Raw genomic sequence first — 143,797 nt, 5'->3', positions numbered from 1 at the left:
TAGAAAACGCTTTGCAACCCAATTACATGACTAAGCATGTAGTAGACACACTCGCCCACATTTGGATGTCACACTCTTTATGGATGGTTTTATGGAAGGTTGCAGTAAATTGCAGTACCAGCAGAAGGAGACAAACCAACATTAAAACAGTCATGGGAAAACATTTAAAGAAACATTATTAACACATTTAGATTTAAATACATATCCGCCACCTAGCTCAATCATTTCTGGCATAGAAGGAGTGTGGTATGTATTCAATACCTTCCTTGGTCATTAGCAACTACCCTGCTTGTACTGCAACTTCTGTATGAGTGTGCATTTCACGGTCAGGAGAGGCAAAGCCTCACATCCGCATGGTGGGCCAGCGTGTCTATCACATGCTTTGCTGTGATATCGGATTGCACTTTGATGTAAAAAAATGCTTATATGAATGAGTGTGTGAATAATTCAGACTTGTTTTATAAAGTGCTTTCAGTCCTCAGGTAGAATAGAAAAGATATATATAAGAACCAATGCATTTACATTTGACCTGTAGCCTGAGTCATTACCACATGCAATCCGAACTGATTCTAGTAAAGCTCTTCTCTACTAGAATTGAGCACTCAAAAATGCTTAATGTACAGAACTTAATGGGCAGACTTCAATATCATTTAGGTTCTTTAGATTAATTTAATTAATAATCCATTTCCAAATGTAATTGACTCCAATATTTGAAAAACAATAATAATGGGTCACAGACCGAGGATCATGACAATAACCCCAGGACCCTGGGCACGTTGTTCACTTCATTTCACTACATCAAGGACATGCTGGCAGGTGAGAGTGGAGTGGGATTTTACATTTAATTTACATTAAGTGTGACTTCTCTTTCTTCGAAGTAGCACACTCTGAGATTATCTGTGGATCAGAGAGCTGCGGACTGTGATGATGGGCAATACTTTGCTGGCATTTTTCTGTAAGTACATTGTTTTTCTGTGTTTGTGTGCAACTAATTAAAGAAAAATATGTTTTGTTTGATTGGATTCAGTTGATGTTTTAGTTTGTTTGTTTGTTTTGTTTTGTTTTTATTAATTTTGTTTTTAAATCAATATGATTGTTTATTTAAAATTTTACCTGGTTCTTTGACTAAGTTTAGAAAACGTAATTAAACTAGTGTGCAACTAATTTCTGTTTCTTTGAGAGTTTGATTGGATCCAGTTGTTGTTGTTTTTTGTTTTGTTTTGTTTTTTTGCTTTGTTTTATTGTTATTAATTTAGTTTTTCACATCAATATGATTGTTTATGCAAAATATTACCTGGTTGTTTGACTTAGTTTAAACACAGTAATTAACACAGTAATTACATTTACTGCATTTAAAGTTGTTGTTGTTTTTTTTAAGTTACTTTGAGTCTTTTAACTCATTTACATCACAATCATCACAACTAGCATCACAAAATATATGGCTACAAACATGTTAATGGGGCATCTGAAAAAATCTGTTCATGATTGATAATGTGTGGATATTAATGTTTGTTCTAGTGTTCAGTACATTCTTCTCAGGAAATGCAGAAGGTGAGAAATTGTTTTCTTTGTTTCCTATTTGTGTAATGTGTTTAGTATTTACATTTTCCCAGCTCCTTTTTCTTATATTTTATACAATTATACAGTTTTCTATATTTTTTTGTGTATGTAACATTTGGATATTACATCCATGTTGTTAAACTCACCCATGAGGCTAATTCTGTTTTTTGTAGTTTGTTGCCTTCATGCAGATCAGCTCTTTTCCTGAATTCATCTGATTATCTCAGCAGATTTAGATAGCAATCCAGAAGAAGCCACCGCTGAGAAGACAAGAACAACTATAAACACAGACAGTTATCATAATCTTCTTTGTAGTGATTATCTCACAAACTCACTTTTAAAAGTCTCTGAAATTGAAATTTTTAGATTAATATGTCAAACTATAGCCTCCATATACATCCATGTGACTTCAGTGTGACTCGTGTTTTAATTTGTATTAGATATTCAGCGACATTCATTTTATTTATTTATTTGTTTTTGTTTGTTTTATTTGTTTGTTTGCATGTTTGTTTTTATTTTTTAATTACAGAACTCAAAGTCAAGGCCAATCTGACAGCAGACAGCACAACCATACCAACAGGGGGCAGTGTGACACTGACCTGTGATCTGAAGGACCCTGGTAGCTTAGTATATGAGTGGTTCAGGGAAATCTTGACTAAAAACAAGTATAGAATAAATGTTCGATCAGTTAGAGTGATCAGTATCTCTGAAGGAGGCATCTACACCTGCAGAGGATGGAAAAAAAACACAGATGTAGTCACAACAGAAAGTGATCCCATCACTATTCAGGAAACTGGTGAGTTCAAAGTGTCTTTTAGAATAAAATGTTCTCAATTGTGCATGAAAGTGTTGATGGTACCCTTTTTTTTAGACCGGCATTTGAAACAGTAAAAAAAGATTCGAACATAATATTTAAATGATATAACATCAGGAGCTCCTCTCATCTCTATAAAGAAGATTATTTTACATTTTCATTCCTTTGTTAACTGGGAATGTTAACACAGGAACAAACATGAGGTGAAGCACACAAAGAATGGATACATAATCATTAAATAAATCAAAACTGCTTGATAAATTAAATTTATTAAATACATATGTTATTGATGACAAAATTAATATTTCGTTGATACATTACATTCACTTTTGGTAAGATTTTAGGTTGCATAGACAGCAGTTCCAGACTCTCCTTTTTTTAGTTAGCCTTTATCAGTGCTATCTAGACAGAGAACCTTTCTCCATAAGACACAGACTCCACACCATCAGCCTTCCTCAGAATGCTGTTGAAGTTCAGTTACAGGTGCAAAATGCTATTGATACACCCTGGGGTGTTAGCGTGACACTGATCTGCTCTGTGGAGGGTTCTGCTGGCTGGAAGTTTGCAGGCAGCTCAGGACAACAGTTTTTCTCACTGTGCAAACAGAAAGGAGAGACACCATGGAGGCTCTTAAAATATCAGCAATTTAAAGAGGAATGTACAGAGATGACAGTTTGATAAGAGAATGATAAATCAGTGAAATCTTTAGTTTGTTAAACAGTCTAATGTGTCACATGCAAGATTACTGATTTACTTAATCTATATCTTAAACAGCAAGTAAGCCCAGAGGTACACTGACAGCATATTTTGTATGTAGAAGATGTGCATGGAGTATATATAAACCTTTTGTTGTTACGGAGAAACAAATCATACATCATGCAGTTTAATCAGTTAATTACCAATATATACATTTATTGATCTACAGAGAAAAGTAAATAACAATTAAATAAAATACAATAAAACATAAAAATAATTCATTCTAGATCACTGCATCTGATTTTAACTTAAGTATAATAAGATGATGAGTTTTGTTGATAACATTAAATTTTCAGCTTGCAGGGGAACAAACACAGAGTTAATTACAGCTTAACAAAATGTTAAACTAGTTCAACAGCTGAGTGTCTGCACAATGAATTAATCCTAATATTACTTTTTAAGATTCATGTACAAAAAAATCAATCACATAATTATGATGAAAAAGTACTGCTGAAAACAGTGATGTTTTTATTTGTTAGTTCGTAACAGGACCACAGTGACCCTGCATCCCAGCTGGTCTCAGATATTCACTGGTGAGACAATCACTCTCAGATGTGAGATTCAGGGAGGTGAAGGAAAGGTGTGGAAATATGAATGGACAGCACCCAACACAAACAGCCCTCCAACATCCAGTGAATACAGGATCAGCAGAGTTTCAGTGTCCCACAGTGGAGACTACAGATGTCGGGGTAGCAGTGACTATCTCTTAACAGGATGGAGTGATGCCTTCACACTGACAGTTTCATGTGAGTTGGACCATGATTCATGCTGACATTTAATGTTTTCATGTTTACATCTGTCTTAACAGGAAAACTCCAACAATGATCCAGCTGTCTGCAGGCAGCTCAGGACAACAGTTTTTCTCACTGTGCAAACAGAAAGGAGAGACACCATGGAGGCTCTTAAAATATCAGCAGTTTAAAGAGGAATGTACAGAGATGACAGTTTGATAAGAGAATGATAAATCAGTGAAATCTTTAGTTTGTTAGACAGTCTAATGTGTCACATGCAGGGAAACTAATTAATCTTTATGTTCGTAGATAAATTACTCCATGAATGCTTAAAGTTTGATTAGTGCTGTAAGAATTTTATTCCTGATCATGATTTAAAATATCGATGATTTTGTTTCTTCAACAGCAAATAAACCCAGAGCCACACTGACAGCACAAAGTTCAGTCATACCAGCAGGGGGCAGTGTGACACTGAGCTGCTCTGTGGAGGGCTCTGCTGGCTGGAAGTTTGACTGGTTCAGACGTGATTCAGTCTCTTCTAAAGCTCAGCTCATGAGAGCAAATGAAGCAAACAGAGTTATTAGTGTCTCACAAGGAGGTCTGTACCACTGCAGAGGAGGGAGAGGAGATCCAGTTTACTACACAGAGGACAGCACTCCAGTTACAATTTACAAACAAGGTGAGGGTTTACTTTTGCTCTGATAAAACCTCCCAAATCATTCACGATTAAATTAGAAAAAACAACAACTTTATATCTATGTTTTTGTTTTGTTTTTTTGTTCTCTGTTGGAGTTGTTTTTAAATGTGTGTTTTTGTTTGTTTGTTGGGAACAGTTTGGGCTGTTGCCAAACTGCAGCACAGCTGGTCTCAGATATTCACTGGTGAGACAATCACTCTCAGATGTGAGATTCAGGGAGGTGAAAGAAAGGTGTGGAAATATGAATGGACAGCACCCAACACAAACAGCCCTCCAACATCCAGTGAATACAGGATCAGCAGAGTTTCAGTGTCCCACAGTGGAGACTACAGATGTCGGGGTAGCAGTGACTATCTCTTAACAGGATGGAGTGATGCCTTCAGACTGACAGTTTCATGTAAGTTGGACCATGATTCATGCTGACATTTAATGTTTTCATGTTTACATCTGTCTTTTTTTTTTTTTTTGATCAAGGTCTTTTTATTGAATAAAGAATTGCGTCCAACAACAATTATGGCAATATTAACAAACAATCGTGCCCCCCCCCCCCCCCCCCATCCAAAACAGCGTAACTAAAACCCAGCCAGAGAGGACAGAAGAGATAAAATGAAATAAGATAAAATTACAGATACAAAGTAAATACTAAAATAAATGAATGAACAACAGCAAGGGAGAAAAAAAAAAAAAAAGAGGGAAAGACCCCACTCGTACGCACATTAAACAATAGCATCCGGGCTTAATCTTTCAAAATAAGTAAGAAAAGGTCGCCATGTGTCATAGACCCTCCGAACTGAACCCTTCACAGTGTAGCGGATCTTTTCCAGCTGAGTATAGTACATGACATCCTTAACCCATTGCCCATATACAGGTGTAAGTGGCTCTTTCCATTTCAATAATATCATTCTACGGGCCAAAAGAGTGCAGAAGGCCAGGAGATCAGAGCGTGATTTGGAAAGACCGGCATCACAAGGCGTCACCCCAAAAATTGCTATAAACGGGCAGGGTGCAATTGGAACACCAAATATGTTGGACATGGTTTCAAATATGCTTTTCCAAAAGCTACCCAGTTTTGGACATGCCCAGAACATGTGAAACAGGGAAGCAGGCTCTTGTTTGCACTGGTCACATGTGGGGTCAAACCCATCCTTGATTTTGCTCAGTCTAGTTTTAGACCAATGGAGACGGTGAACAACTTTGAACTGAATCACCACATGTTTAAGGCAAATAGATGACGAAGAAATTCTATTGATTATCTTATGCCAAGTTTCATCTGTAATCTGTTGGCCAAGCTCACTTCCCCATCGCTCCCTAAGTGATTGCAGTGTGGACAGCCCAAAATTACTCAACAGCTCATAAACGTCACCTATAACCCACTTAGCATTTGGTTTAAAATCAAAAATATCATCCAAAAGGGATGGAGGTGGACAGGATGGAAAGCAGTCAGTATTAGAAGCAACAAAATTCCTGAGTTGTAGATACCTGAAAAAGTGTGACCGAGGAATCTTGAACTTGTTCACCAGCTGTTCAAATGAGGAAAAGATATTGTCCGTGAAAAGAGCAGTCATTGATGTTATTCCAAGTTTTGTCCATGTGTTGAATGCCTTGTCCGTTAAGGATGGGGAGAACATGCAATGCCTATGCGGTGGCGCATTAAGAGAGAGTCCAGTCTGTTTAAAGTGTCGTCTGAGCTGATACCATAATTTCAGGGAGTGGACAACAAGAGGATTCGCAGTGAAGCTGGAGATCGGTCCTGCCAGAGGTAATCTGGCACACAGCAAAGACATCAGGGAGGATTTACTCACCGATAGCCGCTCCAGTGCTACCCATGATGACGATGAATCATCATGGTCTTTTATCCAGTACAATAATGCTCTTATATTAGCTGCCCAGTAATAAAACAACAAATTTGGGAGTGCTAAGCCTCCTGCGCTCCGCGGTCTTTGTAATACACTCTGTTTCAGCCTAGCTGGTTTTTTGTTCCAAATGAAGGAGGAGATTTGACTATTTAGATTATGAAAAAATGACTTGGTTAAGAAAATTGGAAGACACTGAAAAAGATACAGAAATTTAGGAAATATGGTCATCTTAATGATATTTAATCTACCACCCAGCGAAAGAGGCAAGGACTCCCACTTTCCAAAATCCTCCCTTTGCTTAGACAGTAAAGGAAGATAATTAGTTTTATACAAGTTTCTATGGTTCTGCGTGATCCAAATGCCCAAGTACTTGAATTTGTTATAGCTAAGCTTGAAAGGTGCTAAGACAGACGAGAGTTCCCCGGTTATTGTACCTAAAGGCATAGCCTCGCTTTTCCCGAAATTCACCTTATACCCGGAAATTGTCCCGAATTCCTTAAGTACATCTAAAAGTTTAGGGATGCTATTTGAAGGGTTGGAAATAAACAAGAGCATGTCATCGGCATAAAGAGAGACTTTATGCTCGATTTCCCCACGACGTATTCCCTCAACCTCAGCACAGTGTCTCATAGCAATGGCTAGCGGTTCAATTGCGATGGCGAAAAGGAGAGGTGACAAAGGGCACCCCTGTCGTGTGCCACGCTGAAGCTGAAAAAAGGGGGACAGACTATTGTTGGTCCGAATGGCTGCTACTGGGTCACAGTACAATACTCTTATCCAGGATACAAAATTGCTCCCGAAGCCAAATTTTTCAAGCGCATGGAAAAGAAAATCCCATCTCACCCGATCAAACGCCTTCTCAGCATCAAGTGAAATAACAGTTTCCAATACATTACCTTCGACATGGCTATAGATTATATTTAACAAACATCTAATATTGAAAAACGAGTACCTGTTTTTGATAAAGCCTGTCTGATCAGGTGAGATAATGGAGGGCAGGTGTTTCTCTAAACGGCCAAAACCTTAGCAAGGATTTTGGTGTCCGTGTTCAGCAGAGATATTGGACGGTATGAGCCACAATCTAAATGATCCTTATCCTTTTTTAGAATTAGGGAGATCACTGCCTGACACATTGTTGGAGGCAGGGATTGTGAGAGGAAAGATTCTTCAAAAGTCGATTTTAACAATGGATTCAATTGGTTAGAAAACTTCTTGAAAAAATCGGAAGGATACCCGTCGGGGCCAGGTGATTTTCAATTTCAGCATCAGAAATGGGCTCCTCCAAAGCAGCAGCCGCATCGTCACCTAAAGAAGGGATATCAAGTTTCTCAAAGAAATTTTCTAGAGCCAGGTCATCCTTAGCTGGGGGGGAGCTGTATAAAGTCTGGTAGTATTTAAGAAAACTATTATTTATACCTTGGTTATCCGTGCACCTTATTCCCTGGTCATTCCGGATCTCAGGGATAGCTTGATTGGCTGTTCTTTGTCGTAGCTGATGAGCTAGCAGCTTGCCTGTTTTTTCTCCATGTTCATACGAGTAGCTGCGCAACTTCGAAATTAGATACTCAGCCTGTTTTGTAGATATAAGATTATATTCAGTTTGTAATTTCAGCCTACGTTTATATAATGCCGGATCAGGGGAATGGCTATATACAGCGTCTAGTTTGGTAATTTCGTCAGCTAGTTGAGAGAGTTGCTCAGTATCCCTCCTCTTTTTGTTCGCACAAAAGGAGATTATCTGGCCTCTCAGATATGCTTTTAGGGATTCCCAGACAGTTGATGGTGACATCTCTGGAGTTTGATTGATAGCAAGAAAGAAGTCTATTTGAGACCTAATATAATTAACAAACTCTTCGTCTGCTAGCAATACTGGGTTGAATCTCCGTGGCCGATAATTAGAGTAGGCATTGGGAATACGCAGTGAAAGAACAACAGGTGAATGATCTGAGATTACCATGGCCTTGTAATCACAGTCTGTCACCAAAGGGAGGAGTTTTTTGTCCAGAAAGAAATAGTCTATACGAGTATACGTTTTATGGACATTGGAGAAGAAAGAATATTGACTTGAATTTGGGTTACGAAATCTCCATACATCAGATAACCCGTAGTTATGAAGAAAACGCTGTATAACGCGTGCCGATTTTGAAACGGGGGTGCTTTTGTGCGAGCTGCGGTCCCTAGCAGATAATGAGCAATTTAGGTCCCCACCAAAAATGATATTATGTGTTGCCATGTTGGGAAGCCGTGCAAAGACGTTAGCGAAAAAACTATGATCGTCCCAGTTAGGGGCATAGACATTCACTAAAATCAAGGGGAAACCATATAAATGTCCTACAACCATAACAAAACGGCCTGCAGGGTCCTCATCTACCGTTGTGGCTATAAATGGTAAAGTTTTGCTTATCAATATTGCTGTCCCCCGAGCTTTTGAATTAAATTTAGAGTGATATATCTGGCCCACCCATCCAGACTTGATTCGAAGATGATCAGAGGTACGCAGATGTGTTTCCTGGAGAAATGCTATATCCATGCAGCATGCAGCATAATTGTTCATTTTTATTTGCTGTTAAATTTTAAAGTGTAATAAATTGTTTGTCCTGAGACAAAGTTATCATTTTAATGTTTTACTGTTTCCTGCAGGTAAAGCCAGAGCCACACTGACAAACTTCACTTTTGAAAAACCAACAGATAATCAAGTCAGCAAATTAATTATGTGTAACACAGACCATCTCTTTTGTAGAGATTTCTTCAATTTATTCATAAAAAACATGCACAACACAAAGACAAATAATTTATCGAAAACACAACTTAGAATTAGACTGATGTAAGCAGAAGGTTAAGAGGAAGAGAATGGATGGATAAAATATAAATTAATTAATACATTATGTCGGGATTTAGCTACAGTGAATTGTCTCCTTCTGTGGTGTACACATTAATGACAAAGATTTAAAAATCTTTTTTTTTTTAAACTCAGCAGCAAGTAAACCCAGAGCCACACTGAGAGCACAACGTTCAGTCATACCAGCAGGGGGCAGTGTGACACTGCGCTGCTCTGTGGAGGGCTCTGCTGGCTGGAAGTTTGACTGGTTCAGACGTGATTCAGTCTCTTCTAAAGCTCAGCTCATGAGAGCAAATGAAGCAAACAGAGTTATTAGTGTCTCACAAGGAGGTCTGTACCACTGCAGAGGAGGGAGAGGAGATCCAGTTTACTACACAGAGGACAGCAGTGACGTCACTGTTACAGAAACTCGTGAGTTTAATTATTTTATTTCTGCCAAACTGAGAGATGTTATGTTGTGTTCTGTGCTAACAATTTCATTCAACAACTGTGAGTTTATTAACCCTGAAATGAGAGACAACTCCTGACAAATAGAAGAATTTATTCCATCTTATTTTTTTATCTTTATGTTTCTATTTGTGTCTAACTGGATATTTGTCTGTGAACAGTTCCCAGTAAGCCCACTGTGACCCTGCAGCCATCCTGGACTCAGATATACAGCGGTGAGACAGTCACTGTCAGATGTGAGATTCAGGGAGGTGAAGGAGCTCAGTGGACGTATGAATGGAGAGCAGCCAAGTTAAACACACCTCCAACATCCAATGAATACAGAATCATCAGAGCTACTGAGTCTGACAGTGGAGGATACAGCTGCCGGGGCAGAAGGGACTATTTCTTCTCAGAGTGGAGTGATATCATCACACTGACTGTATCATGTGAGTTTCCTCTAAAGGAGGGAAAAATAAACGTTTAACTTTGTAGCTAAAGAGTCTTTAGTGTGACTCTTTTTTTTTCTCTTTACCTAGAAAAAGAAAATCTGAAAGGCAGGTTATAAAAAATAAAACGTGACAGGAAAAGGGTAAAATATAAGAGTAATTTTTAAGTTTTACAGTTTTAATGGATGTAAACAAAATGCCATCTAAGGCTTAATACTGCAGATGACAGCAATGTGATGTGCAAATATAGTACAGTTTGTTGAAATTATATCTAAGTTTGGTAATATCTATTATTTGCACATTTCCATGAAGTTCTTCAGTTTGTTATTATTCAGACATTTTCTTGTTTTTGTTCTCTTTCTAAACTGAACTGCAGAGTCATAGTTCATTTAAATGAAAATATAAACAGTTTGTAAAAATGTGTTTTTATTAGTACATGTTGAGATATTTGACATGTTTAGATAGTCTCACTCTTAAAGTGGATCATAAAAATATTTGTGAGTCAACATTTCCTTTTTGCAATTGAAGTCTTCATTTGTTTTTAACATTTAACAAAAAAACAAACAAAAGAAAGACAGCTTCCAATCCCACGGTTAATTCACATTTGCATTTTCGATCCGTTAGTTACTAATTATTAATACATAAAAAAAGACAATAAAGTCAAATTATTAACTTTTTCCTTTATTGAGTGCCTAAACAAACATACAACACAGAAAACATAACATTCAACAAAAGATAATCGCACTGTGAAAATAAAATCCATCAATCTCAGCCAAAAACATGTCCCCATAATTTGTCAAAACCCTCCATATCATCATTAATCCTAGCCAAGAATTTTTCATATGACTCCATTTTCAGCATATTTTCTTCCCACCTATTATATTCTGGAAGAGATGGTTCCTTTCACACACTGAGAATCACTTGGGCTGCTGCAATCACCCCCACTTTTATAACAACAAAATCATATTTAGAAACCCTAGGTAACACAGACCGATCCCCTAATAAGCACAGTCTTGGTGACAAGGGTATTATCAAACGAATCCACCTTCCTATTATTTCCAATACTTTTTGCCAAATGGGATAAACTTTCCCACATACCCAAATAGCATGCATAAATGTCCCTGGATCTGAACTACATTTCCAGCATATATTATTGGGAATGTTACCCATTCTGTAAAGTTTAGAAGAAGTGAATTGCCATCTGTGTATTAAATTGCACTGCACAAATTTACACCTGGCCTCTCTTATATATTTATTGGAGAATTAAAAAATTCTGCCCAATCTTCTTCGAGAAAATTGTTATTAACAACAACAATACATTTTATTTAAAAGTGCCTTTCAAAATACCCAAGGACACTTTACAGAATAAATAAGACAAGCATAAATGCAGGAAATGAACACAAGAATATAACAAAGTTCAAGAGCATAAGGTAATTATACAGAGTAGGCTATCTTGAACAGTTGGGTTTTGAGGGTGGACTTAAAAAGGAGGAAAGAACTGATGTTTCTGAGGTCAGGGGGTAAGGAATTCCAAAGTCTAGGGGCAGAGCAACTAAAAGCCCTGCGCCCATGGTAATAAGATGAAATGAAGGAACAGAAAGAAGAAGGAGGATCTGAGGCACCGGGATGGGATGGAGATCTGTACCAAATCAGAGAGATATGGTGGAGAGAGAATGAATAGCCTTAAATGTGTAAAGGAGTATTTTTAAATTAATGCAGAGTTGAACTGGGAGCCAGTGAAGCTACTTCAGGATAGGGGTGATGTGGTGAGTAGAGGGAGTGCTAGTAATAATATGGGCAGTAGAGTTCTGGACACGTTGAAGCTTTTTGATGGATTTTTGTGGCAGGCCAAATAAAAGTGAGTTACAGTAGTCAATCCGAGAGGTAACGAGTCTATGGATGAGAATAGCAGTGGCATGTGGAGTGAGGAAGGGGCGGAGGCGATTGATGTTACGGAGTTGGAAATATGCTGAGCGAGTGACATTATTGATTTGAGAGTTAAAGGATAATGTACTGTCAAGCATGACGCCCAAACTTTTCACAAAGGGAGAGGTAGAAACCGACAAATTATTGATTGTAACAGAAAAAGTGTTAGTCCTGATTTGGAGCCATCCAGGAGAAGTTCTGATTTATTGCTGTTGAGTTTAAGAAAAATGGAGGAAAACCATGAATTAAGTTCGGCTAAGCAGAGGGTGAGGGAGGGCAGAGGGAGAGAAGAGTCGGGTTTGGCGGACAGGTAAAGCTGGGTGTCGGCGGCATAACAGTGTACAACTTACACAACTCAAATCTCTCTGCCATATAGCAATCAAGTTTTTACATATCTCTTTTTTTAGATTGTTAAACAGTTTGTAGAAAACAGCTTCTCTATGTGCTGTACCAGACAATTCTAACTCCACAACGGTATTTGTGCTTTGAGTAAATTTTCCTTTGGTAATACAATCCGTTATTTATAAATATTTCCAACAATTATTTTCTGTTAACAAACCATATATTTGGGTTATTTCAGCAAATGACATAAACACTCCCCCTGAGAAAAGATCACTTATCCTTTGTATGCCTTTGACAAGCCATTCCTTCCAGTACCCTGTTTTGTTTTGTTTTTTTCAATCTGTACAACAGTTTTGTTCCATAGCGAGGTATAAAGTTGTCTTAAATGAGATGCTCCACACATCTTGTGTACCTCTGCGCAGACAGCTTTAGAATACCTGAGCATGAGGGTATCATGAAAGTCTTGTCAATTAATAGCTGATCCCTGTGAGAGAACATCCAAGGGTGTGAAAGAGCTCACTAGTTCCTGTTCGATCTTGATCCAGCTCAGTTCAGAGTCCGATCCTGTCCAGTGTTTGACCAGTCTTGACATTTGAAATGCTAACTGTAAATTATACTGTGGCGGGCGTGGATTGCGGTGCGTGCAGGGAAGGCAGACGCACCTGCATGGCATCCGCAATCATGCACCGCCTACTTAAATATCGTACTGGGTCCTGTGTTTGTTGATGTTGTGGTTGTTACGTTGAGCTGGCAGCGTGAGAGCTGCAGCTCTGTGTGTATTGTGGACAGCAACCGTGTGTGTGAATAAAAGGATGCAAAGCATGTTGAACGTGCACCCGGGTCTGCCGTGGTCTTTTAGATATACAATTTTACATTTGGAAGGGCCATTCCCCCAATGTAAATGGTCTGTATAGCACTTTTCTAGTCCCTAAGGACCCCAAAGCGCTTCACACTACATTCAGCCATTCACACACAGGTGACCACCACCAGTAGGCAACATGGGGTTAGTATCTTGCCCAAGGATATTTGGCATGCAGCCAGGAGGCAGCCTGGTATCGAACCACCGACCTTCTGATTAGTGGCTGACCTGCTCTGCCACCTGAGCTACAGCCACCCCACCCCGTCTCTAGAGGCCCACATTTTCTTTATATTCACTCTTGGCTTCTTGTTATTCCACATAAAATCTTTAATTAGCTTCTCAAATTGACTAAATATGTGTAAAAGAATTCTTACAGTTAACATCATGGAAACATAATTGAACTGCGGGGCCACCATCATTTTAATCACATTAATTTTACCCCATAATGTAAGATTCCATTTACCCCACTTATCCAGATTTGTTTTTATCTTTAGGAGAAGAGCTCCATATTTGAAAGCAGAATATCCTCTAATTATGGATTTAATACTATTCCTAAATACTTCATACCTGAAGGTAAATACTTAAAATGGAATGGAGTAATGTATCTAGAATGACAGGATGCTGATAGTGGCATGCCTTCCGATTTGTACCAATTTATCTTTTAACCTGAAAACCTTGAATATGACTCAACGCATGTGAGAATCGCCGGTAGAGATTGCATGGGATCCGTTAATACTGCTAAGAGTCAACATTTTAGTACACTGAATTCAGAGTTAAGAGACGAAACATTGAGAGAAAATCTTTGTTGAACAGATCCTGTCCTCACTGTGTCTCCATCATGGCTGAGTCCTGGAGCCTCAGTAACTCTGAACTGTGAGGTTGAACATCCGTCTGCAGGATGGAGCTTCTACTGGTATAAAGCTGTTCCTGATCTATCAGAGAAATCCTCCAGTTATGAGCTGCTACCTGATGGCAGTGGGACTGCACAGGACTCCTACATCATTCATGGACAGACACACACAGCAGGATATGTGTGCAGAGCTGGAAGAGGAGACCCAGAGTATCACACTGATCACAGTCAACCAAAGTTTGTCTGGTCTGCAGGTCAGCTTGATTCTCTGTCCTTTCAATGAAGAGATTTTGTGTTGTAACCTTTATTCAAGAAGTGTTCAATAAGATTGACCTCATTAAAATCATTTTGATATTTTGAATCCTAACATCTGTGAGCTTTGTTGTTTCCAGATGTTCATTCAGCAGCGTCTCTCACAGTGAGTCCTGACAGAGTGCAACACTTCACCTCTGACTCTGTCTCACTGACCTGTGAGGGAAACTTCTCTGAGTGGAGAGTGAGGAAGTTCTCTGAGGACGGCCGACTCTCTGACTGTAGGAGAATGACTGGATCCACATGTGACATCAACACATCAAAGTCAGATACTGCAGTGTACTGGTGTGAGTCTGGATCAGGAGAGTTCAGCAGTGCAGTCAACATCACTGTACAGAGTATGTTATTATACATTTACTACTTGGATTTGGATGATTTAGACGTGATATGAACATTTGTCCCAGCTTTGCTGTATGTGAAGTCATTTTATCTGGAGAAAAATAGCAGTTTTTAAATACACAAGATCAGATCTTCATGATGAAAAGCATTTGTACAATCTCTTCTTATTATTGTTTGTCAGCTTTTTCTCAAAGTGTGCACCAGCTGATGTGACTGAAACAATTGTGTGTGATTGTGTCACAGATGATGGTAATGGTCCTATCCTGGTGAGTCCTGTTCATCCTGTGACTGAGGGAGTTTCTGTTAGTCTGAGCTGCAGTTTGAGAACACAAAAAATACTTTCCAATGTGTTTTTCTATCACAATGACAAACTTATTGAAAATGATCCCCGAGGGGAGCTGAAGATCTCTGCAGTGTCAAAGTCTGATGAAGGTTTCTACAAGTGTCAGTACTCAGGAAGAGAGTCAGCACAGAGCTGGATGTCAGTTAAAGGTGAGCAGGATCAAAACATTTTCTGCATTTCTGTAATGATTATCATGGTCACTATAGAGTATGTTAATGAGTATGTGTTTGTCTTGATTTTCATCTGATTCTTGTTTTGTAAGAATATTTTTTGAAAAATGTCTCACACTAAGTGTTTACTGTTAATGTTTACAATCACAGTAGCTCCATCAGGACCTGAAAGCTCTTCATTTCCTCTGTTCCTGGTTGTTGGACTGGTTTGTGGAGTCTCTCTTCTTCTTATTCTCTTGCTCTTAATGTATCGCTATAGAAAGGCAAAGGGTGAGACACTTTTACAAATACACCAACATGTGATGATGTTCTGGCACAAAATAGAAGTAAAACGCACTGAGAGAAAAAACAATTTTTTTTTTCTCTTTTAACAGATTTATGCTTCACTGGGTTGGTATAAAACTTTATATTCCTATTTTCACTCTGAACATTCAGCAGTATTTTTCTTACTGTGCTAAATTTAGTGTATTATGTTATTATCTATACATTTGTTATGTTTTCATTAGGCCGATCCAGTCAGATATCAACGGTCAAGACTCCACCAGAAATCATGGAGTCAATCAGGATGAAATACAGGATGAATACAAATCTCTTCACCCTGGTGAGTCATAAAATCAAACTTTAGTATTAATTATTAGTCTTCATAACCCCCAGGAGTTCTGGTCAACTTTTTTTCAAAGAGCCTGAATCAAAGGCAAAAATCCAGAACACAAAAACTTAGGACAAAAAAAAAAAAAAAAATTCAAGTGAAATTAATTTGGTGTCTTTGCACTTTAACAAAAATATGTAGTTTCTGTAATACATTAAACCCTAACATGATACTCTGACCATGTCTTTTTTAAGGTGAATATGAACTCTATGAAACAGTCCATCACTCAGAAGACACTGCAAATGGTGCAAATGGTACATGGGATCTTTTGAATAGCACAGAGCAGTTAGAAATAGAAATAATTATTTTAAAAGTATTGAAATTATACTCTGACCCTGTCTTTTTTATTCATTCATTTTTTTATTTATTTTTTTGTCAAGGTGATCATCACATCTATGAAACAATCCAAGACCTGGAAGATAGTGAAAATGGTACACGTTATATTTAAAATATCACAGTGGTTACCAGAGGTGGCAAAAGTATAGGTATTCTGTACTTGAGTAGAATTACAGATACTAGTGTTTAAAAATACTAAAAAAGTTGAAGCACTGATTCAATGTCTTAAATCAAGTAAAAGTGAAAAAGTACAGGCTCTGAAATGCACTCAAAGTAAGAATGTAAAAGTAGCTCTTTGAAGAACATTTCCACCAAATACTTTTGTACAAAGCTGAAAACAGAACCTTGTGCTATGTTAGTGTACTAATAAAATAATTTTGGTAGATGCAATTACATCTTTATTTCAATCTAAATGTTAATTCTAATAAAGGAATCACAACACACATTAATTTCTATTGAGAGCTCCAGTAGATTTACTTAATGTACCTGCTGCTCTTTGTGGATTTGAATTCAACAAGATGTCGGCAGATGTGTTAAGAATCATCCTGTTGATTTATATCCTTTACACTGTTTATGCTTTCTTATATTATACAGTATACAACCATTCACTGCTTAATTTCAAATTCATTTCTACTCCCCTTCATGTAACCTAACTCTGATAATGAGCACCAGTCACACACTGTTCTATACTATAAATCCATCACATTACACTAACCTGCTTAATCTGTCAAGGTCCGCAGTGGCTGGCCGTGTGGAGAGTGTTTGGAGGACCCAGGTGTGGACACAGATGAGCAGACAAAATTAATTTTAAACAAAGGCGAGCATTTATTTGACGCTGGAGTACATGAACTAAACTAAACAAGAGCTGAACAGGGACAACAACTAAACAGGAACCTAAACTCGGAAGAAACTAAGAACAGTGAGACTATAAACAAGACTGTGCCAGAACATGAAGGAACTATGAAATATAAGAATAAGCAACATGACTCATGACCTGCACAGAGACTTGAAACCTGACATGACATAGGACGTGGAACACAGACAACGCGACACAGACTGAATGAAACACATGGACTAAATACACACAAGGGATGATCAAGGGAAGTGGCCACACATGGGAGCACAGCTGACACACATGAACCTAAAGAAGGGACAGGGGAAGTGAAACTAAATACACTGACATTGGACACAGACTTCCAAAGTAAAACAGGAAACATAACAGACGCGGACTTAACTAGGGAATACATAGGAACCAAAAGACTAGAAAAGATAAACTATGACAAAATCAAAATTCAATAATGATACAAAACTCAAAACACTGGGTCACCAACCCAGGAACATGATATAATCTGCACTAAACCGCAGTGGATTTTCATGCAACCTTTAAGCAATACAGTTAGTCTACCTCATTTTGTTTGCAGCAGGTTTCACAATCTGAGTAACATAATTTCATATGTACAGACCTGATATATGATTTAAAAACATGAACACTTACATGTAAGCTTTAAATTTCCAGTTTATTAAAATTTCACTGAGCAGTCCTTGCCTTTAAATCGAACCCTTCTTCTGATAGAAACTCTGCATTTGGAATCATCTATCACTTAAAAACTTCTGATAAAGTGCCCCCCAAAAACCCATAAAAAATAAAGCTAAAAAACACCAGCCTACTGTAACCCCTGACTATGACACATGGTTTTGCCTCTTAAAAAATACAAAAACAGGATTTCCTTTCATGTGTTACTGTGAAGGCCCACAGTACCAAAATAATAACTCCCCTCAAATGCATAAAACCATAAGTGACAAACCTGTTTTGGAAATGGTAGTGGAAAGTACAGATGTTTGTCTAAAAAAGTAGGGAGTAAAAGTAGAAAATTGTCAGAAAAAAATACAGATATAGATGAAGATTGTACAAGTGCAATAATGTATTTGTACTTCGGTACTTCTGGTGGTTAGAGATGTATAAACATTTGAATTAAAAATAGTAACTCAAATGATATTTTATTATAATCCTCTAACATAACAAAATGTACATTTCAGAGGAAGTTGAATCATCCGAAGCCACATACTCTCTTATTGAGGTTAAAGACTTTGGGATGGAGAGTGAGTATCCAACATGTGCAATTTAAAACAACAAAGAAAAATAAAATACATTTAAAAATCTAGTTAAGAAAGGTTTTGACCTGCAGTACTGAAATGTGTATTGATTATTTTCTTTTGCTCATTCATCTGATTATCTTAACAGGGAAGCATCATAAACCACACAAGAGTACACTTTACACTGATGTGAATACGGGAACTTCAGGTAAACTCACAACAGTGATGCACTGAAATGTCTCATTAAATTGACAATATTCCTTGACAAGATTAAATGGCCTCACCACATAACATCCTTACTTTTTGTCTTTTGTGTTTGCCTTACAGGTCAGTGAAGAGAGCAACAGCAGCAAAGCCAAGGAGAAGCATAGTATAATCATACTATAATGATCAAAGCATATGCATGCTATATATGTTCCCTACATCATCTGAGTGAGACACTCTTGATAAAACTTTGCATAAGCATTGCATAGGGCACTGTGAGTGACCCATGAATATGTAAATATTTGAAGTCTCAGAATCGTATAGAATTGTGTATTTGACAGTTCAACTGAGCAATAATGGAATATCAGATTAGAGTGGCGTGTCTAATTTAATGTATTTTAGCAACATATTATAGCATATCACAGTATCTTGTTTATCGTAGTATATACATATTTCTAGTCCCTGTCTCCAGTGCAGGGTGGAGGGATTTGTAATAATATAGACCCAATACTCTGTTTTTACACGAAGGCACCAATACATTTTTGTACAGTATGACATATTATACATTATGTTAAAATAAATAAATGGTGTGACTAATGGTGTATGAAGTTGAATGAAAGCACTTTCTGCACAGTTTTGAGAAGTTTATTCTTCTATGGATTTCTTTTTAAATTTCCAGTCTGTCAGCAGTATTTTTCTTGCATCATGCTGCTGTATATCATATTTGTAAACTATAACTGTAAAATCCAATAACACTGAGGTTTAGAAATATGATAAATCGTCAAGTAACAGCCATCACTAGGGGGCAGTGCACTGTTAATCGTGAGATTTCCAAATTCACTGTGCTGTATTTAACTGCTTGCAGTGGCGGTTTTTGATATGAGTGACAGCGGCCATTGCCCAGGGCTTTTCCTGGGTTACAGTTTCTCCAAGAAGGAATCGTAAAAACTGTAACAGTAACATACTAAACTATTGACCTGGTAGCCTGTCTGCCCCTGGGTGGGTCCGGGATGGGCGTGAGGGTCTGGGGGCGCTCCATCTCTGGGCCGGGGCCCTGGCTGGGCCTCGGGGCCTTGGGTCCTGGTTTGTGTGTTGCCGGGGTTGTGGGTGGGTGGGTGCATGGGGGCCCATCCCTGGCGCAGGGTGCCGCCGGTGTGTCGAGCCGCCCGTGGGGCTCTTCAACTGGTGGGGGAGATTGTCACACCTTGCAGGAACTCTCTGCAGGAGGGGGAGATCTCAGCCTGGGCGTCTATTGTCTCATGTAGTCTGGAAGACGAGTGGATGGTGGGGTGGGTGCAGTTTTCTCTGTGGTGGGGCTGGGTGGACTGTCCCGGGCTCTGTGGGGCCGGGGGGCGCTGCTGCGCTGGGCCCCGGTCTGGATGGGCCTGGGCCCCACTTTCCCTGGTGGGTCGCGGAGTATGGGAGTGCCTACTTGGGTCAGCGGGGGAGCTGGCCCCAGGGAGGGGTCACCTGCCCCTCCCTTCCTTCCCTCCCCATCTCCAGCTGCCTCCCTCCTCCCGCTCCACCACAACCACCCACACATGCAGGGCCTTGGAGTAGGGGTATGTCACCAGGGTGCAGAGGAGGCTACCCCCCCCCCCCCCCCCCCCCCTCTGTCCCCTTCTGGCTGCCTCTGCCTCAATTTTATCCCACAACTTAGACATTCACATTACTCACACCCTCATTACACATACATATAGGATCTTGGGGGTGGGCACAATACACGGAGTCCAAGTTACCATCAGGGTGTACACCTCACCCCTGGCATCGTTGCCCACCTCTCAATTTTAAATACACGTAGACATTGAGGGCTAACAGGAGGGACTATGTGCTTACCTGCTGCTCTCTGGCAGGTAGCTCCATGCCCTCCTGGGTTTTAATTGCACTACAATGAGCGGGTGGAGGGAGGTTTGGAGTCTTCTCTCACCCCCGTTCTCTGCGGCCTGCTGGAGCGGGGGGGCTAGGAGGAGTTGGCCGTCCGGCTGCGGTCTGGGGTGTGGGGCCTCCCTGCTGCTGGGGAGTCGGGGCGGTCTGCCTCTCCCCACCGCAGGGAAAAGGGTAACACCACCTGGGTCTGGGTGCAGTTCCCCCCTCCAGGGGCAAGGGTACCTAGACCCGGTTTGTAGAGTACGCTTGGGGAGTGTGATCGTGTATACAGCGTCTCTTTATGTCTGTCTCCACGTTGGTTGAGTGTGAAGTGCACATGAGAGCACGAGGGTGGGAATGGATGTTTGTGTCTGTGTGTGCCTGTATGTCTGTGTCTATATGTCAGGTTGGGTATCAGACGCCACCTCTCTGGGGACATCTCGGGCCCTCCAAGGTTTGGAGGCCTATCTCCACCCACCACCACTTCCCCTGCCGGTGGCGGACTCCCTCAGATGTCGGTGCGTTGGTGGTTCTTTGTATCTGGGGGTGGGCGTCCGGGTACACACCGGCTCACTCCTTGGCGGCCGCTTATTGGGGCTCGCTCGGGCCATTTCGGAGGTGGGGTGCCCCCGGCCTCTCGGCCTGGGGCTCGGTCACTCAGGCACAGCTGGCTGCCGGCGGAGCTCACAGGCGCGTCACTGCAACTCCCCCTGGCTTCTGCTCCGCGGCTGCTGAATGAGCCCTCATCTGGGACTCTCCTTAGCTCTTACTGGGACAGTGGCGCAGCTGCCCCTCTGTTGGTCTTCCATGGTCTCTTGTGTTCTGGGGGCCTCTGGATGTCTGGAGTTTTGATCTCCTCCATACCTGCTTGATACCATAAAGGACAGGGCTGTGGCTCCCCACACTCCCTAGCAGATCATTACATGGAGAAACCTTTGGAATGCAAGCATGCTGATCCACACAGGTATGCACACAGGTGTACACATGGGTATTCACAGACGCGGACTACAGCTTTCTTGGCTGCTGCCTCAAAGCACACTGTGCGCTGTCTATCTTGCGTGTTGCACAATATCGTTTATTATTTAGTAACTATTGATATCTATGGCTAGCTAGTTTATTGTGATGGTGCTTTTTTTTTCTATTATTATGTTGCTCTTTGTTGTTTGCTGTCTCCTCTGTTTTTTTTTTTTTTCTCCATACAGGTGACCCAGGAGTTTTTTTTTTGTTTGTTTGTTTGTTTGTTTGTTTGTTTTTTCTCTCTTCCCCCCCTTCTCACCGTCTCTTCTCCCCTTTGGTTTTCTTTCTTTCTCTCCCCCTCTTTCTTTCATTCTTTCCCCCTGTCCTATCCTACAGTTATGTCTGTCCCATTTGCAACTGAAAATAAAATAAATTCATAATTATAATAAAGGTCAATCAAATGGACCAATATGGCAAGGCCATGATGATCCACTTGGTAAAATAAATCCGCTTGGCATCTTTCTTGGCCTCAAGACAACAATTCTGATGGCTATAGATCCAAACGGGACAAAAAAAAAAAAAACATACTAAACTATTTAAACAATACAATATGTTACAGAATTTACAAATTTAAGAATTAGCACTAATATATAAAGATCGCTTAATTATAAAGATCAAGAATTAGCAGAAGTAATTATAAATAAAACTGACAAGAATTTTACAGAGTAGAAAAGAGTGTGTGTAAAAAGGGTGTAACTATTGCAGTGTTTACAGTGTGTTAGATGGAGGAGTTGTACAGGGAGATGGCCACGGGCAGGAATGATTTCCTGTGTCGTTCAGTTGTGTTTTTTGGTAATCTCAGTCTCACACTGAGCGTGCTCCTGTGACTAGCCAGCACGTCATGGAGTGGGTTTGAGGTATTATCCAGCATTGTCCTTATCTTGGACGACATCCGCCTCTGTTCGCCCAGGGTACCAAACATGCTAGGACCGCCCCTGAGTGCTTGCATACTGTGGTGGGGCGTGGTCTGCGGTGCCGTGCGGACGCACCTGCACGGCATCCGCAATCACGCCCGCCGTGTTAAAACACGGGGACTCAGGGGTTGGTGGTGGTGTGGTGTGATGTGAATCTAATAAAGTTGGCTCTGAACGTCGCTCCGTGGTCCCGCCGTGCCTTATTCATGCCACATTGGTGCCGAATCCCAGGAGGCGGCATGGCGGGTACCTACCAGAGCCAGGAAAGGAAAGAGCTGGCCGAGATGGTGGCCGAAATAGCGGCCGCCCAGCGGAAGCAGGCGGCGGAGGTGCGTCGCCAACAGGAAGAGCTGCGGAAGGAGAGCGAACGCCACCTGGGGAAGATGGCAGAGCTGGCGGCGCTGCTCTGGGCCTGGGCGCCACCCCCACAAGTGTGTCCCGAGGACAGCGAAGCGGTGGAGGAGCCGTGTGGGTCACCTCGGCAGCCGGAGGTGGTGGACGAGCCACGCGGGGGTCCGAGCCTGCCGGAGGAGGAGGAGCAGCCGGGTGAAGGGCTGCTCCTGCCGGGAGCGGTGGAGGAGCCGCTCCAATCGGAGGCCGAGGACGAGGCGGGCGAGGGTCTACACCTGCCGGAGGCAGAGGGGTCGCTCCACCCAGAGCTGGGCGAGGGGCTGTGCCTGCTGGGGGCGGAGGCGCAGGGCGGGGAGCCGCTCCAAACGGGAGTGGCGGAGGCGGTGGCGGAGCAGCTGTGCGGGGAGACGGAGGTCCCTGCTCCAGGGCAGCCTGTGCAGCCGGAGTTGGAGGCAGAGGAGCGGGACAGCCCCGCTAGGCCGGGGATCGGCGGGCTGGCTAGTCCAGCCTCGCTGCCACCAGTCGATTCTGCGCGCCTGACGTCTGCCCAGCCGCCTGTGTGCAGGAGCGCACGGCCATGCCTGTGGGGCCGTGGCCGCTTGCTACGCGGCCGACCTCCGGACCAGCTTCGCCGTTGCCGCTGGATGCGCGGGCGGCCACCAGAACGGACGCTTCCCCGTCGCTTGGTCAGGGGCTGGGGCGCCGATGGGTAGGGGCCGAGTCTCGCCCCAGTTCGCGGGGGGGGGAGTAAGTTCGGCCAGATTGCTCCCCGGCCTCAATCGGGCGATGGGGGTATGTGGTGGGGCGTGGTCTGCGGTGCCGTGCGGACGCACCTGCACGGCATCCGCAATCACGCCCGCCGTGTTAAAACACGGGGACTCAGGGGTTGGTGGTGGTGTGGTGTGATGTGAATCTAATAAAGTTGGCTCTGAACGTCGCTCCGTGGTCCCGCCGTGCCTTATTCATGCCACACATACCTTTATTGCTGCTTTCAGTTTTACTTAAATGCCAAACATGTAGCATAGATCCTATAAGAAACTATTAACTCTAGCATGGCACAATTAACATTTCTTTTGCTACAACTAATTATTTATAAAAAAGATTGATGAGGAAACCAAACAAGAAGTTCAAATGTTGAAACTGCGTTCTTGTTTATTCACCACTTACCTAACCCATACTGTTGTTTGCAGCTTTGCTCTGCTCTCCAAAAATCAGAAATTTGCAGATGTTTGTATGTGACACAAATTACAAAATCTGATTACTACAGATGTGTTCTCAGTGGAAACTATTTTATTGTGAAATAGATGTTGGATTTCATTTAAAGTTACACTTCATGTAGTCTGATCTCACTGAATCTCACTATATACTGAATGAATGAATGAATGAATGAATATTCTTTATTGTCATTGTCACAGGTACAATGAAATTGAAAGATGTCTCTGGTCAGTGCAACATCACAAAAGATAAATACTTAAAAACTATAATTAAATACTTAAAAACTATAATGATAGGATATAAAAGATAGAAATACATATAAAATACAGTATTCTCATACCGTAGATACACCCAAGCAATCCAGGCCTAAGGCCCCATACAGACACTCAACATACGACCTAGTTGATATATCACTCAAACAATCAATCACTCAATCAATTTGTTAGCGCATCCAACAAAACATGTCTGAAAGCATTCCAACATCAAGGGCACAAATGACAACAGGGGCAATGAAAGTCATCTACTTTTAGTAGCATTGAGACATGATATTGCAATTGGGTAGAAACTGTGTTTGAGTCTGTTAGTCCTTGTGTATGTTGTTCTATACCGTTTACCTGAAGGCAGCAGTTCGAACATGGAGTGTCCAGGGTGTGAGGTGTCCTTTATGATGTTATGGGCTCTTTTGAGGCAGCGGGAACTGTGTAGGTCTTTCAGTTTGAGGAGAGGGCAGCCGATTGTCCTTTGGGCAGCGTTGATTACTCCCTGGAGTGCTTTCCTCTGAGCCACTGTGCAGCTAGCGTACCATATGCCTATGCAGTACGTTAGTATGCTTTCGATGGAGGCTCTGTAGAAAGACACCAGCAGTCTCTGTGTGATGTTGTTCTTCCTAAGCACTCTCAGAAAGTACAGTCTCTGTTGTGTCTTTTTCAGTAGCTCAGAGGTATTCACACTCCAGGATAGGTTTCCCTCTATGCTGACTCCCAAGAATCGGAAGTCTGCCACCCTCTCCACACAGTCGTCGCTGATGATTAGTGGTTGGATTTCTGTCTTGTGTCTTCTGTAGTCAATTATGAGTTCTTTGGTCTTTTTCGTGTTTAGGAGAAGGTTGTTATCCTTGCACCATGAAGACAGCCGCTCCACCTCATCTCTGTAGGCAGACTCATCTCCCCCAGATATGAGCCCCACCACAGTAGTGTCATCTGCGAACTTTACAATGGCGTTGCTCTGGTGGGCGGGGGTGCAGTCGTGTGTATAAAGCGAGTAGAGCAGTGGACTAAGCACGCAGCCCTGTGGCGACCCAGTGCTTAGATTTAGGGCTGGAGATGTGTAACATCCCACTCTCACTCTCTGTCTGCGGTCGGTGAGGAAGCTATTGATCCACTTACAGGTGCTGTGAGGAAGCCCTAGGTCTTTTAGCTTGGCGTCCAGTTTGTATGGAAGAATGGTGTTAAATGCCGAGCTATAATCCACAAAGAGCATACGCACATAGCTTCCTTGCCTCTCCAGATGTGTTAATGCTACATTGAGTGCTGTTGCTATGGCGTCCTCTGTCGATCGGTTTGCTCTGTAGGCAAACTGGTGTGGGTCAAGGCTGCTGGGTAGGGCTGCTGTAATGTGGTAACGCACAAGTTTCTCAAAGCACTTCATCACCACCGGGGTTAGTGCCACTGGTCTATAGTCATTTAGGCTAGAGATATGAGATTTCTTGGGCAAGGGTATTATGGTGGAGGTCTTGAGGCAGGGTGGGACGTTTGACTGTTCAAGGGATTGGTTAAAAATCCTGGTGAAAATATAGGCAAGCTGGTCTGCGCAGTCTCTCAGCACACGTCCTGGTACGCCATCTGGGCCGGCTGCCTTCCTCGGGTTAACAGCCCGCAGGGTGCGCCTCACTTCATGCTCCTCCAGAGTGATGATGGTACTGCTGCTGTGGGCTGTATGGTGTAGCTGTTCCTCTGAGGCATAGGGTGCAGTGACCTCAAAGCGTGTGAAGAAGATGTTCAGCTCCTCCGCCAATGCTGGGTCACCTTCAGCCATACCTGATTTGGACTTGTAGTTTGTCAGCTGCTGGACGCCCTGCCACACCAGCCGGCTGTTCTTACTCTCCAGGTGGTTCTCGATCTTCTTCCTATAGTCCGCCTTGGCCTTCTTAATGCCTTTTTTCAGGTTGGCTCTAGCCCTGCTGTAGCTCTCCCTGCTTCCGGACCTGAAGGCGCTGTTCCTCTCTTTTAACAGCTGCTGGACTTCCCGGGTCATCCATGGCTTTTGGTTGGTGTAAACCCGGATCTGCTTGTCTACTGTGACAGTGTCTATACAGTGTTTGATGTAACAGAGGACACTGTTTGTGAACATTTCCAGGTCTTGATGTTGGAAGATATTCCAGTTGGTTCTGTCAAAGCAGTCCTGTAGCTGTTGAGAAGCGCCCTCTGGCCATGTTGTTATAGTTTTAGTGATGGTCGACGCAGTTTTCCTGATTGGGGCATATGCAGGAATTAGGAGCAGGGATAAATGGTCAGATTGGCCCAGATGTGGTAAGGGTCTTGCCCTGTAGCCCTTCTTGATGTTGGAATAGACTTTATCTAAGGTGTTAGCCCCTCTCGTGGCACACTTCACATGCTGGTGGAAATTAGGGATAGCTGTTTTTAAATCCACCTGATTAAAATCACCCGCTATAATGTGCACTGCGTCAGGATATTTATTGAGTTTATTGTTGATGTTCGTGTGCAAAAGCGCTAGTGCCACTTTAGTATTTGCATCTGGCGGTATGTAAACAGTTGTTATTACCACAACAGTGAACTCCCGTGGAAGATAGATGGGCCTGCATTTGACAGTCAGATATTCTATGTCCGGAGAACAGTGACGGTCTATGATCACTGTGTTTGTACACCAGCTGTTATTCACGTATATGCAGATTCCCCCTCCTTTTCTCTTACCGGAATTGTTTGTTCTATCCTGGCGCTGTGCGGTGTAGCCTGCTAGCTCAATAGCAGAGTCCGGGATGGACTGATGCAGCCAGGATTCAGTGATTAGAAGAATACATGAGTTTTTGATGTGATTGTCCGTTGTTATTTGTAACCTTAGTTCGTCCATCTTGTTCGCCAAGGATCTGACATTCGAGAGATATAAACTCGGGAGCGGTGGTTTGAAAGGCTTCCTCCTTAGCCTGGTTAGCACGCCAGCCCGGCAGCCTCGCTTCCTCCTTCTCTCTCGTCGCCGTCTGCGTCTCCCTCCCGCCGGAATAGTAATCCAAGGAGCGCCCGGTCTCCTCGCTACTTCCTCTGGTATTTTGTGTGAGTGGATAAATTCCATGGTCACGCTCACACGGTAACTCACTCCGATCTTAAGAAGATCATGTCTGCTGAAGATGTTATTCGCTTGACTGATCGCGCACAAAACAAAACAAAAAACGTACAAAGATAACCAAACACCACACTGACCAGTGGTACATCGAGCTGCTGCAACTGTGTGCGCCGCCAAACTCATTTGCTGAAGTTTAAACAGCTTATTATGTTGAGATTGTTTGACTTTGACCTTTTCCCAAGAGCCCCAGGAACAGGCCTACTGTGAGGTAACTGAAAGCTTAAAGAAAACAAATTTCTGTGAATACACCGTCAGAGCTACTTTTAAGGACACATGTTAGCTCAAAGAGGAAGCAGGACCTCATCCTGCCTCACATGCACTTCTGTTTCAAAACGCTATTTCTCTTCTCCTCAAGCTCACCCACATCCTGCACAGCATCATGACCAGCCTTAAAACCAGGATGTCACGATAAGATGTAAAAAAAAAAGATTCTGTGTGGTTGTAAAATCAGACACTTAAACACAAACTCTTAAACCAAACTGCAAAAAGCACTTTTATATCCGCTGGCCCAAGCCAAAAAACAAAAAACAAAATCTTTACAAAAACGACAATAGTAAAGCAGGAAACTCCTGAATGTAAGAAGACACACATTCTGCAACAAGTGGCAATCCCATATCACTGAGACCGAACTCTATCATCTAAAATGACAATGCTCACTTCCACACAAAGGGTTTATCAAAGTACCTCCAGAATTTGGGAGTGGGGAGGATGAAACAGCCTGCCTGCAGTCCTGACCTCAACCCCATCGGATACTTGTGGGGTCAGCTTAGGGAAAATATTCTGTGGACTGTGGCATTAAAATAACACATAACTTCATAAAAAAACATCATACCAAATGTCAAACATAATGGCAACAATGTGATTATCTGAAACTTGTTTACTACTTCAGGACCTGGATGACTTTCCTTTACTGATGGAACCATGACTGCTGCAATCTAGTTGTACTGTTCAAAATTATACATGTGCAAGACACTGTTAATACTCTCAATAATAGATTTAAAGCTGCAGGTTTCATTGTTAAAAGTAAATGTCTTATTTTTTTTTTTTTAAAAAGGTTGTGCTGATGAACAGAGATTCAGTTAGGAAGAAGTGTGTAAGATGTGGTTAGTCTTTCATCTAGGTTAAATTATTATTTTCCTATTTGTAATAATAGTATAAATTCTATGGCCGAGAATCCTTCACAGGGTCACAGAGATGAGGTGACTGATTTTCTCTGACTTGCAGATTGCTGTGCTATGAAACTGGTATAGCACACAATTAAAGAGTTTGTGTAAGCTGTGCAATTATAAAATTACTGTGATTATCATTATAATCAATGATGACATCGTTATTTCAGGTAAAGGGTGATTATGACAACATCTAATCGCTGATTCAGCCCAAAGTCATTAACAAAACAAGCGAGTGCACAAAATGGGATACTAAAAAGCATGTGATCGCTAATAACAACAGAGGTGTTTGTTTTGAAATGCTTTCATTCATTACAACCTCAATGTGGTGACTCAGAGGAGAACTAATGTAATGTAAACCCAAATTTAGCCACCGCTATAAAATCTTAAAAACAGCTCTTTATCTTGTTTTTAAATTAAAGTAAAAAATGAAACATAATTCACAGCCCTTTAAGTGAGTCCACAGTGCAACTTGAGAATGAACGAATGAAAGACACCGTTATAGAAAATCACTGAGGGCTAATTTGAAGAGTGGAACCTGCATTGAAAAAAAATGATGAATGGGAGGAAGTGAAACTAAATGCAAGGCACAAGAGACAAAATACTATCAAAATAAAATGGGATGTGAACAATATCTTATGCAGCAACAATAACTGAACAAGAACAGAAGACAAATGAGGATGAAATGATGACCCAGCCAACCAGATGGTGAGTTGGATGCTGCAGTCTTTTTTTTTTTTTTTTGCTTAACTTATGTTAACTTATGACTTTTGTTCCTGTTAATTTAGAAATACAGGTTTTAAGTTTAGTTTGATAGTTTGTTATTTATTCTAGGTTCCTTTTATTTATCAATATTATTAATCTTCCTAGAATCAGTTGTATAACATGGTTTTTGAGATTTGTCGTATTGTTTATCTTTTGGTGTTTCCTTATTGGGTTCCTGTTTGAGTCTTTTAGCTCTTGTTAGTTTGATGTCTTGGTTTGGCAGTCTAATATTTGTGGAGTTTTTTATTTGAGTTTCATACATTGTTTTTTCTTCACTTGTTTTTTGTTCTGTGGGTTTTGTGCTCTTGTTGTATTGAGATCCCAGTGACTTACTTAAAATGTTGCATTTTTTAACCTCCTTATGGTTTCCTGTGGTTTTCCTTTAGTTATTTTCTGCTTGGTGGTTTGTTGACCTAAATAATTATTCTAGATGCTTCTGTGAGTGTAAGCAAGAGTGGCCATTTAACCTATGTACCAGTACAATGTTAATAGCAACATATCTGTGGAAGAATATACTTTGGAGATGTTGTTTCTGTGTTATTGATAAAATACGAACACATTTCGCAGACTTCTTATTTCAAATATAGAATAAATATAAATTGGTGGAAACTTTATTGCAAAAAATACATTGATATTCGTTTTTCAACTCTTTTGGGCATTTATTTAAAATGATTATCAGAGAGGGTACTAAAGACCTCTAGATTGTCTTGGTTAATGACTGACTGGTCAGAATTGCTTTGCTCAGTTAGAAGTGCTCAGGACTGCGTCAATTATTTGTAAATATAAACCATACTGGTTTTAAATTTCATGGTTTCAGCAGTCAAACAGTGGGTTTTTCTGAATGATCAACTTTATAAAGAAAGTACCAATGACTGTAAAAACATAAAACATGGAATCGGTGAACTTGTCTATTAAGATTTCAGTTAAAAAACTGTAGACTTCTCTATAAAGCTGTAACCAAACTGTGTGACTGTCACATTTTTATGAGGTGTTAGTAGTTCTAACAAGTTCTCATCCCAAAACGTAGCATTATACGGTATGTGATAAATCGTCGGTATGTTACGCTTCCGGAATGAGAACAATCTTGTTGTTCACATACAGGCAGTCTGCAGGCGTTTTACACAGAAACACCACACTGAGTTTCAATTTGGTAGTATTCTCGTTATCTTCCATCACATTAACATGACAAGAGACCAGTGAAACCACAGCACTGTTAGCTGATGAAACTGTGCAGCAGGGGCAGCAGCAGTTCAGGTATTTGAGTCCCCTCATTATTGTCACTCTTAGTTTGGATTCTAGCACAGATGTGAATATTAAATCTAAATTGATCAGTAGTTAGCAGTTTTATAAATATTTATATTGATGTGTAACTACAGTTTGCTGACAAGCCTGAAAAACTACTGTGAGTATACTTTATATATGTATAATCCTTTTTTAGCAGCTCTAAACTAAACCAAGGCTTATGCTAAGGCTAACCTTTTATACTTGCATATGTGTCACTGTGTGGATATTTTTCGTACGTTATCCTCCTCCTTGTGTTTAATGCATTGGACAACGTGGACATGTTGTTACCAAATGTGTGTGTGTGTATATATATATATATATATATATATATATATATATATATATATGATTTCACAATATAGCTTTATAAAGAATGAACTTTGACCCTACTATCTTCTGCCTGCCCACTGGATGCAACAGCTGTGGACTGTACGCTCTCTGGTCAAAATGGTTTTCTGTGGAATGTTTCAGCAGTACAAATTCAGCAGCAGCAGAAGGAAAACTCAAAAGTGATTTTTAACTTATTTTCATTTCGTAACTCTTTACAGAGTACGAAACGCAATCAGGAACATGATCGCAAGGTACGATGAGGTTTTTGAGGTATGGTTTGGTTAATTTAACACTTTATTTTTGAGATGCTGCAAAAGGATTTTGCAGATCAGCTACTAATTTGTTTTTAAAACCTTGAATTTTTTGTGTGACACTTTTCTCTCTGTGAGTTTTGCTGTTATCAGACACCATTGAAAGTTAGACCCCCACCAAACAGCTGTGGGGATTTTGCATCTGATGTTGTGCTGCGTTGTAGCCCCATTGATGGTTGTTGAATATCCCATTGATCATTTCCACTGATTTATATATCTACTGGCTTGAATGCTTTTGCGCTCTCTTGTCTCTTCACTGTGGCCACAGAACAAAAAAAAGCAAAAAAGCTAATCAAAAAACCGAACACTGGTAGCACATTCATTTTGTGGTTGACCATTGTAGATCTAAAGACAGGTGAACTGCAGCTTGTAAATGTCAGAGCAGAACATTGTGAAAAGGTTTAGACTGTTTTTTAGTGTTTAATAAGCATATGCTTCCTGTTCAGTATCAGAATGAAATTACAGCTGGTGCTAACAGACAGGGATCAGGCAAGTCTCATTATTTTTTCTTCTGTCTGTCAACCCTGCAGTAGCCCAGGTTCACAGCTGTTAACTGTAGAACAGTTCAACAGATGTCAGTTATGACATTACACCTGAGTTTTACAGCTCATTACTTACAAACAAAGAAATTCCTCGCTTCAGTTTAACCATACAGAGAGTTGTTTCCTGTGTCTGTGTTCACGACAAAGCTCAGAACCGCAGATTAAGATTATTTATAGATCTGTGCTGATTATGAGCTGCAAGATCAGAGTCAAGCAAAATAAGTGTTTCTGAAACATGATAAAAATACAGGGAAACAAGAAAGAAAAGAAAGAAAAAGGCTGTGTCTATCTGCACATCTGACAGTGTGATGTTAAAAAGATGGAAATCAGTTGCAAACTGAAAACACACTCTACAAGCAGTCATTAGAAGGCAGGCAACATTATGAGTTTTAGTGCTCGTTATTAGAGCCGTCCTCTTAAAATGATGCCAAGAACGATGCCATCAAAGTTCCCTTGACTGCTGAAAAACAGATAGTGACCTCAGTCTTGTTACTGGGCTTATAAATGGCATCTGTCATTTATGGATCTGTCATCTAGAGCGGGTCAGCTACTAATGCAAGGTTGCTGGTTCAACCCCTGGCTGCTCCAGGCTTCATGTTCCAGTATCCTTGGGCAAGATACTGGTCCAGAGTTGCTCCTGATGCATTCATCTTTGTTGATAGAAAACACTTTGCAACTCGACTAAGCATGTAGTAATAATAATAATAATGATGGATTGCATTTATATAGCGCTTTTCGAGAACCTCAAAGTGCTTTACAATATCACTATTCATTCACTCTCACATTCATACACTGGTGAAGGCAAGCTACAGTTGTAGCCACAGCTGCCCTGGGGCGCACTGACAGAGGCGAGGCTGCCATATCGGCCCCTCTGGTCATCACCAGTAGGCGGTAGGTGAAGTGTCTTGCCCAAGGACACAACGACTGAGACTGTCCGAGCCGGGGCTCGAACCAGCAACCTTCCGATTACAAGGCGAACACCCAACTCTTGAGCCACGATCGCCCTGTATGTATTAGCCATACTCATCTACATGTGGATGTCACACTTTTATGGTTTTATGGATGTAATAGGTTGCATTAAACTGCAGTACCAGCAGATGGAGACATTCTATTTCAAGCCAACATGAAAACAGTCATGGAAAACATTTAGAGAAACATTATTAACACATTGTAATTATAGTCAAATACATATCAGCCACCTAGCTTAATCATTTCTGGCGTAGTAGGAGTCTGGTATGTATTTCATACCTTCCTTGGTCACTCGCCACCCATTGACTTTAAATCTATATTCCCTCTGCTGGTACTGCAGCTTTTGCATTTGTCTGCATTTCACGCTCAGGTGAGGCAAATCGTCACATTGCTGTCACATGCTTCGCTGCGATATCAGATGCACTTATCTTGTTGTACTTGTTGTACAAAGTGGTTTGTTTTCTCAGGTATAGAAAAGATATATATGAGAACCAATGCATTTACTATTTACATTTGATTTATTTCATTAATAATCCATTTTAAAATTTAATTGACTCCAATATTTTAAAAACAATAATAATGGGTCACAGTGGCATCTCATTTTTATTAACAGTGACTTCTCTTTCTTCAAAGTAGCACACTTTGAAATTATCTTTGGAACAGAGAGCTGCAGGACTGTGATGATGGGGAATACTTTGCTGGCATTATTCTGTAAGTACATTGATTTTCTCCGTTTGTGTGCCACTAATTAAAGAAAAATATGTTTTGTTTGATTGGATTCAGTTTATGTTTTTGTTTGTTTGCTTGTTTTGTTTTCATTAATTTTCTTTTTAAATCAGTATGATTGTTTATGTAAAATTGGTTCTTTGACTAAGTTTAGAAAAAGTAATTAAACTTACTGTAGTTATGTTTTTTTTAAGTTAGTATTTCTTGTAATTCTTTCTTATTTCAAAAAATTCCTGTCAGTTATTTTTTGTCATGTTCCCAGCTTGTTTATGATCTCATAGTATATACTTACAAACAAACATTATTGATATTCTATTCATCATTCTGATTTTCTGCCAGATTGATAATGTCTTGATATTAATATTTGTTCTAGTGTTCAGCACATTTTTCTGTGGAAATGCAGAAGGTGAGAAATAGTTGTCTTCGCCTTTCAATTTTGTGAAGTGTTTTATATTTCCCTTGACCCAGCACCTTCGTTGATATATTTGATAAAAAATGTTATACATTCTATATTGTAAGTAATATTTGGATGTTACATACAACATGTTAAATTCACCCGTGAGGTTGATTTTTTGTATTTTGTAGTTTGTTTCCTTCGTGCCGATCAGTTTTCTTCTTGTGAATGTATGTGATCATGTCAGCAGATTCCAATAGTAATCCAGCAAAAGCCACCACTGAGAAGACAAGAACAGCCACAAGCACAGGTAGTCGTCATATTCTTCTTTGTAGTGATTATCCCACATAGTAACTTTTAAAAGTCTTGAATTGAAAATTATAGGTTAACCAACTAATATTACACATTTACCTTTTCTGAACCACGTTGTCTTTATTTTGCTGTTTAAGATGTTGCTCCCAGATGTGTTGTAATCTCATGACTCCAGTGTGAGTCATATTTTAGTTTGTATTAAATGTAAATTCAGGGTTTTTGTTTATTTTTTTTGTGTCTTTGCATTACCAAATGACAGAACTTGAAATCAAGGCCACTCTCAGAGCAGACAACACAACCATACCAGCAGGGGGCAATGTAACACTGACCTGTGATCTGAAGCACTCTGGTGACTTTGAATATCAGTGGTTCAGAGAAACCTCATCCAAAAGCAGGTCCACATTAGAAGTTGGATCGGATAGACAGATCAGTATCTCTAAAGGAGCATCTACACCTGCAGAGGAAGGAGCAAGAAAAATTCACTCACAATAGAAAGCGATCCAGTCACCATTGAGGAAAATGGTGAACTTTATATTTCTTTTGGAATACAAAGTTTTGATTGTGTGTGAAAGTGAAAATTTTGTACCAAATTTTTTAGACCAGTATTTGAAGTCATAAAAATTCGAACATAATATTTGAATGATGTAACTTCAGTAGCTTCTCTCTAGAGATGGGGATTGATAAGAATTTAGCAATTCTGATTCTCTTTTGATTCTCATTGGCTCCATTTTGAGAGTCACTGCCATCTCTAAGCATCATAACAAAGACATCACATTCATGCAAATTAATTACAGGCTGTGGATGAAATGTTTGTGGATGGCAGAGTTATTTCAGGTCTTTATTGTGATCAGTGCTGGGGTTGTTACTCAAAAAAGTAATGTATTACACAGAACATTTTTATTAAAAGTAATGCAGGACATTACTGATTACTCCAAGAAGTAGGTCATGTGTTGCACTCTTTGTTACATTACTATTGCATTTCCCTGTAAAATGACCTCAAACACATTGTCATGTAATTACCATTTAGCAATATAACACTTAGGCTACAGCCCCACACACCAACACAAATCCCTATCCTAATGAGGACCAGTGTTGCCAACTCCTCAGTAAGGAAAATCACTATTGGCTATCCTAAAAGTCAGTAGAAGTCGCTAAATAACGTCATCTCCTAATTTGCATAATTGATCATGTTTATGTAATTGTAACCTGTAACATGTTGTAGGAGAGAGAAATAACATTGTGGAAGAGACAAAGTGAGTAAAAAACATCCTAAGTGCATTTATAATACATTTACAACTACAAATTAAATTCTTTTAGCTATCACATTTCCATCTCCCTTACTCGGTCTTGGTGCCGGCAAAAGTGACCCGAAATGGGCACTCTGGTGGAGTTACTTTGTGTGTGTGTGTTTATGGAGTTTTAAACCTTGTGATTCACAAAAAATAAGAGTAAAAGAAGGGCGGGAGCAGTGGCTTTGTTCATGCGCGATTCATTTTCAGTTTGGACTAGGGATGGGTATCGTTTAGGTTTTATCCTATACCAGAACCAAACCGGTACTTTTGAAACGGTGCTGGTGCTTAAACCGTGCTCGAACCGGTGCTTAAAGAATGGAGAACACACACTTTGTCCAAAAACCTCTCATGTTTAGCTGTTTTTTCTAAAAAGATAACAATGTTAGCCTTTTCTGCAGCTATAGGGCATATATGGTATCACTCTTGGCTGGAAGCAGTGCTTAAACAATGGAAAAAACACAAATTTTGTCCAAAAACCTCTCATGTTGAGCTGTTTTCCACTTTTTTCTTTGGTCATTTTAGCCTTTTTGGCCAGGGTGAAGGGAGCATCTGCCATCAAACAAGAAGACAGCCGCATGTAACTACGACGGTGTTTGCTAGTTCACCTTACATGCGTTAATTTAATAACGTGGTTAGCCTACTCAACGTAAATTACACACGAACAACATTAAGCTACTCATGCAGAGAAGAACAGCTGCTGCTGCCATCATCAACCGTCATCTTTTCTGCTACACTGGCAGGGCTAGGGGCCAGGACTCTCCTCTTCGGGTTCTTGGGGGATGTTGCTAACTCCGGGTCAGATAACAGGCAACCCACCCGCAGTAGATGTGCTCTGTGTGAGGTCTCGCAGCAAGCTATCAAATATGGTGCATTTTTCGGCTTTTAAAAAAACGCTATGCGTCGCCAGGTGTTTCATCAGATTCGAGGTGTTACCTTCTTTGCACAGTATCAGCTTGAAGCACTTGTTGCAGGCTGCTGAGTTTGCATCTTTTGATGTGAAGTACAGCCAGACTTTTGACCCTTCGCCTTGGGCATTTTTAATCTGTAGCTCTCCTCTAAAAGAACGTACGTACCTGGGCCCACCTACTACGCTTGCAAAGGTAAAATGATTGGCTAGAATCCAAAGTGTATGACATTTCAGGGACATTTCACACCGAAATGTGTGCTGCTTTTTGGTCTGGTTACTACCGTTTATGTCAGAACCACCGGTACCCATCCCTAGTTTGGACACGTAGAGGCCAGCATCTCTGACAGCAGCTGGGGGCGACTGCTGAGTGAGGATGATCTGCCGTCTGTGAGCGCTTTGGCATGGGCAAAGTGCGCAGGGCAGCGCCCGCTGCTTCTTGAGAGTAAGAGCGAGCTTTCAGTCAAAGAGTGGTCATAATTTCCTAATAACACCAGCAAAAGTCACCAGATTTGTCGCTAGTCGCTTTTTAGAAAAAAGTCACTAAGGGGTCTGAAAAAGATAGCGAAAAAGTTGCTAAGTTGGCAACACTGATGAAGGCATACATATGATCTTTTTCTTAGTATTTAGGTATGAACACAAAGCAAAAATAAAAACCAGAACAAACAGACTTTAAAGTGATCTCCAATGTAATTCTACTTTAGAAGCATGAACAGGATTGTATTGTTGTAGGGTCTTTACCCAACAAAATAAAGCACCTTGAGACAACTGTAGATGAGATTTGCCGCTAAATAATTACATGAAAAAAAAAAAAAAACAGGTAGAAATAGAGACTGCAGTCTGACTGCTCATCCATTTGTTACCTGAAAAAGTTTATCAGCAGCTGGCTTCACTACAGCTTACTTGACTGGGTTGGGTCAAGCGGGGTCTGCATTTATTCAGCTTTAGCGTCACTCTGGGCTCTTGGCTAGCTTAGCGTTAGCATTCTATGTGTGCAGGTGCTTGCAAAGATCTAAAGTTGTGTTAGCTACATAATGCAACTGTTTTTGTCCTGGAAGCAGTTTGAATTTACCATTGTGACCTTATCTTATTGTGCAAAAAAAAAGTAGTTATGTCTATATCCACTTTGGAAACTGCCCTGCTAACTCACTGACTTGCGCAGGTAACAAAGACAGTGATGAGCACTCAAGCGTAGAGCATTGCATTGCATTCTCCATACCTGTGTATATTTGAACTGTTGCTTTGAAGTGTTTTTGTGCTGGTTTTCAACTTTGCTTTCTTGTGCTGACTTTCTGGTGGTGTTGGCGGTAGTAGTGATTGTTATATCACCTGTTCGCTTATCGAGGGAATTTTTGAATGAGTGGATGATGGGAGAATGCGACTTTTGCTGACCGCTCAAGCCTTGAATGTTGTGATAACTGTTGTTTTGGATAAATTACTTTATCCAAAACAAAGTTACTTTCTCAGATGAGTAATTACAAAAAGTATATGAATATATGTGTAATGCATTTTTTTTTAATAATAACCAGTAATGACATCAAGTAAAAACAAAGTGTTCAGATGCAAGTATTCCTACTGTTTCTGTGTGGACACAGACCTATTCACAGTTCTACTGTGTTTTTCTCCTAAAAATGTGTTTGTCCACCTGAAACTAACAAAAACACAGTCAATTATAGATTATAAATAAAAGCTTGTAGCTGTGGCTGCATGATGTAGATGCTGGTTTATATATTGTCTGACAAGGCAATGAGTTCAGTGCTGGGAGGAGACACCGAATCCTGGATTGTGTCAGGAAGAGCATTTTCCAAACAAAACGTGTAGCTCTTTATTTTATGTGAATAAAGGAGCAGCTGAAAGTAACCAAGTAATGCATACCAAGTAAATTTTAAACATTTACAATTTAAAAGCTGTTGAAATGATGATACATGATAACATTACATTGTGTATTCAGCAGAGCTGCTGAGTCTGACAGTGGAGTGTAGAGATGCTGGTGTGCCAAACAGTTTATCTGTGACACAAATGTCTGTTTTACAGTCATCTTACTGTAATTACATCATATGTATGTATGTATGTATGTATATACCCAGTTCCTTAACAAGTGTGATAATCTCAACAAATCTTTGCACAAAGATCATCACACATACAAAAGCTATTAACTATACATTTTAGTAATAAGCATCCATTTATTAATCCCATTTCTTTTGATTTTTGTAGTCATCATTCCCTGAAAATGTTACATTATCTGTTTTGTTAGTTTCATGTGTCACATTCAAGGTTTGTTGCCTGTGAATAACTTAATGGTCACAAAATTTTGTGTCGTTGACTGATTTTTTTTTTCTAGATCTACTCTAATTTTACTTGTTGTTGTTTATGCTTTTCTGTGAACAGTTTCCAATAAGCCCAATGTGACCCTGCAGCCATCCTGGACTCAGATATACAGTGGTGAGACGATCACTGTCAGATGTGAGATCCATGGAGGAGACACTGAGTGGGATTATGAGTGGGAAACAAACAGCATGATAAAAGCTCCAAATCAAAATGAATACAGGATTAGATCTGCTTCATCATCCAACAGTGGAAACTATCGCTGTAAGGGCAGAATGAAAAGTTCACAGCATGAAACAACAGAGTGGAGTGATTCAGTCACACTGACAGTTTCTGACAGTAAGTAGAGTCATAGTTCATTTAACCTGGAAATAGAAACAGTTTGTAAAAATGTGTTTTTATTAGTACATGTTGAGATATTTGACATGTTTAGATAGTCTCACTCTTAAAGTTCATCATAAATATTTGTGAGTCAACATTTTAGTGACATTGAATTCAGAGTTAAGAGATGAAACATTGAGAGAAAATCTTTGTTGAACAGATGAACCCCGTCCTGTCCTCACTGTGTCTCCATCATGGCTGAGTCCTGGAGCCTCAGTAACTCTGAACTGTGAGGTTGAACATCCGTCTGCAGGATGGAGCTTCTACTGGTATAAAGCTGTTCTTGATCTATCAGAGAAATCCTCCAGTTATGAGCTGCTACCTGATGGCAGTGGGACTGCACAGGACTCCTACATCATTCATGGACAGACACACACAGCAGGATATGTGTGCAGAGCTGGAAGAGGAGACCCAGAGTATCACACTGATCACAGTCAACCAAAGTTTGTCTGGTCTGCAGGTCAGTTTGATTCTCTTGTAACCAGTGCAGCTGTTATTTACCTTTAAAGGTCCCCCAAAGAATAAATGATTTTTTTTTCATTTGTGATATTGGTATATATCTTTGCCTAACAAGCACATGTGCAGTTGTAATTGCTATTTCACGTTCTCCTCTCTGCATGTTGTTTTCAGGTGTTCATTCAGCAGCAACTCTCAAAGTGAGTCCTGACAGTGTGCAAAATTCGATGTATGCCTCTGTCTCACTGACCTGTGAGGGAAACTTCACTGAGTGGAGAGTGAAGCGGTTCCCCAACGATGGCCCCCTGTTCTATTCCAACTGTGTGAGAACGACTGGATCCACATGTAACATCAGTTACATATTAAAGTCACCTACTGCAGTGTACTGGTGTGAGTCTGGATCAGGAGATTTCAGCAATGCAGTCAACATCACTGTACAGAGTATGTTATTATACATTCTTCATGTTCTTTTGGTCGTTTTTTCCCCCTTTATGTTAATCATTACCTCACAGTTTTTCCCCACTACACTGCTGTATGAAAGTAAATCTGTTAAAAATGGACAAAATGTGAGACATTTAGGCAATTTTCAGTCTTATTTTAGCTCAACCCTTATCAGTGAATAAGCAGTAAATGTCTGAGTATGTTATTATACGTATGTTTTTGTGGGTTCTCCACAGAGTGCTCAAACCACTAAGTTTTACTTTTTAACATATTTACAACAAGCAAACAAACAAAAACTGCAAAACCCAGCAAAGCAGAGTACAGTACAGTGGTCCCTCACTATAATGCGATTCACCTTTCGTGGCCTCGCTGTTTTGCTAATTTTTTTTCGGGCGATTTTGCATGGTTTTTGGGTTGGTTTTTTTTTTACAGCGCATTGTGTTCTGCGTCCTGGTTGGCTGTAGACCATTGCCAATCAATCTCGTGCTGTCTCCTGTCGTGTACAGAATGCGTTCAGTTTGTCAAATTTACATAAATCTTCTATCACTCTGAAGTGCTGAACTGCATGTTTGTAAGTTTTCTCCCCAACAAACACAACAATGTTGATGAAACATTTTGCACTGTCAAAGGCACCTGTGGTTGCAACCAAAAGGCAGAGGAAGATTCTAGCCATTGCACAAAAAGTTGGACTTTTGGACTTGCTAAAGGAAAGTAGAAGTTACTGTATTTTTTGGACCATAGGTGGATTATAAGGCGCATTAAGCAAAACAAAATAGTCAGATAAGTCAAACTTTACTCAACTTATTCTTCTTGCTTCCTCTACTTCCGTACCATTGATTCTCATGTTCTGGACCTGAAAACAGGGTTTGATCTTTGGTTTCATTCTATAATACTGGACTTATTTTTCTACGAAGGTTTGAACTTTGAGAATGTTTAAACAAGAATGAAAAGTGTGAAAATGTTGATGCCTGTCTGAGAAAAGTGTATAAAGTGTGTGGTGAGGGGTTTTACAGCTTTAAAACATCTATAATAATTGTAAAAAATAAAGTTGGCTACTTTGCAGATTTCAGGTTATTTTTAGAATGTAACACCCGTGATTAACGAGGGACCACTGTACACTTAAAGTAAGACCTCATGTTCCTCTTTTCCTGTGTGGCTGTGTTTGTTATGTGCCACTGCATAAACAAGCAGCTGGTGAGTTGTTTTCATTAATGCTGCATCAAATCAGCTCAACATTACATTACAACACAAGTCTCACTCTGAAGACAAGGACAATTCCCATATTTCAAAATACCTCCAACTGTCAACCTAGAGCCCAAAGTCTTTTAGCTGTTACTAACTGATATATGGAAATAGCCCAAGTCTCATGAGATTAACATTTCATGTCTAAGGCACTCTACATTTTATAGGTCAGCTGTCCATTTGGTAAAAAAAAGTTAGTGTACAGTAGTTCTTATACACAGAACAGTAGGTATCACATCATCATGTAACTTTGGTGCCCTTCAGCTTTTTTTCTGATCTAACAGGACCATCATTGATTGTTTCACAGATAATTATTATGATCCTATCCTGGTGAGTCCTGTTCATCCTGTGACTGAGGGAGCTTCTGTTAGTCTGAGCTGCAGTTTGAGAACACAAAAAATACTTTCCAATGTGTTTTTCTATCACAATGACAAACTTCTTCAAAATGATCCCCGAGGGGAGCTGAAGATCTCTGCAGTGTCAAAGTCTGATGAAGGTTTCTACAAGTGTCAGTACTCAGGAAGAGAGTCAGCACAGAGCTGGATGTCAGTTAAAGGTGAGCAGGATCAAAACAGTTGATGGATTTTTTTTTTTTTTAATAGAGTACTCATTGATGGCGTATATCATTGAGTATGTGTTTTGTCTTCTTGTCACCTGACTCTACTTCTTTGAGAATATATGTTTTTTAATGTTTAGAAAAAAATTCTCACATAAAGTCTCTTAATGTTTTCTGTTAATGTTTACAATCACAGTAGCTCCATCAGGTCCTGAAAGCTTTTCATTTCCTCTGTGGTTGGTTGGACTGGTTTGTGGAGTCTTTCTTCTTATTATTCTCCTGCTCTTAGGAATGAGTATTCTGTATTGCTATAGAAAAGTGAAGGGTAAGACATTTTTCTTACTTGATACAAAATATAAAAACATCATAGCACTAAATAGAAGTAAAACAGTTTGGATTATCAAAAAAAAATCATTTTCCTTTTTTGACAGATTTATGCTTCACTGGGTTGGTATAAATCTCTGCATTCCTATTTTCATTTTAAACATTCAGTAGTAATTTTCTTACTGTACTAAATTTACTTTATTATGTTATTATCTGTGCATTTGTTATGTTTTCATTAGGCCGATCCAGTCGGACATCAACAGTCAAGACTCCACCAGAAATCATGGAGACAATCAGGATGAAACCCATGAATACAAATCTCTTCAGCATGGTCAGTGCTTAAACTAAAGTTTAGTATTAATAATTAGTCTTCTTAAAGTCCAGGAGTTCTGGTCATCTGGTCATCAATCAAATATCAAAAACACAAAAAGTTGTGCAAATAATCAAAAAAATCCTAAAAACTGAGTTAAACCAGAATTTACTCACAGAAATGTATATCTAACTAAATGAACTGAAGGATCAACAAAAGTTATTGTTCCATATCATTACAACACATACAATATTTTTAATACACTGTTGATTGATTGATAATATTATTCATCCCGGGGGAAATTGGGTTAATGCTGCCAGCCTTCCCAGCGCCATCTTAGCCTTCCGACCATACATCCATTACACAAACATCACGGGGAAGACAGGTCAGAGAGTTATAGCAATGGAAAATGCACAATGTGAGGAAAGACGAGGAGAAAAAAGAACTCTCCCCAGACTGAGCTCCAACAGGGAGATCAAACTGTTAATCAAACTTTCTAAAACTGTAATTAAATTAAATTCGAATTTTGTGTCTTTGCACTTTAACAAAACTGTGTTGATGTATTTGCTCTAATAGTACTGACATGATCCTCTGACTTTGTTTCTTCAAGCTCATTATGAACCCTATGAAACACTCCATCTTGCGGAAGAGACTGCTAATGGTCCAAATGGTACACAGTATCTTTTGAATAGCACACAGCAGCTAGAAATACACATACTTACAGGTCATAGCTTTAAATTGTAATTCTGACTCTGGCGTATTATTTTTTTAAGGTGATAATCACGACTATGAAACAATCGCTGACTTGGAAGAGACCGCAAATTGTGAAAATGGTACATGTCATGTTTTGAATATCACAGAGTGGTTAGAGATACATAAACATTTGAGTTAAAAACAGTAATTCTGGTGATTTTTTTTATAATCCTATAAATACAAATATATATATTTCAGAAGCAGATAAAGTTCATGAAGCCACATACTCTCTTACCGACCTTAAAAATTCCAGAAAGAACAGTAAGTATAGTACAAATACTCGCACATGCAAAAAAGATAAAATACATGCAAAAAACTAATTAGGAAAGGTTTTGACCTGCAGTACTGATGTAAATGTATTAATTATTTTCTTTTGCTCATTCATCTGATTATCTTAGCAAGGAAGCATCATAAACCACATGAGAGTCCTCTTTCCACTGATGTGAACATGGAAAATGCAGGTAAACTCACAACAGTCATGCACTGAAATGTCTCATTACATTGACAATGTTCCTTGACAAGATTAAATGGCCTCACCACATAACACCCTTACTCTGTGTCTTTTGTGTTTGCCTTACAGGTCAGTGAAGAGAGCAACAGGAGCAAAGCCAAAGAGAAGCATAATGTAATCATACTATAATGTTTAGAGCATATGCATGCTGTATATGTTCCCTACATCCTCTGAGTGAGACACGCTTGATAGAATTTTGCATAAGCATTGCATAGGGCACTGTGAGTGACCCATGCATATGTAAATATTTTGCACAAGTCTCAGAATCGTATATAATTGTATATTTGACAGTTCAATTGGAATAATGGAATATCAGAATAGAGTGGCGTGTCTAATTTAATGTATTTTAGCATCATATTATAGCATATATCATAGCATCTCATATGTGGTAGCATACAGATTTGTATTCCCTGTCTCCCATGGTAATTGCAGCGTGCTGGGATTTGCTTGTATGTAATGATATAGACACAATATTCTGTTTTGTTGTTGTTTTGAGGGTTTTTTTGTATTATCTGGTTTAACTGACAATACAGCTTTAAATAAAGGTTTTGCAATGCTACATTAGGGCACCAATACATATTTGTACTGCATAATGTATTATACATTATGTTGAAATAAATAAATAAATGCTGTGACTGATGCTGTATTGACTTGAATGTAAACTATAACAGTCAAACCCAATAACACTGAGCTTTATAAATATGATACATCATCAAGTGTAACAGCCGTTTGATCACTAGGGAGCAGTGCAGGAAGCACAGCTGTATTTCACTAATAACTGTTGATCATGATATTTCCAAATCGATTGTGTTCTACTGAACTGCTTACATACCTTTATTGCTGCTTTCAGATTTTCTTAGATGTCAAACATGTAGCATAGATCCTGCTAGAAGCTATTAGAAGCATGGCACAATTAACACTTGTCTTGCTGCAACTGAATATGCATAAAAAGGACATTGATGATGTAACCAAACAAGAAGTGCAAATGTTGAAACTGCATTCTTGTTTATTTACTGCTTACCTAATCCATACTGCTGTGTTTGCAGCTTTGCTGTGCTCTCCAAAAATCACAGATTTGCATTGTTTGCAAGTGACTCATTAAACCCCCCCAGAAAAATATAGTTTCTGCAGACGTGTTCTCAGTGGAAACTCAGTGGATTTCATGTAAAGTGACACTTGATGTAGTTTGATCTCAGCTGATTTCACTATATACTAAAACTGAATTCATTTACTGAAGTTTAAACAGCTTATTATGTTGTGATTATCAGAGATTCTTTAACTTCAAACTTTTCCCACGAGCCCCAGGAACTGGCCCACTGTAGGGTAACTGAAAGTTTAAAGGAAGAAAAAATCTCTGTGAATAGAGCTTTCAGAGCTACTTTTAAGGACACACGTGTTAGCTCAAAGAGGAAGCAGGATTAAATCTCACCTCACACTTCTGTTTCAAAACAGTATTTCTCTTTTCCCCATGCTCACCCACATCCTGCCCACTAAGTTATGACCATCTTTAAAACCAGAATTTCACCACATGGGAAATATTTTAAAAAGGAATCTGTTTGGGTGCAAGATCGAGAACCCAAACACAAACTCTTAAAGTGAACAGCAAAAAGCACATTTAATTCAACAGGTGGAAAGTCCAATCACACTTAGTATAGCTCTGTTGTGGTTTAATATCTTTAAAAAAAGACGTGCATCAGGAAACCAAACAAGAAGCAGAATTTTGCTTACATCATCCATAAATACAAACAGCTGTGTTTGCAGCTCTGCTCTCCTAATATCAGACTGACAGTGTTTTGTATGTGGTCAGCCAAAAGAACTGTAAAATCTGGATTTACGCTAATTGTTTTCAGTGGAAACAGTTAATGGAGTCAAACAATACTGTCTTTGATTTTGATGTCTTTGGTTTTATCTCAGTAGGTTTTAGTCTGTCTAAGAAACTAACTGTCGTGGTTCTCGGTCGGTGACCCCGTGTTTTGAGTTTTATACTTTTACTTTTGATTTGATCATGGTTTATAAGTGTTTTTGTTTTGGTTTCTGTCCTAGTATTTCTAGCTCCCTGGTTCTGTAGTACTTCCTGAGTTCTAATTCTTAGGTTTTGTTAGTTGGCTTCCTGTTGTTAACTCTGTGCCTTTCTGTCCCACATTTCAGGTCTCTATGTTCTGTCTCACAGTCTCTGTTAGGTTTATGTGTCTAGAGTTCAGTCGGTGTGTTTCCTGTTTTACTTTGAAGGTCTGTGTCTCATGTCAGTGTTTTTTTAGTTTGTTTCCCTTGTCTCGTCCTGCCTAATTACTCCCAGCTGTGCTCTCCTTCTGTGTGTCATTGTCCTTGTTATCCCTCAGTGTATTTAAGTCCCGTGTTTCTTTTTGTCAGTGTTGTGTTCTCCCTCATGTTGTGTGTTGCCTTGAAGTTTAGGTTATAATTTCCCCATGTAGTTTAGTTTTGTATCATTTCCTTGAGTCAGTAAATAAAGCTGTATTTTGAGTTCACTCCTGTGTGTTGCGAGTCCTGCATTTTGGGCCCAATCTCCTGCCTGCCACACAGCAATCCTTGACACTCATCCATTACCTGGTGTGGTTTGAACAGCGTCCCTGTTTAAAGTTAGCCAATGTTTGATTTGGGCAACATTACCCAACTGCCCCACTGTGCGGTTACTGAGTGCAGCAGTTACAGCTACTTTTAAGGAAGAGAGAAACAACATAGGGCACGCCATCTGGCCTCAAGCTCACTTCTGCTAAATGTCAGTTTTGCTCGAGGCCGCTCACTCTCTGTGTGTGAATTTATGACCACTCCAGAATTTCACCTTAAAGGAATCGGCCCTGATGTAATGCAGTACTTTACATTACTGAGCTCAGTTTTTTTCAATTAGGAAATATTTTTAGTTATAGATTCAACTGCTCTGTGAGAAAGTGCATTGATCAACAACACCTGCTGTGAAGGTTTACTGTCCGTGAGTATGACATCTCTGTTTATCAGTTAATGCTTTATTCATCTCTCAAACTATTTTCTTAACTGCTTATAAAACTTAAGTGGCCTGTGGCCTCCATCATACTCCAGCTTTTTTTTAGAGTGAGATGTTGTGGTTTATGTACTTTACATTTGAATCAATATAATAATTTTTGTGTTACAGCCTTTAGTATGAGAAATTAATGGCTGCTTAGATATTAGCAGCACCCTATTTAGGATTGTCTCTGTGGCATAAAAGAAACAGTGTAAAGAAAAGTGTATTCTCTTCCTTTATAATGCTTTTGTTCACTTATCCATCTACAGCAGTTTGTGTAGTGTTGTATCTGTGAGGGTAATAATTATCAGTGGTAAAATTGCTTAATAACAAAATGAGCAGGCAAAGGCAATCTCCTGTTTCTGTAAGACCTCAGTCAAGTTTTAAGCCTTGCAATGCAGTTATTCCAGTGTGTGAAACACTTTCAAGCAAACTGCTTTTCAAAGTTTTTGTCTGGCTTTGACGTTTATTACATTAAAACCATTAACTGTATAATATTAGAGTCCATCAAGGGCACTCCCAGCATCCATAATAAACATATTACTGAGAAGTAATTTTATTACTTAATATTAGCAGATATTTGTTAGAAATTTGAAGACTGATAAGAAACTGGAGGAAAGCAGTAAAATAAAAAGTTCCCACAAATGTATCAATGTATCAACAATTCCACAGGGGGAAAAACTTTTTGCTAGATCCAGCAGTGTAACAGCATTCAGAGACTTTGTTTAACTGTTTAGACAAATTTGTTGATATTTATTGTTTTTCATTCATATTTTTGTGTGAGTGGATGTATGAATTTATTAAGATTAGTAATAGTTCTGAGAATCTATTGTGTAAATATTATACTATATTATTATACTGTTATACTATAGTATAAACACATCACAGCATGCTGTAGTCAGATCATGTTAAGTTGTTATTTTAGTGTAAAAGGAAGAAAGCAGAAAAAAAACTATTGTTTCCTTCACAGCTCTTTGGTGTCTGCTGTGCTGCTGCTTCACTCTCTCTCTTTACAGAAAGTTGTAGAAGTTTTCAGACGTGTCACTGCTGGATGTGAGGATGGGAGCCACTTTGCTCTGTGAGCTGGGCCTATTCTGTGAGTACATCACTGACTCCTATTGTTTGATTCATACTGACCCATAAACATGTTTTAGTAAGAACAGAGCATCAGTCATTTGTACCATTTCAGGTCATGTGATCAGAGGACTCTCATGTTTGTTACCAACATGGTTGTTTGTAGACTGGATTAGATGCACTGACTCAGATCAGAGTGGAGCTGGTTTAGATTATCTAAGAAAGGTTTGTTTCTTCCTCAACAATAATTTGATGCATTTTACATAATAATATAAGATAATAACACATTATAGTAGAAACTGATAAACCACAAGTGCTTATGCATGCATTTATTTGTTTATTTTCTGTATTTCAGTCTCTTTAGTTTGATAATGTCTGAAGTTTCTGTCTTTATTGTAGTGCTTTGTACACTTCTCTGCACTGGACACGCTCAAGGTGACTGAACAGTTTTACTTTTTTATTATCTTTTGTCGTGAAAGTTTTAAAATAAACTGCTAACACCAGGTGAAGATGATTTAAAGTGGTTTAATATTGTGCTGCAACATGGAGAGAAACACATTAGTCCAACATCAGATTGGTCTCTGAAGATCGGCCACTCTGATCCTTTTATACCTTCAAAATTACTCCAATTGTCTCCCTAGCAGTGCTGGGCAAGTAACACTGACAAAGTAATTAATTATAGCTACTTCTTCAAAAAAATAACTGAGTTAGTAACTGAGTTACAAGATTCTAAAAATAATGAAAAGTAACTATTGCGTTACTTTAAAAAAATAAAAAAAGTCTAACCCTGTGGGGTCCAGAGTATAATTGGCCATTTTTAACTACTTTTGATTTTACTTCTACATTTCACCTTTAACCCTTTAAGACCTACCATAGAACCAAGTCCACCAGAGCTTATCTTTATATTACACATGCTGTAGTGCCATTTTTGGGAGCATTTCAAGTTGCTATGCATCAATACAACCGTTATAGCCCACATTTTAGTAATATGTATGCACTAGGTTCATAGAAAGTACATAAATTGCAAAAAAGTGCAATAAACTACAAAAAAAATTGAAAATCTTTTTGTTTTTGTTTTTGTTTTTACATATATTTCTAGTTAGAGAGATTTCAGAGGTTTATTCCTCAAAACTGTAAATACAAAAAAGTTGCACAAAATAGTTTCCCACCACAGGAAATTTATTTTAAGTGTCTTCATAGTTTTATTTTTGAGATACACCAATTTTGATATCTTGCAGGAACAACGAAAATAAATATTATATTATGTATTATATTATGGGGCGATTGTGGCTCAAGAGTTGGGAGTTCGCCTTGTAATTGGAAGGTTGCCGGTTCGAGCCCTGGCTCCGTTGTGTCCTTGGGCAAGACACTTCACCTGTTGCCTACTGGTGGTGGTCAGAGGGTCAGAGGGCCCGGTGGTGCCAGTGTCCGGCAGCCTCGCCTCTGTCAGTGCGCCCCAGGGTGGCTGTGGCTACAATGTAGCTTGCCATCACCAGTGTGTGAATGTGTGCGTGAATGGGTGGATGACTGGATATGTAAAGCGCTTTGGGGTCCTTAGGGACTAGTAAAGCGCTATATAAATACAGGCCATTTACCATTTATATATTATAATGCAAATTTGCAAAGAAAACAGCATATGCATCAAAATAAACTATTTCCAGCAGTGCAATTTGAGTTCTAAGCATCCCAGAAACTATACAGAAAAGCATAAAGCAAAATATGACTTTCAAAAACACCAGTATAGGCTTATCAGGCCCTGAAGGTAAAAAACTAAATTTTCTGCAAAAATGACGTCATTTCTGATTTCAGCCAGGTAATGGTGGACATACGATAGTTCACACTGACGTCTATTGCAACCTAGGAAGTGTTGCATATTTCTGGAATATTATGTTTTTGTTGCTGCAAGAGCTTTTTATGCAATTTTTGGAAAGCTATATGTGGAAGGAAACCGTGACTTAGGACAAGCTAATGGCATAACATGTCAATACAACTCCTCTGGTTTCATATGCAAAAAATTTATTATTTATTTATTGCGCTACCTTACGTGGTTGTAGTTCTACAGAGATTTTAAAATAGTTACGCAAAATGGAGCGTGTCCACTCCAGCTGGTTTTAAAGGGTTAAAAACTATTTACTTTGTCTTGTTTGGTATCATCCTTTTCAGCACAACCTCACGTGTCTGAATTTACAGTTCTGTTTTCATTTTGACATACTGTATTAACACAATTGATCTAAAATCAGACAAAAAACATAAAATCCGAGTAGAAAAAGTTATATTTTTTTACTGTAACAACCACAAACATGTTTATTGAATCATATTTCATAACTTTAAATGCAAATATAAATTGTCAATTTGAAAATCATATGCACAAGTTTTGCAAACAACAAAGTTATTTGCAGCCATTTACATTTTACCCCTTTTTTTAAATAACCATTTCAAAACTATTTACATAACAATCAGCTGTTCTACATTCAATAAGATTTCACACAAATTATTTGTGCCATTCCAAAAATGTCTGTCCACTATAAAGGAGAACATCACAGCCTGATACCTGCAGGTCTGACAGCAGCAGGTGTATCACTCCTTTTTCTACCTGGAGACAGCAGTCACCTCATTGTTCTGACACACAACACAAAATTACCCACAACACTACACACTAACTACACAAGACAACACATTAACTACACGCTCCAAACACGCTAAACGTCACAAATCTCTCACATCTCAAAACTCGCTCTCTCTCTTTTTCTGCTGTCTTTCTTTCTCTCTCTCTCTCTCTCTCTCTCTCTCACCGTCACTCGTAAACCTCCCCCCTCTTCCTAAACAACCAAATGTCATGTTGCCACATCATTTTTGATTGGTCGACATGGTACATTTTTCCACCAACACGAAAGGGCTGTTTTTTGTTTTGTTTTTTGCTCATAAGCAGAGAGTACTTGCTAGCGCTGTCCTAAGACAGAAACTATGAGGAAAAAGTATATATATTGTTTATCATGACTCTGGTTTTACGTGGCCTATCAACACAATTTAAAAACTGGTATATATCACCTTGTTGCTTTGTCATCTTGAAGTGGTCATGTGATCGGCTACTATATTCTTCCTCAGTCAAACAGCAGCACTCATGCGATTGTTTTGCCCCCCTAGCTTCAGTTGTTGTGCTTGAAAGTGATCATCGGGCAGAAAGTGATTACCGTCAGTGGGAGCGCCCATAGCTGCTTAACCCTTTAAAGCCGGTCGGAGCGGGCACACTTTGTTTTGCGTAACTATTTTTAAATCCCGGTAGTGCTGCAACCACGTGAGCTAGCGCAATAATTTTTTTGCATATGAAACCGAAGGAGTTGTACTTACATCTTATGCCACCAGCTTGTCCTAGGTCACAGTTTCCTTCCACATATAGCTTTGCAAAAACTGCATAAAAAGCGCTTGCAGCAACAAAAACATAATATTCCAGAAACACGCTTTGCCGATCCGATAAGCTGTTCATAACACTTCCTATGTTAGAATAGACGTCAGTGCGAATTTTCGCATGTCCGCCATTACCTGCCCAAAACCGGAAGTGACATCATTTTCGCGGAAATGTAGTTTTTTACTATCAGGGCCTAATGAGCCTATACTTGTGTTTTTAAAAGTTATCTTTGACTTTATGACTTTCTGTGTTGTTTCTGGGATGCTTAGGACTCAAATTGCACTGCTGGAAATAGTTTATTTTGATGCATATGCTGCTTTTTTACAAATTTGCATTGTAATATTTCGTTTTTTCCTGCAGTATATAAAAATTGGCGTATTTCAAAAATAAAACTATGAAGACACTCAAAATAAATTTCCTGTGGTGGGAAACTATTTTGTGCAACTTTTTTGTATTTACAGTTTTGAGGGATAAGCCTCTTAAATTTCTCTAACTACAAATATATGTTAAAAAAACAAAAACGATTTTCAATTTTTTTGTAGTTTATTGCACTTTTTTGCAATTTATGTAATTACTATGCACTTAATGAATACATATTATTAAAATTTGGGCTATAATGGTTGTATTGATGTACAGCAACTTGAAATGCTCCCATAAATGGCTCCACAGCATGTAAAAATATAATATAAGCTCTGGTGGACTTGGTTCTATGGTAGGTCTGTAGCTTCCAGATTACTTACGTAGTCAGCTACTTCCGTGCAACTGGTATAGGGTGTAGTAAGCTGAACACAGCTTCAACCGTCTGTTTGTTGAAAAATAGTAACGGGCCGCACCGCATTTTCTTGTTAGCAACGGTAATGCCGTTGTAACGATAGGAATAGTAATTACTGAAAAAAGTAACGCTGTTAGTAACGCTGTTATTCCCATCACTACTCCCCAGAGACCAAAGTCTTCCAGCTGTCCTTTTATACCTTGACCAAACTTAGAGACAAAGGAAATTGAAGTTGGCCCATGTCACGAGGGGGCGATACCTTCAGCCTCATCCTTAAATCCTTCTCTTCAGAGTTTAAGAATTACGACGCTGTTTTCTTACTTAGCACCTAAAGAATTACACCCCGAATCCTCCCTCGATCTTCTCTGAGATAAGGATGGGAGTTTCACTGTCTGTCTGTATAAGATCTCACCTGAACTCACAATGGCCCCACTCTGTCTGTATGTGTATGTGTGATAGAGCATAAGGCCCATTTGGGGTGCTATTGTACATGCATATAACTAAGTGAGCAAGTGATATTAATAATACTAAAGTGATCAATATATAGAGTAAAGAAATGTCCAATACACTTCCTTTTTATCTATTTAGTAAAGATTGAACAGAAAATACTGCCTACTCACCCTTAAACACTTTCCATTTCTGTTTTTATTTATTCATTTTTAATACGTTTCTCATTTTATGAAAACATCAACACAGATGTTGCCTTTGATGTCATAAAAGTATTTCAGATTGCTTATATTGTCCTTGTGCTTGAATCTAGATGCTGTGCTAACTATTCAACCCAGCTGGTCCATTTTTTTCACCGGGGAGTTTGTTACCTTCAAATGTAACATGAACAAAGGAAAAGACAGCAAATTGGAATACAAAATTAACAAGAATGGTCGAGAATTTATCCAGTACAACACACTGAAAAACTACAGATTAGAAATTAGATCTACTGGTGACAGTGGTGAATACCAGTGCTCAAGTCGTACAAAGAGCTCACATAAACCAAAGCACAGTAATGCTGTCTCTCTAACTGTATTAGGTAAGTCCTCAGTGAAAAAACAAGCGATACATTTAAACACTAATCTGGATGATAAAATACAGTGTACATTTGATTAATGTTGTCATGGAAACTTGAAACTTTGAACACAACCACTGTTTCTTACATGTTACTTTGCTCACAATATACACAATGCTAATGCACTCTATAATGCATCATATTCGTTTTAATGTGTAACAGCAGCACTTGTGAATGAAATTAGAAAAAAAACTTCTGTTATCTAAGCAAAAATCATACAAATACAAATCCCTCTTAACCCATCATTGTCTATCATTCAGCAGTGAACTGCATTACTTTACTAATTAGTTACAAGTAGTTCACTATTTTGTTCATGTATTAATTAAGTGCGACTTCTTCAGGCCAGAAAACTGAAAAACTGCTATACCATTCTTTTGTTGGGATGTAAGATTTACTACACCACTGGAACAGTGTTGAGATGGACACCGGAAAGAAAATAAAAATTAAAAAAACAAAAAACAAAACTGAAATATGATCATAGTGAAATATGTAGATTTTACCTCAAGTCAGAAATTGAATCCACTGAAAACATATTTTAAAGTGTAGCTTTATAATAGATCATGATGTGTATATTTTATTTCATATTAGCACATAAACCCAGGGCCACAGTGAAAGCAGGAACAACAATCATACCAGTAGGGGGCAGTGTGACTCTGACCTGCTCTGTGCAGAGCTCTGATGGATGGAAATATGAGTGGTTCAGACGAACCCAAACAACCTCTGAAGGTAAAATCAGAGATCAACAAAACAGAGATATCAGAGTATCTGAAGGAGGAATCTACAGCTGCAGAGGAACAAGAGGAAACCCAGTTTACTACACTGATAGAAGTGATGAAGTCACCATTGAGAAAACCTGTGAGTTCAGTCATTTAGTTTGAAATATACATTCACTCATGATTATCAAACGTACAATGTTAAGTTTTCTGTGTTGATTTCATGTTTCTGTTTGTATCTCAACTGTTAATATGTGTAAACAGTTTCCAATAAAGTTGTTGTAAAACAACAACCCAACTGGCCTCAGATATTCAGAGGTGAGACGATCACTCTGACATGTGAGGTGCAGGAAGGAGGTGAAACCACTGAGTGGTGGTATGAATGGAGAGGACCCAGGACACCCACACAGTGGACACACAATAATGATGTGACATTCAGAGTTTCTGAGTCCAGCAGTGGAGACTACATGTGTAAGAGTCGATGCAGAGATGACTCATATTCTTCAACAGAGTGGAGTGAAGCCTTCACATTGTCAGCATCAAGTAAGTCATGTTTGTTGTGTGATCTCCATTTGACAAATGTCATAATGGTCAGCACAGGATGAATTCAATGGTCTACAAAGCATGTTACATTGTTAGTCAGACAAAGAGCTGCAGCTGATAGTTGCCTCATTGTAGACAGTTTGTCACCACTTTGTCATCAACTTTCAACTGGTATCCAGTCTTTAAGTGATGATGTGATGAACCCTGCTTCCGGGTCCAAATTACTCTTCATTTATTAAGGCTGTTGTGTTTTTAACATGTTTTAATGCTTTGCATCTTGTTCTATTTAATCTGAACAAAACCCCCAAAAAAGTCAGTTATCACTGTCAGTCTGCCTCGCTTTTTATTAGAACTATTCATTTTAAAACTCAGTTTTGAAAACCTTACGATGCACCTAGAGCCCATACAGCAGTATGTTAATGCAGTGGTTTCCAAACTTTTTTCGCAACCCCCTTTGTTTCACAAGAAAAATGCTGCATCTCCTGCTTTGCGTTTGTGTGGGCGCCCCGTCAAAAAACCTGTCCATTATGCTAGCAGTGCACCCCCCCAGGGGCCGGGCCCCACACTTTGGGAAGCTCTGCGTTAATGACTAACCTCGTATTTTGGATGGATTATCTCAGTTGTTCCCCTGACTTAAGTTTGTTCTGTTTACAGCATCCTGCCATACCATTGCATTTGTCCCTAACCATTGGGAACCCCCACGTTAACTTTTATCAACTTGAAAAAAATTAGTGTTCATCCTCCAGCTTAACTGTGCTAATGTGTTTATATTATGCTATACGTAGATGTGTAGCTAGTCACCCCGTGTCACTTCAAAATATACCAGCTAGCCTCTTCAGTAACCCTAAAAACATCACTGCTGTTTAGTTCCCTGTTTTTATTGAGGTCGGAAGTGATAGCAGAGCTGTACTTTGAATTTTTCAGAATTCCCTCAGTCAGAACATGGTATATCATCTTTATACCATGTTACCACCTTAGGTAACTTCCTGCTAGCTTCTGACTCTGTTAAATTTCATAAATTCTGTTTTCATGAATGCCTGGATGTCAAATTTAATCGTTACACCTGGTAGAGCAACAACACTGATCATTTTATTAAAGATGAAAGAATTTAGACAGTTTGTAATTCTCAGTGATGCCACAGTGTTCGTTTGACTTTAGGACCTGGTGCTGAGTTTGGATCTGCACACGGCTAATGATGCCACCGCAATGCTGACCTGCTGCTCCATCACTTGAGTGCAATATTAACATAAATAAAGAGGGGAAAAAATGATTAGGTTGCCAGATTTAGCTTGACACCCAGTCATTACTACAATCTGAACCCATTGCTATGGAAGTAAAACCAGAGTGGACATAATCTGAGCCTTGTGCGTGAGTTCAGATGCATGGAGGAGGTTGTAGCCTGTGCACTGTCTATGCACCCACAGAAAGGGCTCACATCTGGGCATGCCGGGTGTGAAAAAAATGTAAAAAGAAGAAAATAAGTTTTGTAGGAGGTTAAAGAGCATATGGATGTAGGTTTGTTGTTGTAATATTTCAGGAGGAGATGTCAACATTTTCCTTACTAATAATTTACTCATTTTTTACTTGTTGCCATGGTGACTGATAACGCTATAATCAGTAGTCTATTTCCCTTGTTCAGCTGGATTAAGGTGGGATGAGACATCCTAGAACTATGTATAATGATTTGGTGACATTGATCATCATTTACAGAGCCAAGTGTTGTGAACATTTTTAGAATTTATTTATTAAGTTTGGACCAGGAGTTTATTGAGTTAATGAACAGTAATTTGTGAGTTTTGAGCCTTTTTTTCCAAACTAAAAAGGGATTTTTTTTATGACATGGGAATATGGCTGGTTTCTCTGTAAAGCATGTTCATCTCCTCCTGAGTGGTCTGACATCTGAGACTAAGCTTACTAACACTTGTTGGGTTATCTCACGAATTTGTTGTTGCAGTGGGACCTACAAAGAATCACACAAAAAAAGTAAAAGTATTTTTTTATACATGGAGTAGGAAAGGGGAAACACTGCTTTTACAATGTTGGGTGATAAAAATGTGATGCGCTCGTACCATTTCAGTTTGGTCTCTTTTCCTTGTATTTGTTTTTGGAAACTGAAGCAGAGGTGGACAAGAGGGGAAATGAAGGCTTGTAACATTAGTACAGTGTAGATCCTGACCTTTGTGTACAGTATAATATATTTACTTTTTTTCTTTTTCTATCTTAACTCAACAGCAGATCAACCAAAGTCCCAAATAACATCTGATATGAGAAACATCCCAGTAGGAGGAAATGTGACCCTGACCTGCTCTGTGAACTCATCATCATCATCTGGATGGAAATACTACTGGTACAGAGATGAGAACTCATCTGAACCTCTGATCATACAAGATGGAGTTTTCTACCCAAATGGACAAATCAGTGTCTCACAGGAAGGACTCTACAGGTGCAGAGGAGGAAGAGGAAACCCAGTTTACTACACAGAGGACAGCCAGTCAGTCAGGATTGATAAAAAGGGTGAGTTTTCCATCACTATCAAAGAGTGAATATTCCAGGAATAAAGAATGTGGAAATCAATATTGTCATTAGTCATTTATATACATATGAAGAGCATAAGATCCACAAAGAAGACAGTGAATGGGAATATGAATTGATGACAAATAAAGCAGGAAAAAAAAAACCCCACCACAGATTGCAATAAAATGTGCAATCATCAGTTACTATTAAGAACATTGTAATATAGCTGATATATTCTGTAAACTCCCTATGTAAATTGTGGTGGTGATTCACATTATAATAATCTAATTAGGGTATATTATTTATTACAGCAGTACCTGAGCCTGAACGATCTTCATTTCTCACCCGGTTGATTGTTGGACTCCTTTGTGGAATTTTACTGATTCTTCTTCTTCTTCTTCTGTTGTTGTATGTCTTCAAGCGGTCAAAGGGTGAGACCATTTTCTTCTGGTATTAGATTGAATATGATCTATGATGTGTTTAAAAAGCTGCATGTAGTGTTACAACACTAAAAAAAGTAATTGTCTTTTTTTACAGATTCATTCTTTGTCAGGTTGGTTCACATTTCACTTCTCTTTTTAGCATACAAGAATTAAATCCTGTGTTTCTTAAATAATAATAATAATAATAATAATAATAATAATCTACTGTTTTACTACACCTTATGTTCCACCAGGACTGAGAACACAAATCAGAATGAAATTCAGAGACAAAACAGTTCTCCTCTCCAAGGTCAGCCTTTGTTTGCTATTATTGTTGCTGTTGGTCTGTAATGTAAATATGTAACAAATGTACTAAATAAGGAAGTGGATGCTATCCACATACTATAGTGGTTAATAATTAAAATTTGTATATGTATCTGATCATCTACCCAGAAATTGTCATTTCGTTTTTGTTTTCTTTGTTCTTTTTAAATGTTCTTTGGAAAGTTTATAGTGATGTAAAAATGCTATGCCTTTGCTGTTTGTAATGTTGTAACCACATTTAATATATTTACATGGCTTTGAGTGTCAGTATTTTTTATGTTTTTTTAATTTTTTTAGTTATTCTAACATCAGCCTTGATTTTGTAGATGATGCTTGTTTCTATGAATCAATCAAAGACTGCGACGACACACAAAATGGTAAAGTACATAAATAAGGCAATAAGGTATATAGAGTCTGTGTGATGTTTATTTATGTATGACTATGTAACTCTGTTCCAGCTGAATCTGGGGATTTCACATATTCTTTGATTGAGTTAAAAAACTTCACAATGAAAGGTAAGAATTTGATGTTATAAAAACATGAAATACAGTAGATTAGATGTTTTCATAGGACAGTAGTATCTATATTAAATTTAAAATCATTCATTCATATGAGCCTTCTAACAGAGACGAAGAAACATGCTGTCTGCTTGTCATGTGCATTCCTCAAAAATAAATAAATAAAACAAAAGCCAGTTAAATTTAAGAGGCATAAATACATCCAGTTAGGAAGCATAAACCATGGTGACTCCATATGACCTGCTAAAAGTGACAGCAGGTTCACTGGAGAGGCAACAAAATGGCAAGCCCAAAAATGACAACAGTACCTGCATCCCATTCTAGTTGGATAGGTAGACCAGCTCCTTCAGGATGGATCGTCCACACTTGCTGTTGCCAGAAGGTTTGCTGTGTCTCCCAGAATCAGAAGGAATATGAAGACAGCAGTAATCTGTAATCCTCTGCAGGGGTGGAGGAGGGTTGAGCTTCTCTGACACTGAAATGAGAGCTAACAGCAGCAGAGAAAGAAACAGATTTTTAAACATGACAGCAAGGGGTCATCAGGAAATCTCACCTTTAATAGAGCGAGAACCTCCTTCAGTCAGTTCATGTGATAAGTTTGGTGTTGACTGACAGAAAAATCGTTCCACCCTTTGTTTATGCTGAGCATCTGTCCATCCTCTTTTAGATGACAGCCAGTTCTACACACAGGTCTACTACAATAAAGCTAAATCCAAGAGAGACAAATGTAAGTAAAGTAATACAATCAATAATTTATTTCTCTTTCTGTCTCATTTACAATTTTTTTTACAGATCAAAGAAAACTGTATAAAAACGAACAGCTGTCGTATGTAAGTAAGAGGTTACTGGCAATTAACTTTGACTAATGATGTCTTTATTTGTATGAAAATCCAGCTCCTGCAGCAACTGATGAAGACGTTTACTCTGAAATCAAGCCACAAACAGCTCTTGGTAATGAGTACCTTCAATAAGTTTTCAAGCAAGTAGATTCGGTCCCAAATCTGAATTGAAGAGATCATTGTGGGGGAAAAAAGCTAATGGACTGTATTATTAAAATAGAGCTTTATTATAAAGTGATGGCAAGCGTTGAGATTAGGATCTGTTTTCACGTTAGCATAAGCACTTATTCATTTATTTATTTCTTTAAGTATGTTTTTCTGTTACCTTGAATTGAATACGTATCATTTGACTCATTTCAAAAAGCTTTTTTAAAACAATATTATAAGTTGATTAACTTTTTTTGTCAGTAGTTTTTGTTATCTGATTACGTGTCATATAAATCATTTCTTTATTAAACCTGATATATTATTCACTTTGCAGTGTTCTGTGGTGTTTGCTGAAAAAGAAACCTGTTCAAGTTGACTTATACTCCTTCATGTTTTTTGCTCCAACACACCAGATAGAGTTGCGTGACACATGACTGTTTATCAGCTACTGCCACAGTTCTGGGTCCTTTTGACCCAGCATCTTCTGTTTCTTGTGTTTTTGTACTATTGTGTATTATGGTTTAGGTTCTGATCTTCAATTGTGCTTTCTGATCATTATTATCATTATTATCCTGTTGGGGTAGGTTTAGTTTAGTGTCTAGTCATCTCTGCCTGTGTTTGCCCTCTGTACTCTGTCGGTATGGTGTCTCTCAGTTCAGTCAGTGTGTTTCCTGTTTTACTTTGAAGGCCCATGTCTGACATCGGTGTGTTCTGTTTTGCGTCCCCCTGTCTCTTCACGTTATTTAGGTTAAGCCATGTCTCCCTCCTGTGTGCTGTTTCCTCGTTGATCTATCTTCCTTCCTATGTGTGGCAGAGGCGGAGCCAGACATTTGAAACACCCGGGGCTTAGCCCAAAAGGGTAGTATGCATGTGGGATTTTTTGTTTTTTTCTTGGGGGGGGGGGGGGGGGGGGGTAGAAATGACTGAAAGATTAATATGCTCTGTTTTGAGTTTTGTTCAAAAGAGAATGACTTCACATAGGAAAAAAATATATTTCACATGTGCAGGACACCTTAAACTAGTTTTTTAATTAAGCAGCAAGGCAGAACAAAGTCAGGGCTGTATCAAGACACGAGGACTAAACCCCAATTCAACCAGACCCAGAACTGATCCGGAATTAAAACAGGACTACAACAGTTCAAAATCAGAACTACTGAGGACTTAACCAAGACAGAACCAGAATCATAGTAGCACTAAAAATCATCATAGACCTGCATTACACTTATTATTTAATTCTACCAAAGTACAATATTTAGATTCAGAAAAGTTTATATAATTATTTAGCCTTGTTGTGCAAACAAGCCTGCATAACTTGCATAACTGAATATGTTTCCAAAGCAACTTCATTCTAAGCCAAAGACTAGAAAATATGGTGAAGCATATCTGCCCTTTGGCTTCACCTGCACAAGTGCCAAGGTAGGTCTCCCCTGTAGAATTGGTTTTCCCTGCGTCGGGAGCAGCGCTGGGCTCTCCAAATCACAGACAAACAGTATCCCACATTCTTGATTTTTAGTTCACACACACATGTTGTTGTAATGACTAACTACTTTGGACATTTTGGAGCTGTTAGCTCTTTATACAGTAAAGTTACAGCGGGATACAAATAATATCAGGCTGATCCTGCCACAATTTGTTCCCCCTGTCTAAATCACGGACAAACAGTATCCAACAGTTGTTTATGTTTTGAACCCATTTTGCACAGAGAGGCATTTTTTGAAAAATTTATTGATAGCAATTCATCTCATGTAAACAATAACGTGGCGATGTGAAAAAAGGCACATACCTTTGATGTTGCATGACGAACTCTGTATTCCTTGTCCACACGTAAACGCAAAAAAGGAGTTTTAAAAAATTTCAGTTTTTGGTGATTACAAACGCCATTTACGTGTGGACAAAACAGCTGCGTTGTCAAAAATACCCGTGTAGGTGTGGACGCAGCGTAAAAGAGTTAGTAGTTTATTTTCCTACTACCTGCAGATTACTTGTATTTGCTTAATTGTTTACTAAATGTTTGAGGTGTGAAATAAACCGCAATGGAGCAAAATATGAGTGTGTGTGGTTGGAGGATGTGTTCGTGCGTTCGTGTGCGCGGGGGGTGTGGGCTACCACCTAACCCAACTTCAGTAACCTTACAAATGTCACTGCTGTTTAGTTTCCCATCTTCATTTATGTTGGAAGTGATAGCAGAGCTGTATGTTTGAATCTTTTCAGAAATCTTCTGTTCTTCTAACTCCGTTAAGGACACTGTATTTATTTTTCTCAAGCTCAGTCACTTCCTGTAGGAGATCTTATGACCAAATCAGAATTGTATTATAAAAGAGTTTGCAGTGGAGTAATAGGATACATCACATTAGCGAAGCTCAGGATTTTTGTCTAAGAGAGTGCATGGATTACCATCAACTGCTGTGAGCAGTACCATAAGTGAGTATGACATATCTGTCAACGATGCTTTAATCGTCTATGAATCCATGTTTTACCATGTTAAAACTTTGGGTCTCAGGAGGGCTGGAGCATGTCCTGGCTGTCTTAAGTGGAGTGCACCATGGGCAGATTTCTTTCTCATTTTAGATGGAAATTGATTTATTGTTTATTTGGAGAGGTATTTTTACATCTGGTTTGGTTCAGTTAGTTAGCTAATCTTAGCTTTGAATAGTGGTTTATGTAAAAACTGCATTTGTGGAAAAAAAGACATGCTACTAATTGTTTATGACAAAGAGTATTTAACATGTTTATCTGAGAGCAATCAGCAGATGTATGTTACAGCTCTTTGGTGTCTGCTGTGCTGCTGCTTCACTCTCTCTCTTTACAGAAAGTTGTAGAAGTTTTCAGACGTGTCACTGCTGGATGTGAGGATGGGAGCCACTTTGCTCTGTGAGCTGGGCCTATTCTGTGAGTACATCACTGACTTCTATTGTTTGATTCATACTGATCCATAAACATGTTTTAGTAAGAAGAACAGAGCATCAGTCATTTGTACCAATCATAGTAGGCACTGGTAAAACCCTGAGTGTTTTGTTTATGCCATATTTGAGTCTCCCCGGTGGGAGTTCTCGTTTAAAGCTGGGCAAACATTGTGCGATTTTTTTCAGTCGCATTATTCAGCTTCTGCTCAAACTGTACGATTGACTCGCAGGGGTTAGAAGTTCGTAGGTCACGATGCAGGGTCTCACACTATATGGCCCGATGCTCTGATCCGACCTGAGTGCTCACACTGTGCCTCCATAAAATTAAGGTTATAACAGAAATTCTGTCGCTCTCCCTCTCTGTCTTTCAGTCACACAGACTCACACCACCACCATCAACTTTGCTAAATTGCTAATGAAAAACATTGACCAGGCAGCTGTGAGTGAGCAGCAATGTAACTCCAACTGTTTTCACGGTTGTTGTGGTCGTGATAATTTTGAAGGCTCGGATGAGCTTTCCAAAGTTCTACAAGTGTCTCCATCGCTTGTGTCCAGATCACACGCTGCACTGCTGTGCTGCTCCGTCTTTTTCACCAACATTTATGTGTTTGCGCATGCGCAGTGTGAGCAGCTGCGGTGACATCCTCACGACGGTCATGAGGATTTCAAACCGGTTTGAAATCCTCACGACGGTCATGAGGATTTCAAACCGGTTTGAAATCCTTCCGACCAAGCGATTGATGATCGGGAGCTGGTCGTGAGGTGTTAATTGCTTCTTGTTACCCCACGTATACTACACGATGCATGATGAAGGCCAAAATCGGGCCGATCACCTAAACGGTCGTACGATTAAAAAATCGGCTCAAAATGGGCCAAAAATCGCACGATGCAAGCCCAGCTTAAGGAGGTCGTTAACTCACTTTGGATCATGTGCCTCATCACATGAGCCAAGATGTAAAAAAAGCTGTGGGTCATTATCAGCACTGTTTTATTTATGCAATATTTGAGTGTCTTTAGTTTGATAATGTCTTAAGTATCTGTCTTTATTGTAGTGCTCTGTACGCTCCTGTGCACTGGACATGCTCAAGGTGACTGAACAGTTTTTTGTTTTCATTTTTTAAATAATTTCTATAGCAAAGGTTAATTTTGACATACTGCATCATTCTTAAGTTATTTCCATTCTGTTTTTATTTTTTTAATTCTCGGCATAATTCTTATTTTATGAACATGCAGACCCTACATCCTACATAAACATCTTTTACATTTCTAATGGTGTGGCTGTGTTTGAATCTAGATGCTGTGCTAAATATTGAACCCAGATGGTCCAGTTTTCTCATCCAAGAATTTGCTATGTTCATATGTGACATGAATGAAGGAGAAGACACTGACTGGGAATACAAAATAATAATAATAATGGATTGGATTGATATAGCGCTTTTCAAGGCACCCAAAGCGCTTTACAATGCCACTATTCATTCACTCTCACATTCACACACTGATGGAGGCAAGCTACGGTTGTAGCCACAGCTGCCCTGGGGCAGACTGACAGAAGCCAGGCTGCCATATCGCGCCATCGGCCCCTCTGGCCAACACCAGTAGGTAAGTAGGGTAAAGTGTCTTGCCCACGGACACAACGACCAGGACAGAGAGCCCAGGGATCGAACCGGCGACCTTCCAGTTACAGATGCGATTCCCAACCCCCTGAGCCACAGTTATCAACAAGGGTGGTCGAGACTTTGTTCCCTACAACCTGAACAAAATCCACCTTTTTGAAATTCAATTTGCAGGTCAAAGTGGTGAATATCAGTGCTCTGGTCGCAGGAAGAATTCACATTAGACAAAGAACAGTAATACTGTCTCTGTAATTGTTTTAGGTAAATCTTTAATGAACATCACCACTACATATTTGTATGATTTCTTTGCAAATACTTATTTATTATAAATTACTGGACTTACATTACTGTATTTTACCTTTTTTACATTATAAGCAATGCTAAAATTGTGACAGACTCTGTAATCTACCATTACTAAAGGTGTGTGTTTTAATGTGTAATAATATCAATTACAGATAAAATTTCACTTAAAAGAGAGAGAAAAAAGAAACATCAGAAGCTTTACAGAAATTGTGCTGACTGAAATCAGACAGATGCCTCTTCAACCATCATTGTGTTTCCTTCAGCAGTGAATGTAACTGTATTAGTTTACATTCAGTGTGACTTTTTCAGGTCAACTGAAAAACTGTTACACTGCTGATTTAGAGATTTTTAAATTGAATAATTGTCACAGTAATCCCATATTGAGCCAGAGACTGAGAATATTTTTTCCAATTGCAGGCAGCATGGTCAAAACAGTTGTCAGCAATGTTGCCTCACAAGATGAAGGTTCTGGGTACTAGGGCCTTTCTGTGTGTAATTTGAATGGTGTCCCAATGTCTGCGTGGGTTGACCGTGAATTGTATAAGTAGAAGAGAGTGGATGGATGATTCTGTAATTGGAGAGAAAGAGAAAAAAAAACCTGATTTAGTTTTTTCTGGTTTGGCGTAACAGAAGATAATCCCAAGACCACACTGACAGCAGCAACAACAATCATACCAGTAGGGGGCAGTGTGACACTGACCAGCTCTGTGCAGAGCTCTGATGGATGGAAATATGAGTGGTTCAGACGAACCCAAACAACCTCTGAAGGTAAAATCAGAGATCAACAAAACAGAGATATCAGAGTATCTGAAGGAGGAATCTACAGCTGCAGAGGAACAAGAGGAAACCCAGTTTACTACACTGGTATAAGTGATGATGTCACCATTGAGAAAACCTGTGAGTTCAGTCATTTAGTTTGAAATATACATTCACTCATGATTATCAAACGTACAATGATAAGTTTTATGTGTTGATTTCATGTTTCTGTTTGTATCTCAACTGTTAATATGTGTGAACAGTTTCCAATAAAGTTGTTGTAAAACAACAACCCAACTGGCCTCAGATATTCAGAGGTGAGACGATCACTCTGACATGTGAGGTGCAGGAAGGAGGTGAAACCACTGAGTGGGAGTATGAATGGAGAGGACCCAGGACACCCACACAGTGGACACACAATAATGATGTGACATTCAGAGTTTCTGAGTCCAGCAGTGGAGACTACATGTGTAAGAATCGACGCAGAGATGACTCATATTCTTCAACAGAGTGGAGTGAAGCCTTCACATTGTCAGCATCAAGTAAGTCATGTTTGTTGTGTGATCTCCATTTGACAAATGTCATCATGGTCAGCACAGGATGGATTCAATGGTCTACAAAGCATGTTACATTGTTAGTCAGACAAAGAGCTGCAGCTGATAGTAGCCTCATTGTAGACAGTTTGTCACCACTTTGTGTCATGAACTTTCAGCTGGTATAGAGTTCTCTTCTCCTCAACCCTTACCGTTCTGCATATATGGCTGGTTTCTAGCCACATACATAAACAGCGATTAGGCAGAATGGTCCATCTCGACTACTGTACTCAAGGAGGCAGTGCAACTTGACAACTTTCACAAACCAGTGTGTGCTCCTATGTATTTTTAAGAGATTAATTCTAAGTCTAAAAGAACATATCATTTTGTAAGTGTATAGTGTATATTTCTAACTACAATATTCATTTTTCTATTAAACAAGCTCATAAAACAACTGTCTGTACATTTGACAAAGAGCTGTAATAAAGTGATTTTGTCAATAGCACAGGTTCTGATAGGTTGGTTTTAATTTGTGAAGTTAGGAGAACATGGACAGTCTCTGTGGAGCACTTGCGAGCTGGGTGTCTCAGCTTTCTTACTTGACACAATGGCTAATGACTGACTAACAAGTTAATTATTGTTAAAAAAAAAGAAGTCATTTTTGGCTGAAGTTGTGCCTCTTCCATTATTATTATCATGCCTTTTGAGCTGAACCATGACAGCATCTTATTAGAACCTGTTATTTATTACACACTCTGAAAACTCATCATTTCTCACTCCTTTGATCATTGGACTCATTTGTGGAGTTTTACTTTTTCTTCTTCTTCTGCTGTTGTATTACTTCAAATATTCAAGGGGTGAGACCATTATCCATCTAATATTAGACTGAATATGATGTAGTTATCCAGAACCACATATGAAGACTACATGTACTGTTACTGCACCAGTAACACAATACAATAAATCAATGCAATTGTCTTTTTTACAGATTCCTTCCTTATGAGGTTGGTTCAAATCTCCCCTCTCCCATTTTATCAAACTAGAATTACATCCTGTGTTTCTTTGAAGTTTTACTACATTATGTGTCCCACCAGAACTGGGAGCACAAATCAGAGCTCTGCAACGAACCACATGATCAACCAGGATGAATCTCAAAATGGTCAACATGCTCCTGCTCTCCCAGGTCAGCCTTATCCACAATAAGTTTTATTAATTTTGTTATGCATGTGACATTCTGGCTAGTTTATTTAAAAGATGATCAAATCCAAATATAGAAATTTTAATCATTAATCTAACATTTAGTTGATTTGTATAGGTGAAGCTTGTCTCGATTAATCAGTCGAAGACCACGATGACACACAAAATGCTGAAGTATATGCAGTGAATTATACATGTGTAAACTGTGATTATGATCATTTATGTATAAATGTGTAACTCTTTTAGTTGAATCTGGAGATTTCACATATTCTTTGATTGAGCTTAAAAACTTCACTAAGGAAGGTAAGGATTTTATGTTATAAAAATATAACATACTGTAGTTTAGTGTTAGGGTGGAAGGATCCACTGACAGTGGCCCTGCTAACCAGGGAAGGAAGGAAGGTTGCACTGATCTGACACTTAAATGAACGATAAAAAGTTATCATAAAATCTTATTCTTTAGAGCAAGAAGCTCCAGCAGTCAGTTCATGTGATGGGTTTGGTGTTGACTGAAAGAAAATGTAAATGTCAAGAAAATTAAAGCACGTCATCATTTCTTTGGATCCTGATTATTTGTCCATCCTCTTTTAGATGGCAATGTGTTGTACGCACAGATCTCCCACAATGAAGCTAAAGCCAGAGTCAAAGGTGAGTAAAGTAGTACCTTATTTGTTTTGCTTTCTTATTGGGAAATTCAAAGAAAAAAAACAAAAACAATGAAAGCTTTGCAGTCATCAGTTTTAATGTCACCAGCAGTCACCCTTTTCTTCATTTGCAGGAAAATCAGCTCCTGCAGCAGCTGAGGAAACAGTTTATTCTGAAGTAAGACTAGCAGTTCTTGGTAATTGTACTTTTTCTGCAAAAATCAACTGAACGGAGGACAATGCAGAACTGATTTCTTCTGAATTTAACAAATCATCGGGAAAAAGAAAATGAGATGGAGATTGCACTGTTTTTGAAGTTTAAGAATATATAAAAGACTTGTGTGTTTTGTTTATTATTGTGTTATTGTCATATTATTTTCAAATGCATTACGAGGTACTTTGTTTCTGGCAGCTTGCAAAAAGCATGATTTATTGTCATTTCTTTCACTGAGTTCATGAAAGATGTCACATGATGTCATGAAGGTATCATAGTTTGACAGTGATTAACGTCGTATTTTAACACCAATAAAGTGATTAATAAGAGCTATTTTATACCTGCATATCCTGGCGTGTCCTGAAATTTTGACATAATAAAGCATCCTTCACCAGCACCTCCCTGCAATACTCTATACTATTTAATAGATGTAGTACTTTTAGAATTAATTTTCAATCAATTCAAACCTGCAAAGAAACAGTGATAAATATGTAGCCATGAATGCATATAAAGCAAGACCAAACTGTCACAATGCACGCCGAGAACCACGGCAGAAATGGCAAAAACATTTAACAGGGTTTATTGCAAACACACACTAGTATATTGCACAGGGAGACATAGAATATGCTAGGGTGTGGCATGGGTGGTGTGGTTACGAGGTTGTGTACCTAGACAGTGAAAGTGATTTACAGGCAGGCACGTCTGAAGGTTAACTGAGAAGAGAGGAAAATAGAGTTAGGATGGTGGCGAGGAGTAGGGAGGCTTGGAGGTGGTGAATATTACTGGTATTGTGCTTTCACCTCCTACGTCATTTCCTCTCTCACCGGAAGACCGCTGTGAGAATCAAGTTCTTTGATTGATTCTTCCATTGCCTTTAACATCATTCTTCCCACAATTCTAAAAGACAAGCTGGAGAATACATAAGTGGACCATCACCTCACTACATGGATACTGAACTACCTCACCGACCGACCACAGTATGTAAGAACTCAGGGCTGTGTGTCGGACAGGGTCGTCTGCAGTACGGAGGCCCCACAGGGAACGGTTCTGGGTACGTCTTGTACTTTGTGCCGTGACCAAAAAATTTCCCATGTGTGGGACTAATACGGAGCCCCGCAGGGGTCATGGGAGAAAAAAAAATTAAGACGGACTTTTGCGAGATCTCGCAAGACTAACTCGACTAAAAAAAAGACTAAAAAAAAAGAGCACAATGCTGACACAATACCCAAGTATGATTTGAAACAGAAGCTTAACGTTTCTATGGGGAGTAAATTACACAGGAGAGAGTGTTTGGGCTGCACCTGGCAGACATTGGTGTATTATCTGTTTCTCTCATGTTATTATAATAACTTATAGTCCAGTCCAGACTTATTCAGTCCAGTTTTTTAAATATGTTTCTCAACTACAGCAGATGTCCCCACTGCTGAAATCTCTTTGTTTCCTGTTCTGATGATCGTTGGACTAATTTCTGGAATTACACTGATTTTCCTCCTGCTCTTGTTGTATTGCTGCAAAAAGTTGAAAGGTGAGACTTTGTTTTTTTTCTTCTTCTGATATTAGATATTTTATTTTTTAAAATGACTAAATAAACAGATGCAGCATAGGGTCATGAATTGTGAACTGTTCACAAGAATGTATAATCCACAAGAACATAAAACAAACATATTGTTTATAATTTTTAATAAAGGTGCTGCTAATGAGCAGACGCTCAATCGGGATGAAGATCAGCAGCAAGTGTACTCCTCTCTTCTTCATGGTTAGTTTTTCATGTAGTTTCAAAATTTCTGATGCTATTTGCAACAAGACTGTACTTATTACATCTGCTGCAGCTTTTAATATAAATGTTATTTGCAAGAACATTTGTGTTTAAATTAGTATCACAGACATGAGGTGACTGATTTTCTCTGACCTGCAGGTGATCGTTGTGTCTATGAGACAGTCAGAATATGTGAAAACACTGAAAATGGTAAAGTTTACACTTTCATTAATATAGAGCTTGTGGAAGCTGGATGATGATACAAAAACTGTGTTTAACATGAAAGTCAATCAGATTATTATTTCATGTCCAGCAGAAGGTGATTACACCAATGTCACATCTGGGATTCTCAAAGTCATTAACAAGACAAGTGAGTGCACAAAATGTGAGATTTGAAATGCAAAATATACATTGGTAATTATTCTCACTGATAATAAATGCATTTGTGGACAAAACAGAGGGAGTTTGTTTTGAAATGCTTTCATTTGATCACCTCAACAGGGCAACGTGGTGACCCAGAGGAGAGCTCTGACTACAATAATGTCAATCCAAATTCAGCCACAGCTCTAAAATCTTAACAGCAGCGCTGTTTTTTTTCCCTCTCTTTTTCTCTTTAAAGTCTTTTAAAAACTTGAAGTCACTTTTAGTGAAAAGGAGATTTTGAATTCAAAGATCCTGATAGTCTGAGTTTATGTTTCTTTCAAATATATACCATAGATCAGTTTTTTGTAGCTGTTACATGCTGAATAAATGTGTCAGACTTGTGAAACAGAGTTAAATGAACAAAAAAACAACAACAAAAGAAAAAAAGTCCAAATGGCAAAATCTAGACTTTTAGCCATAAAAGTAAACATGTACAAATAGTAAAATAGGACATAGAACTTTTAGCACAAATGTGTATTTTCATTTCATATGTATGTATCAATGAAATTGTTGGAAAGGCTGTCAACTGTGTGGGAGATCCCCCTTGTGGCGAGAGACCACCGTTGCACTATTGAGCATATGGTATATGGTCCAGAGCACAGAGTTTTAACTAACATATAGTAAGAGCCACCTTGCAGACTAACTCAGCAGTGGATGTCTATGCATGGTGTGAGTTTTGTGTGTCACTAAAGAACTGTGAGTAGACATTGAGCCCTGCCTTTCCAGGCAGGACAGAAATACTGTCAATTTGGGTTCTTAGTGTCATCTTAGTGGTTGATTGACCCAGCCACAAAAATCCATTTAATGGAAAAAAAAACAAAAAAAAAAACAAGACTCCACAAGAACCACCTGCAGATCACCCTGTGTGATTCTCCACTTTCCAAAAGACAATCTTGTGCAGCACTTCATCCATGTCATGAGAAGTGACACTGCGAGACTTCCTATTCAGGCAAACATCAGATGTCTTGTATGACTGTTTAAAAGAACTAGTCCAGGACCAGGTTAATCCTGCAGTGCAAATAACTGCACATACTCTTTCTCCTGTCATTTTGTTTGATTTCTTATAAATATTCAAATTTTATTGTAAATGTTTTTAATCATCTTTTTAAAAGGTTCAAAATGAGTTTTAGGTCATTTTTTTCATGACAGCTCTTTTATAATAATCTCTCTCATAATATTTAAACATGTGTCGAAATTGTCCATCACTGTATATCATCCAGTATCACACAATCCTGCTGCCAATCTCTCACTCCACACTCGCCTGTGTTTTGGGCCACAACTCATCCCTAAACCACAGTTAGAACTTCATCGTTTCTGAGCTGAAAATCACAGCTCAGAGCTGTCGGTGCTGATTCTCATTCCCTCCTCTTGACACTCTGTGGCAAATCGCCTCAGTATGAGCTGGAGTCCACCATCTTATGAAGCGAGGAGGGAAGTAAGCACAACTGTATTTCACTAGTAACTGTACGTAATCAGATTTCCATGGCAACTCAGCCTTGATTCTTGTGTTGCTTCCTTTATTTGATCTGTGATACGTATACCTCTAATTCTGTAAGACACATTCAAGTCTATAAACAGCTGCTGTGTTTGCAGCTGTGCTCTGCTATGCAAAAATGTAGCTGTGTAACTGAGTTTCATCATCTGAATTTACTTCATCTGATCTCACTGAAAACAGTTTGTACAAGAGTGAAATGTTTGTAAATGTCATTAATCAGATTTTTGTCATTGAGTTTCTTTCTGTTTTTGAAACTAAATGATTATCTCCTGAAGTTTGAACAGACTGTCATTATAAAGTTAGACAATCTTAGCAACATTACTGAGTAACTGAATACTGCAAAACAATTTCATTATTTATTAATACAGTAGTTACGAATACTTGTAAGAAAACAGAGAGGAGCTGAGAGAGGACTTCATCTTGTCTCACAGTCACTTCTGGTTAAGGACACCATTTCCTTTTTAACTTGTGCGCGCTTACTTCCTGTGAGTGAACTTATGACCAAACTAAAATTTCACCATAAGGTAAAGATATGTTAAAGGAGTCTGCATTAGTTTAATGAGATACTTTGAATTAGTGACACTCTGCTTTGTTGATTACAATGTAAAAGTATTTTTAGTTAATCATTTCACTTCTGTGAAAGTGCATGGATTACCAACACCTGCTGTGAACATTTACATGAACATCAGTAAGTATGAAGTTTGTGTTCATCAGCTGATACGGGGCTTCACACCAAATGTATTCAATGTATATTTGAAGCAGTGTATAGATTTTGTGCATCAGTCTTTAGTGTATCATCATCTCGTTGCAAAGGAGCAGCAGCAAACTCAGTGACTACATCTGTGACAGGAAGGAAACAGTAACAGTTCATTGGTCCTCATTTATGCAGCTACTGCAGTTTAAATCCATTTGAATGCTGTATGCATGCAGTGTTTATGAGGGTAGTTATCATTGGTGTTAAAGCTCCTTATATGCATATAGTGTATAAACTCAAAATGCACATTTCACTTAAAAATGAAGATGTGAAAATGTGAACAAATCAACTTGTTAGAGATATTCATCTCCTGTTGAAAAACCCCCAAAAAGGAAATGTCTTCTCATCAGATATTGATGCTTCTTTCCTGTGTGACAAAAAATAGGAGACAGAAGTTTGTTTGTTGTTTGTTAATTCCCAATTAAACTGTTTTATTGCTAACTACATTGCTGTCTGTATTATTGCTGAAGTCCTAAATAATACCTTTAAAGTGTTTGTGCTAATAACATCGTGTACAGTCAGACAGGCATGGAGAACAGCACTGACTGGGAGGCTTTGAATAGATCACATAGTTCAATGCAACATATGAGACTTTAAGAATGCACAAGCATCTACTTAAAATCTATTTAGTTTATCATCTGTGATGTGATTATGTACAATTCCAATGTATTTTGTTCATCTCCCTTAAATAAACAGGCACCCTTAAAGTATGAAATATTCATGTACAAATACACATAAATGTGTGAACTGTCTAAGTGGCTGAGAGTGCCCCACAGGCCTCAGTGTGAGCTTGAAGACATTTATAATGTTTAAGCAGTTTAATGTGTCGGTGCTGATGATAAACACAACGGAGGGAAAGAAGAGGGAAAGAAGGCGCGGTCAATGTCTTTTACAGCGCTTGAGGCCGAAATTCTGATGGCAGCATATGCCGATAACATGCAAATTTTGCGGGAAAAAAGTAACACAGCCTCAGCTGCAAAAGGAAGGGAGCATGCATGGCAAAACAAAGCCGACAGAGTCAATGCGTGAGTGTTAATTTAAACATTGATCGAGGGATTTCCACCCATTTAACACGTTATTTTATTATATTTTATTTTTTATTTTATACATTTCATTTTGTGATGTGATGTGAGCGCAGGTGCAACCCAACAGGCCCCAAACGTTCCTGGCAGCAAGTAAAAATGAAATATAAAAATATAGTCCAAACAGGTAAGGTGTAATTGTATTATGAGCCATAGTGCTTGGTCTGTTTGTCCCATGTAAATCAATTGCAGTTAGAGGCTACATTAATTTCCCCTCTGTAAGCACTTATTGAAATTATCTGAGCACATTACAAGTACATATTTGCTTACTCTGTATGCTCAAATGTGACCCGTTATAGCCAACAGAAAAAAAAGCGGAGGCCCGAAAAACAGGTGGGGGTCCTCCACCACCACCACTCACAGAGGCTGAGCAGTTGGCTTCCACATTTGTGATAATGTTGGCAGCATCACATATGATCTTCACAGTGCAGAGAACACAAATTAGCATCCATTACTATAATGAAATAATTTGTTAGTTTGAAATGCTACAGGGAACCATGTACCTGTACATTAATGCTGTGGAAAGACTTCCTGTTCACATAGTCTCCTTCATTTACTGAAGGAGCAATGATTGGAATGTGAGTGCCATCTATACAGCCAATCACGCCTGGGAACCGTGAGAATAAATGTAAAATTTAAGTAGTAGTTCAAGTATCACCACATCATGAATTGAGTTTTGTTCATCCTGATACCTGCAATTTTGTGGCATCCCTCTTTGATGAATCTTGTGGGTCTGTGACTGGGGAACACCACAAACGAGTACAGGAGATGTTTCAGTGCAACTGTAACATTCCTGACTGCCCGACAGACGGTAGCCTTGGAAACGTGCTCAGCGTCACCAATATTATACAGAAAGCTCCCGTTTGCAAAAAACCGAAGTGCAATACAAATAATATGTACAGAACTGAGAGAACGTCCGCGATGTGTCACATGAGCAATATTAGGCCTGAGGATGTTATTCAAATGAATTATAGATTGTGCTGAAAAACGGTGACGTTCACACAGGAGATCACCAGGAAATGATAAAATGTCCGAACGCGCTCTAATCACTCTCTCCCGGCAGAGAGCTCTGCGGAGAATTTGGGCTTCAACATCTACTGGCTCTTCAAGGAAGGGGCAGCCCACCCCCATTCTCTGCGGCCTGCTGGAGCGGGAGGGCTAGTAGGAGGAGTTGGCCGTCCGACTGCGGTCTGGGGTGTGGGGCCTCCCTGCTGCTGCGGAGTCGGGGTGGTCTGCCTCTCCCCACCGCAGGGAAAAGGGTAACACCACCTGGGTCTGGGTGCAATTCCCCCCTCCAGGGGCAAGGGTACCTAGACCCGGTTTGTAGAGTACGCTTGGGGAGTGTGATTGTGTGTACAGCGTCTCTTTATGTCTGTCTCCACGTTGGTTGAGTGTGGAGTAAGTGCATATGAGAGCATGAGGGTGGGAATGGATGTTTGTGTCTGTGTGTGCCTGTATGTCTGTGTCTATATGTCAGGTTGGGTATCAGACGCCACCTCTCTGGGGACACCTCAGGCCCTCCAAGGTTTGGAGGCCTATCTCCACCCACCACCACTTCCCCTGCCGGTGGCGGACTCCCTCAGGTGTCGGTGTGTTGGTGGTTCTTTGTGTCTGGGGGTGGGCGTCCGGGTACATACCGGCTCACTCCTTGGCGGCCGCTTGTCGGGGCCTGGGGCCTGGGGCTCACTCGGGCCCCTTTGGAGGTGGGGTGCCCCCGGCCTCTCGGCCTGGGGCTCGGTCACTCAGGCACAGCTGGGGGCCGGCGGAGCTCACGGGCACGTCACTGCAACTCCCCCTGACTTCTGCTCCGCGGCTGCTGGGCGAGCCCTCATCTGGGACTCTCCTCAGCTCTTACTGGGACAGTGGCGCGGCTGCCCCTCTGTTGGTCTTCCATGGTCTCTTGTGTTCTGGGGGCCTCTGGATGTCTGGAGTTTTGATCTCCTCCATACCCGCTTCACACCCTGGAGGACGGGGCTGTGGCCCCCCCACACTCCCTAGCAGATCATTACATGGAGAAACCTTTGGAATGCAAGCATGCTGATCCACACAGGTATGCACACATGGGTATTCACAGACGCGGACTAAAGCTTTCTTGGCTGCTGCCTCAAAGCACACTGTGCGCTGTCTATCTTGCGTGCTGCACAATATCGTTTATTATTTAGTAAATATTGATATCTATGACTAGCTAGTTTATTGTGATGGTGCTTTGTTTTCTCTATTATTATGTTGCTCTTTGTTGTTTGCTGTCTCCTCTGTTTGTTTTTTTTGTTTGTTTGTTTTTTTTTTCTCCATACAGGTGACCCAGGAGTTCTTTTTTTTTTTCTCTCTCTCTTCCCCCCCCTTCTCACCGTCTCTTCTCCCCTTTGGTTTTCTTTCTTTCTCTCCCCCTCTTTCTCTCATTCATTCCCCCTGTCCTATTTATTAAAAAAAAAAAAAAAATGACAAAGGATGAACTGAAGCTCTGCCATCACGTAATGTCGCATACTGCTGTTTCTGATGTCATTTAAAAAAAAAAAAAAAAAAAAAAAAAAAAAAAAGGAAGGGGCAGGCCATGTCTGACACTTCCTACAGTCAGGTTTCTGACAAAGAGGCAGAGAAAGTCAGGGTTAGTTGAAGTAAACCTGCTAGGGAGCAGGTTAGCTTCATGGAGTGTGTCGTCATAGTAACTCACTCAGAATTAATCTAAACTCGCTTTGTGAAACCGAAAACCCAGAGTTTTCGTTAACTCAGGGTATACTTACTCAGAGTAGGGCTGCTTGATTATGGCAAAAATGATAATCACGATTATTTTCACTGAAATTGAGATCACGATTATTTGACGATATTTATTTAACCCTTTAAGACCTACTATAGAACCAAGTCCACCAGGGCTTATATTATTTTTTTACAGGCTGTATGTTGTTTACATGCCATTTGTGGGAGCATTTCAAGTTGCTATACATCAATACAACTGTTATAGCCCATATTTTAATAATATGTATGCATTAAGTCCATAGTAATTAGATAAATTGCAAAAAAGTGCAATAAACTACAAAAAAAATTGAAAATCGCTTTTGTTTTGTTTACATATATTTCTACTTGGAGAAATTTAAGAGGTTTATCCCTCAAAACTTTAAATACAATAAAGTTGCAAAAAATAGTTTCCCACCACAGGAAATTTATTTTGAGTGTCTTCATAGTTTTATTTTGGAGATACAGCAATTTTTATATACTGCAGGAAAAACAAAAAACAATCCTATGATGCAAATTTGCAAAGAAAACAGCATGTGCATCATTTCACTGTGGGAAGTGTTACGAACAGCTGATAGGAACGGCAAAGCGTGTTTCTGGAATATTATGTTTTTGTTCCTGCAAGCGCTTTTTATGCAATTTTTGCAAAGCTATATGTGGAACGAAACCGTGACCGAGGACAAGCTGATGGCATCAGATGTAAGTACAACTCCTCCGGTTTCATATGCAAAACAAATTATTGCGCTAGCTTACACGGTTCAGGTTCTACAGGGATTTAACAATAGTTACGCAAAACGGAGCGTGCTGCTCTGACCGGCTTTAAAGGGTTAACAATGACTTTAAAAAAATAATATAAAATAGTGTGCAACACCACTGAAGTTTTTTTTTTTTAAACTCTCTTCATTTAGAAAAAAAATAAATAAATAAACTCTCTTTTCAACCAACGGCAGTCACTCTCCAAATAACTTCTGCTTAGCTTTCCGAGCTTCCCTCGGGTCCTCTTAATCAGCGGTCTCCAACCTTTTTTGCGCCACGGACCGGTTTATGCCCGACAATATTTTCACGGACCGGCCTTTAAGGTGTCGCGGATAAATTAGGGAGGGGCTAATAATCGGCTCAGTCATTTTTAATGATCGTTGAAAGCCCAGATCGTAATCGTGATTAAAATTCGATTAATTGAGCAGCCCTAACTCAGAGTTTGCACTAAACCGGCTTCCTGAAATAGGGCCCAGGTGTGTCACTCAGTGTTTACACTGCAATCTGCGTTTGGTGGCAACTGTGACATTCACTAGTAGAACTCACACACAAAACAAAACAACGACTACTCTACGACAACGACTACACCACTACACTTGAGACTCCAAACACGGTAAATGTCACATATCTCTCACGTATCAAAACTCTCTCTCTCTCTTTCGCTCAATCGCTCTCTCTCGCCGGTCACTCCTAAACAAACAAATGCCACATGCTGCCATATCATTTTTTGATTGGTCGACACGGTACATTTTTTCCACCAATAGGGAAGGAGTTTTTTTTTTTCACTCACAAGCAAAGCCTGTTCGCTAGCGCTCTCCTTAGAAAACGCAGTTTTTACCGTTTCTTTCCGGATTAAACGCCACTGTTTTATTCAGAAAAAAACAAAAAACATCGGTTTTACATGTCCTATCAACACAATTTAAAAACTGGTAAATGGTTTGAAGTCCGCACGTTAAACCCAAGTTGAAATGGAGACGGTTAATCAGAAAGCTTTAAGTTGGCTAGTTATGTATTGGGCTAATGTTTAAAGCTTTCACTTGAGTAAATTAACTCATATCACTGCTAAGTAATGTTAGCTAAGTTCACAGCATATTCCATAATAGCAGCGCCATACTGCATCACACTAACAAAATAATAATCATAATTTTAAAAAACAGCATGTGTTACGTACATGTACTGGAAAATTGTTTACTAGCACTCACCTATCATGCGACTAGAGAGCGCAAAATCCGCCATTGTCATTTTCCATCAAACACTCATTACAACAGCAACCAACAGGTATGTTAGCGCACTCATCCCTGACTGTCCAAGGGAGGGGCGGGGTCACACGTTGAAACAGACGCAAGGCAGCCCAGGCGGGGAAATTTTGCTTTTACATTTTGCGACTCATTTTATTTCTCTATCTGACAGGAAAACTATTCAATCAGATAATTATTTGTGGTGAATGAAATACAGTTACACTCTCAAGCACTTTTACGCACCACATCTGAAATTCAAGCACTTTTCAAACTTTGAAAAGACAACAATACAATTCAAGCATTTTCAAGGATTTCAAGCACCCATACGAACCCTGTGTATAGATATTTGCTAGCAATCTGAAGACTGATAAGTAAAATAAAAACAAACTTACCTCTGTCCATGCCCCAGAGTGTTCAAATAAATTCCCAGGGACATAAACAGCTTTTACTAGTTCCAGTAGTTTAACAGCATGCAGACAGAGGGTAGTTTGTTTTTAATATTTAGATATACTTGTTGATCTTTTTTCTGTCTCCTTGGGAATTTGTAAAAATTAATTAATCAATTGTGAGGAATTGATTTATGTATATATTTTATCTGAGTATATGAGAAGACAAATGTTTAATATATCCATTTACAGTGTAATTGGTGTGTGTATGGTATACAAAGGTAAATTCAGAGTGTTGTTCCTGTTGTTTTCTTCTTGTTCTTGTAAAATAAAATAAACTTGTCTTGGACTTGTGTCTAATTATTTTGCCTCTTTGGGCACTCGGTGAAGCTCATGTCTGTGTAATAGAACTTTGTAACTGTCTATTATTGTTTAGTCTCAGTATATTTGTTTTACAGTCCTTTTGATAAAAATCTCTGCCTGATATGTGTCTGCAGCCGAGTATAAATACAGTGGGGCAAAAAAGTATTTAGTCAGCCACTGATTGTGCAAGTGCCCCCACTTAAAATGATGACAGAGGTCAGGAATTTGCACCAGAGGTACACTTCAACTGTGAGAGACAGAATGTGAAAAAAAAATCACTGCTCTCGAGAAGATCTGCATGGAGGAATGGGCCAAAATACCAGCTACTGTGTGTGCAAACCTGGTAAAGACCTATAGTAAACGTTTGACCTCTGTTATTGCCATGGTAGGATTCTTTACAAATCCTACCATGTGGATTCATGGATTTTTTTTTCACATTCTGTCTCTCACAGTTGAAGTGTACCTCTGGTGCAAATTACTGACCTCTGTCATCATTTTAAGTGGGGGAACTTGCACAATCGGTGGCTGACTAAATACTTTTTTGCCCCACTGTAAATCAACCTGCCAACAGACAGCTTCACTTTCACACTCAGCTCTCACTTCACTACACCACACTGGTCCTGCATCCATATCACTGCAGATGTCACACAGTATCACCCAATCCACCTGCCAATCTCCCACTCCACTCTTGCCACAAGATCCTTAAAATCCTGTGCTTTGGGCCAGAACTCATCCCTAAAACACAGTTATGACTTCAACAATTATCCAGTGTCAATCACGGCTCAGAGTTGGAGGTGCTGATTCTCATTCCCTCCTCTTCACACTCAGCAGCAAATCGCCTCAATACGAGCTGGAGTCCACCATCTTATAAAGTAAAGGGTGCAGGAAGCACAACTGTGTTTCACCTATCCGGTTGTTAAGTGATGATGTGACGAATCCTACTTCCGGGCCTAAAGTAGTCTGCGTTTAATATGGCTTTTGTGTTGTTAACATGTTTAATGTTATGTATTTTCTTCTATTTGATCTCAAAAAGCTCCTAAAACAGTTAGTGATCACTGTTGACCTCCCTCGGCTTTTATTATCACTAATCATTTATTTAAGCTCAGTTTTTAAAACCTTAGGATGTAACTACAGCCCAGCCCATGCAGCAGTATATGAATGACTAACCTCGTATTGTGGATGGATTATCTCAGTTGGCTGAAGTTTGGTCCTTTTACAGCATCCTGCCATGCGATTACATTTGTTCCTGACCACCGAGAACACTCACGTTAACTTTTATCGAGTGGAAAAAAAGTTAGCTTGTTTATATTATGCTAACATAGCTGTGTCGCTAGCGGTCACGTAGCACATCATTATATACCAGCTAGCCCAACTTCAGTAACCCTACAAACATCACTGCTGTTTAGTTTTCTGTCTTCATTTATGCTAGAAGTAATAACAGAGCTGTACGTTTTAATTTGTTTCTAAAACCCCGCAGTCAGGACATGCTATATTGTATTTAGATAGAAGCTAGCGAGCTAACTCCCTGCTAACTTCTAACTCCGTTAAATGTCATAAATTCCGTTTTCATGGACGCCTGGATGTTAAACTCAATTGTTACACCTGGTAGTGCAGAACGCTGATCATTTTATTAAAGATGAAAGAGTTTAGACAGTTTTTCAACTCTCAGTAATGCCATAGTGATCGTTTGATATATGGACCTGCAGCGGAGTTTAGACCCAGACATGGCTAGTGACGTCAGACTGAACAATCGGATAACTGTACGTTATCAGATTTCCATGGTAACTCTGCCTTGCTGAACTGCTTGCTTCCTCTTATTGCTGCCTTTATTTGACTTACAGCGTTAATTCTGTAAAACACATTCAAGTCTATAAACAGCTACTTTGTTTGCAGCTTTGCTCTGCTATCTAAAAATGTAGCCATGGAAATGAGTAACTAAGTGTGTAAGTGTGCTTTTTAGTTACTAAGTGTAGCTAAAAGGCACTTTCATTATTTATTAATACAGCAGTTACAACTACTTGTAAGAAAACAGAGAGGAGCTGAGAAAGGGGGCAGGATTTCATCTCGTCACACGGTCACTTCTGGTTAAGGACACATTTCTACTTTAACTTGTGCACGCTTACTTTCTGTGAGTGAATTTATGACCAATCTAAGATGTCACCACAGTGGAAAGATATTGTGGCAGGATGAATGTTATCCCTCGGTCCAACCCACTTTCAGCCTGGCCCATTAGGGGGCGCTGGTATAAATAGTGGCCATTTGAGTGTCTCTGGATTGCTTGCCTGTGATCTCCTTTTTGGTCACCTGACTTCCTCGGGGTGGTAGAGATCGTTTGTGGGTTACTCCTCTAAAGTCTCCATCGCGGCTGGTCGTAGCTATAGAAGCCTCCTCTGAGCTATTCTGCTTACGTTCTGTGACCCGGCTTACTTGGAGGTGTGGACCTTAGTTTTGCGCCAAGCTACGCGAACTGAAGTGCTGCTGTTTTGCCTTGCTGTGCTTTTACCGTCTGTTCCCGTTGTGAGAATTCTTCCCTGCTGCTGTCAGCTTTTACAGTGGACGTCGGCGTGGACAACGGCCATATGCATGCCGGTTATCGGAGTCAGCTGGCGTGCATATTAATTGACTGTTAACTTATCGTCGTGTGGACGGCAAGTTGGAGCAGTACGGTGATTCCGTTTGCTCCAGATTTTAGAGTTTTATCCAGATTGTATGTTGTTTTATTGCTTTTGATTTGTAGTTTGGAATTTTGTTACACCACTGGTGGGAGGCCCTTTTTCTAGCTGTAGATCACCAGTGTGGTCCTGCAGTTGGGTTATCCCCCGGTGCTACACATTAGTTTGTTGTAATATATTAAAATTTTCTTTGTTTCTTTTTATTCAGATGCGGAGTGCCGACGTGGAGGAGACTAGGGTGCCTTGGTGGTGGGATCCCTTGAGTGTACACACCTGCCTTGTTTAGTTTATTAGTGTGTGTGTGATAGTCTGTTGCACTTGTGTTTTGGGTGTGTTTTCTTTCTTTAGTTTGTGTGTGGCATCCCTGCCCCTCCACTGGTAAGCCTCAGCTCTGAATACCTTTTTAAGCATATTTGTACTTGAATATTTATGATTGTGCTTTTATATGGTGTTTTAGATAATTATTAATAAATTGTGAATTTGTTGATCATTGAACCTCGTCTCTGGACTGAGTATAGCGAACCTAAGTGCCTTTCTGGTGATTTAGTGTTACTTTCAGTATTCTCTGGGTGAAATTCCCAGGGTGGCGTTGTCTTTTTAAAACTGCAAAGAGTATTTACTTTATATCCCATCCTCGTCTCGCCACAATATGTTAAAGGAATCTGCATTAGTTTAATGAAATAAAAATAAAATTACTGTCAGTTCTTGATTTCACTGCTGTGTGGGAAAGTGTGTGGATTACCAACATCTGCTGTGAACATTTGCTGTCAGTAAGTATGACATCTCTGTTTATCAGCTGGTATGGGGGCTCACCTCAAATCCATTTAATGTATATTTGAAGCAATGTAATGATTTTGTGCATCAATATTTAGTGTATCGTCATCTCCTTGTAAAGGAGCAGCAGAAAACTCAATGACTACATCTGTGACAGGAAGGGAATGGTAAAAGTTTATTCTCTTGGTGGTGTTTATTAAGTCGTCTTCATTTATGCATCTACTGCAGTTTAAAACGATATGAATGATGTGTACATGTAGTGTTTATGAGGGTAATTATTACTGGTGATAAAGCTCCTAATAATCAAACCAAGCATACAAGCAGCAGACAAAGGCAACAAAATATCCGTCGCTGCTTCTGTCGGACCTCAGTCAAATTTTAATAGAATAGAATAGAATAGAATTCAACTTTATTGTCATTGCACATGCAGAGGTACAGGGCAACGAAATGCAGTTTCGTAATGCATGTAATGCCCAAGTCTGGAGTTATTACAGTATATACAAAAAGTCCATAGACAGCACTCTAAGCAACCAGGAAAAAACTTATTACTAACCTGTTACTTTATTATCTAATGCTTGATAGATATTTGTTAGCAATCTGAATCTGAGCAATGTTTCTCGTTGTGTTTCTGGGCTGTAAAATGAACTAAAGTACTTCACATTTAAAGCTTGTCTTTCACTTGTGTCTATCTCATTTTGGGCACTTAGTCAAGCTATTATTATTTAGTTTCAGTATATATATATATTTTTTACAGCCGTTCTGATAAAAATCTGCCTGATATGTTTCTGCAGGAGAGTATAAATGTATCACATGATGTGGTGGTCAGACTATGTTAAGTTGTTATTTCTGTGTAAAAGGAAGGAAGCAGAGATACGTTTTAAAACCTCTTTGTTTCCTTCTCAGCTCTTTGGTATCTGCTGTGCTGCTGCTTCACTCTCTCTCTTTACAGAAAGTTGTAGAAGTTTTCAGACGTGTCACTGCTGGATGTGAGGATGGGAGCCACTTTGCTCTGTGAGCTGGGCCTATTCTGTGAGTACATCACTGACTCCTATTTTTCGATTCATACTGATCCATAAAGATGTTTTAGTAAGAAGAACAGAGCATCAGTCATTTGTACCATTGCAGGTCATGTGATCAGAGGACTCTCATGTTTGTTACCAACATGGTTGTTTGTAGAATGGATTAGATTTTAGTGCACTGACTCAGATCAGAGTGGAGCTGGTTTAGTTTATCTAAGAAAGGTTTGTTTCTCCATCAGTGATAATTTGATGCTGATTAAATCGTAATATAAAATGTAACCAATAATAGTAGACAATGATAAAATGCATAAGGGCAGTGATTAAAGCCAGTGCTAGATTTTAACAGCATTTTATTGCAGAAATATTCTTCCTTAGTCAAGGTATAAAAGAGTACTAGACTAATCCTGCTCCTGACTAAATGAAACTTGCTTCCTAAAGGAAGATTAGAGCTCGTCCAGCCATAAATGGAGATTTAAAAAAGTAAACTCCCAGTAGGCAGGTTTAACTTCAGATGAATGTTGTTTGCTATGACACATAAATATGTCAAAAATGATCAACAAATACCTCCTTCTAGACAAATTCTTGTTGACAGAAGTGACCCACTGCAATTTGTCAATGGCATTAATTTTTGAGATTTTTTTCTAGTATACAAAGTAAATACTGGGGAGATCATTTCCCTTTTGGAACCCAGTCTTTCACTGGCTGCCCAAAGAGGATGGCCTGTACCATTTCAGGTCATGTGATCAGAGGACACTCATGTCTGTTATCACCATGTTTGTTTGTAAACTGGATTAGATTTTAGTGCACTGACTCAGATCATAGTAGACATTGAAAATCTCCCAGTATTTTAAGGAGCTTGGTAAGAAAGCGACTGGACTTTAAACACTAGTGGGATTGTTCCTTAAGAAGGTCATTAACTCACTATTGATCATGTGCCTCAAGAAATGAGACACATCATTACCAACAGTTTTTTTATTTATGTTACATTTTGGTGTCTTTAGTTTGATAATGTCTGAAGTTTCTGTCTTTATTGTAGTGCTCTGTACGCTCCTCTGCAGTGGACACGCTCAAGGTGACTGAACAGTTTTCCTTTTTCTATTTCTTCCTTTTTATTTAATAAAGATTATTCTCAACCTGTATGACTCTAATGCAGATCCTATTTGTGTTACTTTTTTCTATTTATCACAGTATTTTCATTTTGTGTGAATATATATAAAGTGTTATCAATCAATGTCTTGCCTTGAGCATTAAATAAGTGTTTCAGATTGCTAATTGTCTGTTTGTGTTGGATTCTAGATGCTGTGCTAACTATTGAACCCAGCTGGTCCAGTTATTTCATTGGAGAGTTTGTTACCTTCAAGTGTAACATGAATGAAGGAAGAGACACTGACTGGTATTATGCAATCAACAATAATGGTCAAAAGTACTACGGCTACTGGGAGAACGGAGACTACATATTAGGAATTGGCTCGACACATGACAGTGGTGAATATCAGTGCTCTGGTACCTGGAAGGAGTCAGATTATACAAAGAACAGTAATACTGTCTCTGTAACTGTATTAGGTAAGTCCTCAGTGATTAATGATGTGATGATTCCAGTTAAAATTCTCATCTGAATTATAAAAAAAAATCTGTTTAATAAATGTTTCATTGAAACTATTTTATTTCTGATGTATTGAAACATTGAGCTTTAACCATGACCATTGCATTTTACCTAACTTTGTTCACAGTACACACTACAACCAAAATACTCATGTGCATGTTTTAATGTATAACAAGAATAACTGTGGATGAAATTTAATTTAAATAATGAAAAAAAGAAACATCAAAGCTCCACATAATTTAAGGTGACGATGTTTCTGTTGTCTAAATGTGAAACCAGGCAGATCCCTCTGAACCCATCGTGTGTTTCCTTCAACAGTGAACTGCATTAGTTTACATTCAGTGTGACTTCTTCAGGCCAAAGAATGGACAAACATTTGAAATGTGCTTATTTAGAGATCTACAACCTGAATTAACCTCAATATTGTAGCTCTCTTACTATGTCAGAAAAAATTAAAATGATCTTAAACTGTATTTAAAAATTAAATTTAATTAGGATTAGCATTCAACTTTATTGTCACTACACATTTATAAATACAGGTTAAGGAAATACAGTTTGCATCTGATCAGAGTGCAAGAGTAGTAAGTGCTAAAAAATAGGAGCAATTATATACAGATAAGGGTAGTATAAATAAATGGTGGGATAGTTATGAACAGATTATGTACAGAGAGAGCAAATATACAGATGACCTACAGACATATGTACAGATATACAGATGATCTATATAGTATACAGATGTTCTGTATTGCTATACAGACGGGCAGAAATACAGATGTACTATTAACAAATATAAAGTTTTGCTAAATATATACAGATGTGCTACATATGGTAAACAGATCTACAAAGTGCTATGAATATATTCACAGTGGAAGCGTAGCGCTCTGAACAGACTATAATAGTGAAGAGTGTACGCACTATACCAGAGACTATACTGGTTCAGTGTCCTAAACTATAGCAGTAACCAATGTAAGAATATGGTGAATGTTGAGAATGAATGACAGTCATGATCATGGTCATTAGGAGGGATAAGTGGGTGTGGATGGAAAGGTTCAGCAGGGGACTGAGTTCAGTAAGCTGACAGCTGTGGGGAAGAAGCTGTTCATAAACCTGCTGGTTTTAGTCTGTAGGGTCCTGTAGCGTCAGCTGAAGGGGATGAGCTGGAAGAGTTTATTGGCAGGATGAGAGGAGTCCCTGAGAATGATGCGTGCTCAGCAAAGACATCTCTTCTTGGAAGTTGGAATTTAAATAAAATGAAAGCATATTTTAAAATGTTGTTCAATGGCTGTGTTTTCTTTTTGTCTTTTTGATAACATCAGATAAACCCAGGGCCACACTGACAGCAGGAACAACAATCATACCAGCAGGGGGCAGTGTGACTCTGACCTGCTCTGTGCAGAGCTCTGATGGATGGAAATATGAGTGGTTCAGACGAACCCAAACAACCTCTGAAGTTCAAATCAGAGATCAACAAAACAGAGATATCAGAGTATCTGAAGGAGGAATCTACAGCTGCATAGGAACAAGAGGAAACCCAGTTTACTACACTTATATAAGTGATGATGTCACCATTGAGAAAACCAGTGAGTTCAGTAATTTAGTTTGAAATATACATTCACTCATGATTATCAAACATACAATGTTGAGTTTTCTGTGTTGATTTCATGTTTCTGTTTGTATCTCAACTGTTAATATGTGTGAACAGTTTCCAATAAAGTTGTTGTAAAACAACGACCCAACTGGCCTCAGATATTCAGAGGTGAGACGATCACTCTGACATGTGAGGTGCAGGAAGGAGGTGAAACCACTGAGTGGGAGTATGAATGGAGAGGACCCAGGACACCCACACAGTGGACACACAATAATGATGTGACATTCAGAGTTTCTGAGTCCAGCAGTGGAGACTACATGTGTAAGAGTCGACGCAGAGATGACTCATATTCTTCAACAGAGTGGAGTGAAGCCTTCACATTGTCAGCATCAAGTAAGTCATGTTTGTTGTGTGATCTCCATTTGACAAATGTCATAATGGTCAGCACAGGATGAATTCAATGGTCTACAAAGCATGTTACATTGTTAGTCAGACAAAGAGCTGCAGCTGATAGTAGCCTCATTGTAGACAGTTTGTCACCACTTTGTGTCACGAACTTTCAGCTGGTATAGAGACGCCAATGCTGACCTGCTGCTCCATCACCTGAGGACAATGATGACAGAAATACAAAAACAGAAAAAAAAAAAAAACTGACAAGGTGGAAAAATTATTATTACAAACAAACACTGAGGTGATGTCTGTGGAAATACTGTGATGGACCGAGCAGTGAAGGAAACTTAGGCACAGGTTAAAGTCCAAAAAATGATTTTTTATTTAACCCAAAAAACATAATTGGTTAAATCATGCAAAAAGAATCAAAATCTTGGGCCCATAAAAGAGGTCAAACTAACAAAACTCTACTCAAAGTTGACAACACAACCGACAACTCAAACAAACTGACCTAACTTAACAAGACAAAGGGGAAACTTAAATAGTGGCTGATCAGCCCACAAACAGGAAAAGGGGTAAAACACACACAAAACCTAACTAAACCAAACATAATGAACTCCAATTCCCCCCCATGGTCCCGAGTTATGGCGTGAACCAATTTGTAGCCTTCCTTTAAACCTCGCTCCGCCCCTTTTCCACCTCTTGGCTCCTTAATCAAGGGACTGGAACAGAAAGATTTAAAGAAAGAAATGTGAATGCAATATTACTTATAAGCCTCTACACTAACATGGTGATATTACCACTGTGTGGCTGTAAGTGCAGCCATCACACACTCCCCCTCTTCAGATCTCTCCCTGGGACAGCGAGAGAGACAGTCTGCAGTGCAGTTATCCTTGCCGGGGATGTGGTTGATGGTGAACCGGAATGGCTGGATTGCAAGGTACCATCGCGTGATCCTTCCATTTGTGTCCTTCATTCTCTCTATCCATTGAAGAGCCTTGTGGTCTGTTTCCAATATGAACTCCCGTCCGAGAAGATAATACCTAAAGGAGTCCAGGGCCCATTTGATGGCAAGTCCCTCCTTCTCGATGGTTGAGTATCGCACTTCCCTCGGAAACAGCTTGCGGCTGATGAAGGCCACTGGATGACGCTCTCCAGGCGGTCCCTGTAACAGAACAGCTCCCAATCCTCTCTCTGAGGCATCAGTCTGAAGAATGAAATTTCTCTCAAAATCAGGGCTGTGCAAGACTGGGCTCTTACTCAGAGATTGTCGTAGGTCCTGAAAAGCCATCTCAGCCTCCTCTGTCCAGGTGATCTTATTGGGACTTCGGGCACCAGTCAGATCCGTCAGAAGAGCTGCCCTGGCGGAGAAATGAGGGATAAACCGATGATAGAATCCTGCCTTGCTTCTTTCTAGAGGACCAACCATGTCCATCCCTAGCCGTTCAAATGGAGTGCTGATAATTGGTAGAGACTGGAGAGGAGCTCTGGAGGGGATTTTAAGAGAAGACTTCTGGCACTGAGGGCAGCTTTTACAGAACAGTGTCACATCCGAGCGCACACCAGGCCAATGAAAATATTTTCTAATGCGGGCCATGGTTTTGTGCTTTCCCAAGTGGCCAGCCCATGGAATGGAGTGTCCCAAGGAGAGCACCACCTTCTGGACTGCTCTAGGAACCACCAACTGCAATGCTGAACCCTGCTGACGATACAGAATGACATCTTTCAGCAGAAACTCCCCCCTGCTGTTCAAATCTTGCTTAGTTCCTTGGTTCCTCTCTGCAGCTTTCTGGAACAGAGATGTTAGAGATGGATCGTCATGTTGCATTTCAATAATATTAACAGGGATTTTGAAACCCAAAGGTAACTCCGGCTCTGTGCTAGGAGCTTCTCGAACAGCAGTATGTAGAAACTTCTCTTGCCTTCTCTGTCCACGTGACTTACGAGACTTCCCGGGTGCAGTCTCTATGTCCGCATCATAGAAGGGCAAGGCACGGAGTGGGTGTAGGGACTCCTCTTTCTTCTTAGCTTGAGCTCTTGTTACTGCAACATTGCATGTATGACTAGGATTCAGCAAGTCAAACAACACAGGCAGATCTCGACCCAGCACTACTGGAAATGGCAGATTCTCTGCAACACCAATATTTAGAATATACGTTTGTCCTTGTACCTTGATGTACAGATCTGGTGTTGGATATGACCTCTCATCTCCATGAATGCAGCGAACAGGGATTGTCTCCACATTAACTTTATTTGCGGGTACAAAGTCTCGGTGCACAAGAGTCTGAGTACTTCCTGAGTCAACAAGGGCCTTTAATGGTTTCCCATCAACCTCAACTAAGGTCATTTTGAAACCATTCTCAAACTCCACTTTAGGCTCCACACTTTGTCGGGGCACAAAACACATCTGAGTTATTTTTGTAGAATTCTTTGGGCACATAGGTTTTGTGTGGCCCTCCATCCCACACAAATAACAAATCACAGTCTTGGGTGGAGGTCTTGACGGCATATTGACAGACTGGCTCTTTGGAGGCTTACTCACCCCTGCTTTCTGGTAGTGAGGGACAGATTTTGAACCATCTCTCATTTTCCATGCTGTGTGGCTCCATGGCTGTCCTTTTTTCCGTGACGCCACAAACACATCAGCCAGCTCTGCAGCCGCCGCTGCAGAGTTTGGATTGCGTTCTTTAATCCATATCTGTAACTCAGGAGACAGCATTTTCAAGTACTGTTCTAAAATTAATATTTCACTAACCTCATGCACCGTTTTTCCTTTTGGCTTCACCCACTTCTCATATAACTCTTTCAATCTTGCATATAGTTCTTTTGGATTCTCATCAGGTTTTACCTCCAGTGAACGGAATCTCAGTCTATATGTCTCAAGATTAATGTCATATTTTTGAAGGATAGCTGCTTTCACTTTGTCATAGTCTAGAGAGTCATCCATATCCATATGAACATACGCACCTCTTGCTTTGCCAGTGAGTAAAGGAATCAGATGAAAAACCCAGTCCATTTTTTGCCACCAGCAAACTACAGCCATGCGTTCAAATGTTGTTAAAAAATGTTCAATATCATCCTCCTCTGTCAATTTTTCCAGCCTGGGTTCATGAAAGCGAGACTGACCTGACTGAGGATGTATTTGCTCATTACTGGAGCCAGCACAGGGAGGATCCTCCTCTTCAAAGGACTCTACCTCTGGTTGTTCAGGTTCCTCCATTTGAGGCTCAGAGACCTCCATTTGAGGCTCAGGGACCGGGGAGGTACGAGTTTGCACTTCTACCTGCAACAGCTGAAACTGATGTTGCAGTGCTCTAAAGCGCTGTTCCTGGCGGGTAAACTCCTCCCTTCTTCTTGCTTCCTGGGCCTCCTGCTGACCCATATGAGAACGAAGCATGGAAATCAGTTCTGACATTGTCGGCTCCTTACCTTGGCTCTCAGTACTATCCACCCCTCCAGAGGCTCCATTTTCCTCTCCTCCTTCTACTTGCTCTACAACTCCAACTGGCTGGTTTTGACAATCTCCTTTTGCTCCTCTGCCACTCCTTCCCATTCTGTGCATGGCTTGATGAGTGAAGAGGGGAAAAAAAGAGAAAAAAAATCCTGTGCCTTCAACTGCTGATCCCACTCCTGACACCACTTGTGATGGACCGAGCAGTGAAGGAAACTTAGGCACAGGTTAAAGTCCAAAAAATTATTTTTTATTTAACCCAAAAAACATAATTGGTTAAATCATGCAAAAAGAATCAAAATCTTGGGCCCATAAAAGAGGTCAAACTAACAAAACTCTACTCAAAGTTGACAACACAACCGACAACTCAAACAAACTGACCTAACTTAACAAGACAAAGGGGAAACTTAAATAGTGGCTGATCAGCCCACAAAAACAGGAAAAGGGGTAAAACACACAAAACCTAACTAAACCAAACATAATGAACTCCAATTCCCCCCCATGGTCCCGAGTTATGGCGTGAACCAATTTGTAGCCTTCCTTTAAACCTCGCTCCGCCCCTTTTCCACCTCTTGGCTCCTTAATCAAGGGACTGGAACAGCTGCAACTAAGGTAACTCAGAAAACAAAAGATTAATCATACATAACAGTGTAAACTAAAATGTGCGCACTTATTTTAGAATGCAGTGTTATGTGGATATGTGAATGAATTCTAAACCAAAACCAGTTATTTATTGTTCTGTAAATAAATTCCTATATTTAAAGAAAGAAATGTGAATGCAATATTACTTATAAGCCTCTACACTAACATGGTGATATTACCACTGTGTGGCTGTAAGTGCAGCCATCACAAATACAAAGTGGACAGAATGTGTGGGGTGAAGATGTAGCATATTAACCATATTACATTATCCTTTTTATAATAGATAGTAAGATTTATATATTTTTTTAATTACTGGTTGTCTTTGTGATTAATGGAGTTACAAGAAGTAATGCAATATTTTCCTTGTTCAGTTGCATTACTGTTGAAGATTTTTCTTCTTTCTCCTTTTGTCAGGAAATTGATGCTTTCAAAGACTTCATTTAAGAACAGTGGTAGATAAATCATTGCATTTTGTTGTATTGATGGAACGAACAGTGATGTGTGACTTTTTGATATTAGTGTGTATTTTTGCAACAGGAAGTTTATAGATACAGAGAAATATATTGATGTGTTTCTTCTGGTCATGTAGGAAGAAGACTATCTGCTAATCAAAGCAAACTTGCCATGAACAAATAATCTAAACAAATGAAAATGCTTTATGAAAGTCTGAAATTAGAAATCTCATAAATAAAGTGTTTCTATTTCAAATTTCTCTGTGCAGCTACTAGTTAGACTACTACTAGTCTGGGAATTATAAACTTCAATTGGGAAGAAGTTCTGTGTCTTCTGTTGTGGTACTCTTTTATAAATCCAGAGAAGAATCATAATGAAACAGAAAAAAGTAAAAACACTAAAAGAATAAAATGCATTATCGGCCTCTGTAAGAGCACTCATACCATTTCAGTTTGCTCTTATTCCTTCCTATGTGTTGTTGGAAACTGGAGAGCAAGTTTATTCCCAACAACATACAGACACATGCAGATTGCATCAGACTGGTGTGATCCCAGCCTGTGTGTGGGGTATATATTCATATTGTCTTTCTGTCTTTGTTTAGACTCAACAGCAGATCAACCAAAGGCCCAAATAACTTCTGATATGAGAGACATTCCAGTAGGGGGCAGTGTGACCCTGACCTGCTCTGTGAACTCATCATCATCATCTGGATGGAAATACTACTGGTACAGAGATGAGAACTCCTCTGAAGCCCTGACCACACAAGATGCAGTTTTCCACTCAAATGGACAAATCAGTGTCTCACAGGAAGGACTCTACAGGTGCAGAGGAGGAAGAGGAAACCCAGTTTACTACACAGCGGACAGCCAGTCAGTCAGCATTGATACAAAGGGTGAGTTTATAATATATTATTTAACTTTTTTTAACTTATAACTTAGGTTCAGTTTAAAACGTATGTTTCTTATCCACAGTAGATGACCCGAGTCCTGAAATCTCTTCATTTCCTATTCTGATAAGCATTGGAGCAATTTCTGGAATTACATTTATTTTCATCCTGCTCTTGTTGTATTGCTGTAAAAAGTTCAAAGGTGAGATTTTCATATTTTTCTTCTAATATTACATATTTTATATCTTAAATGATTAAATACACAGATGCAGCATTGAGTCATAAAATGCAAACTGTTCACAAGAATGTATAATCCACAACAACATAAAACAAACATCTAATTTTACATTTTTAATAAAGGTGCTGCTAATGAGCAGACGCTGAGTCAGGATGAAGATCAGCAGCAAGTGTACTCCTCTCTTCTTCATGGTTAGTTTTTCATGCAGTTTCAAATATTCTGATGCTATTTGCAACAAGACTGTACTTGTTACATCTGCTGCAGCTTTTAATATAAATGCTATTTGTAAGAATATTTGTGTTTAAGTTAGTATCACAGACATGAGGTGACTGATTTTCTCTGACCTGCAGGTGATCGTTCTGTCTATGAGACAGTCAGAAGATGTGAAAACACTGAAAATGGTAAAGTTTACACTTTCATTGATATAGAGCTTGTGGAAGCTGGATGATGATACAAAAACTGTGTTTAACATGAAAGTCAATCAGATTCTTATTTCAGGTCCAGCAGAAGGTGATTACAACAATGTCACATCTGTGATTCAGCTCAGTCATTAACAAGACAAGTGAGTGCACAACATGTGAGGTGATGACCATGAGAAAATACCTTGATAATTATCATCATTAATAATTACACTTGAACTGCTTTCATTTGATCACCTCAACAGGGCAACGTGGTGACCCAGAAGAGAGCTCTGACTACAATAATGTCAATCCAAATTCAGCCACAGCTCTTAACAGCAGCTCTTCAGCTGTTTTGTAATTGTCGATTGAGCCAGCACCGAAAATGTATTTAATGGTAAAGAAAGAAGACTCCACAAGAACCACCTGCAGACCACCCTGTGTGATGCTGCACTTGCCAAAAGACAAACTCTTGCAGCACTCCATCCATGTCAGATAAAGTGACACTGCCAGAGACTTCCCATTCAGGCAAACACCAGACCTCTTATATCCATCAGATCACTTGAAATAACTGTACATACTTCTTTCTCCCATCATTTTTTTTAAATGTCTTATACTGAAAATATTCAAATTTTATTGTGAACGTTCATTTTAATCAGCTTTCTTATTATTTAAATCTGTTTCATTATAAGTCAAAATTAGTTGTTTTTTTTTTAACTACTTTTTTAACCCTTCAAGACCTACCATAGAACCAAGTCTGCCAGAGCTTATATTATATTTTACATGCTGTAGTACCATTTTGGGAACATTTCAAGTTGCTATACATCAATACAACTGTTATAGCCCATATTTTAATAATATGTATGCATTAAGTCCATAGTAACTACATTAATTGCAAAAAAGTGCAATAAACTACAAAAAAAAACAGAAAATCGTTTTTGGTTTTTTACATATATTTCTGCTTGGAGAAATTTAAGAGGTTTATCCCTCAAAACTTTAAATACAAAAAAGTTGCAAAAAAGAGTTTACAACAACAGGTATTTTATTTTGAGTGTCTTCTTAGTTTTATTTTTGAAATACACCAATTTTTATACACTGCAGGAAAAACGAAAAACAATCCTATGATGCAAATTTTCAAAGAAAACAGCATGTGCATTAAAATAAACTATTTTCAGCAGTGCAATTTGAGTTCTAAGCATCACAGAAACTATTCAGAAAAGCATAAAGTCAAACATGACTTATAAAAACACAAGTATAGGCTTTGAAGGCCTACAAGTAAAAAACTATATTTTCTGCGAAAATGCTGTCACTTCCGGTTTCGGGCAGGTAATGGCGGACACGCCATCGTTCGCGCTGAATGTGGGAAGTGTTACGAACAGCTGATCGGATCGGCAAAGCGTGTTTCGGGAATATTATGTTTTTGTTCCCGCAAGGGCTTTTTATGCAGTTTTTGCAAAGCTATATGTGGAAGGAAACCGTGGCCGAGGAAAAGCTGATGGCATGAGATGTAAGTACAACTCTTCCGGTTTCATATGCAAAAAAAATTATTGCGCTAGCTTATGTGGTTCCGGTTCTACAGGGATTTAAAAATAGTTACGCAAAACCAAGCGTGCCAGCTCCGACAGGCTTTAAAGGGTTAAAGAAAGAGAACAATACGTTTACTGTTTCTCTCATGTGATGACTGTGTGGCAGACAGAGCAGGACCTTAAATGCAGAACATGGTAATAAACTTAAAAAAAAAATCTTGATTTTATTCTCTGTGACTCACAGAACAAATTTAAATAGATAAGACAGAAGACACACAACCAAAGAGGGTCGAATGCGGCAAGAAACAAGGCTAGACTCAAACAATAAATGCATAAAAGGTAAAGTAGGAAGAGGAAACAGGTGGAAGAACAGCTGGGACTAACTGGGGAAATGATGGGGAAAGTAAAGCTGACCACTAACATATAAGAAAAAGGTTACCAAAAGAAAACGGGGAGTAACGAACACCTACCACAGAGACAAAGACTTAAAAGGGTATGTGAAACACACCCTCAAAAGTGGAGTACGAGGATTTAACATCTATATGTTTATCTATATGCTGTTCTCCAAATAATTAATCATGCTTAATTCTAATTGAAGTATGACCCTAATTAATAGGATGAACAAGAAAACCTCAACATATTAGTCTCTGTGTGTGAGACTGGCTGGAGGAATGTGGTGAAGATAAGAGTGTGGAAGTCTGTGGCCTGTTATCATGTGTGAGTTAGGGCTGCTCAATTAATCGAATTTTAATCACGATTACGATCTGGGCTTTCAACGATCATTAAAAGTGACTGAGCCGATTATTAGCCCCTCCCTCGTGCTTTACTCTCACGCTGCTCCGTGTGGCAAATCGAGCGCACCTCTCTGCGTTTCGAACACGCGTCACAACAATTAAGAGGACCCGAGGGAAACTCGGAAAGCTAAGCAGAAGTTATTTGGAGAGGAGAGTGATTGCTGTTGGTTGAAAAGAGGGGCAAAAAAAAACTTCAGTGGTGTGGAAACATTATGGGTTCGCGGAGTCAGACGTGGATCAAGTAGACATAGTGTGTAAACTTTGCTACGGTGTCGTAGCTGCACCACAGAGCAACAGTGCAAAGTTCACTAAACATAGATTTTTCATTTATTTCTTATATTGCAAACATTTGCACTGTTATCAGTATTTGCACACTGTTTTATATTATTTTTTTAAAGTCATTATTCAATACATTGTTATTGTTAACCCTTTAAAGCCGGTCAGAGCGGGCATGCTCCGTTTTGCATAACTATTTTTAAATCCCTGTAGAACCAGAACCGTGTAAGCTAGCGCAATAATTTTTTTTTGCATATGAAACCAGAGGAGTTGTACTCACATCTCATGCCATCAGCTTGTCCTCGGTCACGGTTTCCTTCCACATAAAGCTTTGCAAAAATTGCATAAAAAGCACTAGCAGGAACAAAAACATATTCCAGAAACACGCTTTGCCGATCCGATCAGCTGAACCAATATAAAGGGTCTTTCTGGAGGCGTCTGGCTGAATCCATGACACAGAAGAAAGATTAAACTGAAGCAGAACATAAACAAACTATGACCAAGAACTAACCTATAGCCTGATGGTGTAAACACAAAAAAATAATGTGGTATCATAAATGTATGAAGCAAAAATTAGGCCCAATTACTCAGGATACTGAAGAATATGAATCTTGGTCTGTAACTTTTTTTTTTTTTTTTTTTTTTTTTTTTTTCTTTTTGGCCTGTCCCGTTTGGCTCTTTTGCCATCAGAATTGTTGTCTAAAGGCAAAGAAAGATGCCCAACGGATTTACTTTACCAAACTGACCATCCCAGCCTTGCCGTAATGGTCCATTTGATTTACCTTTTATTGTTTATTTTATTTTCACTTACTGAATACGGGACAGACTTGACTGGAGGAAAGAAGGGGAGAAAGAAAGAGGGGAAGAGAAACAGCTGAGAAGAGGGACGGGGGAGAAGGGCAAAAGACAAAAACCAACAGAACGGGCAGAGAAAAAAAAATGCATATATCAATCACCTGGATCACCTGCTGAGAAAGAAAAAAGAAAGCAAGCAGAAGAGAAGAAGAGTAATAGAATAAACAACATCACAATGATATATGGGAATATGACAGTAAATACTAAATGTTAAACATTATTGTGCAGCACATAAGATCAACAGAACACAGTGTGCTTTGAGGTAGGAGCCAAAAAGGGTGTAGTTTGTGGGTGTGATCACCCGTGTGTACACCTGTGAGCATGGACGCGCTTGTTTTTTGTTTTTTAAAAGGTTCCTTCATGTAATAATCTGCTAGAGGGTGTGGGGGGGCCACAGCCCCGTCCTCCAGGGCGTGAAGCAGGTGTGGAGGAGATCAAAACTCCAGACATCCAGAGGCCCCCAGAACACAAGAGACCAAGGAAGACCAACAGAGGGGCAGCTGTGCCACTGTCCCGGAAAGAGCTGAGGAGAGTCCCAGATGAGGGCTCACTCAGCAGCCGCGGAGCAGAAGCCAGGGGGAGTTGCAGTGACGCGCCCGTGAGCTCCGCCGGCAGCCAGCTGCGCCTGAGTGACCGAGCCCCAGGCCGAGAGGCCCGAGCGAGCCCCAGGCTCCAGGCCCCGACAAGCGGCCGCCAAGGAGTGAGCCGGTGTGTACCTATGACCAACAACTAAACTATAGCCTGATGGTGTAAAGACAAAAACATTATATGGTATCATAAATGTATGAAGCAAAAATTAGGCCCAATTACTCAGGATACTGAAGAATATGAATCTTGGTCTGTAACTTAAAGCTGGGTCTAAAGACGCAGCACCATGATAGTCCCTGATCTCCTGCTATGTCACGTTTTCTGTGCAGCCTTAGTCAGCCTAAGAAGTGTGATTTCACCAGAACTGCTGTAATAAGTGAAGAGAAACACAAGGAAACTATGTTAAACTTAAGAAAGGCAAGTCTACACAGCAGGACACACAGTGTGGGAGCCAGGTTACTATAGTTCAATTTATATTTGCTGTTAAACTTATTTTGGGTAATTAGTAATTTAATAAGTAAATTCATGTTTATAGTGAAACTAAAATTATTTTATTGTGTTTTGGCTTGGTAAAGTAAAACTTTGAATATGTTCACTTTAAAGGCTAGGTTTATACTTTAAATCTATGCATCATGGATTTATGCAACTAAGTGCACACGGTGCTGAGGGGGTGGGGACATAGCAGAGGCAAGACGCTGCAGAGCCACACGGTTTTTCTACCGTAGTTTGTTTGTTGTTGAGGGTAACTTAAACCTCATTACGCCTGTAAGACAATTTACATGCTCTGAATTATATTTCTGTTTGTATATTTTCATATCGGAGTCCCGTGGAAGGTTTTTCCTCTTCAAATGAACATACACGAGTGAAGGACGGGGAAACACACAGTACCCCACAGAAACAATTTGCTTGGAAGTTCTATTTTTATAAACAAAAAGAAAAATTGCTGACAGGACTACTAAAAAGAGGAACGATGCTGCCCAGTCTATGAGTTCTGTTCAGGATGAGGAATAATGAAACTATATCCACAGACAAAACATGTTTAAGTGGACAGATTACAAACTGTACAGAGCTTCATCTGTAGACAAAATCAAAAAAGGACAAGTTTTTATTGCTGTCAGGTTTAAAAAGTCCAAAAGGAATCAATACTAAGAAAACTGACTTATGAACACACAAGTGTTGTAATGATCCAGGGAACACTAGAATACACACAGCTAAGTATCTGGGTAACAAGAGCAAATACACAACAGAGGCAGAAAACTGAAAAAGCGACGGAAGACTGAGACAATAACTACAAGAGGATATGAGGCGAGTAGAAACAGGTGGGGAACACAGTGGGAACAAGTAGAATTATTACAAGTTTACAAATATTATTATTACAAGTAGATGAGATGGCGGTACGGCAACAGCACGCAGCGACCACTCTGGACCAAACAGTGCTGTTTTTGTGTTTTTTCTATCGCCTTTTTATCGTGACCTCTGAGCCACATGGACACCACAACGAGAATAATCGGTGTTCGGGTTTACCAATGGCATAGGTAACACTAATGTGCGTGTTTCGAATACTCCCAGATCAAAAAAGGCATGTCACCCAAATTTGACACCAAAGAGCTCAATGATTTGGACCAGTAGGTTCGGCTACGTACAGGAGAGGCGAACTGAATGAGACTCAGACAACCGCGAGTTTTGAAAAGTTACCGGAGTTGTATTTTTCTTTTCATTTAGAAACAACAGAACATTATGATAAACATTCAAAACATTTACAAATGAAATTATTCCCTTTCGGTACCAGTACTCTCTTAATGATACCTTTTGGCAAAATCACAGTAATCACTCGATGAGAAAGAAATCTTACCTGGGTGCACCCTTTCTAGAAGTACAGTTCACATCCAACAATGAACCACAATTTCAATCATCAGCATATAAATGTTAACATTTACTTGCATTTTCACAGATTTCGTTACAATTAGCAACAGTTAATCAGCTGGAGGGTTATTTCCAACCGCTCACACTCACTTTTGTTCACATTTATGGAATGTACAGAGTCCGTGAACCCAAGTCCTTATAACAACCCACCCGCGAGTCCAGAGGGATGTATGTGAAGAAGGGGGACTACTAGTACAAAATGGCGTGGTGTGTTTCTGTTTTGTTACATCTGGCCTACCACACTCTGATGTGCAGGACAGAACAAAGTCAATTGGTCCTTCAACGGGGTTGGCTCGCTATCAATTTCAGGATCCGTTGGAATGCACCAGGAAGATACAAACCAAAGAAACAAAAAACAAAACCAAACAACAAAAAAAACCTGACCTGTCAAGGACAGTGTCATGGGACATATTAAGTTCCTCATAAAATCACAATTCACACATTCGCTTCAACTACTGGGTTTCAGTAAATTGAACAGTTTCCTACAGAACATTCCTAAACAATTATCATTAAACACTGGAACATTTTACTTGCAAGGCATTCATGAAACACAGATAAATAATGAACAAGTAAAATACTTCGCTCACCGATCTCAGAATTAGAAAGACGGAGCAGCGCGAGATGGCGCACGACCGATGAAATGGCGTCGTCTCTAACTCCCGACCTTTCTCGACTAAGCAATGTAAAAAGAACCAGCTAATTACTCGTCTTAGCAATATACAAACAATAAAATAGTTTTAGTAAACGGTGAGTGCTAACTCTCCGCCTATATTACTCTTTTTCATACCTTGTCTCAATAATTCGCCGTGTCTCGTTTCCTTACTAGCTTGCTCATGGAAGGTTCGCGAGCGAAAAAGAGAGAAGAGAAAAATCTCTGTCCTCCTAGGCAGGGGCGGCAGGCGGAGCCTGTACCATGTTTCAGCAGCTCATTGGCCTAGAGTAACACGTGTCTAAACCAGAACAGTTAACTCCTTAACTGCTGCACCTATAGTTTATTCATTATAAATGAAGTGTGCTGCTTAGATTAATGATTCTTTTCTCATTCTGGCATATTTTATCTAAGCCATACTCAAATGTGGGTTACACCCTCCCCACGTGATGGTATGCACGTCCCTGTGCATCTAAATGGCTAGACTGCATAAAGCTTGAAATGGCTTCGTTTAGGCTATTAAATACTGCATTAACAACAGTAAAATACCTTAGGTAAGGGGTTACCTAAGGTAGAATACTGCAACCTTTCTGGTGCTTGACATGACCTTTGAGATCGACGAAGAACGTCATGTTCTTCCTGAGAGCTGTTCTGTGAACCAAGCGAACTAGGCTGCTCAGTTATGACTCCTTCTTGGTCATTAGGACGCTCTAGCATCGTCTCATCCACATTGGGCAGGACTTGCTTGCTAGGTTGCTGGGTTCTCTCCACAGGATCTTCAACTTGAATGTTGGTCTCCAGCAAGCTAGGCTCAGGTAAGTCCACATGTTCGGGTAAGTTTTCAGTTGCAGTTTCAGGTAAGTTCACAACTTCCGTTTCCTCAATTTCCTCTGATTGTCTGTCACGTCCGATGGGATTGTCACATTCGGTGGGATTGTCACATTCGGTGGGATTGTCACGTTTGGCTTCATCATAAGCTGGAAACTGTCTTTGCACACTTTCAGTGCGGGGCACAACGAGAGTTGGCTTGACAGAGCTGGTAATGGAGATTGGTATCCAGGTAGGTACTGGTAAATACTCGGAGTCGAGGTCGTCGTCGTCTTCCTGAACAACAGTTTGCCTTCTGTTCCGCCGAGCTTGGGGCTTTTTGGGACTGTTTTCAGTTGACTCCGTGACCGGTATGAAGCTACAAGGAAGGAGCAGGTCTCTGTGCAATGTTCGGACTGGTCTTTCTTTCGCTTCCGGTTCAACCGTATAGACTGGTAGTTCGCCTGCTCTTTTCAGAACTACGTACACATCATCTTCCCATCTGTCTGCCAACTTATGCTTTCCCCTCAGTTTAACATTACGCACGAGAACCCTGTCACCCACGTTCAGAGTTGAGTCAACCACTTGCTTGTCAAAGCGGGTTTTATTGCGCTCAGCATTCTTTTGTGCGTTTGAGGTTGCGATCTTAAAACTCTCCTCCAACCTATGTTTTAGATCACTGATGTACTGGGAGTGCGACTTCTTCTGGGCATTCACAGGCAACCCAAATACTAGATCAATGGGAAGCCTTGGTTGTCTCCCAAACATCAGCACATAAGCGAATAGCCCGTCACATCATTCTTGGTACAATTATATGCATTTACTAGAGGTTTTACATACTCTTTCCAATGCAACTTCTCATTGTCATTCAAGGTGCCAAGCATTTGGAGAAGTGTTCTGTTGAACCTCTCAACTGGATTGGCTCTGGGGTGGTACGGCGTTGTGTGTATCTTTTTCATGCCAATAATTGCGCAGAGTTCTTTTATTGTCTTCGATTCGAAATCGGGGCCTTGATCACTTAAAAGTCTCTCTGGGACACCATAATGAACAATGAAGTTCTCCCAGAGGGCCTTTGCAACAGTGCGCGCTCGTTGGTTTGGTGTAGGGACAGCTACTGCGAACTTAGTGAAGTGATCAGTCATAACTAATACATCCTTAGTGTTAGACTGATCTGGCTCAATAGATAGATAATCTATACAGACCAGTTCAAGGGGCCTGCTTGTCTTGATGTTCATGAGGGGAGCTGCCCTCTCTGGCCTACACTTCCGGCGAACACACCGTTCACACGTGTTGATCATTTTTTCAACTGACGTCTTCATTTTTGGCCAGTAAAACCGAGTTCTGACCAGGTCAATAGTGCGGTCAGTTCCTAGGTGGCCCATGTTACTGTGGAGGTGTTGGAAGACTACTGGCCTCAACTCCTCGGGTAACACGAGTTGAAAGGAGATGTCTGGACTGGTTTGCCTCTTTCGGTAAAGAACTCCATTCTGCAGTTCAAGACGACTGAGCTCATGCAGTAACAAGGGAAGCTCAGGTAGTTCTGCTCTAAGACTGGGAGGTGGGGTCTGACCAGTTTCTAACAGAGTGACTATAGCATCGAGAGCTGGGTCTAGCCTCTGTTTCTGTCTGAGCTCATCCTCTGCCATAGGCGGGGGAAGAGGAGAACCATTCAACAGCTGTTCTGCAAAGCTATCAGGGACAGCTGTAGCATGTAAGGCTAAGGACTCAACTAAAGCCAAACCTGGGCAAGTGAATGACTCTGAATCCAGGCCTGCTGAATTAACTGAATGCCTTTCGCAGATGGCCTGTACAACCTCCCTAGAAACCATTTCTTTGTCATCGCCACTGAGGTGAGTGAGGGCGAATTGCCGGATCCTTTCACTTTCCTTCTGTGAGACAGGATCATCACCTGGGCTACCATGGGGACGATGAGACAGTGCATCCGCGTCTACGTTTTGTTTACCAGCCCTGTACTGGAGTTGGAATGATAAAGTAGACAAGGCTGAGAGCCAACGGTAACTCGTTGCATCCAGCTTCGCTGATGTTAGGATGTACGTTAACGGATTACTGTCCGTCACTACTGTGAATTCCGTACCATACAGGTAGTCGGAGAACTTTTCGATGACAGCCCACTTAAGAGCCAAGAACTCCAGCTTGTGGGCTGGATATCTCATCTCACTTCTTGAAAGTCCTCTGCTAGCAAAGGCTATGGCCCTCAACTGTCCATCCTGGAGTTGGTACAGAACGGCACCAACGCCAATGGTACTAGCATCCGTGTGGAGGATATATGGGAGTCTGGGGTCGGCAAAACCCAACACTGGGGCTGAGGTTAGCCTACCAATGACTTGTTCAAAAGCCTCTTGACACTTTTGAGTCCACCTGTCACCAAATAGCTCTTTCGGGCTATGGTACATGGAGCTTTGTTGCTTCGTGGGTCTTTTCTTTCCTTTTCTCAATGGTGGGTAACCAGCGGTTAACTCATTCAATGGCCTTACAATATTAGAAAAACCCTGGATGAATCACCGGTAGTACCCAGCAAAGCCCAAAAATGACCTTAACTCTTTAAGGTTGGTGGGAACGGGCCAACTCGTGAGGGCTTTGATCTTCTCTGCATCAGTCTCGACTCCACGCTCTGACACCACGTGGCCGAGATACTTAACAGAGGTTTGGAAAAATTTACACTTCTCGGGTGCTAATTTTAACCCAAACTCTTTCAACCGCAACAGGACCTTCTTCAGGCATTGCTCGTGTTCTTCAAGAGATGATGAAAAGATGATGAGATCATCAATAAAGACAAGGACTTCCTTAAGATTCATCGGACCAATACACCGCTCCATGAGCCTTTGAAAAGTGGAGGGTGCATTGGTGATCCCTTGGGGCATCCTATTGAATTCCCAAAATCCTAAGGGACACACGAAGGCTGTTTTCTGTTTGTCTGACTCTGACATTTCAATCTGATAATATCCCGACTTGAGATCCAGGACCGAGAACCATTTTGACCCTGCTAGAGCGGAAAAAGCTTCTTCCAGATTCGGGAGTGCATATGCGGCTTTGATGGTTTGGAGGTTTAACCTCCGGTAGTCAATGCACAAGCGAACTGAACCATCTTTCTTTTTGACTACTACGATTGGGGAAGCGAATGGTGATTCAGATTCCCGTCTCACTCCCGCGTTGAGCAGTTCCTGCAGGTGCTTCCTCATGGCCTCCACATCGTGTGGATGTATTGGTCGGGGTCTGGACTTGAATGGGGTTTCATCACTAAGCTTGATGTGATGTTGCACCTTCTCTGTGTGTCCAAAATCCAATGCATGCTGCGAAAATACTTCAGGCATTGAATTTAGCAACTTTGTGACACGATTTCTCCATTCATCAGGTAAGTCATTTCCAAAGTCGAAACTGATTTCTTCAGGTTGAGAAGAATTTCCTGAGTGGTCTGAAGAGTTTGACATCTTCTCTGTCTGTTCTTTACATATGACTCTGGTCACGGCATTAATGTCGGCTAGCACACGGCCTGACGGGACAACAATGTCGTGGTCGGTTTCATTTTTCACTACAACCGGCAGTTTACAAGGCTGCTTGGCTGGCAGGTTGACAAGACCAGTTAACACAAGCAAACCACTGGGCAAGGGAAAATCTGATGACGATTCGACAACTGCACATTTCTCATTAATGGAGTTGGGAATATACACCGAAGCTTCTAAAACTGCCGTCTGCCCTGCCGCCACCACGGCTTGCTTTTTACCCGTTAACTTTGCACACCCAAGGCTGCAATTGCTAGCGGATTTTCGACGTACTCCAAGGATTTTGAGGAGCGCTCTGAAACCATGGGGGACGGGCTGAAAGTTCGCACTGGACTCATGGAAGTCCGCATAAAGGGCATCTAAGGTATTTGTACCTATCAAGATCTGTTCTCGCGCCTCGGCTCGCAGAGGGGGGATAACTAATGCTAGGGTATTAACACTAATATCCGAACCCACAAAGTTCTTGGGAAAGGTGATTGAGAGTTCTACATAACCTAGATAAGGGACGGATTGGCCGTTTGCACACTCTACGTCCAGGAGATCGCCCAACGGGTTTATAGGCAAGTCTGAGAGATGCTTCTCATAAAAACTCTGAGGCACGGTTGTCACTTGTGACCCTGTATCAAGAAGACAGTTCATTTCTCTGCCAGCGATGTTGACAGTAGCAGAAGTTTTGGTTCCGACCAAACCCTTTGGAAGGTGTATAGACGGCGCTTTTGACTGAACTTCCTTTGAAAAAGCACATTGTGGCTTGGGACGAGAATTGTCTCCGGCAGCCCCCACTTGTCCCACACTGGAGGCTGGGATTAGTTTAAAGGCGGCTCATCACTGGCCCTAGTTGATGCTTCCCAACTAGATTGCCTTTCTCTCAGCTGTTTTCTCTTCGTGGCCACTAAGGATGGATTTAGTTCGTTTTCACATGATGAGGCAATATGACCGTCCTCACCACAGTGAAAGCAGTACCAAGGACGCGGCTTTGCATTGGCTTTTGCAAAGTTCTGTGTGGTCGAAGCCTTCCTTTTCGTGGGGTAAACTTCAACTTTGGCATTAACTGTGTGGCACTTTGACTTTGAGTGCTTGGGCTGATTTTGCTTTTGGCTTTCTATTTTCCAACTGTTAAGTTGTGCACTCAAATCAGCAATTTGTTTCTTTAACACATCGAGGTCGGACTCACAGCTACTTGCTGTTTGTACATTTGACATGGCCCGGTGCTTTGGATTGCTAGGGCCAGGTTTGCTCTGACCAAGATGTTGTCTCATACGACGGACTTTTGAGGCTTGCTTGTCCTCTTCCGTGCGTAGAAGCAAGAGTAGCTCAGAGAACGAAGGTGGGCTCTCTTTTCTTTGTCCTAGCTGGAGGTCACTGATGAGACTGTCCTCCCAACAGCCACGAATAAATTGCTTTAACAATTGCTTGTCAAAATTTGACATATTGACACCTCCTCGTCGCATTGCTTTGGTCAAACAGACATGTAACCTTTGCAAATAGGCTGATGGTCTTTCTCCTTCATTCTGTAGTGTGTTCATGAATCGCGCATAGAGCTCATCGCCATGTTCGACGGCTCCAAACGCAGAATCGAGTACTCTCAGGTACTCAGAGGGTCTAGCATTTGGACCTAAATGCTTAGTGACGTCTGTGGCAGGCGACAGGAGACTGTCAAGTATCCTCTGTGTGCAGTTCAAGTCAGAAACGACTGGATCACTCATGAGGACTTCAACACTTGTGCGCCAGGCGTCGCAATCAGCTTCACTGTTAGGGCGGGGAATGCGCCCAGAGAAAGCTCACTACTGCGCACCACATGTTCAACTACCACCCGCCAGACATTGGGCGGGTTAAGCTCAAGTGTGGGATGGAACTGGGTCGGTGAGTCAAGATCGATCAGGTTTTGATTTAAGATTGGAATCGAATCCGTAGACTGTGAGAAATCGGCAGCAGGTTGACTGGGGGAATGATCACCCTGTGCATGCCTCTGTCAACAGGGGGAGAAACTGTAGGCTGAGAGGATAGAGGGGGCACGTTTAAGTTAGCTAGCCCCTCTTTGAGCATGTTTTCTAGCGAGTGGCCACTAAGATTGGCCATTTCAGACAGTTGTCTCATGTATGCTCTGGTGACATTCCTTGCATTTGCTGCATACACCACAGTTAAACTCCTAATCTCAAACGTGACTTCAGGCTGAGCAAACCTTTGGATAGTCTGCGGCAAAAGGGGATTCAAAGTATCCATTGTGCTGGCATGATTGAATTCAGCTATCATCTGCCTGTGAAATTCAGAATGCGGATCATCTATACGGATGTGGCGGTTAACTGAACCGTGTTTCCCCAGGTAAATAGCTACTTCGTCATCGAGGTCGCTGTTAGTAAGCCCTTTTATGATTACTGCGTTAGGGATTTTAATTGCCTCTTTAAGTACTACGTCCATTTTGTCAAACTAGGTTTTGATTGTTTCTTATCGTTGTAATACTTAATAAGATGAGTCTCATGCAGTTTCACAATAACTCCTGGCTGCTGGCTCGCCAACTGTGCGCCAACTCGCCACTGTTGTGCTCATTACAGCAGTGTACATCCCACCCAGCGCTAATACTAAGGAGGCGCTCTGCGAGCTGATCAGTGAGCTCCCGAACTCACACTCCGATGGACTGTTTATTATCGCCGGAGATTTCAATCACGCAAAATCTCAAGTCAGTCCTCCCAAAATTCCATCAACACGTTGACTTTGCCACGGGGGGCAAAACATGCTGGATTTTGTTTACACAAACATTCCCAGTGTGCAGAGAGCGAAGCCCCGCCGCCACCTCAGACACTCAGACCACTGGTCTATTATGCTAATTCCGGCATACAGACCACTCATCAGACACTCCAAACTGGTTCTGAGACAGGTGGGAACTTGGCCTACTTGAGCTCTCTCTGCTCTCCAGGACTGTTTTGAGCACACTGACTGGAACATGTTCAGGGAGGCTACAACAAATGGCGACTGGACCAACTTGGAGGAGTACACATCATCTGTGACTAGCTACATCAGGAAGTGCATCGATGATGTCACTTACTCCAGGGACATTGTAATACAGACCAACCAGAAAGCGTGGATGACTGCAGAAGTGCGTGACCTGCTAAGGATTCAAGACTCTGCCTTCAGAGCAGGTGACAAGGGGGCCCTGGGAACAGCAAGGGCCAAACTGTCTCAAACCATCAAAGCAGCGAAGCGCGCGCATGGCAGAAAAATCCGCAGCCACTTCCAGGACAGCGGTGACACGCAGCGCATGGTTTGATCCCCAGAATGATGTGCTGGTGAGGAAGTTCAACCCCCATCATAACGACCAGGTTCTCTGTCTGACCTCTGCTGATGTGAGGAAAATTCTTTGCAGAGTTAACCCACATATCCAGATAAAATTCTAAGCTGCCTTGTATGAAGGCATGTATGTATTTATGTTGAAGATGCCTCGTTCTGTTTTCTCTGAGGCTGCTGTGCCCTTTGGAGCAAAAATGAATATAAAGTTTACAGCATATCTTGTCACTGGAAATTGTTTGCACTGTTTATATATTTATATTATTTACTGTAGGTATTGGTGAAAAAAGCTTTATGTTGTGAAAAACTGAAATCTGGAAATTAGAATTGTTGTGCCTTATTTTGTTGATCTTTTTACATATATTCCTTTTGAAAATGGTCAAATTTGTATATTTATTTATTTCTGTTTGTCTGATAGCATTTATTTATAAAATAAATCGGACATTTCAAACAGTTACTCGCTACTTGAGTAGTCTTTTCGCCAAGTACTTTTTTACTCTTACTTGAGTAACTTTTTTGACAACTACTTTTCACTTTTACTTGAGTAATAATATTTTAAAGTAATGCTACTCTTACTTGAGTACAATTTTTGGATATTCGACCCACCTCTGATACGATGAGGAAGTATACTCAAAAACAAACTACTGATAATCAGTTATAATATTTAAATCCCCGCTAAGATGGATCAATTACAAAAAACCTATAGATACAAGAGTAAATTTTCCCAACATGGCTGAAAATACTATTTAACGTGCAGATTTAGATGACAAACTCATTATACACATAAAACAAAATCTCTACAAACTCTAAAAGACAAAATGCAGCAACACAATCAGGGAAACACACAGCAGCAGGCCTCTCTTCATCCCTGTTTAGCACAGGTGAAAAACACATAAATAGGTGTTATAATGGATAAAAGTCAGATTCAATTACTATTTTTCCCTTTAAAAGTAATCAAAAGCACTTTGGGGACATTTAGCTCTAAGAACTAACACTTAGTAAAGCAACACCAAACTTAAACTTATAAGTTAGTACAGGGAGAGGACCTACAGCGAATGTGCCTTACCAGTGTGGAGATCATGCAACTCTGTCTGGGAACCTCCACATATGCAACATGTTTGCTAGCGGTGTCCCACTGACTAATGCCCCCGACAACATTGACATGTGGAACCTTATTATTACAAAAATTCAATTTAAATAATAAAAAATAAAATCTATGCAATGAAGTTTTGTGAAAGTTCACTGTGACTCACACACTATTACATAGTATATTATAGCTCCAGCTACATACTACATATATACATATAAATATATAAATAACATTATGATTTATGATTTGCTTCAAGATATGTTCTCTAACTGCACCTTTAGAAGCTAATGTCTTCCATCTCATTCTCTCCGTCACTACCCAGAGCTTGTGACCACACAAGGGTAGGAAGATAAATCAACCTGCCAACAGACAGCTTCACTTTCACACTCAGCTCTCACTTCACTACACCACACTGGTCCTGCATCCATATCACTGCATATGTCACACAGTATCATCCAATCCACCTGCCAATCTCCCACTCCACTCTTGCCACAAGATCCTTAAAATCCTGTGCTTTGGGCCAGAACTCATCCCTAAACCACAGTTATGACTTCAACAATTATCCAGTGTCAATCACGGCTCAGAGTTGGAGGTGCTGATTCTCATTCCCTCCTCTTCACACTCAGCAGCAAATCGCCTCAATACGAGCTGGAGTCCACCATCTTATGAAGTAAAGGGTGCAGGAAGCACAATTGTGTTTCACCAATAACTGTATGTTATCAGATTGCCATGCTAACTCTGCCTTGCTGAACTGCTTGCTTCCTCTTATTGCTTCCTTTATTTGACTTACACCGTTAATTCTGTAAAACACATTCAAGTATATAAACAGCTGCTTTGTTTGCAGCTGTGCTCTGCTATCTAAAAATTTAGCCATGGAAATGAGTAACTAAGTGTGTAAGTGTGCTTTTTAGTTACTAAGTGAAGCTAAAAGGCACTGTCGTTATTTATTAATACAGCAGTTACAACTACTTCTAAGAAAACAGAGAGGAGCTGAGAAAGGGGGCAGGACTTCATCTGGTCTCACGGTCACTTCTGGTTAAGGACACATTTCTATTTTAACTAGTGCACGCTTACTTTCTGTGAGTAAATTTATGACTAATCTAAGATGTCACCACAGTGGAAAGATATGTTAAAGGATTCTGCATTAGTTTAATGAAATAAAAATAAAATTACTGTCAGTTCTTGATTTCACTGCTGTGTGGGAAAGTGTGTGGATTACCAACATCTGCTGTGAACATTTGCTGTCAGTAAGTATGACATCTCTGTTTATCAGCTGGTATGGGGGCTCACCTCAAATCTATTTAATGTATATTTGAAGCAATGTAATGATTTTGTGCATCAATATTTAGTGTATCGTCATCTCCTTGTAAAGGAGCAGCAGCAAACTCAATGACTACATCTGTGACAGGAAGGGAATGGTAAAAGTTTATTGTCTTGGTTGTGTTTAATCAGTTGTCTTCATTTATGCATCTACTGCAGTTTAAAACGATCTGAATGATGTATACATGTAGTGTTTATGAGGGTAATTATTACTGGTGATAAAGCTCATAATAATCAAACCAAGCATACAAGCAGCAGACAAAGGCAACAAAATATCCGTCGCTGTTACTTTAATATCTAATGCCTGATAGATACTTGTTAGCAATCTGAATCTGAACAATGTTTCTCGTTGTGTTTCTGGGCTGTAAAATGAACTAAAGTACTTCACAGTTAAATCTCATTTTGGGCACTCAGTCAAGCTATTATTGTTTAGTTTCAGTATATATATATATTTTTTATAGCCATTCTGATAAAAATCTGCCTGATATGTTTCTGCAGGAGAGTATAAATGTATCACATGATGTGGTGGTCAGACTATGTTAAGTTGTTATTTCTGTGTAAAAGGAAGGAAGCAGAGAGAAGAAGTATTAAAAAGTCATTGTTTCCTTCACAGCTCTTTGGTATCTGCTGTGCTGCTGCTTCACTCTCTCTCTTTACAGAAAGTTGTAGAAGTTTTCAGACGTGTCACTGCTGGATGTGAGGATGGGAGCCACTTTGCTCTGTGAGCTGGGCCTATTCTGTGAGTACATCACTGACTTCTATTGTTTGATTCATACTGATCCATAAACATGTTTTAGTAAGAAGAACAGAGCATCAGTTATTTGTACCATTTCAGGTCATGTGATCAGAGGACTCTCATGTTTGTTACCAACATGGTTGTTTGTAGACTGGATTAGATTTTAGTGCACTGACTCAGATCAGAGTTGAGCTGGTTTAGTTTATCTAAGAAAGGTTTGTTTCTCCATCAGTGATATTTTGATGCTTTTGACATCGTAATATAAAATGTAACCAATCATGGTTACATTTTATTAAACACATAAAGGCAGTAATTAAAGCCAGTGCTAGATTTAAAAATAGGCCTTTTAATGCAGACTAACAGAAATTTGCTTCCTTAGTCCAGGTAATCCTACTCCTGACTAAATGAAACTTGCTTCCTAAAGGAAGATTAGAGCTCATCCAGCCATAAATGGAGATTTAAAAAAAAACTCCCAGTAGGCAGGTTTAAATGTAGACACATAAATTAGTTAAAATATGTCAATGTTGATCAACAAATATCACCTTCTAGACAAATTCTTATTGACAGAAGTGACTCACTGCAATTTGTCAATGGCATTAATTTTTCAGATTTTTTTCACCATGTTTGTTTGTAGACTGGATTAGATTTCAGTGCACTGACTCAGATCATAGTAGACATTGAAAATCTCCAAGTGTTTTAAGGAGCTTGGTAAGAAAGCGACTGGACTTTAAACCCTAGTGGGATTGTTCCTTAAGAAGGTCATTAACTGACTATTGATCATGTGCCTCAAGAAATGAGACACATCATTACCAACAGCTTTTTATTTATGTTACATTTTGGTGTCTTTAGTTTGATAATATCTGAAGTTTCTGTCTTTATTGTAGTGCTCTGTATGCTCCTCTGCAGTGGACACGCTCAAGGTGACTGAACAGTTTTCCTTTTTCAATTTCTTCCTTTTTATTTAATAAAGATTATTCTCAACCTGTATGACTCTAATGCAGATCCTATTTGTGTTTCTTTTTATTGATTTATCACTGTATTTTCATTTTGTGTGAATATAAATAAAGTGTTATCAATCAATGTCTTGCCTTGAGCATTAAATAAGTGTTTCAGATTGTCTGTTGTCTGATTGTCTGTTTGTGTTGGATTCTAGCTGCTGTGCTAACTATTGAACCCAGCTGGTCCAGTTATTTCATTGGAGAGTTTGTTACCTTCAAGTGTGACATGAATGAAGGAAGAGACACTGACTGGTATTATGCAATCAACAAGGATGGTCGAGACTTTGTCCGCTACAGTGAATACAAAGTCTACACATTAGAAATGAGATCTACAGATCGCAGTGGTAAATACCAGTGCTATGGCAGCTCAAAGTGGTCAGATTATACAAAGAACAGTAATACTGTCTCTGTAACTGTATTAGGTAAGTCCTCAGTGATTAATAATGTGATGACTCCAGTTAAAATACTCATCTGAATTATAAAAAAATATATGTGTTTAATAAATGTTTCATTGAAACTATTTTATTTCCAATGTATTGAAACTTTAAACTTTAACCAAGATCCTTGCATTTTACCTAACTTTGTTGACAGTACACACTACAACCAAAATACTCAGACAATATATTTTTTGTCATTACAACATGTGCATGTTTTAATGTATAACAAGAATAACTGTGGATGAAATTTAATTTAAATAATGAAAAAAAAGAAACATCAAAGTTCCACATAATTTAAGGTGACGATGTTTCTGTTATCTAAATGTGAAACCAGGCAGATCCCTCTGAACCCATCAGTGTGTTTCCTTCAACAGTGAACTGCATTAGTTTACATTCAGTGTGACTTCTTCAGGCCAAAGAATGGACAAACATTTGTACTGTGCTTATTTAGAGATCTACAACCTGAATTACCCGACTAACCTCAAAATTGTAGCTCTCTTACTATGTCAGAAAAAATTAAAATGATCTTAAACTGTATTTAAAAAATAAATTTAATTAGGATTAGCATTCAACTTTATTGTCATTACACATTTATAAATACAGGTTAAGGAAATACAGTTTGCATCTGATCAGAGTGCAAGAGTAGTAAGTGCTAAAAAATGGGAGCAATTATATACAGATAAGGGTAGTATAAATCAATGGTGGGATAGTTATGAACAGATTATGTACAGAGAGAGCAGATATACAGATGATCTATATAGTATACAGATGTTCTATATTGCTATACAGACGGGCAGAAATACAGATGTACTATGAACAAATATAAAGCTTTGCTAAATATATACAGATGTGCTACATATGGTAAACAGATCTACAGAGTGCTATGAATATATTCACAGTGGAAGCGTAGCGCTCTGAATAGACTATAATAGTGAACAGTGTACGCACTATACCAGAGACTATACTGATTCAGTGTCCTAAACTATAGCAGTAACCAATGTAAGCATATGGTGAATGTTGAGAATGAATGACAGTCATGATCATGGTCATTAGGAGGGATAAGTGGGTGTGGATGGAAAGGTTCAGCAGGGGACTGAGTTCAGTAAGCTGACAGCTGTGGGGAAGAAGCTGTTCATAAACCTGCTGGTTTTAGTCTGTAGGGTCCTGTAGCGTCAGCTGAAGGGGAGGAGCTGGAAGAGTTTATTGGCAGGATGAGAGGAGTCCCTGAGAATGATGCGTGCTCGGCAAAGACATCTCTTCTTGGAAGTTGGAATTTAAATCAAATGAAAGCATATTTTAAAATGTTGTTCAATGGCTGTGTGTTTTCTTTTTGTCTTTTTGATAACAGCATATAGACCCTGGGCCACACTGACAGCAGGAACAACAATCATACCAGCAGGGGGCAGTGTGACTCTGACCTGCTCTGTGCAGAGCTCTGATGGATGGAAATATGAGTGGTTCAGACGAACCCAAACAACCTCTGAAGTTCAAATCAGAGATCAACAAAACAGAGATATCAGAGTATCTGAAGGAGGAATCTACAGCTGCATAGGAACAAGAGGAAACCCAGTTTACTACACTTATATAAGTGATGATGTCACCATTGAGAAAACCAGTGAGTTCAGTAATTTAGTTTGAAATATACATTCACTCATGATTATCAAACATACAATGTTGAGTTTTCTGTGTTGATTTCATGTTTCTGTTTGTATCTCAACTGTTAATATGTGTGAACAGTTTCCAATAAAGTTGTTGTAAAACAACAACCCAACTGGCCTCAGATATTCAGAGGTGAGACGATCACTCTGACATGTGAGGTGCAGGAAGGAGGTGAAACCACTGAGTGGTGGTATGAATGGAGAGGACCCAGGACACCCACACAGTGGACACACAATAATGATGTGACATTCAGAGTTTCTGAGTCCAGCAGTGGAGACTACATGTGTAAGAGTCGACGCAGAGATGACTCATATTCTTCAACAGAGTGGAGTGAAGCCTTCACATTGTCAGCATCAAGTAAGTCATGTTTGTTGTGTGATCTCCATTTGACAAATGTCATAATGGTCAGCACAGGATGAATTCAATGGTCTACAAAGCATGTTACATTGTTAGTCAGACAAAGAGCTGCAGCTGATAGTAGCCTCATTGTAGACAGTTTGTCACCACTTTGTGTCATGAACCTTCAGCTGGTATAGAGACGCCAATGCTGACCTGCTGCTCCATCACCTGAGGACAATGATGACAGAAAAACAAAAAAAGAAAAAAACTGACAAGGTGGAAAAATTTATTATTACAAACAAACACTGAGGTGATGTCTGTGGAAATACAAAGTGGACTAAATGTGTGGGCTGAAGATGTAGCATATTAGCGATATTAAATTAGCCAACATTTAGAGATAGTAAGATTAATGTCTTTTCTTTAATTACTAGTTTTCTTTGTGATTACAAGAAGTAATGCAATATTTTCCTGGTTCAGTTTCATTACTCTGGGGCGAGGCATCCTAGAGAGAGAGTGATTTGGTTGCATCAATCAACATTTTTAGTGACTGGTTTGTTTTGCCAGCTGAGGTGAACTGTGTGAAAAATGTTCTTCTTTCTTTTTTTTGTCATGAAATTGATGCTTTCAAACACTTTATTTAAGAACTTTGCATGAACAGTGGTGGATAAATTAATGCATTTTGTTGTATTAATGGAACAAACAGTGATGTGGAAGTTTTTGATATTAGTGTGTATGTGTTCAACAGGAGGTTTATAGAGACAGAGATATGTTGGTATGTTTCTTCTGATCATGTACGAAGAAGACTATTCCCTAATCAAAGCAAACTTATGATGAAAAAATATGCTAAACAAATGAAAATGCTTTATGAAAGTCTGAAATTAGAAGAAATCTCATAAATAAGTTCTGTGTCTTCTGTTGTGGTAATAAGAAGGAATCACACAGAATAAGCACAAGTATTATTTTATAAATCCAAAGAAGAATCATAATGCAACAGAAAAAAATAAACACTAAAAGAATAAAATGCATTATAGACATCTGTAAGATTACTCATACCATTTCAGTTTAGTCTTATTCCTTCCTATGTGTTGTTGGAAACTGGAGAGCAGGTTTACAAGAGGTAACATCAATGGAGACAACATCAGGGCCGTGTGATCCCTCATGTGGGGTATATATTCATATTTTCTTTGTGTCTTTGTTTAAACTCAACAGCAGATCAACCAAAGGCCCAAATAACTTCTGATATGAGAGACATCCCAGCAGGGGGCAGTTTGACCCTGACCTGCTCTGTGAACTCATCATCATCATCATCTGGATGGAAATACTACTGGTACAGAGATGAGAACTCCTCTGAACCTCTGAACACACAAGATGCAGTTTTCCACTCAAATGGACAAATCAGTGTCTCACAGGAAGGACTCTACAGGTGCAGAGGAGGAAGAGGAAACCCAGTTTACTACACAGAGGACAGCCAGTCAGTCAGGATTGATCGCAGGGGTGAGTTTTTTTCTTCTTCTAGAAACACAAAATGTGAAAAGTTAATGATCTGACATTTACACCTTTAGTGGATGTATGAATGGAAAACGACCAAACTTCCAACAAAAATGAATTCAGGAAGTTAAATATGCTTTTAAAACCCGATGATGCAGAATACAACTGTGAGGGGAGAGTGCACACCAGGGTTCAACAGATTAGCGTGAATACTTGAGTTTGTCAGTATTCATTATGTTTTTATACAATACTTAGAATAGATGAAGATGTGAATCTACTTCTATGCTCACTCATCATCTACTGTATAATTATAATAATAATTATCATTACTGAAAAATTCACAGTGTCTGCAAACAAACGTAAATGTTCTTCTGAGCTTAAACATATTAGCACAGAGCTTTAAAGTATAAATACAAATTGATAAAATAGCGATATATACTTTTGTCTCTGTAAAGCTGACATTATGTATTTGAATTAGAAAACTATTCACAGAATTTATCACCACTTGCATGAATCAAAATATGCTGCTGGTTTAAAGACCTTTGTTCATAAAGGAATGATAAACAGGTGATGTGAAATTCAAAAGGTTTTTTTTAAATCACTATTCAGGTAAATAGTCACCACAGAGAAATATGATAGTAAAACAAATAGAATATTTTCAGTTATTATTAGGAATAGTGATATTGTAAATAATACTATATTTTAAAATGTTCCCATGTGAATTATGTTAATAATCTGTTTAAATGCATCTAATTAAAGCCTGGTATTATTACAGCAGCACCTGAAAGCTCTTCATTTCTCACTCCTTTGATCGTTGGACTCGTTTGTGGAGTTTTACTGATTCTTCTTCTTCTTCTGCTTTTGTGTCGCTTCAAACAGTCAAAGGGTGAGACCATTAACCGTCTGATATTAAACTGAATATGATGTAAATAATAAAAATCACAGATGTATCCTGAACGCTCAATGTAAAATTTTGCACCACAACAGGTTACAATAAAAAATGTAATTGTCTTTTCTTACAGATTCATTCTTTGTCAGGTTGGTTCAAATCTCCCCTCTCCTGTACTAGAACTACATCCTGTGTTTCTTATTAAATCTATCGGTTTACTACGTTTGTTTTTTTTGTTGTTTTTTTTGTTCCACCAGGACTCGGAGCACAAATCAGAGCTCTGCAATGAACCACATGATCAAGGATGAAGCTCAACACAGTCAAGATAACTCTACTGTCCAAGGTCAGCCTGATCCATGACAAGTTTTGTTGTTGTTGTTGTTGTATTTATTAATTTATTTACTGACGATTTTTAAACTCCAGGTCCAATATATCTGTTTCTAGTTTGCTGATTTAGAAGATAATCAAACCCATACATAAGAAATTCAATTTTTAACCTAACATTGGCTTGTTTTTGTAGGTGATGCTTGTGTTTATGAATCAATCAAAGACCACGATGACACACAAAATGGTAAAGTAGATACAGTAGCATTGACATATGAAGACTATGTGATTATTTATGTTTAAACATTGAAGTTTTAGAAATCAGCTGCACACAGATAAGAAAACAAAGAGGTTGGACACTTGGTCCTTCCAGTGTAACACAGGGTCAGTTCAACTTTAAGATCAGTCTGTCCTACAAAACGTAAACCACTGTGAATCTGTTTTATGAATCCATCTCATTCCTCCTGACTGATTATTCTCTAGTTTCACTTTTTGCTGGTGTTACTGTCACTACTAACAGTATGAGACAACAACCAGTAATCAACCTCATGTCTTCATTTTTTAACTCTTTGCTTATATCCTTTTTTTGTTTGGTTGTTTTTACATTTCAGAGATTAATATTTTTTTCTTTATTTTGGTATAATTGTTTTTTAAATGTCATTATGTTTTGTTTTCATTTTTCTTATGCCAAGTTATGTATTAAACATCATTGTTATTATTGTTATTCTAATATTTTAACCTAGAAGAATCACGTGGAATTAATTTCAGCGCTGTTTCAGATAAGAGATTAGAAGAAACATTTGAGGAGTCTGTTGATTAGAGCACATTATCTTGTTTTAAGAGGACATAAATTGTATGAGTAGTGCAGGAGTATAGAATGGCAAAGATGGAGGAAAAGTGAACGGTGATCCTTAAGGTTTGGATTTGAGCTTAGTGGAAGGGTCATGCTGAGCAGGGTTGAGCTGATGTGACACTGACTTGAGGGTTGACAGGTTTTCATAGAAAAGGTTTTTAAACATGACAGAAACATCTCATCTTTAATAGACCTTCAATAGGTTTCTATGATCAGTGTGTTGTTGACTGACAGATATATAAATGTAATGAAAATGAACACACTTAACCTTTTATCCTGATCATCTGTCCGTCCTCTCTCAGATGACAGTGTGCTGTATGCACAGATCTCCCACGATAGATCTAAAACCAAGAAAGACAACGGTGAGTAAAGTAATATAATATATAACTTTTTTCTTGACTTCATTGACTACACCATTATTTCATCATTTTAAGAGGGTTATAATGATATCAGTTAGATATCATTGGATTATAGGGTCACTGACCTTAATAACCAGGGTGGAGGAAGCTTGAAGTGATCTGACACTGAAATGAGATTTAACAGTAACAGGTTGTCATAAAATCTCGTCTTCAATAGAGCGAAAATCTCCTTCAGTCTGTTCCTGTGATGAGTTACTGTAGGTGTTAACTGACAGAAAATATAAAGGAAATTAAAGCCACTCATTTTTTAATGCTGCTCATCTGTCCATCCTCTTTTAGATGACAGCCTGTTGTACGCACGGGTCTATTACACTAAAGCGAAACCTAAGAGACACAAAGGTAAGTAATGTAATAAAATGAGTACCTTATTTCTTTTGTTTTGGGTTTTACACGTTTTACACACCAAGGAAAACCGTATAAATAAATCAAGTTGTCACTTTGAACAAAGAGGCACTTGCAATGACATTTGACAAATCATTTCTTTATTTGCAGGAAAACCAGCTCCTGCAGCAGCTGATGAAACAGTTTATTCTGAAGTTAAATCACAAACAGCTCTGGGTAACTGTGCAGAAATAAAATAGCTTACATGTTGCTGTAACGATGAACTTAAATACTAAAGTTTTTAAGTTTTTAGGGAGTAAATTTAGTTCTAAATCACCTTTAATGACTGAATTGTGCTGCACCATTTCTTTCAGATTAATAACAAGATCTGCAAAACCAACCGGATCAGTGACAAAACTGAGTTAATTCCATTAGAAGTAAAGAGCTCATTGGAGAAAATGAGATTATGCACTGTTTTGTAAAATAAAATAAAGTCAAACAAACTTTCTTTCATCATAATAGCACCAACTGATGATCTGGCTTTGAGACCAGGATGCTTTTTAGAGTCTTTTTACATTTAGATTGCTCAATAAATAAACAACAAATAAAAAAATAAAAATAAACAACATTTGGAAATGAAAGTCAACAACCTACAGAGGGCTAAATGCAGAGACACATCAAAGTGACAAAATAATGCAGCAGGTTTGTCCATTTTGTCAAATGTTCATTGCACCAACTCAGAATGATACTCAGTTGTCAGTTTGGCCAACGTGTGCTTGTGTGCATGCCTGACAATCTTGGAGCATATGAATAATGAGTCAATGGTGTCCTGGGGATCTCCTCCAAGATCTGGACCAGGGCATCTGAGCTCCTGGAGAGTCTGAGCTGCAGCATGGCAGCTTCAAATGGAGAGAAGCATAATGTCCCAGTTGGATTTTGGTCAGGCGAGTGTGGGGACCAGTCAGTGGTATCAATTCCGTAATCCTCCAGGAACTGCCTGCATACTCTCAACACATGAGGGTGGTCATTATCATACCAGGAGGAACCCAGGACCCACAGCACAATAGGGTCTGACAGTGGGTGACAGACTCTTGAGCATGCACTGAATTGGCATCCTAGAGGAGTTGGACATCCTGTACAACCTCTGTAGCATCCAGGGATCGTCTCACCCTGCTGTACCTAGTGTTAACTACATTTTCTGCTACTTCATCGAGGATAGACATTTGAGTGATGTGATGCTAAACACTGATTAAAAATAATTCCTTTAATTTTTTTTGAGCAGTGCATGTTTACAGATGTTTCCTGTATTGTTTCTAAAATCATTTGATGTGTATGATAAGCATACATGTTTCTCTTCCCCTGCATGAATTAAGCATCACTTGACATTTTTCTATAAAGTTGCTTTTCTTCTTTTAACAGCTTTAGGAAAAGATCAACTTTAAATTTTATTTTATGGAAGCTGCTTGGAGAGCGGCAATTGTGTTATATGAATATGTGTTTCCTATAAGATATTTAATCTCAAATATTGTTACATCTACAGTCTTGTTTGTTGAAAAACAATTTTTCTTGTTTTCTTGTTTCTGCGCTTCATTGCTCCAGATAGATCTAATTCACACATGGCTGATATCATCCACATATTTTAGTTTCTGTCAGTGTAAGATTTAGTTCTTCCTCCCAGCTGTTACCAGGTGCTTGTTTAAAGCAGACTTTTTATTTTAAGGTGATTATCTTATAAAATAAAGCATTTTGAGGCGGCTATTATTGTGAGTTGTTGTTAAATAAACAAAATTGATTCAAATTGACTTTAACGTTTGTGTTCTAAACACTAAAGTAAGTTAAGTGCTATCAGATCATACATGGCTCAGAGTGGGGAATGTTCATGAACAGCTGTACATGGGAAGAGAAAGACAGAAATAATAATTATATGTACAGTGTGACTACAGGATTTACTCTACTGTTAAAAATAGGAGCCTCGATATTGATCTTCAGAGGTACCAACAAATACACAGATTACTGTCTTGCAACTGCTGATGCCTTGGGTGTTGATGAGGGTACTTGTTCATCAAACACACTCAGTGATACAGTATTTATTTGTTTGTTTATTTGTTCAGTTTTACAACAAATACATCATCTGGTTATTTTATAAAAATAGAAAGATTGTCTCATTCTTGGCTTTAAAAAAGGAGCAGGATTGTGAAAGTGTTTAGACAGCAGATATGATGATTCAAAGGTAATAGATAAAAACACTAATAATTACAGTACATCAATTTAAAATTATAATAATATTCTAATGAAGTTTTGACTGTCTCAGCTTAGAAAGAACACCCAATAAGTTATTGCACTCCGTAAGTGAAGTAGACCCGTAGACTTTTGTTTTCAATAACTTTCATAGTGTAAAAGCCCTTTGATTACTTTATCATTTCTTACTGGTCTTCTCAGGAATATCCTGTTCTTTTTGTGCAACTACAACATGCCCAGTGTGAGTCATCTACTCATCCATCCATTTGCTGTAGATTAAAATTTCCATATTCTTCGGTCACAGAGGGGCTTGAACCTCTCAAGGCAGGGTGTAACCTGGAGAGGTCACCAGTCTATCAGAGGGTCAACAGAGTAGGAAAGAGAAAATCACTCACAGCTCCAGGGAATTTCAAATCACTGATTGACCTCACATGCATATGTTTGGACGAAGCAGACGTACTCTGAGAGAACCCACACAGGTATAGAAAGAGCCAATCCAGACTCTAGTGCAGCAGTGCCACTGTCAAGTTAAATGCTGCTGTTCTCTGACATGAATACCTCGTCTTCCATGTAGTTCCATGGTAACAAGGTTGTGCCAGATAAACCCAACAGTTTCCTGACGTTGTCCCCGAGTTTCTCTCGTGATGGCCTGCCTTTTGTCTCTTTCTCTCTCTCCTGTTGATGTTTGTGTGTGTGCTTGTGGACATGTGTGGACATGAGCTCCACTCATTTTCTCTGCTGCCCCATTGGCTGCTCTCCTGTAGAGGATCAGCTGATCAGATTCACCTGCTTCACCATTTCTAATCAAGCTCAGTATTACGGCGGAAGCAGATACTCAGCGGTTGCCATATTATTGTGTCAGTGAGATATGTGCTCTGCTTCTTTCTTATATGAGTTTCTGTTTGTGTTTCAGTGGAATAATCAGTCTCTCTGTGTGTATCAAGCCCCCTGAGTTTCAAACAACAGTGCTTTCCTTGGAAAGCCTCAATACTTTCACCGCCATTCCCAAATATCTAATGCACGGATGTCAAACTCCAGTCCTCGAGGGCCGCTGTCCTGAAACATTTCCATGTGTCCCTGCTGCAACACACCTGAATAAAATTAATAGGTCATTAGCAAGAGACTAGAACTTGAAAGAATGCTGAGGTGGCACTTCAGCCATTTGATTCATGTCACAGCAGCTCATGAGTGAATGAATGTGGTGCAATAAAATTGCTTTAAGAAGTAAATTATTCCAAACAATTACATTTATTGTAAAATGTAATTTTACAATAAATGTAATTGTAAAATTACATTTATTGTAATTTTACAATTACAATAAATGTAATCCAACAAGACTCCAACAAAGACAGAAAGTCGAGATAAAGTGAGAAAGCAAAGCTCAGGGTAATCAAATTTAGAAATGTCAAACAACTAGTCATAAGTAGGGTTAGGGCACAGGTGTCAAACCCCAGGCCTCGAGGGCCGGTGTCCTGCAACACAGCTGATTCAAGTGGCTAAATTACCTCCTCAACATGTCCTGAAGTTCTCCAGAGGCCTAGTGATGAACTAATCATTTGATTCAGGTGTGTTGACCCAGGGCAATATCTAAAACCTGCAGGACACCGGCCCTCGAGGCCTGGAGTTCGACACCCTGGGGTTAGGGGTTGTAACCTCAGCATGCAGTCGAGTTCAATAATTTCTTGCTAATGACCTACTAATTTTATTCAGGTGTGTTGCAGCAGGGACACATTTATAAGTTTCAGGACAGCGGCCCTCGAGGACTGAAGTTTGTCACCCCTGCATTAGAGATTCACCAGCTGCTTTGTCTGTTTCTATTCACACGTGAACAAACCCGTCTGTGAGTGGGTCTATCATTCTGCCGATCCATGACATCGCCACCAATCTAATATTGTCGTACAGCTAGGGTTAACCTGAAAGTAGTGATGGCCAAATGAAGCTTTCTGAAGCACTGAGGCTTGTATTGAAAAACGGTTCATTACTCGAAGCTTTTCAACACAGTCCTGTTTGGTGACATCTGGTGGCCAAAAATACAAAGAGCAGCTTGAATCCACAAAATCAAACCAACTGCTTCATTACGATTGCCTACTCTATAGAGTGGAGTTTTGTCTGATATTGGGCCGCTGTTGTGTTGCTTTGAACGTGTATTTTTTGGTGGTTAAAAAAAAAAAGTGTTTTATTTGTTTAATAAATAGTTTTGACCAGTAAACTCTCCTTGTTTAAACATGCACCATGGTGTGGTCTTCCTTTGCTTGTGACTTCTTGATGTTGGTAAATACAATAATTGAAAAATACCACGTTACATATAATATATACATATAATAATGTACAACACATTATGGAGTATGCTTCTGCTCTGAGGTCCTGCCTCCATGCACTTATGCAATTAATCGCTAGACGGGTGTATTTATAAATACTATTATATTAGGGAAATTTTCCCAGACATATTTTTGACCTGGGGGTAGAATTGATTGTGAAATGGAAAGGAAAAATGCTTATGAAATTGTTCTAGTGTGCGATGGCCGAACCTGTTCCTTTTCGTGGAGATCATTTATCCTGCCTTAAGGAAAATCCCTTCACATGGCCCAGAGGAGGCTGGAGTGCAGAGAAACTGGTAGAGATGCAGTTTTACAGTCTACCTGGACCCCACCAACTATCAGCTAAAGAGAATAAATAAATTCAATTGCTGCACATTTGGCAGACTAACATTTTCAGATTAATTAAACAATAAAATATATATTTTTTACAACATTACATGTAAAGAGTCAAGTGGAAGTTTTTCTAAAGTTATTTAATGATATTTATATTATGGAAGCAGATTTTTAACATTTTACCTTTTTCCCGTTTTCAGATATAATAAACACGCACAAAACAAAAGTAAACGGCCAGAACACAAAGCTGGAAAACCCACCCGATTGACAAAAATCAACTCAAAATTCTCCCACGCAACAGAACCTCCTTTATTCCTCACTGGCTCCAAATCTCTCAGTGGAATGATCAGTGGTTCGCTATCTGTCACCATCAAAACACTCCACAAATCCAGTGAATGATTCGCTTCCTTATAAACCATTGAATCAGATACCGAAGCAGTTAGGTTCTAAATGAAGCTTCGGACGTCACCGATCACGTGACTCTGGCCAAACGAATCAAGCTTCGACACAGTGCTTCTGAAGCACTGTGTTGATTTTTTTGACACACGCACCGGAGCTTCAGCTTCAAGCGGGCCATCACTACCTGAAAGCATTATACAGGACACCAAGTGTCTATTGAGCCTAGTTATAGCTTTGCTCCAAGTGTGCTTTTGAAGGGGGAAAAACCTCCGATTAACAATCTTGCGACCTCAGTAAAGTGCTATCATCAAAGCACATGGTTTTGGGTAAATTGTCAGTGGGAGTTAACAAATAATTGTTAATAACTTTCAGCTTCAAATATAACAACATTTTAAAATACAAACATACTAGAAACATATATGTGAGGAGCAGTCACACACAAATAAATCACTAGATACTGAGGTACAACCAGCTTGGGTGACTTTGGTATATTGTATTCTTTTGATGTTGCATTTTGAGTTTTGTATTTGCTAACTTAAAGATTTTATTACTAGTTCGTTTAATTGAATTTATATTCTCTGCACTTAGTTTTAGTTATCTGGGTTCTCTTCCTGGTCATAGTTAGTTATATTTTGTTCCTCTTTTTCACTCATCTTGCTTAAGTCTTGTTATGTCAAGTGTCAAGTTTTGATGTTTGAGCAACAAATATTTATCTGTGCCATGTAGTATTTTTGTCCTTAAAAGTTAAAACTGCATATGTTACAGCTGTACTTTTCTAACCTGCATTCGTCTGCTACTGTGCATGACATTTAATTTTGAACATAAAATGTGGTATTTTTGCTTGAGAATTCTGGTCGTGGGATGAGTTTCGCTGACAAACCTGCCACGCAATGGATGACTATGTTGTTCCATTTGTCATTCTGATTTCCTAGTAGGTGAAATAACTCATATATTTCAGTATCTTAGTTGTAGTTTTTTAATGCAAAGACCTTTGTTCCACTGTCTTGCATGAAGCAACTATTTTCTAACATTTCACTCTACACTTCCTCATTTATATATATAAAAAAAGCGGACTTTTTATTCAAAACCACAGGAGTGTCAGATGCTGTAATACTTTTATAAACCCTGTTGATCTTTAACTGTATAGCATTTTTAATTGCACATCTTTCCTGAATGCATTATAAATATATAAAGAAGTTTGTTTGCATATGTATAAAGCTCAATGTCTGAGATGATGTCAAAGCCCTGATCTAGCAGCACATTGCAAGGTGTGAAAAAGAAGTTGAGCTCATCAACCACATGCTAACCGTCAGTGTCATGGTCCCCTAGTCCTCCTAAACTTCCTGCTCCAAGTTTAGTTTTTCTCCCTATCTCTCTCTCTCTTCTGTGCATGTGTGTCTGTCTGTGGGTGGGACCCACTACAGGTTCCTGCCTCTGGCTGAATGCAGCTGCAGCAATCAGCCACCCACATCATCTCATCAGGAAGCCACTACATAAAGCATTAGCTGAGGCTCCTTCTTTTTTCTGTTTTTTTTTTTAAAGCATTGTTGTTCTAACAATCTGCCCCTGAGAAAATCTACATTCAGGCTTGAATTTATTTGCTACCTCCTGTTTGAACCCCAGATTTTAAGTAGTCTAAGACATAACAATGATAAGTTGTTCCATTTTTTTTCTTTGAATTTGTTTTTAAATTAAACCGTTGGTGACATTCTGGTGATCTTAAAATCCTACGACAAATCACTTTCCCAAACATTATTATCTGAGCAGTTACAATTTAGTTTCAGAAGCAGGGATCATATATCATGTCAGCTCTGCATACTGTCCACAGTAAAACAGGAAGTGTCAACAGTTAAAAATAAGATCTGTCATCAGTGTCCTAATGTAGGGCTAAAAGAGAAGTAGCAGTGAAGGGCTGAACACATAAAACGAGGTAGCAGAAAGCCTCTACTCCCATAATCAGATGAAACATTACTATTTTCTCACATTCTCTGTTTCTCACTTCTGTTTCAGTGTTTCTGTTGTCAGTAGCAGTGACAGAATTTCAGGCTCATTGTGAGGATGGGGCTCACTGTGCTCAGCGTGCTGTCCTTATTCTGTGAGTATAAGTAACTTCCTTTATTTGACCGATAAAGACTGAACTATATTGAGTGCTAAATGTTTGTCCAACTATTGATACTACTGGTAAAATTCTATTCATTAAAAAGGCTTTTATTTGCGACATGTGACCACTGATGATTGAATGATATGTTACAGTGCTGAATATTACCCTCTGCTGTGGAGACGCTCAAGGTAAGTGAACAGCTTTCTTCCTTTTTTATTTTTCTATGGATTGATGTGTGAATAACATTCTTGTTTTTTCTTCATTTTTGCAAATTATATTAAAAATAAATTAATAATTGCTTGTAAAGTGAGAAATCTTCCTCTGCATTAAGACAAAATCTGGTCTGAACTTTTTCTGTGTGTTTATGTTCATGTTGGATTTTAGATGCTGAGCTGAGCCTTAAACCAAACGTGTCCCATTTATTTGCTGGAGAGTCTGTAACCTTCATCTGTGACATGAAAGAGGGAAATGCCACTGACTGGCTTTACAAATTCAACTGGAATGATCAAGAAATGATCAGCTTAACTAAAAGTAGCTCCTACTCACTTTACCTGACAGTAGAGCTGAGTGGGAATTATCAATGTATTGGTCGCCGCAATGGCTTAAAAGATTTTACAAAACAGAGTAATAACCTGACTCTGTCCATATCAGGTAAGCTACTGTATCATATTTATTAGACTTTCATTCAACAGTAGCACAGCTGTGTTAAATCCAGCATCAGAGTTTCAATTTATGTTATTCCAAAGTTTCTGTTAAGTATTTTTCTTTTATTCTTGCTGATGTAATGATCTCTGCACAGCAGGGAGTGGACAGTGACATTAAGCAGAAATTTCGTGCTAGGTTACAAACTCAGAGTCGACCTGTTAAGGCTGAAAATGTAGCAGGAAGTAAATAGATAAAGTAAGATGTAACTTTCAGCTGAGGGTTGTGAAAACTGGTGAAGATGACACCAAATTAGGAAGCAGTGTGAACTTTGGTGCATTACAGCATAGTGTATGTTATATATAGTATGATGTATGAGAGAAGTGAGAAGAACTGGTCACATGAGATGCTGCCTTGATGAATTACTTCAGCCTTTTATTCTACATATTATGAGAAATTGTTAACGTTGAGTTTTTCCCAGAAAAAAAAAAAGCATAAATAACAAAAACAATGTATTTTAAATCAAACAGCACTCAGACCCACGGCGACTATAACAGCAGACAGGACAACTATTCCAGTGGGGGGCTCGGTGACACTGACCTGCTCTGTTCAGGGCTCTGCTGGCTGGACATATGATTGGTTCAGACAAGTACCAGATTCTCGTGAAGTAGCAATTAATACAAACACTTTGCAGAACTTCATTAGTGTCTCAGACGAAGGCATCTATCGGTGCAGAGGAAGAAGAGGAAACCCAGTTTTCTTCACAAACCTCAGCAAAGTGTATCACATTCAGAAAACATGTGAGTTTGATAACTTTTTGTAAGAAATAAAAGGACAAAGATTTATGATGACCAACCTTTTCTGTATTAATTCATTTTCGGTATGAAAAGTGTCCAACAGGGCCTTTGTGACTCTGCAACAGAACTGGACTCAGATATTCAGCGGTGAGATGATCACCATCAAATGTGAGATCCAAGGAGGAGAAAACACTGAGTGGCAGCATGAATGGAGAACAACAAGCTCAAAAACACCTCCCACACACAGTGAATACAACATCAGCAGTGCTTCATTTTCCTACAACGGGCAATATTGGTGTAAGGGTAGAAGAGACTTGTTCTTCTCTACAGCTTGGAGTGATGCTTTTACACTAAAAGTCTGTAAGTAAAATCACCTTTGAGTTTATTATCTACTCTTATTCATCTGACCAGCTATAGAAAAACATCTCTATTTTACTCTAACAAACAGCAAACAAACCCAGACCCACAATCACTGCTGAGAGAAGAACTATACCAGCTGGAGGCAATGCAACACTCAGCTGCTCTGTGGGGAGCTACAATGAGTGGAAATACTTCTGGTTCAGACGTGCCTCAGTCTTCTCAGAAATTCAGGTGATTAGAAACGACGAACCAGATCAAATGATCACTGTCACACAGGGAGGTATCTACTACTGCAAGGGAGGGAGAGGAAACCCAGTTTTCTTCACAGAGGACAGTGATCCAAGCACTATTGAAAAAAGAGGTGAGTTTAAGCGTTTTCATTTGGATTAGCATGGGATGCAGAAATATTTCAAACTGGACCAATTAGATTTTTGTTTTTGTAAACAGTTTCCAACAAAGCAGTTGTGTCCCTGGAGCCCAGCTGGCCTCTGATATTCAGTGGCGAGAAGATCACTGTTAGATGTCAGATTTCTTTAGGTGGAAGCACTGAGTGGGAGTATGAGTGGAGCAAACCCGACTCAAGCACAGTTATGGCAAATAATGCATACTTAAATCTTAATGCATCTGTGATCAGCAGTGGAAGCTACAGGTGTATGGGTAAAAACAAACAGGAGCTGTATTCTGTGACAGAGTGGAGTGATGTCATCACACTGACAGTCTCTGGTAAGAAAGTTTCATTTTATTATGCCTATATAAGGCACAAGCGTAACATTATATAATAACTACATAGTGTAAGGCATTAATGATCTATTGGTGCATCGTTTATTATTTATAAAAACCTTATGGCATAATAAACATTACAACTAATAATGATGAAATCATTATTCTTCATTAATGGGTCATAGCATGTTTAATGAGCATTTTTGTTGTTTATAAAGTCACTGAGTAAGTGAGGTTAAATCTTTCAACAAGATGAAGACATTAGACTCATGAATATTAAAACCACCAACAATTGAAAGTGATCATAATTCAGGGTTATTTCACCCACAAACTCTGCAAATTCCATTTAAAAATCTTAGTGGTAGATCAGAGTGCACAGCACAGTATAAATGTCGACATTGGAAACTGGATTTGAAAACAGTTGCTAACCCCCACCTCTGCCAGTAGTGCAAAGGGAGCTGAAAACAGACAAGAGAAGGTAGTTGTAAGAATAGGCTGGACTCACCAGCACTAAGACAAGCATCTGTGGGAAACATAAAATCCTGTGAGGTGAAGAATTCATTTAACAGAAAAGCCTTATTTGTTAATGATCTACCATTAATAAAAGTCAAATGAAATATCCTCTCCTCATATTGTAGTGGGGTGGCTTAGTGGGCGAAGATTCCCATAATCTTCATTTGCCTTGGAAGAAGAGTCTCCACTGACAAGTTCAGTAGAGCCGGATAGACAGGTTAGATCCATCGAAGCTCCAGTTATAACAGAGAAGATGGAGAAGACTGAAGGAATACTTTGAAGAACTCATGAATGTAGAAAATGACAGAGAAGATGGAAGGGGAAAAGTTAGGAAGTGCAGAGGATTAGTAGGGAGGAAGTGAGTGCAACTGATAAGCAGATGAAGAGTACAAAGGCAGCTGGTCCTGATGTCACATCAGTGGAGGTATGGAGATGTCCAGAAGAGAGAGCAGTGGGCCTTTTAGTCACATTGTTTAACACAAGCCTGAGGAATGGAGAACTGTATTGGTGCAGATTTTCAAGATCAAGTGTGAAACGTAGAGCTGTAGTAACAGTGATGAAACTGATGAGCCATAACATGAAAATATGGGAAACAGCTGTTGAAGCTAAGTTGAGAAGGGCGGTGATAATTAGTGAGCAAGCAGGATGGAGTGATGGCTAGAAGAGCATTGCAGATGTGATATTTGCTTTGAGAGTGTCGATGAAAAGGGTAGAGAACGTCAGAATTGAATGCAATTCAATTTAATATAAATTTGAACAATACTGGGAGATCAAAGTAATATAGTTATACAATTAAAAAGGACTTTGGGGAATTATCTGCAATATGTACCTCTTAAAAAGTGCAATGTCTTGGGGCACTCTCATATTTATTTCCTGTGAAGTGAGAGTGAACACAATGAGATGTGAAGTGAAGTTCTGACCTTCAGTTCTAAGGTCAGAACTTAGTAACCTTGGGGGATACTCCCACTGGGTTTAAATCTGGGACTCTTCGCCATTTAACCTTAGAACTGAAGAAGCTTCTCGGATGAGAGGTGAAACGTCTTCAAGGAACTTAGAGAAGTCCAGTCGCTTTTCTTTCCAAGCTCCTTAGACCACCTGCTGTTAAATTAGTTTCTTCTACCAAAATAAATAATAACAAAAGACTTTGATATTTGAATATTCCTTATTAAGACCTGAATATTCAATGTGCGGTCCTAATTTTTTCATAACAGTGCATTTGTTACCAACAGATGACTGCAAAAATAAACTGAATTTGATAAAAGCATATAACTGCAAATGTTAATATTTCATATATGTGATGCAAACATACATACTTGGTACAGGCTTAGTGCTACTGAATAAGGCTACGTTCACACTGCAGGCAAAAGCGCATCAAATCCGACTTTTTTGAGCCTATGCAACCCATATCCGATCATGGTATGACAGTTTGAACAGCACAAATCCGATATTTTCAAATCCGACCTGGGTTTCTTGCGTATGTGGTACTGAATCCGATACATATCTGATGTTTTAGAAAGCGACTGCTGTTTGAACGGTCATGTCGCATTAAATCCGTCTTTTACGTCACTGACACAACACAGACGCCAATTATCAGCGCCCGAGACGACACTCCTGGCCATCCCGTGTAGATGTCAGTGAAACTGGTGGGAAGACAACGTTGGAGAAACGTGAACATTTTATTTTTACGGTATAATCTGCAGATTCTGACAGAAATCTGCAACTATCCTTTGAAGCACCGCTCCTCTCTAAAACAGCAATAAGGATCATTATTAGGCCATATGTAAATAACAAAAATTATTTTATAACTTAAAGCAAAATTGGGAAACATAAAGTCTGAAACAAGTCTTTATATTAAAGCCATCAGTCAAACAATATTGTTTGGTCTGGGTCTAAACAGAGCGCGTTGTGTGTGACGTCTTCTTTTGCGCATGCGGGCCGCATTGAGGGTTCACCGTAGAGCGCGTTTGCTATCACATTTTATCTTTAGTGTGAACAAGCAGACAAAAAAATCGGATTTGATCAAAAAATCTGAATTGAGCATTAAGACCTGCAGTGTGAACGTAACATAAGATATACTATGTATCGTTTAAGAATTGCTTGTAAAATTGTAATTGTCTCTAAAGCAAAGGGGCAGTAATTGTTTCACTGTAATTTTATTATACTTTTTTTTCTAAATTAAACAGGAAACAGACCAAAGGCCAGCATCAGTGCTGACAGTAGAGTCTTTCTAGAAGGTGATACAGTCACCCTGACTTGCTCTGTGACACCATCTACAGCTGGTTGGAGTTACTACTGGTACAGAGGCAAGAAAACCTCAGAACCACTGACGATGGCAGAAGTTGTTCTCCACTCTGATGGACAAATCGGTGTATCACAGGAAGGAGACTATTGGTGCAGAGGAGGACGAGGCAACCCAGTTTACTACACAGACTACAGTGATGTGATCAGTATTAAAAAAACTGGTGAGTCATGGTGAATTTCCCTTTATTTAATTAATGGAAGATGTTAAAAAGTAGTCATTTATTTTTATTATTATTATTTTTTTATCTGTTTAACAGTTAGAAACAGGCCTGCTGTGACTCTGCATCCAAACTGGCCTGAGGTATACAGCGGAGAGACAATCACTTTGAAATGTGAGATCCCAGGAAGAGACACTGAGTGGGATTATGAGTGGGCAACAAGCAGCTCACATCAACCTCCAAACCAAAATGAATACAAGATTAACTCTGTTTCTGCATCACACTATGGGCACTACTGGTGTAAGGGCAGAATGAGAAGTGCACAACAGAATTCAACAATGTGGAGTGCATCCTTTGAACTAAAGATAGTTTATGGTGAGTGAATTATAAATGTAATGTGAATTGTATGCTTGCATTTATTAACAGACGATCTGCCCTTAAGGTTCTTGTTCTTGATCTCACTCTGAAAATATATTTTCCCAACAGAACGTCATCCTGTCCTCACTGTGTCTCCATCATGGCTGAGTCCTGGAGCCTCAGTAACTCTGAACTGTGAGGTTGAACATCCGTCTGCAGGATGGAGCTTCTACTGGTATAAACTTATTAAACAGGAGTCAGGCATGTATCACCCCTACCTCTATTACCCCTATGACTATTACTCCAGACACAGACACTGGATTCATCATAATAGAATTAATCGCCTCTACAAGTATGAATTATTACCTGGAAGCATCAGTGGGACTGCACAGGACTCCTACATCATTCATGGACAGACACACACAGCAGGATATGTGTGCAGAGCTGGAAGAGGAGACCCAGAGTATCACACTGATCACAGTCAACCAAAGTTTGTCTGGTCTGCAGGTCAGTATTTTTGCTCCTAATTTAAAAAGGAAAAAAATAAGTGTTATTATTGCATTCACAGTCTTCAATCTATTAATCTCTCAAGAAAAAAATGACAGTTCTTGTTTTTCTCTAGATGTAAATTCAGCAGCCTCTCTCACAGTCAGTCCTAACAGTGTGCAGCACTTCATTTATGATTCAGTATCTCTGAATTGTTCTGGAAACTCTTCTCAGTGGAGAGTGATGACATTTACTCAGGACGGCTATCTGAGAGAACTCCGGGAATGTGGAAACCGGGGGATAATGACTGAATCCACATGCAACATAGATCTTCACTGGTTCCTCCGGTACCAAGATGCTGTGTCCTGGTGTGAGTCTGAATCAGGACTGTTCAGCAATGGAATCAACATCACTGCACTTTGTAGGTCTTTACATCCCTAATTCTAAAGAGTTTGGACGCTGTGTAAATTATAAATTAAGAAAGAAAACAGTGTCTATGTTTAAGCTTTTAAAATGAGAAAGTGTATAATTGCAAGAAATAAGTCATTTTGAATGTGGTGGCAGCAACGCATCACAAAAAAGGGAGAGGGCCACATTTACCACTGTCTAGCATCTCCACTTCTTTTAACAACAGTCTATAAACATCTGGGGACTGTAGAAACCAGTTGCTGGAACTTTGGGAGAGCAATATTATCCCATAGTTTTCTGATAGAGGCTTATAGCTGCTCAACAATCCTGGGTCTTCTTTGTCATTTTGTGATACACAAATTGTTTTCAAATGGTGAAAGACTGGGACTCCAGGCAGCCCAGTTCAGCTTCTGTACTCTTCAAATATGCAAGGCCTTTCATGAAAGAAGTCATCTTGATGAGAGCATATTTTGCTCTAAAATCTCTATATACTTTTCAACATTAATGGTGCCTTTTCAGATGAGCCACAAAACTCATATTCCATAGTCACTAAAGCACCTTAAACCATCAGAGATCCAAACTTTAGAACTGAGCCCTAATAACAGCGTGGATGGTCCTTCTTTTCTTTAGTCCAGTGGATGTGGCATTTATGTATTTTAAAAAGAATTTCAAATTTGTATTAATGTAAACAAGAAAACAATTTTCTGTGTTATCTTGGTTTCATTCAAATGAGTTTTGGCCAAAACAAGACACTGAATGATGTTCCCACATGGCATCGTCTTTGAATGTTAGACCTGTAGCCTGTATTTCTGAATGGCATAGTAACCTTGAAACACTGACTAATCTGCAACATAGAAGTGCAAACAATCAACAGAATACTGTATGTACCACATTAGTTTATATTGCATTAGAGGAAAAAAAATCTATCCTTGCTGCAAGTCATCTTATTACAATGTGTATACAGCAGAATAGAACATGCATTTATACAATGTTTGACATGTTTCATTATATGGTTCAATATCTACATTTTTGAAATATATTTTCCACATAATTATGACGATACCAAGAGTCATAAGTGGCACCAACAGGATTTAAATTCACAGTACAGCCATTGCACACATTGTGCTAATTTCTGAGTTATTTATTTATTTACAAATAAATCCAACACTGCAGAGGATGAAGCAGAAATGTGAGCCCATGATTATAGGTGTGGTAATAGCTTTGTGTCATGACAGTATTCATAATTATGAGAGGATGTAGCCAAAAATGCATCTGAAATCCAGCTATAGCTTAAATGATCATGCTGTGGTTAAAAGTGTGAGGAAAAATAACACTAATAAAACACAACAAAGAACAGGATTAGAGCTGTTGATGCAACCGTCTTCATTTACCAAACAAGGATGGAAACAGTAGACTGTATGTTGGCAAGTTCTCTCATATTCTAATGGCTTTTACAGCTACTGATGTGATCCTGGTGAGCCCTGTCCATCCAGTCAATGAAGGGGACTCTGTTGCTCTTGGCTGCAAGTTGAGGAGAGGAAACTTCAATTCCACTGTTGCATTCTACAAAAATGGGAAACTAATTCAAAATGATGACCGAGAAAAGCTAAATATCCCTGCAGTGTCAAAGTCTGATGAAGGTTTCTACAAGTGTGACTATTCAGGGCATGAGTCACCAGAAAGTTGGATGTCAGTAAAAGGTAAGTGTGAACGATACAGTTGTAGACAGAAAAGAAATACCCTGTTGTCTCTGTTTCAAAAGATTTAAACAAAAGGCTCATGAAATAAAACCAGCCGGCCAGTAGTGACAGTCTACAAAATCGAAGTGTGAAAATGAAGAAGATTAAAAGGTTAAAAGAAGGTTAAAATGGTCCTGCCCATATAAAGTATGCAAACCCTTATTTTGAACTAAAACTGCATTTTATAGTTTGTCTTTTTAGCCATTTTTATAGTGTTGATTGTTTAACATCCCAGTCGTTACTATGTAACCATTCACAATATTTTTCATCTCCACAGTTTAAAGAGATGACTTTCTGATTTAACAAAACATTTACAGAAATCTTCAGACACGCCAGAAAATGCCTGTCAGGTTCAAAGTGTCCTTTGCCCATGATGTATCCCATTGATTGGGTTATATCATTATAGATGAAGCTAATTTTTATTCTTTATCATTACAGGATCCAGATCATCACTTTCTGTCTCTCTAATCACGGGGCTGGTTAGTGGTATCTCACTGATTCTCTTGCTGTCCCTGCTGCTCTGTTGTTGGCACAAAAAATCAAAGGGTGAATTTTTTATTTATTTATTTATTTTTATTTCATATATTAACTGCCAGACACTGCCATGGTATGGACAATTATTGTGTTTATTTGTAATACTCACCCATTTAATATGATTATTACTGTCTTCTCCATAGGTGCACTTTGTATCAGGTTGGTAAAACACTTTCTTGTCTTGTCTCCAGTAAACAAACACTATGTAACACATTCATTGTAATTTGAACCTGCTTAAAACCTCAGACCAGCCCAGTCTCAGGAAACCAGTCAGGCTGCTGCTACAGTTCAAACTATGAGCCAGGATGAAAATCAGCAGCAAATGTATTCCTCCCTTCTTCACGGTCAGCCACACACCTGTTACAAAATAAGAGCATTTACAGCTGAACCTTTCTATACTCATGTTCACAGTTATAATATAGCTGTAAGTTTACTGCACACAGAGTGATTATTTTGTCATTGTCTTGATTCTCACTGACCCAAAGGTGACATGAACGTCTATGAGTCATGTAGACCTTCTGAAAACACTGGTACAGTATAAGATATGTCTTTTTTATTTATTTATTAAAGATTAGATTGAAATCGTATTTCTACTGAGAAATAAAAATGTAAAATAGTACAATTGTCCTCATTTTAGGTGGACGGACAGATGACTACAGAAATATCTGTCTTCAGCTCAGAAGTGTCGAACAGAGGAGTGAGTACAAAAAATATGAAAATACAAAACAGATTTTGAATTATAAATGTAAATACATCATGCAGCCAAAAGCATGTGCACTTCTGAAATCATACCTCTAAATATATGTAACATTTAAGTTTCAGTGAATAAAATATCATTTGTATACTGTACCATTTAAATTTTAAAGGCCCTTCAGAGTCATGATACCCACATATATTTTCCGTGTTAATATACAGGAAAGCGTGATGATCCAGAGGAAACTTCTGACTACCATAATGTAGATCCAAACTCAGCTACAGGTACAAATATTAAATGTACCAAATATTTAGTTTCAGGGATGAAATATGTATCACATATGTGTGTTGGGCTACATGTGTGTTAACGTCAAGGGAGCTTTAATTAGATGTCCTAATAATAATAAGAAACTCATTTGTAGCCCTTTTAAAAACACGCCTTCAGTATCAAACCATCAAACATCAAACCTGCTCTTTAGTTAGTTTTACTTTATTCTGTTTTCATTTATTTCATTTTATTTATTTACATTTGAAGGTCCCTAAAGGGAGGCACGGCATCAATAAAACAAGAGAAGGTCAACAGCAACATGAAAAAACAAACAAAAACATAAAAAAAATATTATGTCAGTGATATGGCAGCATATGGCTTCATGCTGAGAAAGAAATATAAGGAAGGTCAGAGGGAGCTTCACTGTGTCTTTGTGGATCTAGAGAAAGGATATGGTGCCAAGCGTGTGGGGTACTGCGTGAGGATGTCAGGAGTAGCAGAAGAGTATGTGAAGGTGGTGCAGGACATGTATGAGGACAGTGAGACAGCAGTGAGGTGTGTGGTTGTATCTTAGCAGTTCAAGCTGGGGGTGAGATTACATCAGGAATCAGCTCTGAGCCCCTTCTTGTTTGCAGTAGTGATGGACAAGATGACAGATGAGGTCATGCAGGAGTCTCTGTGGATTATGGTGTTTGCAGAAAACATTGTGATGTGTAGTGAGAGTAGGGAGTAGGTGGAAGAGAGGCTGGAGACGAGGACGCATGCACCGGAGAGAAGAGGAATGAAATTCAGTAGAAGCAAGACAGAACACATGTGTATGGATAGGAGACAGTTTAACAGTGAAGCTGCAAGGAGTAGAGGTAGTGAAGGTGGATAAGTTCAACTGAGAGCCCCAAAGAGAGTGCAGCAAGGGTGGGTAAAGAGTGGGCAGGGGTGATTTGTGACATATGGACAGCAGCGAGATTGATAGGGAAGGTTTGCAAGACTGCACGACTATTTATTTGTAAATGATCAATTAATAAATTAATTGTTATTGTAATAATTATTATTGTAATTGTATAAATGTTTACAGTATAATTCAGAGTTTGATATCAAACTAAAGGGAAATTACCAAGACACTTCCAACTCTAACAATACTAAGCTCCTACGAATCATAATTGTACTGGTGACCATGTCACATGATCACCAGTATAAACATGCTCATGAGTATCATGATGAGTAATTCTGTGTGTAAATATATACGAAACATATAAACATGAGGAAGTTTGAATTTTGTAGAAGTGTTTTTATGATGAAAATATTGTATATAAGGTATATAAGTATAAAGTGTATTAAGTAGTTTTTCATATTGAACCTTATCCCATTTTCTCATTATTGTAATCGTGTTTCTACTAAAATAAAAAATATTAAATTACTTAAATGTTGTTGTAGGAAGCTCCATTTCTTGCACTAGTCGCTCTATCACAGTAACATTATAAAAATTTCTGTATTTCCAACCATGTTTGGTTTCAGTCTTGGTGACTTAAGTACTTGAGCTTATATTTATACTTTGTGTTTGATTTGACTCATTAGATTACGACACAAGATGTGAAGTATTTTCTCAAGCCAGGTGCTCGGCTGTGTGTTGACTCACACAGGTGGTCCTCTTGGGGTACAACATATCTATCTTCCTCCATCATATCTCCTTGCTGTCTTCCTTTAAAAGTCAGAGTTCCATTTAAAGTTCCTACTTTCTTCTCCAAACTCTTGTCTTTCCTCTCTTGCTGTCCTCAACACACCACCTCTCTCTCCCCTTCCTTTGTCTATGGAAAACAGTAGCACAGTTTCTACTGGCACCTTGTTGTCTTGCAGCACCAGAGGAGGCCCCAACCTATGTAACATGGAAATCACATTATTTATGATGCATGTGTTTGATTTGGCAAATAATTTATACTAGAGCACTTAAACCCCCGCGAGCCATCATTTTAGGGATTCCTACCTATAAAACCCGGAGAGCAGTCAAATGGTGGAAGTGGAAGCTAAATTGGCTAGTCATTCATATGTATATTAGGCTGTTAAGTAGGAATTCTGGAGGGAGGGGAGTGGGGGTGGGGGAGTGGAGTGTTTCAGTTTGCCAGCAAACTTGTCAGTCTTTGCTCGATCACAGCGGGTGGACTTGTCATCAAAGCGTAGGTGTTGCATGATGTTTTGGAAGCGGTTTCGTGCCATAGTTCCAATTATCTGTGGGTTTCCCAGGTTTGCTGACCAGCAGTCATTTACAGATGGAAGCCTGCAAACCCCCCGCAAGATCACAATTGCAATAAATGCCATTAGTTCAAGGAGGTCCATGAACCAATGAACATGCTCCGTTTGCTGTGCATGTTGAATAGTCCATTCTTGAATGCTACGAAGCATGTCAAGAGTGATGAAACACAGGAAGCTCTGAAGGCGACTCGAGATACTTCTCCTGGCCTTAGCCGTTGGCTCTCCATCTGCAGCGTACGCTTCTATTGGGGTGAAAGGGAGACAGGTCCCCACATGTTCTTCACGCCACACTGTGCCATCTTTCGCTGTCTCAGTCCCCAAACAAGGTCTCTTTTTCGGTGGAGAAGCAGTCTCCTCATCTGCAGTGAGAACAAATTCAAATTGTGAGCAAAATGGGAAGATCAAACAAAATCACAAATGCATGCATAGATACTAATTATAATTCCAGTATCTCCTCCTCTGTATCAGAATAATGTCTGAAATATCTTACTTACTAACTACATCCACTTACTTGTTTGAAATGAAAAAGGAAATAACATGAAATGAAACTAACCGGAAGACTGATCAGACAGCTCTGAGTCCGAATCCGGCTGAACTGCTAGGTCTTCTCCATCCGAGTCACAAGGGTCGACTTCCGTCAGGATCATTTCCAAGGCCTGCTGAGTGGTGAGTCTTCTCTGCATTTTCTTTCCTTGGAGAGGAGGTCCGTACACCAGAGGATTCTTCAGGGCGATGAATTTTCTTTCCTTGAAGAGGAGGTCCGTACACCAGAGGATTCTTCAGGGCGATGAATTTTCTTTCCTTGGAGAGGAGGTCTTTTGCAATTTCCAGTGTGTGGGGATCATTTGTCACCAACTGCATCACGTGCTACAACCCTGGTCTACATATCACCATTGATGAACAGCTTTTCCCATCAAAGACTCGGTGCTGTTTCCTGCAGTATATTGCAAGTAAACCTGACAAGTTTGGGATCAAGTTTTGGGTGGCTTGCGACCTAAAATCCAAGTACATTTGCAATGTCTTCCCATATCTTGGCAAGGACCCCAGTCATCCCACTGGGGAGAGACTTTCTGAAAATGTAGTAATGAGGCTGATGGAACCATTCCTAGACAAGGGCAGAAATGTTACCACGGACAATTTTTTCACATCGCTTTCACTGGCACAAAAACTTCTTAGACGGAAAACCACCATCCTCGGCACAGTCAACAAGATTCGCAGGGAAATTCCTCAATCCACTAGACAGACAGATCGCAATGTATTCACCACTCAGGTATGTTGCAGGTCTTTTGTGGTTCTATGTTTATGTGTTTCATTGTGTGTAAAAGGGATATGGAAATAACAATTTATCTTATTTCTTAGGTGTTTTCAACCTCTGCTGCCACGCTGACGGCGTATGCGGCCAAACGGAAGAAGACAGTCTATATTCTTAGCAGCATGCACAGCGTGGTTCAGATTGATAACACCACCAAAAGGAAGCCAAACACTGTCACCCTTTACAACAAAACAAAGTGTGGCGTGGATGTGATGGACCAGATGGTTCGGGAGTACACTGTCCGCAAAGGAACACGGCGCTGGCCAGTCGCCGTGTTTTATAACATGATTGACATGGCAGCACTGAATGCACATGTGCTGTATCAAGCATGCACCAGGACGAAGGAAAGACGGGTGGACTTCCTGGTGGCGCTTGCAACAGAGTTGGCTCGCTCTCATGTAGCTGGGAAGAAGGCAAGAAAAGAACAGTTGCTTCGGGCAGAACCCTCCACACCTAGCCCTGGAAAAAGAGCCACGTGTCAGGTCAAACACAAATGCAAGAAAAATCAGGCCACTGTGCGATGTGTTCACTGCAAAAGATACACATGTGGTAAATGCAGACTACAGGTACCATGGCAGTGCCAGGATTGTGAGTGATTGCTGACAATGTTGAATTATTTGTAAATATGTGTACAAATGGTTGGTTTTTTGTACTGTTTTTATCAATAAATGTCAGCAACAAAGGACATACACCCATGTGTATGCTGGTCAGCAAACCTGGGAAACCCACAGATAATTGGAACTATGGCACGAAACCGCTTCCAAAACATCATGCAACACCTACGCTTTGATGACAAGTCCACCCGCTGTGATCGAGCAAAGACTGACAAGTTTGCTGGCAAACTGAAACACTCCACTCCCCCACCCCCACTCCCCTCCCTCCAGAATTCCTACTTAACAGCCTAATATACATATGAATGACTAGCCAATTTAGCTTCCACTTCCACCATTTGACTGCTCCACCATTTGACTGCTCTCCGGGTTTTATAGGTAGAAAGGTAGAAGCCTGGGGATGCTAGTGCTAGACCAGTGGTTCTCAAACTTTTCACACTGAGTACACCCTCATAAAATATATGGCTCTTGAAGTACCACCCTTATGACCAACATTAAAGCACAGTAGTATAGGCCTATTTAACACCATATACAGTTTACATGAGACAAATGTATTTGTTATATGAATATGTTTATTTTAACTGTCATAAACAGGATGGGAAAAGTAATAATAATAAGAAGAATTGTACTGCATTAAAACATTCGCAACAGGTGGGATATCCGGTCTTTAAGTAATGACGTATGAGCCCTGCTTCCAGGTCAAAACTAATCTGCATTTATTAAGGCTTTGTGTTTTTAACATGTTTTAATGTTTTGTATCTTGTTCTATTTGATCATTGATCATTGTCGACCTCTCTCGGTTTTCATTACAGCTATTCATTTTAAAGCTGAGTTTTTAAAACCTTACAGCCCAGCCCATGCAGCAGTATATGAATGAGTAACCTTGTAATGTGGATGGATTATCTCAGTTGTTCTCCTGACTGAAGTTTTGTCCGTTTATAGCATCCTGCCATGCGATTGCATTTGTCCCTAACCTTCGGGAACCATCACGTTAACTTTCATCGAATGGAAAAATGTTAGCGTTCACCCTCCAGTTTCACTGTTTATATTATGCTAACATAGCTGTGTCGCTAGCCACTACATAGCCCAACTTCAGTAACCCTACAAACACCACTGCTGTTTAGTTTTCCGTCTTCATTTATGTTAAAAGTGATAGCAGAGCTGTATGTTTTAGATTTTGCTGTGGCAGTTAAGCCAAGAGAAGCATTGCCAGGAATTATTGAAACTCAATGTAAAAGCACAAGATGGTGATGTGGTAAATTTTGACACAGATTATGCACAGCTTTATATCAGCTGTGTAAAAAGACACAGATCTGATTAAGGTCATTAAGTCCCCAAAACAACTAACATTAAGATATAATTTAGTTTGTGACACAAGTAATTAAAACCATCTGAAAGCGTCCACAGGAAAACAAAATAAAAAGAAACTAAAAGGACCCAGCCCTGGACACTGAGAACGACCAATGCATCAGCAGGTGATGTTCTGAGAGAGGTGGTCTAAGATCTGAGCTGACACACAGACAAACAGCCACACACAGTCACAAACGTGCATTCCCACCCTCATGCACACATATGCAAATACTCGCACACACATGGAGACACACAGAAATGAACACAGTACACACACACTCCCCATACATACTCTATACCCTCAAGCCTGTGGAACATCAGAGGCAGATGATAGATATGGACAGACCAAGTGGAACAGAGCTTGGCTGAAGCAAAACTCGGGTGTGGGAGGCACACAGTGCAGGTGGAGCGCTGATGACTTTAACTGAGGATATTGTTGGGCGGTGGATGTAATACTTTGAGGACTTCCTTAGTCCCACTAACACATCAATGCACTTTTCATCCCGGTCGCGGAACAGCGGACCAGCTCTTTACCCTATCAAGCCTAGCCAACCAGTCTACATGTATTTTGTGGACTTGGAGAAGGCATTCGACCGTGTTCCTCAGTGTGTTATGTGGGAGGTGCTTTGGGAGTACTGGCCCGTTGCTATGAACCATTCGATCCTTATACACCCATTGCAAAAGCTTTGCCTGCATAACCAGCAATAAGTCAGACTTGTTTCCAGTGGGTGTTGGACTCCGCAGGGCTGCCCTATGTCACCGTTTCTGTTCATTATATTTTGTGGACACTTGGGCATGCTAACCATCTTTGAAAGGTCAGAAATTAATCAGGCATAACATCTAACAACTAAAAACATATTTTTCCTGTTCATGAATGGCAGTAAATAATTTGGAATCTTAGTACTTATTCCTTTCCTAAGAAATTAACAAGAGTAACTGGGAGCCACACAGCAAAGCTGGGTTCTCTAATGTGTCTCTATCCTTTCTTATACTTTTTCTTCTTCCTTTTCATCTGTCCATCCCATGAAGTGTACAATAAAACATTTAAAATGTGGGTACACAGTGATGTGGGGACAAACTAACTAATGAGTCTAGCTTGACACATTTACATCTCTGTCACTTTGTTGAGCAGCAGTTAAATATGTATAAAGAGATGTGAGTCAGAAAATCACAAGAAGAACAAATATAGTATTTGTACAGCAGCTGTGTTTGCAGCTCTGCTCTGCAAATATCAGACTGACAGAATCTTGTATGTGGTCAGCAAAACGGCTGTAAAATCTGAATTTATTCCAATTGTTCTCAGTGCAAACAGTTTATAGAAGAGACACATGGTATTTTAATCAAATGGGTTTTGGATTTCAATAAAAGTGTTCTGTATTTGTAGCTCACTGTGCTTCAGTGTGCTTTATAACTAAATAATTATGTCCTGTAGTTTGAACAGCTTCCTGTTCATTTTTTTTTTTTAATTTCAGCAGCATTTCCCTTTGAACCTTTTGAACTGGTGGCCCAGTGGTTACTAAGTGCTAAAAAACAAAACAAAACAAATCAAAAAATCTTAAGGATTACAACAGTTACAGCTACTTTTATGGGCACAGAGATAAGCTGAGAGAGTGGGCAGGAATTCACCTCGTGTTCACTTCTGGTTAAGGACTCAATTTCTGTTTTGCTTCAGCTAACTCATTTCCTGTGGATGAATTTATGAAAAACTACAACTGAACTATAAAATAGTTCATGTTTGTGGGAGACTTTACATCAATGAAGCTCAGCTTAAAATTAAAAGGGAAGTATTTTTAGTTATAGTTTTAACTCTTGCATTAAAAAGTGCAGGATTACGAACAGCTTCTGTGTTTGGTAATGATTTTGTGTGCTGGTGATTAGAGTGCACCAGCAGTTTATGACTGCGAGGTAGCAGAGGTGGCCTACTGGTTGATCACATCGATGACAGGAGGGAAATAAAAGTATGTTGTCTTGCTTGCTAATATTTTTTATCTCTGCAGTTATACCTCTATGTCAGTTTGAACCCATCTAATATATGTATTTTTTTAGACTTCAAATGTAGAGTTACCTCAATGACCCAACAGCAAACGCTTGTGAGGGTAATTATTTTTTGGTGATAAAGCTTCTACCAAACAAAGCTAGCAGGCAAAGATGAGACACTTGTGTGATGCTAGTAATGGTTTATGACAAAGTGAATTTCACATGTCAGCATACAGTGCATTCAGTCTTTATATGGTATGTGTGCATTTACTTTGCCTTATGGTAGACACTGTGAATAATGGCTGATTTAGATTTCTCTGGTGAATCTTCGTAAGGCCTATGATGTAACCTACATAAGTTTTTGTAGGTTGTACAACAACCATAAGCATTTATGGTTGTGTGTGGTACATTATGTGTTCCTGTCCTGGTGTTTTATATGTGGCAGCAATCATGATGGAAACAAACAATCTTTATAGGGATCTTTATTTCCCTTTTTTTGTTCATTTGAATCCTAGGATTCTACTACAAACGTGTGTTCTTCCAGTTTTTATGTAACTATTTGGTAGATTTTCCAAGAAACCCCACCTTGCTGAGGTCAGAAGTTGTTATTTCTGTGTAAAAGGAAAGAAGCAGAAACCTCTTTGTTTCCTTCACAGCTCTTTGGTATCTGCTGTGCTGCTGCTTCACTCTCTCTCTTTACAGAAAGTTGTAGAAGTTTTCAGACGTGTCACTGCTGGATGTGAGGATGGGAGCCACTTTGCTCTGTGAGCTGGGCCTATTCTGTGAGTACATCACTGACTTCTATTGTTTGATTCATACTGATCCATAAACATGTTTTAGTAAGAAGAACAGAGCATCAGTCATTTGTACCATTTCAGGTCATGTGATCAGAGGACTCTCATGTTTTGTTATTAACGTGTTTTGATGGTTGACTCTAATCTGAACCTATGTGTGGAGCTGCTTTAGTTTATCCAAGAAAGATCTGTTGTCATGGTTTGCTGTGTGGCAGGCAGGATGTTTGACTCGTAAACAGAGGAGTAAACTCAAAATGGCAGATTTAACACTGGAAAACTTCTCATCCAAATACAAAGCAAAACTAGAAACTCAAACACTAGAAAATAAACGAGGAACTGAAAACTAGGAATTGACTTGGAACAGGAAAGAAACACACAGCATTATGCGGGTACGACCTGGCAAAACAGACAGCGAGACACACAGGACTTAAACACACAGGCAGGACAACAAGATGATGGGGAACAGGTGGCAACACAGCCAGGACAAACCAGACTTAACGAGAAAAGGGAAGCAAAACTGGACACACTGCACACAGGACGGGGACTATCAAAATAAAACAGGAAACACACGACAGGCACAGAGGCACGACGTTGACACTGATCAGAGGGAACACAGAGCACAGGGACAGGAGTGACAAACTGCGACATGAGACACGAGTGACTGGGGAAATAATCAAGAAGACAGAACTGAACCTACACTAAACATGAGGGGCACAGGAACAAAACCCAAGAACTAGAAATCACAAAACAAACAGCAACTAAAGCTAGAAATACAGATCCACAAACAATAAGACTAGTAATAATAAACCAGGGGTAGGTACCTGGTTGCCTTTGGTTGCGTTTAGTTTAGTTTAGTTATGTTTCACTTAGGTCTTCTGTGTTAGTCTGTCA

The 143,797-nt window shown here is 39.4% G+C and overlaps 7 protein-coding genes, 3 long non-coding RNA genes and 1 pseudogene across 12 annotated transcripts in view; 10 read left to right on the top strand and 1 right to left on the bottom strand.

Annotated features, from left to right (window-relative positions):
* The first annotated feature begins 1,537 nt into the window (after nt 1-1,537).
* LOC146714515 (Fc receptor-like protein 5) lies at nt 1,538-19,148 on the top strand. The gene is made up of 17 exons (XM_085440085.1): nt 1,538-2,356; nt 3,610-3,876; nt 4,268-4,540; nt 4,695-4,955; nt 9,389-9,664; nt 9,862-10,128; nt 14,069-14,359; nt 14,498-14,755; nt 15,000-15,248; nt 15,420-15,539; nt 15,644-15,659; nt 15,776-15,870; nt 16,113-16,172; nt 16,299-16,349; nt 18,292-18,354; nt 18,497-18,556; nt 18,676-19,148. Exons 1-17 carry the CDS (start codon nt 1,933-1,935, stop codon nt 18,681-18,683), a joined length of 3,039 nt encoding a protein of 1,012 aa, XP_085296211.1. The 5' UTR covers nt 1,538-1,932; the 3' UTR covers nt 18,684-19,148.
* A 14,046-nt stretch (nt 19,149-33,194) lies between these two features.
* On the top strand, nt 33,195-44,180 carry LOC146714514 (Fc receptor-like protein 2). Its single transcript, XM_085440077.1, has 15 exons — nt 33,195-33,350; nt 33,739-33,771; nt 34,010-34,069; nt 38,656-38,931; nt 39,134-39,433; nt 39,604-39,870; nt 41,420-41,668; nt 41,865-41,993; nt 42,100-42,115; nt 42,232-42,323; nt 42,913-42,972; nt 43,076-43,135; nt 43,254-43,316; nt 43,454-43,516; nt 43,636-44,180. The coding sequence occupies exons 1-15, from the start codon at nt 33,320-33,322 to the stop codon at nt 43,641-43,643; spliced, it is 1,707 nt and encodes a 568-aa protein (XP_085296203.1). The 5' UTR covers nt 33,195-33,319; the 3' UTR covers nt 43,644-44,180.
* A 3,384-nt stretch (nt 44,181-47,564) lies between these two features.
* On the top strand, nt 47,565-59,179 carry LOC146714513 (Fc receptor-like protein 5). The gene is made up of 13 exons (XM_085450940.1): nt 47,565-47,660; nt 48,038-48,073; nt 52,577-52,843; nt 53,468-53,734; nt 53,857-54,135; nt 56,368-56,649; nt 56,961-57,080; nt 57,187-57,202; nt 57,326-57,381; nt 57,722-57,772; nt 57,854-57,910; nt 58,581-58,640; nt 58,808-59,179. The coding sequence occupies exons 1-13, from the start codon at nt 47,624-47,626 to the stop codon at nt 58,882-58,884; spliced, it is 1,605 nt and encodes a 534-aa protein (XP_085307066.1). The 5' UTR covers nt 47,565-47,623; the 3' UTR covers nt 58,885-59,179.
* Nucleotides 59,180-61,693: 2,514 nt separating this feature from the next.
* On the top strand, nt 61,694-67,401 carry LOC146714512 (uncharacterized; annotated as a pseudogene). The gene is made up of 9 exons (XR_014918819.1): nt 61,694-61,788; nt 62,855-62,890; nt 63,097-63,203; nt 63,517-63,676; nt 64,349-64,615; nt 64,738-65,016; nt 66,102-66,190; nt 66,796-66,852; nt 66,983-67,401. The product of XR_014918819.1 is annotated as an uncharacterized LOC146714512 (transcript).
* Nucleotides 67,402-68,476: 1,075 nt separating this feature from the next.
* Nucleotides 68,477-69,079, top strand: LOC146714511 (uncharacterized). The gene is made up of 3 exons (XR_014918823.1): nt 68,477-68,587; nt 68,750-68,818; nt 68,978-69,079. It is a non-coding gene; the product is annotated as an uncharacterized LOC146714511 (long non-coding RNA).
* An 11,277-nt stretch (nt 69,080-80,356) lies between these two features.
* LOC146714510 (uncharacterized) lies at nt 80,357-81,212 on the top strand. The gene is made up of 2 exons (XR_014918826.1): nt 80,357-80,706; nt 80,926-81,212. It is a non-coding gene; the product is annotated as an uncharacterized LOC146714510 (long non-coding RNA).
* Nucleotides 81,213-82,327: 1,115 nt separating this feature from the next.
* LOC146714509 (Fc receptor-like protein 5) lies at nt 82,328-93,029 on the top strand. Its single transcript, XM_085450941.1, has 11 exons — nt 82,328-82,520; nt 83,547-83,582; nt 83,807-84,073; nt 85,430-85,693; nt 85,816-86,094; nt 91,248-91,529; nt 91,609-91,725; nt 91,884-91,952; nt 92,112-92,162; nt 92,260-92,323; nt 92,426-93,029. The coding sequence occupies exons 1-10, from the start codon at nt 82,484-82,486 to the stop codon at nt 92,313-92,315; spliced, it is 1,458 nt and encodes a 485-aa protein (XP_085307067.1). The 5' UTR covers nt 82,328-82,483; the 3' UTR covers nt 92,316-92,323; nt 92,426-93,029.
* A 10,875-nt stretch (nt 93,030-103,904) lies between these two features.
* Nucleotides 103,905-104,804, bottom strand: LOC146714508 (zinc finger CCHC domain-containing protein 12-like). Its single transcript, XM_085440064.1, has one exon. The coding sequence runs from the start codon at nt 104,802-104,804 to the stop codon at nt 103,905-103,907; it is 900 nt and encodes a 299-aa protein (XP_085296190.1).
* Nucleotides 104,805-110,694: 5,890 nt separating this feature from the next.
* Nucleotides 110,695-119,055, top strand: LOC146714507 (uncharacterized). 2 transcript variants are annotated; one of them, XM_085450920.1, is made up of 12 exons: nt 110,720-110,946; nt 112,310-112,576; nt 112,699-112,977; nt 114,169-114,453; nt 115,223-115,333; nt 115,470-115,485; nt 115,594-115,679; nt 115,857-115,907; nt 116,816-116,875; nt 117,212-117,271; nt 117,425-117,490; nt 117,628-119,055. In XM_085450920.1, exons 1-12 carry the CDS (start codon nt 110,751-110,753, stop codon nt 117,630-117,632), a joined length of 1,482 nt encoding a protein of 493 aa, XP_085307046.1. In that variant the 5' UTR covers nt 110,720-110,750; the 3' UTR covers nt 117,633-119,055. The 2 variants fall into 2 exon arrangements, with proteins under 2 accessions (XP_085307047.1, XP_085307046.1); XM_085450921.1 differs by lacking the exon at nt 117,628-119,055 and having other exon boundaries at nt 110,695-110,946; nt 117,425-117,518.
* A 5,745-nt stretch (nt 119,056-124,800) lies between these two features.
* On the top strand, nt 124,801-135,919 carry LOC146714506 (Fc receptor-like protein 5). Its single transcript, XM_085450938.1, has 18 exons — nt 124,801-124,830; nt 125,027-125,293; nt 125,815-126,084; nt 126,175-126,441; nt 126,530-126,802; nt 126,889-127,164; nt 129,858-130,136; nt 130,233-130,508; nt 130,620-130,997; nt 131,113-131,397; nt 132,842-133,084; nt 133,562-133,669; nt 133,801-133,816; nt 133,904-134,001; nt 134,143-134,187; nt 134,295-134,354; nt 134,573-134,635; nt 134,886-135,919. The coding sequence occupies exons 2-18, from the start codon at nt 125,098-125,100 to the stop codon at nt 134,891-134,893; spliced, it is 3,141 nt and encodes a 1,046-aa protein (XP_085307064.1). The 5' UTR covers nt 124,801-124,830; nt 125,027-125,097; the 3' UTR covers nt 134,894-135,919.
* A 6,876-nt stretch (nt 135,920-142,795) lies between these two features.
* Nucleotides 142,796-143,797, top strand: part of LOC146714505 (uncharacterized) — a 1,667-nt gene continuing 665 nt past the window's right edge. The window contains exon 1 of the long non-coding RNA XR_014918827.1: nt 142,796-142,894. This is a non-coding gene — a long non-coding RNA (uncharacterized LOC146714505). The remainder of the gene's footprint in view (nt 142,895-143,797) is intronic.

This window comes from Copadichromis virginalis, linkage group LG3 (genome assembly GCF_057382275.1).
Source record: "Copadichromis virginalis isolate Kocher_CV1m ecotype Utaka linkage group LG3, C_Virginalis_male_GT1.1, whole genome shotgun sequence".
Taxonomy (NCBI): domain Eukaryota; kingdom Metazoa; phylum Chordata; class Actinopteri; order Cichliformes; family Cichlidae; genus Copadichromis; species Copadichromis virginalis.
This window is presented reverse-complemented; position numbering and strand designations above follow the sequence as displayed.

Bases quoted from the DNA above. Each gene is read 5' to 3' on its own strand.
- LOC146714515 (XM_085440085.1), top strand. From the start codon at position 1,933: ATGTCAAACTATAGCCTCCATATACATCCATGTGACTTCAGTGTGACT. The intron at 2,357-3,609 runs GTGAGTTCAAAG...TTTATTTGTTAG, and splicing joins CATCACTATTCAGGAAACTG to TTCGTAACAGGACCACAGTG. The intron at 9,665-9,861 runs GTGAGTTTAATT...GTCTGTGAACAG, and splicing joins CGTCACTGTTACAGAAACTC to TTCCCAGTAAGCCCACTGTG.
- LOC146714514 (XM_085440077.1), top strand. From the start codon at position 33,320: ATGATGGGGAATACTTTGCTGGCATTATTCT. The intron at 42,324-42,912 runs GTCAGTGCTTAA...TGTTTCTTCAAG, and splicing joins ATACAAATCTCTTCAGCATG to CTCATTATGAACCCTATGAA. The intron at 42,973-43,075 runs GTACACAGTATC...TATTTTTTTAAG, and splicing joins GACTGCTAATGGTCCAAATG to GTGATAATCACGACTATGAA.
- LOC146714513 (XM_085450940.1), top strand. From the start codon at position 47,624: ATGGGAGCCACTTTGCTCTGTGAGCTGGGCCTATTCT. The intron at 52,844-53,467 runs GTAAGTCCTCAG...ATTTCATATTAG, and splicing joins TGTCTCTCTAACTGTATTAG to CACATAAACCCAGGGCCACA. The intron at 57,773-57,853 runs GTAAAGTACATA...ACTCTGTTCCAG, and splicing joins CTGCGACGACACACAAAATG to CTGAATCTGGGGATTTCACA.
- LOC146714509 (XM_085450941.1), top strand. From the start codon at position 82,484: ATGGGAGCCACTTTGCTCTGTGAGCTGGGCCTATTCT. The intron at 83,583-83,806 runs GTGACTGAACAG...GTTGGATTCTAG, and splicing joins CTGCAGTGGACACGCTCAAG to ATGCTGTGCTAACTATTGAA. The intron at 91,530-91,608 runs GTGAGTTTATAA...TCTTATCCACAG, and splicing joins AGTCAGCATTGATACAAAGG to TAGATGACCCGAGTCCTGAA.
- LOC146714508 (XM_085440064.1), bottom strand. From the start codon at position 104,804: ATGAGTGATCCAGTCGTTTCTGACTTGAACTGCACACAGAGGATACTT.
- LOC146714507 (XM_085450921.1), top strand. From the start codon at position 110,751: ATGAATGAAGGAAGAGACACTGACTGGTATTATGCAATCAACAAGGAT. The intron at 110,947-112,309 runs GTAAGTCCTCAG...TTTTGATAACAG, and splicing joins TGTCTCTGTAACTGTATTAG to CATATAGACCCTGGGCCACA. The intron at 112,978-114,168 runs GTAAGTCATGTT...TAAACTCAACAG, and splicing joins CTTCACATTGTCAGCATCAA to CAGATCAACCAAAGGCCCAA.
- LOC146714506 (XM_085450938.1), top strand. From the start codon at position 125,098: ATGAAAGAGGGAAATGCCACTGACTGGCTTTACAAATTCAACTGGAAT. The intron at 130,509-130,619 runs GTGAGTGAATTA...TTTTCCCAACAG, and splicing joins TGAACTAAAGATAGTTTATG to AACGTCATCCTGTCCTCACT. The intron at 133,085-133,561 runs GTAAGTGTGAAC...TTATCATTACAG, and splicing joins AAGTTGGATGTCAGTAAAAG to GATCCAGATCATCACTTTCT.